This window comes from Stegodyphus dumicola, chromosome 10 (genome assembly GCF_044657685.1).
Source record: "Stegodyphus dumicola isolate Sdum_Otavi_A_Nest chromosome 10, ASM4465768v1".
NCBI lineage: Eukaryota > Metazoa > Arthropoda > Arachnida > Araneae > Eresidae > Stegodyphus > Stegodyphus dumicola.
In genome coordinates this window covers 75,761,246-75,887,179 of record NC_140777.1, presented here as the reverse complement: position 1 = coordinate 75,887,179, position 125,934 = coordinate 75,761,246, and the positions used below count along the sequence as shown (strand labels likewise).

Sequence of the window (125,934 nt, the reverse complement as noted above, 5' to 3'; positions counted from 1 at the left end):
AAATTTCAACGTTCTGATGCTACTCGTTTTCGAGTTATGAGAGCTACGTACGCACGTTCGTACAGACGCCACGAAAAATTCTCTTCAGAATTCATTTTAAAGCAGTTTTATAATTTTTTTGGAGGAAAAGAGTCTTTTATTATGTCCTTACGTTAAGATATCACGCAAAAACATCGTTAAATTGCATTCCGTACTTGCACCCATATTTAATAGTAATAAAATGTATTTAATAAATAGTCAATAGGAATAAACATTTTATACTAAATATCTCCTTAATTTGAGTTGTTTCTTATATAGTAAGTGAACAAGCAAACATTACACATTATTTTACACGTAATTTATTTTTATGTTATATGATGTTTAGTTCCATGCCTTCCACCAAAAGTAAATTGAAATATTCTCTCATGCAATGAAATTTTATTAACAGTAAGCATTTATTTTTATCGCCAGTTAAATGAATAATTTATTTTTATGTTAAGTTATTTTCCGTTTCATGCATTCTACAAAAAGTAAATTTAAATATTCCCTCATATTACGACACTTAAATGTACTCTAAAACATAAATTCTGTTTTAAATTTTCTTCCAGAATATCTTGACAAATAGAATAATTATAAAATAAGAAAAGAAAATGTGAAATAGGTTTTATTTTCTGTTTGTTTACGTTAGTTTTGTGGCGGCCCACACAGAGATGAGAAAATCGCGTGTGCGAGCCCCGCAAGTCACTGCTCTCAAGGGTTTACGATGTGTCACACGACATGGTATGACATCATGGACGCAATAATTCGTTCCAATTGACAGTACAAGAAACATAACTTCAGGACCAATGTCAGGAGATTTTAGCGTTCTGTACTGTGTCTGTCGTCAAAACCTCTCCATTTCAGAAGGGCTGACAAACCAATGATCTTTTTCTTCTGATATCGTATAAGGTGTTTCTACCGCCTTCTTAGCGTCCCTTCGTGGTGTAGTGGTCTGCACGCTGGGCGGGTATTCCAGAGGTCCGTGGTTCGATTCCCGCCGAATGCGTTGCTCATTTTTCATCACTCCTACTTTAAAAATAACCTAATGATACTACAATCGTTCCAGATATAATGAATCAGATGATGTAAAATACTACTGAGAAATTAAGGAGACGAGGTAATTCAGTCTGAAGATTTTTTCCAACCGAGCAAACGCCGGAATCCTCCTAAACTCCTAACTAAAAAGACCCTCGTTAGTAGGATCCTTCCGTCACGAAGACTATACTTCACTACAATAATCGTTCTATGCTATCCATGAATTATATAAATATATACAGTAAGACCCCGCTTAACGCTGTTTCGTTTAGCGCTGTTTCCGTTTAGCGCTCTTTTATTTCAACCCGGGGATTCCACGAAATCGCTCGCAGCACACGGGAATTCTCCGAAATATTATGCAGCGATAGGTTTCAAATACATGTCCGAAAGAGTGTACTTGTATTTCTTGTTTGATGCGGTATTGTACAGACATATTTTGAAGGGGTAAATGTGGAAGATGTCGAAGAAATAATTCAAGAAGCAGCGGCTAGTCTTTCTAATGATGAGCTCAAGGAATTAACTGAACAAGAAGAAAACAAAAATGTTGACAGCAGTGATTCAGAAGAAGAGCAAAAAGAACTTTCGATGGCGTTTGTAAAAAGGAGTTGTCTACCATAACTGAAATAATGGATCAATTCATTGAAAATGATCCGAATTTTGACAGGAGCTCAAAAGTAAGGCGTGGTGTTAGGGATGCTCTATCCGTTTTCGAAGAACTTTTAAGAGAACAACGCAAAAGAATAAGGCAAACAATATTATATGCTTTTGTCACAAAAAGGCAGAACACTGAAAACGCGGAAGGCTAACTAAATATGACTGACTTAGAATTTTATTTGTTTTTTTTTAAGAATATTCGTTTTGTTATTTATATTTTGTTTTTATTTTTGCAAGAAATAATAATGTGGTATTAATTTGGGCTTTAAGAAATAAATGTTTGGTTTTATTTTTATTAAAAAAACATACTTTTCAGATTTAATACCTAACCAATTTCCTAGCCATCTTCCCCGTCAGGAGCACTACCTCCCACCGGTTAACCACAGTATTATATGTCTTTCATATTTTAAATAGTTCTAATTTTTTTTTTCAGTAGCCCCTATTTTCCCTTAAAGATTACACAAAAATGTTTAGTGTAATCACACACACACGAAAAAAAAAAAAGATTTCAGATTTTAAATTACGTTCAAAGGGGCGTTTTTTTAACATTTTGTGTGTTACATTTACCTATTAAATATCACGTTCTTGGCACTTAAACCATAAAATTCAGTTCACGCGCTGGAGATAAAAATGTTTTTTTCTGTAGAACGTTGCCATTGCTCGCTCTGAAATCCTTGAGTTTGTTAATCAAAAATTCGTTAAAATTTTACAAAATACGAAATCGATAATAAAACAAATTCCAAATTTCATTTGGCTTCCACAGGCCCATATCCGTAGGAGGATAACGTCATTCAAAATTCGATGGCTCTATGTACCGTTGTTTTATCACAATGCGAGAAATAGACATACATTTATGCAGATTTTTCATTATTTAATTTTTTTAAATATAATGCAGAACTCTAACATTAGGTGGCAACAGTTTGAAAATTGATTAGCCGTTGATAGTGATTCAACTGAAAAAATCGCAAAACGAAAACAACAATCCTTCAGGGACTAAAGCCCATTTGGACTAATAATGTCTTATTTATATTCCACGGGCATTCCATAAAGATTCGGGTATCTGGATCTTAAATTACGAATTTTTTCTGGCCTCTGTTGCCAAATGCCAGCAGATATTACCCAAAGAACGGCCTTGACGAGGGTGTGTCTCTATCAGGTGATTCTTATTCAAAAGGACATCATCTAACTAAACGGAAGAGAATCGTGAATCAAATCTAAAGGAAGTCAAATTATGGCGTGAGATGATATGCAAATGTTTTCTTATTTAAGCCTGATTCAGCGTTACGGAAATTTTTTCACGTTCAACTCATTTGGATAAATTTGCTATTAAAATGATTTAATTTAATTAATTGCTCGAAAGTTATGAAATATTTTTTATAAAAAACTACAAACTATAAACCGTTTTGAAACTATATTTGGAAACATTATATGCTGTTTTTAAGAATCACTTTTATTTTCACCGCATTATTTACAGTACTAACAGAAAGAAGAACTTAACGTTCATTTTGCCAAATCCTTTGTTTAAATTTTCTTCATTAAGGAGAATCGTACACCTTAAAACACATAAGATCTTTAAATATGTGACTGTTGTAAGAATTGGGATAACTTATTTATTTTAAAAGCAATTACTTCCAACTTTTTACAGCTGACTACATAATATAGCTGCTTTCTGAAATAGTAATCAGAAAGTTTGTGTTGCCACACAATATTTTGATAATTTAATCCGCTTTTTGACAAAATTTTTCGTCAAATTTCCACCTTGCGCGCACAGTTTAAAACATTCTGTTGCATAATTTAATTCCATATTTAATATATAGCTTTTATAACATTTGGAAATTACTGTGAACCAAAAATTCTAAGAATTTCATGTTAAATTTTTGTTCTATTTGGAGTTGAGTTTATAAAATGTATTTTATTAAAAAAACCTGTAATGTTTCCGTCCATAAAATTTTTTAATATTAAAACATTTATCAGATTTTTTGGTTCAGTTAAAACATAGGGCTCATATAAAGAATTCCATCCAATTTCAAGTATGTACCATTAACCATTTTTAAAATATCGTGCGCGCAAGGTGGAAACGTGACGAAATATTTTGTCACAAAGCGGATTAAATTACAAAAATATTTGTGGCAACACAAACTTTCTAGTTACGAGTTTCCAAAGCAGCTATATTATGTAGTCAGCTGTAAAAAGTTGGAAGTAATTGATTTTAAAATAAATAAAATATCCAAATTCTTGCAACAGTCACATATTCGAAGGGTGTTAAGGGGTTTAAGGTGTATGAACCCCCTTATGTAACGTCACGTAAAAAATCTGATGTGCACACCACATGACAGTTCTTGTACGGAATATTAAGTTATTTGCCTGTTTTTCTGCATTTCATTTAAACTGATTTCCTCGAATTTCATTAGAGATATATTTCTCATTCAATTAATTCTGTTCTCAGTTCGCAACAAGGCAAAAATACATAAAACTTCAAAATATCTTCATTAAAACTTAAAAAATACAGAAAACAAATAAAATACGAAATACAGGTAAGACAATCAAAAGAAAAATTTTATAATTAGTGTTTCTGAGCAAAACAAGCAATTCTGCCAGCAGGCAAGAAGTAGGATTTTTTGGTGCACAAAAATGAAAGTTTCATTTTGATCTTACTCGGGAAAAAGACACAGAAGGTGCAGAAACTGAATTCACTATTCTGCTAAGTTCAAATGTAAACAAATATGGCTGCTAAGGTAAGGAAACGTTAGGCTTAGCTACACTTAAATAAATTTTCAATTGTTGATAATTCTAAAACTATTGCACGAAAATTAACTAAAGGCATAAAAACCTTAACCGTAAAATCAGAACAACATAATTCAATCATTTCTAAAGCAAAAAAAATGCACAACTTACCAACTTATAAGAATAAAAACAAACTGAGCCCACTAAGCCGAATAACAGAGTGGGTATGTATATTTACATACTTTTGGTGCAGCCAACTGCAACTAAAAAGGGAGGTGCACAATTACATATTACAGCAGTCCTATATAAAAATTTCAACGTTCTGAGGCTACTCGTTGTTGAGTTATGCGAGATACATGCATACATACATACGTACGTTCGGTACAGTCGCCACAAAAATAATCTCTATTGTATCTATTTTAAATAAGTTTTATAATTGGTCTGGGGAAAGAGAATCCTTTATTATGTCCTTACGAACAGATGTCAAGCAAAAAAAAATTGTTAAATTGCATTCGATAGCGGTTAAAATGAATATTTTCGTGGAAATATGATACCTGGAATTTTTCGTGATTACAATACTTCCTTTACTTTGTACAAGAAGGTAAAAATAATAGTTTTTTTTATCAACCACAGTATTCTTCGCCATATGGAACTGAAAGTGAAATTGTGAAGCTGATTCTACAAACAACAAGCCTTCTTTCTACTTGTTTGATACTTTGTACCGTCTTCTCGGTATGTTTGTCCTATTTCTCAACACGCGGATCTGAATTACAACCAAAGGGTGTTTACGCATTGTTAGAATGACTTCGAAAAAGTATTTTAAAAAAGCAGATATTTTGATATAAAAATTTTTTAACAATTGCTTATTATTTGAAATGAGTAATATCGTCTGGTTTCTAATCTATTTATTTACTTATTTTTCTACTAAAATGTCGCCTGCAAACAAGCTCTGGATTGAAGAATGTGTTTTTGAGCTTTCCGAAGAGAAAAGTTCTTACTTCATTTAAAATTTTTAAAGTTATTTTTAAGTCAATTTTTCTTACTTCATTTAAAATTTTCAATTTTTAATTTTACAATTTAAAAAAAATAAGCAACATTAGTAATCGGAAAGGAAAAAACCGTTAAGTCATTTCTTCTACATGGAAAGAAGAATCCACACAAATATTCGAAAAGGTACATATTGTTTCTAAAGTTAAACATTTGTTAACAAGTACACCAGTACACTGAATATCGGTACTTAATGCTATTTCACAATATCGTTAAACTGGAATTTGTTAAGGTAAAATACCGGAATTTACGGTGTTAGCTACTAATAAGAAATATTTTTTATTGAAGGATTTAATTTAACTTATTTGTCATCTATTGTTATTTGAAATATGTATTGTTTTTCATCGATATGGCTGCACCAACATCAGTGATTTACTTTCTCACCTAAACGCTTCTCTTTGTGTGTGTGTAATGTCAAGATTAAGTGTGAAATATGCATGAAACCATGCTCACACCATGTGACTCGACTCGACCAACCAGCTTTAGCCAAAATGTTGGTTAAAATTCCATAATCGAGGTGAGCGCCAAGCTTAGCGAGAGTTTTTTATTTGGCGAGATTTTAATTTGGTTGTGGTGTCCGGCTGTATGTTTTCTTGTGGCAAACCTAAAGCTTTATTTCGGTAGCTGAAGAGCGCGAATTTAGTGTAGCCAGATTTTTTTTAACTTAATTTTGAAATACTGTGTTTGTTTTTTAAAAGTTTTACTGTTTCGTATTATTGTTATATATATGTTTAATATATAAATATTCGCAGAAGGTTAAGTTGTTGGTGGTGGAAGAATGTTGGATTTCATATGACACGACACATTCATATGACGAAGTTTATAATTTATAAATGTTTTCATTTAATTTTATTTAGTTTTTTTTTTTTTTTTTTTTTTTTTTTTTTTTTTTTTTTGTTTCTTGCATGTGGCGATCGAAAGATGTGGAATATTTAAAGCTTTGAACGAAAGTTGTTTAGCGTGTTGAATTCCACGACGATAGTAACTTGAATATTTTTTTAGTTAATTTATGATGCTGAATACGCATAATTTGCTATTTTGTTTACGTTTAAAACTGACTTCGCAGTGCTCTGATCTGATAAGTGTGTACATTTATTTACTCAATAATCATTTACAAGAATTGTTCATTCTACTATTTTATGATGAATTACATATATATAGGACTATGCTTTTACTTGCAAAGCTGTTGGACTTTGTTTTACTCATCTAGTATTTTGTCGTCTCATTTTACTATTCTGTTTACATAAAATAACGGCGTTTCACTACTGCAAAACTTAAAAGTTACTATTCTGTTTACGTTTAAAAATCACATTTTAGTGCTTTCATTTAGTGCGCCTAAAAAATTCGCCAACTTTTGAAGGCCAAAATAGTTTGGCGCCGCTTATGGAATTTTAGCCAAAATGTCCAGACCTCAACTTTTCCGCCAGCACCTTACAGTAGCCTAGTAGGCATTGCTACATGATGACTTTAACCTTATCATTTCTTCTGAATAATACTATGCTAATATTCGAAAAAGGACTCCCGTATTCTCTAGTAATAAACCAGTATCACCCAATAGTTCTTTAATCAGAATTGCTTAATTCAAGGATGATCATAGTGAAATTGTGGGTCGGGATTTAAATTATATTTTTTTAATTAGTTATTTTTTAGACTGGTGAGTCCTTCTTTCAAACATAAGTACACAGCTTCTATTATACTTTATTGTTTAAAATATCTCTATTTGTAACGTATATGTTTTGAGTTTTATTGACTCATAATGATAATATGGCTTCAAAGAACATAAAAAAATTGTTTTAATATTTAGGTTTAGTTTTACTATTTATATGATGAAAATAATATACTTTCAAGATGCAGAACATCTTCAAGGAAGTTTTTGGAGGAAGTACAAGCGGTGCATGTTTAAAATAATAACATTAATTTATTGAAAAGAAAAATATCCGAGACAAATTCTAACTAACCTAAAAGTATTACTAAACCAAAGACAAAAAATTACAGATTTGATTAATAGAAAAATGAATGTTTCAATGAAATTTTATCCAAAACGACCAGAAGTTTCACCGTTTAGAATATTTTGGTCTTCATATGAATTGAGAAAGTCATTAACTGCAAGAGGTTTAAAAATATATACCAGGATTTGTGAATAGTTTTGCGTGCGTACGGTTCGTAATAGATTGAATGTCTGATGTGAGGTTAGTAAAATTTATTTTTACCAAAACAAACACTTCAAATTCTGTAACTTTCGTCAGAAATCCTCACAGAGGGGATCCCAGTATGACAAAGTACAATCAGTAGTTGCACTTCAAACCATTAAGAACGTTAAATACAACGCAGTGTAAAGCGAATCTAAAGGGAAAGCTAACGGAGATATCCCAGATGAAGCTGAACTAACAACTCGCAGCAGCAATAACTGAGAGCAGATGCTGTCTCCGGGCTTTCATAGATTTCAGCCGGCCGCCGAGATATTATTTCTAGTACATTCTGCTTCTCAAAATTCCTCAAAAGCAATTTGAGGGTCCTATTAGGGTTGCAGCTAATACAGTTGTAGAGACATTAGGTATTTTTTGAAAGAAGGAGAAATGAAAAATGAGCAATACCCTCCCTGGGACTCGAACCACGGACCTCTCGAATACGCGTCGAGTATGCTGAGCACTACACCACGAAGGCCTGCTAAGAAAGGTGAGAAATACCTTATATACCTCCCCTATTAAGAGCGACTGAGGATTAGAGGACCCCAATCGTCAAATCCTGCTAGTGGAGAACCATTTCACCACATTTCAGTTCCGGCGCCACTGCAGAGACATTAGGTATTTTTTTAAAGCAGTAGAGATGAAAAATGAGCAGTACCCTTGCCGGGACTCGAAGCATGAACTTCTAGAATACGCGTCGAGCGTGCTGACCACGAAGGCGTGCTAAGAAGGCTAGAGAAGTGCCTTATACACTGACCAATTACAATTATTCAATTGCAATATCTATTGCGGTGATACAAGGCCCCGGACGAAATTGTCGCCAAATGGCCGCCAAGTTCGGCTACATTTGGAGATTTCACACCAAGTTTGCTGACAAAATAAGTCTCCAAAACAGTTGTCAGATTTTCGATGTCTCACCAAATTACCGAGACACCCGTTTATTCAATGTTAAATGGACTTGCTCCTGTATTCTTATTTTTCCGGCATAGCTCCTCTCTTTAGATTTTTATATGTTATATTATACAAAAGAAAGATAACAAAATTCGTAACATTGTCCCCTTCCTAAGGGTTGCGCGTCCGGGCAGTACATCCCTGGACAGGAAGCCATACTTAAAACTGTGGAAAATCAATAAATCAATGCAATAATTAAAATAATAATCTTAAACAATAATTGCCAAAAATAATATAAATCGAATACTAAATCAATAAACGAGTGCACAAATTTACAAATTTAGAAACAAATAGGACCATCGTCTTCGAATACTATTTACATTGTAAACACTAGAAACTATGGCCATAGTAAAGAATAAATATGTCGTAATAAACGATTTTTGGCTTAGAATTCGGTGACTTAACGGATCCAAACTACGACGCCGTTAAGCATGTTTAGGACCATTCCACGGTAACTGTAGTTTAGAAGAGAATCCTTTCCGTCCAATTGGATTCCACAAACAAACCTTATCTCCTTCATTGAATCGATGCCCTGTAGCTCTCGTGCCGTATCGTGTCATCATCTTCTCTGTCGCCAAGCTGTCCCGCCCTCGTGCAAAACAGTGCATAACTTCAAAGAGGGCCTGGAGATCTTGGGTGTATTCCTCAGCAGATAGGAGCACATCCGGAGGGAGACCAAACAAGAGATCACAAGGCAGACGAAGGTGATGATCGAAGAGTACCTGGGATGGGAATAGCCGGTAATCTCGTGGACAGCAATGCGATAGGCCAGTAAGAACTTCTTATCCCAGTCTTTCTGGTTTTCGGAAATTACCAGGGAGAGGTTATTAAGGATGATTTGATTAAATCTTTCTACCATACTGGCTGACTGGGGATATAAATATGTCGTCTGGGTTTTGTCGGTGCCCAGTTGCTTGCAGAATTCTTTAACTACAGCCGAGGTTAAATTTCTTTCTTGATCGTAATGTATAATGTAACTCAAGAGGCACTCCGAATCAGGAAATCTAATGCTGCATCATTACCTGTGCTACTGTGACAGCCTCTTGATCAGGAATAGAAAACGCCTCAGGCGCTTGGTGAAGTAATCAATGACAACTAGAATATATTTGATGCCTTCAGCAGTTCGTGGCAGAGGTCCTTTGATATCAAAGACAATGCGTTGAAAAGGTGCTCCTACATTTCAACATCGCAGCTTGCCCCGTCTGCGTTTCTTCGAACATTTCCGACCCACACAGGCATTCCAAGATTGTCAACACCTTTGCACGTCCCTCCTTGCGTAACTCCAGTAGAAGCGCTCTCGAACTATTTGCAACGTCTCCATTATTCCGAAGTGGCCTCCTGTTGGACTTCTGTGTAATTCTTTAAGGACGTTCAGTATAAGAGATCTTGGAAGTATGAGCTGACATCGGAATGCCTTTTATCCCATCATCCGATTTGAATTTCCAGTATAAGACGCCGTTTCGAATATGGAGTGAGTCCCAGAGAGCCCAATATTGTTTGTTGTAGGACTGTAGATCGAAATGTCCTGCCAGGTGAATTTCCTGTTTGAAGACTCCATTAATTCCATTATGGGTCTAATGTCGCTGTCCTCTACTGATCTCTCCTGACTTCTTCGTCACTCCATTGGTCTCGATCAGCCGATGTTGAAATTGTAAATTGTGGTGTGATCGTATTCAGCAGCTGATATTTCACATTGACCCTGGAGTAGTATCGGCAGCTATCTGGGCAGGGTCTTTTAGAAAATGCGTCGGCATTTCCATGTGATGATAAATTCCGATGGTGGATTTTTATGTCATATTCCTGGAGTCTCTGTATCCACCTGGCTATTGACCTTCCTGGTTTCTGAAATTTAAAAGCTGGGCCAACAACGCATCTGCGCGGAGCAAATTTTCTGCCGTAGATATAATTATGGAAATGTTCTATGTCTTTATCTATGCGCGAGCAACTTTTCCTGGTGACACAATATTTCCTCTCCTGTTTAGATAGCCACTTGATCTAATACACCACGTCTCGATCTTGACCGTTTATTTCTTAGAACAAAACAGCACAGACACTGCCGTTGCTCGCCTCTGTGTCGAGAATAAACGATTTGTCGAGCCGAGCATACGTCTGGAGTAGGTGTTAAAGCTTCCTTCAAGTTTTTAAATGCATCCCCACAATCGTTTGGCCACAAGAACTTTTGCTTGCTATCTATCAGCTTCTGAAAGGGTCTTGCGATTGAAGAAAGGTCCTTCACAATTCTCCTATACTAGGTGCTTAAAAACCTTCTCAGATGAAGGATATCTTCGTGGGTCTCCAGTCTTTAACTGTTGACATTTTTTCTGGGTACGTACACGCAAATTTTGGCAGAGATAGCATATCCTAGTTAAGTCACTTCCTATCTGAATAGTTTACATTTAGAGTGAGTGTGCTTTAGATTGTCTTCTTTCGGTTTCTGAAGCACCTTTCTAAGATTTTCTAGATGTTCTTCAAAAGTGTTCCCAACAATGATGTTGTCATCCAGATATATTAAACAGGCGTCATAGGAAAGACTTTTCAACGCAGCCTCCATGAGGAGTTCGAAAGTTACATAGTCCAAATGGCGTCACCCTGAACTGCCAAAGGTCTTTCCGGTAGTAAATGGCGTCACCCTGAGCTGCCAAAATTCTTTCCGATAGTAAATGCCGTCTTTTCTCGGTCATCAGGACCTTCCAAAGTTCACTTTATAAATCAAGTGTCGAAAACCACTTGCTTCCAGAAAGAGTGTCCTGAATGTCGTCAATTCTAGGAAGAGGGTAGCTGTCTTTCTTCGTAACCTCGTTCAACGGCGATAGTCAACGTAAAATTTAGTTGAACCGTCTTTCGTTTTGACCAGGAAGATGGGAGATGTCTAGGGATTTGGAGGCTCGGTAACATCACTTTCTTGCATATCATTTAGTTTTCTTACCTCTTCCTAATTAGCAATCGGTAGACGTCTTGGATGTTGTTTAATTGATGGGTGATAACCGGTATCGATTCGATGTTGTGTTAATCTGGTTCTACCCACATTAGAAGACCAGCGCGAGGAACCGTCTTGTAATTCTTGAATGACATGTTCGGCAACACTCCTTTCTTAAAAGCTTAATTGTGTATTCAACTCCGATGTAATGTTCATGTACTCCGAAGGGTTACTGTTTCGTTTAACGCTGGTCAGTGAAGTACATACTGTAACTACTTCACCTTTCCTAATGATTTTCGATTTATCGGTGATGCTAGTTACTGTCAGTGGGATAACTGTCTTCGATACGACGACAAGTGCCGAGGCTACTATTACTCCTCGCGGAGTGTTACAGTTCTTGGGATGTTCCATTACGCAGTACAGGAAATTTCTCTTTTCGGCTATAGATCCAGGAAGCAGAAATTACGTTTTTTCGGGATTGTGATATTGTCTTGAGCTACGTTTCGCGACAGATTTAACTCCTTCATCATTAACTCCGAATAAGGGTATGGTTTCAAAGGCAGAATGCAGTTCGTTATTTTTAAATTTAAAGGAAAAATTGTATTTCCTTAAGAAGTCCAATCCGAGTATGCAAGGATCTGAAATGTCTGTCAGATATGCCCCCAATTTTGATATAGAGCACACTGGGGTATAGGTAGGATGGTCTCCCATCCCTCTTCCCAACCTCTCGAGAGGACTCACCACTTATCTAGAGTGCTCCCTTGCCGCACAGGCACTATAGATTTAACAAACATCCATGCCTTCTCCGACATTCGAACCCCAGCCCTGCGGTACAGCAATCAGCGTCGCTAACAATATCCCGGTTGAGCGGCACATTCTTATTCTAATTGTTATTATTATACTATTGCTGCGCTATTATTTGTATTATGATTATGTTGCATGCTCTACGTTCCAAGGAAAAAGTATTGGATTTTATAAGCCGTCTATGTTAGGAAAAGACTGGAAAGCTTGGTGTAAAATACTATATGATGAGTATAAGCTGGATAGTTTATCCTAACGGACTTCCTTGCTTAAATTTTACTATTATTACTTATTTTGCCTCCTATTTTATTCATATCAATACACATTTCTAATACAATTACACATTTGCTACTGATAAAAAAAAGCTGAATTTAACAACAACGTAGTGTATTACAGAGTTCAAATAGTTCATACTTTACTCATAAATTAGTCTAAAATGCATAAATAATTTCAGTTATTCTCATTCGCATGTTTTCTTTCTAGAAATAGTGCTGAATTGAAACTTTGTAACTTTTCACCAATCAATGTAGTTAGAAAGTTATACCGTATTTGAAAAATGAGTTTTAATCTTTGCTAAACTGAAATTTTATTCTCTTATCTATCTACCATTGGCAGAAGGCTTTACAAAATATTCTTTCTACAAGCTAATGAATTTTTCATATTTCATAAAATTATTCTGAAGATTGTAATTTATAACATAAGCATTACATATTCGAAATGCAGGCACAATTATTTAGTATTCCATGAAACAACATAATAAATTGCTTTTCGCCTACCTACAAAATGTAAATCCATAAAATTCAGCAGCTACAAAACATTTTATGTTGGATGAAAATAAAAAGAAGCTTGATTAACCCTTCACAGTTGTTTCATTTCCTGTAAAAATATAACTCTCAAACAGTTTCGCCAATTGTTTTTTAAAATAAACAAATTCTACAGCAGCCATCCACATGTAAGAAATGTAAGTCATATAGCATTTGAATGAGATACATTCGGATGACCTCATAGATCACGTGACTTATGTATAGCTAATGTAAACAAACAAGGTTATTCTTCCTCTTCCTCTTGCGCAATGAATTTCGTTGTATTTCTTATATACAGAAAAAAACAAAATTTGTATGCGTGTATAAGTTGTTATGAATTTTGTACTTAGTTAGATATTTTTAGTAGAATTATAATTAAAATTGTTGTATTTCCCAGTGCAATGCAACACGAGATAAATATTAAAAGAAAGCTATGCCGGCAAAGTGAAAATAGATGAGCACGTGCATTTAACATTGAATAAATGTATATCTCAGTAATTTGTATTGAAATTGAATAAATGTAATTAACTACTGTTATGAAGAAAGTTTCGACACCAAGTTTAAATAGCTTTACTTCAAGGTACCATGTTATGTCTTAAATTCCTATATGTTAAATGTTAAATATGAAACTACTTGCCGTGAAAGGTAGTGATCGTATAGTGAAACGTGTACAGCATTTTTGCGTTGTGAAAAAAATGCATCCCGGGACCGCGCTGTGAGAGGATCGAAAACATAAGAAAAACATGTACAAGATATAAAGGAAAAGTTCATATTAAATATATAAAGAAAACATACTGTAAGAGGTTTCCAGATTAAATATCAGTTTATTCAATTACATCACAATAAGAAAAATCTTAACCTCATCTGAGAGTCTGTTCATTTAAATTCATAAAAAACTTAAGGTTTGTCTGGTGATTTAAAAGAAAGGAAAGGGAAACAATTTAAGGCATGAGAGTTAAATTTTAGATTCGACGTTGTTTTTTTTTACTGCTAAGGACGTTTTTCAAAAGCTTGCCTAAAGTTCAAACACACCAAAAAAAATTAAAACTTATCTGTTAAAGTGGACATCTTGAAGTGGAGGTCTCGTATCTTATCAAGCGTTGATGTCGACCGGGCTCATCTTGACACTGGTTCAACAGGAGCACTGCTGCTCAGGACGGCTATCCGCTTGGTCCTGAAAGTCCTATGTCAACACGCAGGTAACTCGTTCAAATTTCGCCTCTTTACCAGCACGCCGCAAGGAAGAGGGTTTTCAGCCTCAGGTCAGAAACGTTTTTTCTAGGCAATTACGGCTCGCCTGTTCTTACTCATCCCAAGAGCAAGCTTCACGAGTAACGTCCCAAGTAAGTTCCACCCGCCAGTCAGTAAGAGAGTCTCGCCTCTTAACCAAAACGCGGCCGGGGAGCATTTTAGCCGCTCCCCGCCGGGAAAACATTTTTCTTCGTAATTACATCTTCTCTCTCGCTTTTTCAACCTGTTTTCAAGAGTAACATCCACAAGTCCAGCCAACCAGTAAGTGAGCGAGTCCAAGAGTCAGTGTCTCAAAAAGTGAATCCAACCCGAATTTCCTTCCTCTCCTTCACAAACGCGGGCTCCCACTATGGCTTCACTTATCGTCCCCTTAATTTTGGCAAAATTTGCGTTTTCAACTCCAGAATGCGGAAATAAGGGTAATCGCGCATGCGCGCCCTTCTTCACTTAGCCAACAACCGGACCCTCAATCGCCAAAACCTGAATGACTTACATTGAAAGACAAGTAGCAAACTTTGACCTTTCTGTCACGTACCTTCCTCTCTTAAGGTCAACTAACAATGAAAATTCTTTCTCGAACATTCTAAAGGACAAAGCGCGCGAAATCATGACTTGGCAAAAATTGCCTCCCTTTCCCTGCTTCTTTCACAATGAATCGAAGTTTGTACAAGATTTACAAATAAAAGAAAATAAATAATATTCATTTAAACTAAATAATATTTCCAGAAGCATCTGTTTTTCCCCAAAATTAAAGCCTTAAAATAAATAATTCATAATCAAATAAAAATAAAGATTTCCATAAATCATAAAACCATTCACATAGTTTTTACAACGCTATCAGATAATTTCTCTACATAACATTCCTTTCCCCTAAGGAATTAAATTTTGGTTTACCAAAATTTAGAAGACAGACACTTCTTGAAATACCATGACTCATACTGTGCAATAAGGCTAAAGGATAACATAATGTAACAATATTTCACACGACTCCTTGGTACAGTGACATTACTGACACATTAAATTTAAAGTCCAAAATGTGCAAGTAAAACATCAAGATTAATCAAAGCAATTACTAATTAGAATACTCAAAGAAGATCATCAAAAATAATTAATCAAAAACATCAATTAAATCACTTAATTAATTACCTAGAAATATTCAGAACACATACAAAAATAAAATATATAAAATAAGGCGTTAATCACAAACAAAATATGTCTAAGATCAATCAATAATTTTATGGCAAAAAGAATTTCTCTTTTTTTTTTTTCAGTTCATTGCATCACATTAGTGTTGCAGTCTCTGTGTGGCCACATTCCTGAACGTTTATTTATCTATTCACTCTTTTTCAGTCCATTAATGTAAACAATTTCACCTGAGGTCGAGCCCATTCTACTATTGTGACAATTTCTGCTGAGCACAATCATGGAGTACATTAAATGAGTACGGAGTTGTCAATGCAATCGAGGGAAAACCCTGTAGTTAGAAATCATTGTGTTAGCAACTCCCCCCTGCAGCCTTCAACGCGAGAAAAATGAAAGCAACCAATCCCGGAATGTGAACTCAGCACCACAATACTCCTCAGTAGAGGAACTTGACCTTAAAAGAAACCAGATTTCACCCTCCTACGTCTCACCTTCGACCAAGGAAGAACAATCACTCTTTCAAAGTTGAAGAAGACTTTATCTTTCAATTTTTCCCTTACGATAGATAAGCCACTGAATGTGTTCGGATACTCACACCCGAAGAAAGAAATAATCTAATCCAATTGTTCACACCAAAAAAAATGAAATAAATAAAAATAAGATAATTAACGCGCCGCAGATACATAAAATACATTCCTGAGAAAAGACACACTAATAATTCAAACAATTCCAAATAAAATATGTCACATGAACGTATTCAAACAAAGAGTAAAGACCCCCTTAAGTACTACGAAATTGAATAACTTCCAGGAATGAATCCCAAACAATCACGCCTAAGAACAGAAGAGGCCTGATCAAGGCCAAGCATCAGAAAAGAAAAGAACGTTACAACACAAGGAACCTCGGAACCAGCCGAAAATACCCCACACAAAAAAAAATCAGAAAGAAAGAAAACGTGATTGTCCAAAAATTCAATCCAACCAAATTCAATTCCGAAAATAGCATCCAGAATACGCTGTGCAAATACCAATTAGAATTTTATCCAAGACACACAAAAATAATAGTAATAATACAACCTAATGCATATACAAAATAACGTTTGGCCAATATTTACAGATACTACCAAGATACACATATACACCAAAAATGAAAATACAATTAAACTGTAAAAATTTCGCACATAATTCAAATGAGCAATGAGATCAGCGCTACTTAAAAAATATTTTTAAACTGCAATACCTAAACAAATACACATATAAGCATTATGCTAAACCATATCAAGTCAAAAATATTTCACTGTAATTCAAATCAAGCCAAAAAAAAATCAACCAGCAAGAGTGAAGTGTCGCTAAAAATTCAAACCTCACGGTAAACACTAGTGAGTAACAACACCAAACTTAAGTCCCCTTAGTAAGACAACACCAAAAAAATTCAGTAATTCTAAAAATCCATTAGGTCCACCAAAAAAAATTTCAACTAGTCAAAGAAATCAATCAAAGCTGGACTGAAGCACGTTACTAGAACACTAAATAAAATATCAAAAATCAAAAAGTGTTCAAAACAAACCCCCCAATTTTAGGCAAAAACTGAGATCTATTCTGCATCAGACTCTTCCAAAACGTTGTATAGTAACCTAAGTAGCAGCCTTCAGCAACACCTCCACCCAAACAAAAGAAACAAAGTAACTCTTTACCGCGTCCATGTAAGCTGAGGAAAGCGCTGTATTATAAATGACAGACTCAAACTTTACGTATCAAGCAAACCTCCAGACACGTGGAAAAAGAACATAAGATCTCTTATCTCGGAAAGAAAAGTGCGCTGACTGAAACGTTACAATCCTGAACCAACACAATGAAAAAGCTACAACAATAGTTTTCTCAGATAACAAGTTCCTGTTTCTCCCGGTGTAAGAGGTCAAGTGCCACCATGAAGTCCAAGAATTTACAAGAAAACGAGCTTTCAGGACATTACAACTTCACGCAAGACCTAACTGCAAGCAACAAATGCAAAGTTCTCAAAAGTGCTAAACTAAAAAAAATACTCATAACTCGTAACTCAAAAATCCCTAAAAATCACACAAATGAAATCCATAACTCAAATTCTACTACTTTCCTATGACCACAGAAATCTCAATTCTTCCACAGAAACCAAACATCAGAGAACTTACATTTTACGGACCTTGGCAGAAACCACCAAAACAAAACAAAAACCTGATACAACTATCTTGATACTACCAATTTAAATACAAAACTTAAGCCAAAACAAGAATTAACCCCAAATTCAGCAACAAGTCCAACCAAGAAAGAAATTCAATAACTCCAATCAAATCTATTACGATTCACTAGCAAATTCAAGACAAACTACCTGTAATCAACAGAAAATTCCCACAGAGTACAGAGCAAAAGTAACTAATCTTCTCAAACTTATTTCAAAAATTTCATAAAACCAATTCCCGTTGTCACCAAAATTCTCATTAAAATTCACTTTCTACAATTCACAAGACTAACTCTATTTCTACTGTTTAAACAATTCTCACCTGACAACTCTTCACAAACTTAAAACTCAGAAGATAACTAATCTCAATTACTCTGACTCATTAAACTAATTAGAACTTCACTCAAGCTGAAGAATTCAATCCAAAAAAAAATTAAATATGCAAACATCACTATTGCTGATCTCAGGCAAAAATTCAAATCTAACCCATGTTCACTTTAAAACAGAATTTTGCAATTGAAAAATAACCTTCAATTTTTTTTTAACTCATTCATTGTATCATTATGCCTTTAGAACTTATAAAATTCATTGCTCAATACTAAATTAAATTTTCTAACACATTACACAATATACTGGAATTATATCAAAACATTGTAAATAAAAAGTAATAATATACTACGCTAGATAATCATGAAAACATTACATACATTTCACAAAATATTATTCAATTAAGTCAAAAAAAAAATCAAAATTTCTCTAACGTTACCCCTCACAATTACACATTTCACAAGATTCTAGGTTAAATAATTAGCAAACACACACACACACAAAAAAATTTCTAGCTACGCATAGCTATGGCTTGTCTCATTCAGTAATATAATTAGAGTCTTTAATCTCTTTCTCTTAGAAGTGCTCAAAAAATGAGTCCAGTTTTTAAAGACAAGACCTCGAAACTTGTTACAAGGATATACAAATAGCATAGGATTATCGTGAAATAATTAATTTTCCATCTTGTATCATAAATCAGTACGTCGAAAATCAAAAATACACATCTAGAAAACACTCAAGGATTTTCATCAGTAAAAATGTACAGTACCTATTCTGCTACATTAAAAAAAATATATTTTTCCTAATTTTAAAGTTCAATTCTGTTTGCCTAACGTTAAAGTCCAAAATTCCTGAAATTTACACACATTTTCAAACTTTATCACTCTCGTATTAACAAATAAGCAAACACAAATCAAAAACTCTAATTAATCCTAGCACATAAAATTTAACACCTTCTTAAAACAGTAAGTTATACGAAATAAATAAATTCAAAAAATCAGTTACTGATTCGATCCTTCACTAAGCAGAGGTCACGGCACCAATGTTATATCCTGCCGTGAGAGGATATAAATTTCAAACAAAAAAAAATAACTTATCTTGAGGGGACATCTTGAAGTGGAGGTCTCGTATCTTATCAAGCGTTGATGTCGGCCGGGCTCATCTTGACACTGGTTCAACAGGAGCACTGCTGCTCAGGACGGCTATCCGCTTGGTCCTGAAAGTCCTATGTCAACACGCAGGTAACTCGTTCAAATTTCGCCTCTTTACCAGCACGCCGCAAGGAAGAGGGTTTTCAGCCTCAGGTCAGAAACGTTTTTTCTAGGCAATTACGGCTCGCCTGTTCTTACTCATCCCAAGAGCAAGCTTCACGAGTAACGTCCCAAGTAAGTTCCACCCGCCAGTCAGTAAGAGAGTCTCGCCTCTTAACCAAAACGCGGCCGGGGAGCATATTTGCCGCTCCCCGCCGGGAAAACATTTTTCTTCGTAATTACATCTTCTCTCTCGCTTTTTCAACCTGTTTTCAAGAGTAACATCCACAAGTCCGGCCAACCAGTAAGTGAGCGAGTCCAAGAGTCAGTGTCTCAAAAAGTGAATCCAACTCGAATTTCCTTCGTCTCCTTCACAAACGCGGGCTCCCACTATGGCTTCACTTATCGCCCCCTTAATTTTGGCAAAATTTGCGTTTTCAACTCCAGAATGCGGAAATAAGGGTGATCGCGCATGCGCGCCCTTCTTCACTTAGCCAACAACCGGACCCTCAATCGCCAAAACCTGAATGACATACATTGAAAGACAAGTAGCAACCTTTGACCTTTCTGTCACGTACCTTCCTCTCTTAAGGTCAACTAACAATGAAAATTCTTTCTCGAACATTCTAAAGGACAAAGCGCGCGAAATCATGACTTGGCAAAAATTGCCTCCCTTTCCCTGCTTCTTTCACAATGAATCGAAGTTTGTACAAGATTTACAAATTAAAGAAAATAAATAATATTCATTTAAACTAAATAATATTTCCAGAAGCATCTGTTTTTCCCCAAAATTAAAGCCTTAAAATAAATAATTCATAATCAAATAAAAATAAAGATTTCCATAAATCATAAAATCATTCACATAGTTTTTACAACGCTATCAGATAATTTCTCTACATAACATTTCCTTCCCTTAAGGAATTAAATTTTGGTTTACCAAAATTTAGAAGACAGACACTTCTTGAAATACCATGACTCATACTGTGCAATAAGGCTAAAGGATAACATAATGTAACAATATTTCACACGACTCCTTGGTACAGTGACATTACTGACACATTAAATTTAAAGTCCAAAATGTGCAAGTAAAACAACAAGATTAATCAAAGCAATTACTAATTAAAATACTCAAAGAAGATAATCAAAAATAATTAATCAAAAACATCAATTAAATCACTTAATTAATTACCTAGAAATATTCAGAACACATACAAAAATAAAATATATAAAATAAGGCGTTAATCACAAACAAAATATGTCTAAGATCAATCAATAATTTTATGGCAAAAAGAATTTCTCTTTTTTTTTTTTCAGTTCATTGCATCACATTAGTGTTGCAGTCTCTGTGTGGCCACATTCCTGAACGTTTATTTATCTAATCACTCTTTTTCAGTCCATTAATGTAAACAATTTCACCTGAGGTCGAGCACATTCTACTATTGTGACAATTTCTGCTGAGCACAATCATGGAGTACATTAAATGAGTACGGAGTTGTCAATGCAATCGAGGGAAAACCCTGTAGTTAGAAATCATTGTGTTAGCAACTCCCCCCTGCAGCCTTCAACGCGAGAAAAATGAAAGCAACCAACCCCGGAATGTGAACTCAACACCACAATACTCCTTAGTAGAGGAACTTGACCTTAAAAGAAACCAGATTTCACCCTCCTACGTCTCACCTTCGACCAAGGAAGAACAATCACTCTTTCAAAGTTGAAGAAGACTTTATCTTTCAATTTTTCCCTTACGATAGATAAGCCACTGAATGTGTTCGGATACTCACACCCGAAGAAAGAAATAATCTAATCCAATTGTTCACACCAAAAAAAAATGAAATAAATAAAAATAAGATAATTAACGCGCCGCAGATACATAAAATACATTCCTGAGAAAAGACACACTAATAATTCAAACAATTCCAAATAAAATATGTCACATGAACGTATTCAAACAAAGAGTAAAGACCCCCTTAAGTACTACGAAATTGAATAACTTCCAGGAATGAATCCCAAACAATCACGCCTAAGAACAGAAGAGGCCTAATCAGGGCCAAGCATCAGAAAAGAAAAGAACGTTACAACACAAGGAACCTCGGAACCAGCCGAAAATACCCCACACAAAAAAAATCAGAAAGAAAGAAAACGTGATTGTCCAAAAATTCAATCCAACGAAAATCAATTCCGAAAATAGCATCCAGAATACGCTGTGCAAATACCAATTAGAATTTTATCCAAGACACACAAAAATAATAGTAATAATACAACCTAATGCATATACAAAATAACGTTTGGCCAATATTTACAGATACTACCAAGATACACATATACACCAAAAATGAAAATACAATTAAACTGTAAAAATTTCGCACATAATTCAAATGAGCAATGAGATCAGCGCTACTTAAAAAATATTTTTAAACTGCAATACCTAAACAAATACACATATAAGCATTATGCTAAACCATATCAAGTCAAAAATATTTCACTGTAATTCAAATCAAGCCAAAAAAAAATCAACCAGCAAGATTGAAGTGTCGCTAAAAATTCAAACCTCACGGTAAACACTAGTGAGTAACAACACCAAACTTAAGTCCCCTTAGTAAGACAACACCAAAAAAATTCAGTAATTCTAAAAATCCATTAGGTCCACGAAAAGAAATTTCAACTAGTCAAAGAAATTAATCAAAGCTGGACTGAAGCACGTTACTAGAACACTAAATAAAATATCAAAAATCAAAAAGTGTTCAAAACAAACCCCCCAATTTTAGGCAAAAACTGAGATCTATTCTGCATCAGACTCTTCCAAAACGTTGTATAGTAACCTAAGTAGCAGCCTTCAGCAACACCTCCACCCAAACAAAAGAAACAAAGTAACTCTTTACCGCGTCCATGTAAGCTGAGGAAAGCGCTGTATTATAAATGACAGACTCAAACTTTACGTATCAAGCAAACCTCCAGACACGTTGAAAAAGAACATAAGATCTCTTATCTCGGAAAGAAAAGTGCGCTGACTGAAACGTTACAATCCTGAACCAACACAATGAAAAAGCTACAACAATAGTTTTCTCAGATAACAAGTTCCTGTTTCTCCCGGTGTAAGAGGTCAAGTGCCACCATGAAGTGCAAGTATTTACAAGAAAACGAGCTTTCAGGACATTACAACTTCACGCAAGACCTAACTGCAAGCAACAAATGCAAAGTTCTCAAAAGTGCTAAACTAAAAAAAATACTCATAACTCGTAACTCAAAAATCCCTAAAAATCACACAAATGAAATCCATAACTCAAATTCTACTATTTTCTTATGACCACAGAAATCTCAATTCTTCCACAGAAACCAAACATCAGAGAACTTACATTTTACGGACCTTGGCAGAAACCACCAAAACAAAACAAAAACCTGATACAACTATCTTGATACTACCAATTCAAATACAAAACTTAAGCCAAAACAAGAATTAACCCCAAATTCAGCAACAAGTCCAACCAAGAAAGAAATTCAATAACTCCAATCAAATCTATTACGATTCACTAGCAAATTCAAGACAAACTACCTGTAATCAACAGAAAATTCCCACAGAGTACAGAGCAAAAGTAACTAATCTTCTCAAACTTATTTCAAAAATTTCATAAAACCAATTCCCGTTGTCACCAAAATTCTCATTAAAATTCACTTTCTACAATTCACAAGACTAACTCTATTTCTACTGTTTAAACAATTCTCACCTGACAACTCTTCACAAACTTAAAACTCAGAAGATAACTAATCTCAATTACTCTGACTCATTAAACTAATTAGAACTTCACTCAAGCTGAAGAATTCAATCCAAAAAAAAAAAATTAAATATGCAAACATCACTATTGCTGATCTCAGGCAAAAATTCAAATCTAACCCATGTTCACTTTAAAGCAGAATTTTGCAATTGAAAAATAACCTTCAATTTTTTTTTTAACTCATTCATTGTATCATTATGCCTTCAGAACTTATAAAATTCATTGCTCAATACTAAATTAAATTTTCTAACACATTACACAATATACTGGAATTATATCAAAACATTGTAAATAAAAAGTAATAATATACTACGCTAGATAATCATGAAAACATTACATACATTTCACAAAATATTATTCAATTAAGTCAAAAAAAAAATCAAAATTTCTCTAACGTAACCCCTCACAATTACACATTTCACAAGATTCTAGGTTAAATAATTAACAAACACACACACACACACAAAAATTTCTAGCTACGCATAGCTATGGCTTGTCTCATTCAGTAAAATAATTAGAGTCTTTAATCTCTTTCTCTTAGAAGTGCTCAAAAAATGAGTCCAGTTTTTAAAGACAAGACCTCGAAACTTGTTACAAGGATATACAAATAGCATAGGATTATCGTGAAATAATTAATTTTCCATCTTGTATCATAAATCAGTACGTCGAAAATCAAAAATACACATCTAGAAAACACTCAAGGATTTTCATCAGTAAAAATGTACAGTACCTATTCTGCTACATTAAAAAAAATATATTTTTCCTAATTTTAAAGTTCAATTCTGTTTGCCTAACGTTAAAGTCCAAAATTCCTGAAATTTACACACATTTTCAAACTTTATCACTCTCGTATTAACAAATAAGCAAACACAAATCAAAAACTCTAATTAATCCTAGCACATAAAATTTAACACCTTCTTAAAACAGTAAGTTATACGAAATAAATAAATTCAAAAAATCAGTTACTGATTCGATCCTTCACTAAGCAGAGGTCACGGCACCAATGTTATATCCTGCCGTGAGAGGATATAAAGTTCAAACAAAAAAAAAATAACTTATCTTGAGGGGACATCTTGAAGTGGAGGTCTCGTATCTTATCAAGCGTTGATGTCGGCCGGGCTCATCTTGACACTGGTTCAACAGGAGCACTGCTGCTCAGGACGGCTATCCGCTTGGTCCTGAAAGTCCTATGTCAACACGCAGGTAACTCGTTCAAATTTCGCCTCTTTACCAGCACGCCGCAAGGAAGAGGGTTTTCAGCCTCAGGTCAGAAACGTTTTTTCTAGGCAATTACGGCTCGCCTGTTCTTACTCATCCCAAGAGCAAGCTTCACGAGTAACGTCCCAAGTAAGTTCCACCCGCCAGTCAGTAAGAGAGTCTCGCCTCTTAACCAAAACGCGGCCGGGGAGCATATTTGCAGCTCCCCGCCGGGAAAACATTTTTCTTCGTAATTACATCTTCTCTCTCGCTTTTTCAACCTGTTTTCAAGAGTAACATCCACAAGTCCGGCCAACCAGTAAGTGAGCGAGTCCAAGAGTCAGTGTCTCAAAAAGTGAATCCAACTCGAATTTCCTTCGTCTCCTTCACAAACGCGGGCTCCCACTATGGCTTCACTTATCGCCCTCTTAATTTTGGCAAAATTTGCGTTTTCAACTCCAGAATGCGGAAATAAGGGTGATCGCGCATGCGCGCCCTTCTTCACTTAGCCAACAACCGGACCCTCAATCGCCAAAACCTGAATGACATACATTGAAAGACAAGTAGCAACCTTTGACCTTTCTGTCACGTACCTTCCTCTCTTAAGGTCAACTAACAATGAAAATTCTTTCTCGAACATTCTAAAGGACAAAGCGCGCGAAATCATGACTTGGCAAAAATTGCCTCCCTTTCCCTGCTTCTTTCACAATGAATCGAAGTTTGTACAAGATTTACAAATTAAAGAAAATAAATAATATTCATTTAAACTAAATAATATTTCCAGAAGCATCTGTTTTTCCCCAAAATTAAAGCCTTAAAATAAATAATTCATAATCAAATAAAAATAAAGATTTCCATAAATCATAAAATCATTCACATAGTTTTTACAACGCTATCAGATAATTTCTCTACATAACATTTCTTTCCCTTAAGGAATTAAATTTTGGTTTACCAAAATTTAGAAGACAGACACTTCTTGAAATACCATGACTCATACTGTGCAATAAGGCTAAAGGATAACATAATGTAACAATATTTCACACGACTCCTTGGTACAGTGACATTACTGACACATTAAATTTAAAGTCCAAAATGTGCAAGTAAAACAACAAGATTAATCAAAGCAATTACTAATTAAAATACTCAAAGAAGATCATCAAAAATAATTAATCAAAAACATCAATTAAATCACTTAATTAATTACCTAGAAATATTCAGAACACATACAAAAATAAAATATATAAAATAAGGCGTTAATCACAAACAAAATATGTCTAAGATCAATCAATAATTTTATGGCAAAAAGAATTTCTCTTTTTTTTTTTTTCAGTTCATTGCATCACATTAGTGTTGCAGTCTCTGTGTGGCCACATTCCTGAACGTTTATTTATCTAATCACTCTTTTCAGTCCATTAATGTAAACAATTTCACCTGAGGTCGAGCACATTCTACTATTGTGACAATTTCTGCTGAGCACAATCATGGAGTACATTAAATGAGTACGGAGTTGTCAATGCAATCGAAGGAAAACCCTGTAGTTAGAAATCATTGTGTTAGCAACTCCCCCCTGCAGCCTTCAACGCGAGAAAAATGAAAGCAACCAACCCCGGAATGTGAACTCAACACCACAATACTCCTTAGTAGAGGAACTTGACCTTAAAAGAAACCAGATTTCACCCTCCTACGTCTCACCTTCGACCAAGGAAGAACAATCACTCTTTCAAAGTTGAAGAAGACTTTATCTTTCAATTTTTCCCTTACGATAGATAAGCCACTGAATGTGTTCGGATACTCACACCCGAAGAAAGAAATAATCTAATCCAATTGTTCACACCAAAAAAAAATGAAATAAATAAAAATAAGATAATTAACGCGCCGCAGATACATAAAATACATTCCTGAGAAAAGACACACTAATAATTCAAACAATTCCAAATAAAATATGTCACATGAACGTATTCAAACAAAGAGTAAAGACCCCCTTAAGTACTACGAAATTGAATAACTTCCAGGAATGAATCCCAAACAATCACGCCTAAGAACAGAAGAGGCCTAATCAGGGCCAAGCATCAGAAAAGAAAAGAACGTTACAACACAAGGAACCTCGGAACCAGCCGAAAATACCCCACACAAAAAAAATCAGAAAGAAAGAAAACGTGATTGTCCAAAAATTCAATCCAACGAAAATCAATTCCGAAAATAGCATCCAGAATACGCTGTGCAAATACCAATTAGAATTTTATCCAAGACACACAAAAATAATAGTAATAATACAACCTAATGCATATACAAAATAACGTTTGGCCAATATTTACAGATACTACCAAGATACACATATACACCAAAAATGAAAATACAATTAAACTGTAAAAATTTCGCACATAATTCAAATGAGCAATGAGATCAGCGCTACTTAAAAAATATTTTTAAACTGCAATACCTAAACAAATACACATATAAGCATTACGCTAAACCATATCAAGTCAAAAATATTTCACTGTAATTCAAATCAAGCCAAAAAAAAAATCAACCAGCAAGATTGAAGTGTCGCTAAAAATTCAAACCTCACGGTAAACACTAGTGAGTAACAACACCAAACTTAAGTCCCCTTAGTAAGACAACACCAAAAAAATTCAGTAATTCTAAAAATCCATTAGGTCCACGAAAAGAAATTTCAACTAGTCAAAGAAATTAATCAAAGCTGGACTGAAGCACGTTACTAGAACACTAAATAAAATATCAAAAATCAAAAAGTGTTCAAAACAAACCCCCCAATTTTAGGCAAAAACTGAGATCTATTCTGCATCAGACTCTTCCAAAACGTTGTATAGTAACCTAAGTAGCAGCCTTCAGCAACACCTCCACCCAAACAAAAGAAACAAAGTAACTCTTTACCGCGTCCATGTAAGCTGAGGAAAGCGCTGTATTATAAATGACAGACTCAAACTTTACGTATCAAGCAAACCTCCAGACACGTTGAAAAAGAACATAAGATCTCTTATCTCGGAAAGAAAAGTGCGCTGACTGAAACGTTACAATCCTGAACCAACACAATGAAAAAGCTACAACAATAGTTTTCTCAGATAACAAGTTCCTGTTTCTCCCGGTGTAAGAGGTCAAGTGCCACCATGAAGTGCAAGTATTTACAAGAAAACGAGCTTTCAGGACATTACAACTTCACGCAAGACCTAACTGCAAGCAACAAATGCAAAGTTCTCAAAAGTGCTAAACTAAAAAAAATACTCATAACTCGTAACTCAAAAATCCCTAAAAATCACACAAATGAAATCCATAACTCAAATTCTACTATTTTCTTATGACCACAGAAATCTCAATTCTTCCACAGAAACCAAACATCAGAGAACTTACATTTTACGGACCTTGGCAGAAACCACCAAAACAAAACAAAAACCTGATACAACTATCTTGATACTACCAATTCAAATACAAAACTTAAGCCAAAACAAGAATTAACCCCAAATTCAGCAACAAGTCCAACCAAGAAAGAAATTCAATAACTCCAATCAAATCTATTACGATTCACTAGCAAATTCAAGACAAACTACCTGTAATCAACAGAAAATTCCCACAGAGTACAGAGCAAAAGTAACTAATCTTCTCAAACTTATTTCAAAAATTTCATAAAACCAATTCCCGTTGTCACCAAAATTCTCATTAAAATTCACTTTCTACAATTCACAAGACTAACTCTATTTCTACTGTTTAAACAATTCTCACCTGACAACTCTTCACAAACTTAAAACTCAGAAGATAACTAATCTCAATTACTCTGACTCATTAAACTAATTAGAACTTCACTCAAGCTGAAGAATTCAATCCAAAAAAAAAATTAAATATGCAAACATCACTATTGCTGATCTCAGGCAAAAATTCAAATCTAACCCATGTTCACTTTAAAGCAGAATTTTGCAATTGAAAAATAACCTTCAATTTTTTTTTTAACTCATTCATTGTATCATTATGCCTTCAGAACTTATAAAATTCATTGCTCAATACTAAATTAAATTTTCTAACACATTACACAATATACTGGAATTATATCAAAACATTGTAAATAAAAAGTAATAATATACTACGCTAGATAATCATGAAAACATTACATACATTTCACAAAATATTATTCAATTAAGTCAAAAAAAAAATCAAAATTTCTCTAACGTAACCCCTCACAATTACACATTTCACAAGATTCTAGGTTAAATAATTAACAAACACACACACACACACAAAAATTTCTAGCTACGCATAGCTATGGCTTGTCTCATTCAGTAAAATAATTAGAGTCTTTAATCTCTTTCTCTTAGAAGTGCTCAAAAAATGAGTCCAGTTTTTAAAGACAAGACCTCGAAACTTGTTACAAGGATATACAAATAGCATAGGATTATCGTGAAATAATTAATTTTCCATCTTGTATCATAAATCAGTACGTCGAAAATCAAAAATACACATCTAGAAAACACTCAAGGATTTTCATCAGTAAAAATGTACAGTACCTATTCTGCTACATTAAAAAAAATATATTTTTCCTAATTTTAAAGTTCAATTCTGTTTGCCTAACGTTAAAGTCCAAAATTCCTGAAATTTACACACATTTTCAAACTTTATCACTCTCGTATTAACAAATAAGCAAACACAAATCAAAAACTCTAATTAATCCTAGCACATAAAATTTAACACCTTCTTAAAACAGTAAGTTATACGAAATAAATAAATTCAAAAAATCAGTTACTGATTCGATCCTTCACTAAGCAGAGGTCACGGCACCAATGTTATATCCTGCCGTGAGAGGATATAAAGTTCAAACAAAAAAAAAATAACTTATCTTGAGGGGACATCTTGAAGTGGAGGTCTCGTATCTTATCAAGCGTTGATGTCGGCCGGGCTCATCTTGACACTGGTTCAACAGGAGCACTGCTGCTCAGGACGGCTATCCGCTTGGTCCTGAAAGTCCTATGTCAACACGCAGGTAACTCGTTCAAATTTCGCCTCTTTACCAGCACGCCGCAAGGAAGAGGGTTTTCAGCCTCAGGTCAGAAACGTTTTTTCTAGGCAATTACGGCTCGCCTGTTCTTACTCATCCCAAGAGCAAGCTTCACGAGTAACGTCCCAAGTAAGTTCCACCCGCCAGTCAGTAAGAGAGTCTCGCCTCTTAACCAAAACGCGGCCGGGGAGCATATTTGCCGCTCCCCGCCGGGAAAACATTTTTCTTCGTAATTACATCTTCTCTCTCGCTTTTTCAACCTGTTTTCAAGAGTAACATCCACAAGTCCGGCCAACCAGTAAGTGAGCGAGTCCAAGAGTCAGTGTCTCAAAAAGTGAATCCAACTCGAATTTCCTTCGTCTCCTTCACAAACGCGGGCTCCCACTATGGCTTCACTTATCGCCCCCTTAATTTTGGCAAAATTTGCGTTTTCAACTCCAGAATGCGGAAATAAGGGTGATCGCGCATGCGCGCCCTTCTTCACTTAGCCAACAACCGGACCCTCAATCGCCAAAACCTGAATGACATACATTGAAAGACAAGTAGCAACCTTTGACCTTTCTGTCACGTACCTTCCTCTCTTAAGGTCAACTAACAATGAAAATTCTTTCTCGAACATTCTAAAGGACAAAGCGCGCGAAATCATGACTTGGCAAAAATTGCCTCCCTTTCCCTGCTTCTTTCACAATGAATCGAAGTTTGTACAAGATTTACAAATTAAAGAAAATAAATAATATTCATTTAAACTAAATAATATTTCCAGAAGCATCTGTTTTTCCCCAAAATTAAAGCCTTAAAATAAATAATTCATAATCAAATAAAAATAAAGATTTCCATAAATCATAAAATCATTCACATAGTTTTTACAACGCTATCAGATAATTTCTCTACATAACATTTCTTTCCCTTAAGGAATTAAATTTTGGTTTACCAAAATTTAGAAGACAGACACTTCTTGAAATACCATGACTCATACTGTGCAATAAGGCTAAAGGATAACATAATGTAACAATATTTCACACGACTCCTTGGTACAGTGACATTACTGACACATTAAATTTAAAGTCCAAAATGTGCAAGTAAAACAACAAGATTAATCAAAGCAATTACTAATTAAAATACTCAAAGAAGATCATCAAAAATAATTAATCAAAAACATCAATTAAATCACTTAATTAATTACCTAGAAATATTCAGAACACATACAAAAATAAAATATATAAAATAAGGCGTTAATCACAAACAAAATATGTCTAAGATCAATCAATAATTTTATGGCAAAAAGAATTTCTCTTTTTTTTTTTTTCAGTTCATTGCATCACATTAGTGTTGCAGTCTCTGTGTGGCCACATTCCTGAACGTTTATTTATCTAATCACTCTTTTCAGTCCATTAATGTAAACAATTTCACCTGAGGTCGAGCACATTCTACTATTGTGACAATTTCTGCTGAGCACAATCATGGAGTACATTAAATGAGTACGGAGTTGTCAATGCAATCGAAGGAAAACCCTGTAGTTAGAAATCATTGTGTTAGCAACTCCCCCCTGCAGCCTTCAACGCGAGAAAAATGAAAGCAACCAACCCCGGAATGTGAACTCAACACCACAATACTCCTTAGTAGAGGAACTTGACCTTAAAAGAAACCAGATTTCACCCTCCTACGTCTCACCTTCGACCAAGGAAGAACAATCACTCTTTCAAAGTTGAAGAAGACTTTATCTTTCAATTTTTCCCTTACGATAGATAAGCCACTGAATGTGTTCGGATACTCACACCCGAAGAAAGAAATAATCTAATCCAATTGTTCACACCAAAAAAAAATGAAATAAATAAAAATAAGATAATTAACGCGCCGCAGATACATAAAATACATTCCTGAGAAAAGACACACTAATAATTCAAACAATTCCAAATAAAATATGTCACATGAACGTATTCAAACAAAGAGTAAAGACCCCCTTAAGTACTACGAAATTGAATAACTTCCAGGAATGAATCCCAAACAATCACGCCTAAGAACAGAAGAGGCCTAATCAGGGCCAAGCATCAGAAAAGAAAAGAACGTTACAACACAAGGAACCTCGGAACCAGCCGAAAATACCCCACACAAAAAAAATCAGAAAGAAAGAAAACGTGATTGTCCAAAAATTCAATCCAACGAAAATCAATTCCGAAAATAGCATCCAGAATACGCTGTGCAAATACCAATTAGAATTTTATCCAAGACACACAAAAATAATAGTAATAATACAACCTAATGCATATACAAAATAACGTTTGGCCAATATTTACAGATACTACCAAGATACACATATACACCAAAAATGAAAATACAATTAAACTGTAAAAATTTCGCACATAATTCAAATGAGCAATGAGATCAGCGCTACTTAAAAAATATTTTTAAACTGCAATACCTAAACAAATACACATATAAGCATTATGCTAAACCATATCAAGTCAAAAATATTTCACTGTAATTCAAATCAAGCCAAAAAAAAAATCAACCAGCAAGATTGAAGTGTCGCTAAAAATTCAAACCTCACGGTAAACACTAGTGAGTAACAACACCAAACTTAAGTCCCCTTAGTAAGACAACACCAAAAAAATTCAGTAATTCTAAAAATCCATTAGGTCCACGAAAAGAAATTTCAACTAGTCAAAGAAATTAATCAAAGCTGGACTGAAGCACGTTACTAGAACACTAAATAAAATATCAAAAATCAAAAAGTGTTCAAAACAAACCCCCCAATTTTAGGCAAAAACTGAGATCTATTCTGCATCAGACTCTTCCAAAACGTTGTATAGTAACCTAAGTAGCAGCCTTCAGCAACACCTCCACCCAAACAAAAGAAACAAAGTAACTCTTTACCGCGTCCATGTAAGCTGAGGAAAGCGCTGTATTATAAATGACAGACTCAAACTTTACGTATCAAGCAAACCTCCAGACACGTTGAAAAAGAACATAAGATCTCTTATCTCGGAAAGAAAAGTGCGCTGACTGAAACGTTACAATCCTGAACCAACACAATGAAAAAGCTACAACAATAGTTTTCTCAGATAACAAGTTCCTGTTTCTCCCGGTGTAAGAGGTCAAGTGCCACCATGAAGTGCAAGTATTTACAAGAAAACGAGCTTTCAGGACATTACAACTTCACGCAAGACCTAACTGCAAGCAACAAATGCAAAGTTCTAAAAGTGCTAAACTAAAAAAAATACTCATAACTCGTAACTCAAAAATCCCTAAAAATCACACAAATGAAATCCATAACTCAAATTCTACTATTTTCTTATGACCACAGAAATCTCAATTCTTCCACAGAAACCAAACATCAGAGAACTTACATTTTACGGACCTTGGCAGAAACCACCAAAACAAAACAAAAACCTGATACAACTATCTTGATACTACCAATTCAAATACAAAACTTAAGCCAAAACAAGAATTAACCCCAAATTCAGCAACAAGTCCAACCAAGAAAGAAATTCAATAACTCCAATCAAATCTATTACGATTCACTAGCAAATTCAAGACAAACTACCTGTAATCAACAGAAAATTCCCACAGAGTACAGAGCAAAAGTAACTAATCTTCTCAAACTTATTTCAAAAATTTCATAAAACCAATTCCCGTTGTCACCAAAATTCTCATTAAAATTCACTTTCTACAATTCACAAGACTAACTCTATTTCTACTGTTTAAACAATTCTCACCTGACAACTCTTCACAAACTTAAAACTCAGAAGATAACTAATCTCAATTACTCTGACTCATTAAACTAATTAGAACTTCACTCAAGCTGAAGAATTCAATCCAAAAAAAAAAATTAAATATGCAAACATCACTATTGCTGATCTCAGGCAAAAATTCAAATCTAACCCATGTTCACTTTAAAGCAGAATTTTGCAATTGAAAAATAACCTTCAATTTTTTTTTTAACTCATTCATTGTATCATTATGCCTTCAGAACTTATAAAATTCATTGCTCAATACTAAATTAAATTTTCTAACACATTACACAATATACTGGAATTATATCAAAACATTGTAAATAAAAAGTAATAATATACTACGCTAGATAATCATGAAAACATTACATACATTTCACAAAATATTATTCAATTAAGTCAAAAAAAAAATCAAAATTTCTCTAACGTAACCCCTCACAATTACACATTTCACAAGATTCTAGGTTAAATAATTAACAAACACACACACACACACAAAAATTTCTAGCTACGCATAGCTATGGCTTGTCTCATTCAGTAAAATAATTAGAGTCTTTAATCTCTTTCTCTTAGAAGTGCTCAAAAAATGAGTCCAGTTTTTAAAGACAAGACCTCGAAACTTGTTACAAGGATATACAAATAGCATAGGATTATCGTGAAATAATTAATTTTCCATCTTGTATCATAAATCAGTACGTCGAAAATCAAAAATACACATCTAGAAAACACTCAAGGATTTTCATCAGTAAAAATGTACAGTACCTATTCTGCTACATTAAAAAAAATATATTTTTCCTAATTTTAAAGTTCAATTCTGTTTGCCTAACGTTAAAGTCCAAAATTCCTGAAATTTACACACATTTTCAAACTTTATCACTCTCGTATTAACAAATAAGCAAACACAAATCAAAAACTCTAATTAATCCTAGCACATAAAATTTAACACCTTCTTAAAACAGTAAGTTATACGAAATAAATAAATTCAAAAAATCAGTTACTGATTCGATCCTTCACTAAGCAGAGGTCACGGCACCAATGTTATATCCTGCCGTGAGAGGATATAAAGTTCAAACAAAAAAAAAATAACTTATCTTGAGGGGACATCTTGAAGTGGAGGTCTCGTATCTTATCAAGCGTTGATGTCGGCCGGGCTCATCTTGACACTGGTTCAACAGGAGCACTGCTGCTCAGGACGGCTATCCGCTTGGTCCTGAAAGTCCTATGTCAACACGCAGGTAACTCGTTCAAATTTCGCCTCTTTACCAGCACGCCGCAAGGAAGAGGGTTTTCAGCCTCAGGTCAGAAACGTTTTTTCTAGGCAATTACGGCTCGCCTGTTCTTACTCATCCCAAGAGCAAGCTTCACGAGTAACGTCCCAAGTAAGTTCCACCCGCCAGTCAGTAAGAGAGTCTCGCCTCTTAACCAAAACGCGGCCGGGGAGCATATTTGCAGCTCCCCGCCGGGAAAACATTTTTCTTCGTAATTACATCTTCTCTCTCGCTTTTTCAACCTGTTTTCAAGAGTAACATCCACAAGTCCAGCCAACCAGTAAGTGAGCGAGTCCAAGAGTCAGTGTCTCAAAAAGTGAATCCAACTCGAATTTCCTTCGTCTCCTTCACAAACGCGGGCTCCCACTATGGCTTTACTTATCGCCCCCTTAATTTTGGCAAAATTTGCGTTTTCAACTCCAGAATGCGGAAATAAGGGTGATCGCGCATGCGCGCCCTTCTTCACTTAGCCAACAACCGGACCCTCAATCGCCAAAACCTGAATGACTTACATTGAAAGACAAATAGCAACCTTTGACCTTTCTGTCACGTACCTTCCTCTCTTAAGGTCAACTAACAATGAAAATTCTTTCTCGAACATTCTAAAGGACAAAGCGCGCGAAATCATGACTTGGCAAAAATTGCCTCCCTTTCCCTGCTTCTTTCACAATGAATCGAAGTTTGTACAAGATTTACAAATAAAAGAAAATAAATAATATTCATTTAAACTAAATAATATTTCCAGAAGCATCTGTTTTTCCCCAAAATTAAAGCCTTAAAATAAATAATTCATAATCAAATAAAAATTAAGATTTCCATAAATCATAAAATCATTCACATAGTTTTTACAACGCTATCAGATAATTTCTCTACATAACACTACTGTGTTAGCTGTAACCGTAATTACTTCCTCTTATTGCTTTCCAGAAATATCAAGAAGCAGAAATTAGCTAGAAACTTCTCACGATTGATAAAATTCTATAAGAAGCCAGAGAGAGAACATCTCAGCTCACTTGTTTAGTTACCTTCTGCTGTAATTGTTGCGAATTTGCGTTAGATCGGATTAGCTTTCTGCTTAAATGCGCTGTGAATTGAGTTCTATTTAACGTATTTGTGTTCCGCTGATTATTACTGCTTGATATTGTAAACAACTGTATGATTATTTCTGAGGGAAATTCCAGGGTTTTGTAAGATTTCTTGTGATAAGAACAAATTTTATTAACCTTTAATTGGACTTGTGCTTTCAATCTATTATAAACCCGTACGCATGCACGCAACAATATGTTAGACAAATGCTTCTAAGCCGTTCAGTATAACTACACGAAATTTAGCTTCAATGTTTTCCAATCGTGCATACTTTTTATGCGTCTAGGATTCTCTGTTTAGATGCCCGGATTTCAGTTATATGACACAACAGAATAAAATGAAATGGCATTGCACCAGTTACGTAGAATTCGTTGTTAAACCCTATAATTTTATTTTAAATCATTTCACAACACTTATATGTAACAGAGAATTAGGCGTTTATAACAGCCATTTAAAGTTCCTATTTAATTGGTTATTTCCCGTTTCTGTTTCAAAAATGGTAACATGCTTGTAATAAGTATCTCTCTAAATTGCATCATTTCATATTTAATCCTTGTCATATGATTTTTATAATGATAATGACTCATAAACATATACGAATAACAATATAAAAATTTCCAAACTAAAACTTATTAACTTATCAGGACTTGTGTTCCTCTTTACTTGGCTTGGAAACATGAACTGTCCTGACTCGGAACAGGGAGCTTACTCAAGCTATGTTCAATAAATTGTGAAGTAGACAATACACACAGGAAGGGTATACGAAACCCTTTATTTTTCTATCATTACAGAGATTTCCGGAACTTCAGAATACAGAGACCAACCACTTGTGGTCTGAACGTAAGAATATAAAACTACTAACTAAAACTAACTTTCGATTAATATACAAGTGCCTAACTTTAAGATTGGCCGTTATTTAACAAAATCCGTATGTAGTACAGAGAGCTGCTAAGACTAAACTACGATACGTTTGAAATTATCAAGAGGACTAAACCTCTGGCCTTGAAGGCAACCAGCAACCGAGTAATATTACTATGGCAAGCGGCCTGCTTCTAATAACTGCTTCCTCTCTCTTGCTTGGCAAAAAGCCACAACTTAAGTACTTGGCGTTAGCAAGACAAATTTGCATAAATAAGTTAAAGCTTTTAATTCTGGCCGGAAGTAGAAAATAAGAAGTGATAGTAAAGATTTAAAATAAAATAAACGTTAGTAAAACTTAGGATCCTTACAAACTAACATATAATGTTACAGGTGACGGAGAACGGGGACGCCGGGCGTCTAACAGAGGTAAACAAACATATTTCCCACGGCCTTCCCTATCCAGACGCAACAAATCCCTGGGGCCCCATAATAGCGCACCGGGAGTTTATTGATACTTCACAAAATGTGTACATGGCCATACAGGGGCTATTTTTTTTTCAGAGTGACATTGGTTTACATGTTGGTTGGTTTACATTAGTTACGTTGTTGATATGACATAAACATAAAACTTACATGATATATGATATTTGACTCATAACATTACCTTAAACATGAGCATAAGACTTGCTACTTTACATAATACATAAATTACTACTTACTCATAAATTACTGCCTACTGATAACATATAAATTCTGCTTATTCTTAAATTATCGCGTACATATAAGTTACTGCTTGCACCTGAATTACTGCTTACACATAAATTACTGCTTACACAAGAATTACTGCTAGCACATGAAATACTGCTTACACATTAATATGATGCTCAGTTACATACAGATGCTACATTACGCATTAATTTGATACATAATTACACATTATTATGATACAAATACGGCTTACACATTAATACGATTCACAATTGCATAATACATTGTACATATGGCAACATTTAGATCGCAGTTCACTCAAATTGGGTTATTCAGCGTGGAGTATGAAACAAAATGCTGTTTCAGTTAAAGAATATACTACATAGTAGCACTACACCGTTGCGTTACACACGTATACTGTTGCACTATACATAATTGCTGCTTTACACATAAGTTACTGCCTGCTGATGACACATAAATTACTACTTACATAAGTTACTGCTTGCACTTAAAATTCTGGTTACACATTAATATGATACATTATTACATATAGCATTGTACATATGGCAACATTCGGATCACAGTTTACACATATTTGGTTATTCAGTGCAGAGTATAAAACAGCATGCTGTTTCAGTCAAGGATTATATTACATAGTTGCGTTATACCGTTGCATTACATACATGTTCTGTTGCATCGTGCATAAATTACTACGTACTCATAAATTGCTGCCTACTGATGATACACAAGTTCCTGCTTACACACTAGTACGATACATAAATACTCCTAAATTACTCCTTACACATAAGTTGCTGCTTACATATGAAATACTGCTTGCCATATAATGTTACAGCTGATCAGGACTATTTCCAAACACAGACCGATATACACAAATGCTTAGAGCGCAGATTTTCAGGGTGCGTTATTTTTAAGAGTGGCGAAGCATGGGTAAAGCTAAGGATTAATAAACTATTTTTTTTTGTTATTTTTGAACTCAATAAAATATTGAACTCAGGGATCAATGTAAAAATTGTAATTAATTAGTTTCATATCTGATAAACACCTGGTCAAGCGGTTGCGAGATCTAGTACTCACCAGGCGGGGCCAGCACTCACGATGTGGAATGCAACAAATGAAAGGCTTGACAAGCAGCGTCTGGCTTGGATTCTTGTTGGTCCTGTGGTGTTCCAACTAAAATTCCCTAAAGGGATAAACTGATGTTCGCTTTTCCCGCGGGGGGGAGGGAATACAGTTAGAACAGAACGTAAAGATGATGTGGTAAGATGTACAGATCCGGCACTGTGCCGCGTATGATATTTCATATTTTCGTTTAATCATGTTGTTATTGTTTATCAATAAATTATCAAAAGACAACTACTGGGAATTAAATGACTCAACACTTCAAAACGAAGACACCACATGTGGAATGTAGTTTTTCGGACAATTAGTGCGACTGTACAATACCCACACTGTATTGTCCAGTCCATATATTACTAAAACTATTTGTGTTTTAAATGTTCTATTTGATAACTCATATTCTTCATTATGTTTTTACACTATAACTTCAAGGTTGTAAAACATTTTTTGTAGTATTGTAAGAGGTATTTTATTCCAATCTTGTTGAAAAGCTTTTCATAAGTCTAAGGAGGGTTGTAGGTCTTCGACAATTCGCTTTTTAAAAACCCGAAAGTGCAAACATCCATGTTTAATGCATAATAAGATTTAGTAGGGACCTAGGTTAAGAATCTAGTCTTGACTCCTGTTTCTTATTAAATTTTTTTCACGATATTAACAATGGATTTTGACCTGTGGCTGTTTGCTTTGTCTTGATGATGTTCTACTGATTGATGGCACTATGGGTAAAGTGAAGGTACAGGGTAGCACAGAGAAACGGGACGTTTTGAACGTTACAGTTGGCAGCACTGTAGAGGCCGCAGTTGTTCGAAACTTTGCACAATTGTTGTGCGCGCATTGCCGTTTAGTAATCATGGATCATTCGACTGGTGCGGAACGTGCAGTAGCTGTAAGAGGAACGTGTAGTAGCGAGAGATCCCCTGATCTTAGTGTGTGCGACTTTTTCTTGTGGGGATATCTTAAATGCTATGTGTAGCGTACACGTCCTGCAACAATCCATGAACTGAAGGAGAACATTGAAAAAGAAATCACTGCTATTGCTCAAGATTTGCTACACCGCGCATTCCAGAGTTTTCATAACAGGCTGTTAGAGTGTGAACGCCGAATGGGAGCACATCTTTCCGATGTCATCTTTAAAAAGTAAAGAGACACTTAATAAATTACTAGCTTTATGAATTTATTCGTGTAAATGACGTTATTTCGAAATTTCCCGTTTCCCTGCGCCGCACTGTATTTTATATTCGAAAATTTGCTGTAAAATATGTTTCTGATACTATGGGGAGTTGACCTTATCAGTTTTCGCTATTCTCTTTATTTTTTAATTTGCCATTATTTGAAAATCCAGCAACCATCATAAATCCCTTTAAAAATCTTTGTTTAGATTCTTTGAACTATGTTTTAAGAACTACGTTTTCCTCCTCTCTGATGATAATAAATAGATCTCTTTTTATTGCAATGATTTAAATACGCCCGAGGTTCATCTGTCGTAGCAATAGTTTTCCATTTTTATCTGGGTAAATGTTTCTCATAAAGACTTCTTCAGCGCGTTCTGTGTTTGGCGATATGTCGTGGAGAAAGGCGATACACATTATGTTTTTTTCGCCGTTTTACGATTCAAATCCGCATTAATCATTTTGTTTATTGTTGACATTCAGTATTTTAATGAATTAGCAATTATTAAAAATTGTAATTTATTAAAAATTGTAAATAAATTTTTACTTAATATTTTCGTTAATAAAACGTAATGTGAATAAAATATATTTATTTTTCATCACATTTACCTGATGAACATTCTACCCAAAAATAAATGGAACAGTTCTATATCTCCCGTTCTACTTGGCTGATTGAATTTGCGGTTTTCATGTCTCGAAAGCGCAACTTAAGATATATATTAGATTTATTTCTAGCATTATTCTAACTTAGGTATTTTTACACAAAATCGGACTTTGGATGATTTAACTTTCTTCCACATTTCCATCCTACGTCTCAAATTATGCCCAAATATTATTTTTGTAAATTTAGATGAGAAACTTACCTAGAAGTTTAATAATTTATCTTGGAGCACATTTTTCAATTTACGCCAAGAATAATTTTGTTGAAATTCTTAATTAATGGTAACTTATTTTCCTTTTCCGTTCGTTGCGCGAGAGAGGAAAAAAGGTGCTTGTTTTATTCTTTAAAATAATTTTCACAAAGTGCTTAAAATCATTTGGCGTTATTATCGCTTATAATATGCCAATTTTCAAAACAAATTTATGTATATCTTGGAAAATTTGGAATAAAAATCTCTACCTTTTGCAGGTGTGCCTAGAATTACATCTATTTTAAGGTGATGGTAAATATTTTGTAGGTTATAATTAAAAATTTTTTCGAAAAATTTATAAAATGACTAAAAAATACAAGTTATAAAATAAATCAGAAAATACGAATTTTATTTGGATTTAGCCCAGATTTCGAAGAGAAGAAATGAAGTAAGTTTAATAAAAAAAAGGAGATATTGATAAATATATTCCAAATTCAGTTAACACTGAGGATTCAAAATTTTGAGAGCTAATTTTTTAAAAACTACTCGTGAGGTTTTTAAAACACTTGGCACTTTGGCATAACTTGAATCATGGAATCGAAATTGGAAAAACTGTACGTCATTTCAGAAAAATTTCGTTTTTATAACAAAATACTATTCTAGAACAATACTACTATATATATAAATCTAATACATATCCCATGTCGTGCTTTCGAGATATGAAAAAAAAAGTGAAATTTTGCCAGTCGGCCCAGTAGAACGGTAAAATAGAATTGTACCCCGTTTTTTTCGGGGGGGGGGGGACAAATGTACCTACTGGCAACAAAGACTATCTGAACTTACATTTACCTTTTATTCAGAGTAACTAGAAAGTCGTCCGTAGATTATCATGTTTTTTTTTTCTTATAAATACGAGCAGTTTTCCGTAAAACGTTTTTACGAAGTCATTTCTTCTAAGGCAAATAGCTGTCGCCTGTTTTATCATAAGAAATAACAAACCATGCATCTCAGATATGCAAGCCTAATAGTTACAATTTCATTAAATGCTAAAAATAATTTACAACATAGTTAGTTGATTTACAAATCTACCACTATTGTAAATTCACACCAGTGGTCGAATAGATACCGAATACCGGTAACTAGAACAAAATATCTGTAACATAAAATCTATTAAAATCGGCACGAAAAAACTGTCTGCGTTGGTGATTTAGCAAATTTTTCCATATGTAACATGAATACGAGCAAGTTAAAAAAATTAAATACGTTAAAACATCTTTCAGAAATGCATCCTTCACCTTATGCGAGGTAACCCTCGTGTGCTTTTTGATATTCAGTTAATCAAACAATTATTATAATTAATAAAATATGTTTCTAAAGGTATGTATTGTGCAAGTAGAAAAAGAATAATCTTTTATGCGCTACGTAATAAAGGGCTTTCTTTTTTTTTTCTTTTAAATTACTTCTTATTAACTTTTTCAACGAATCTGAAATAAAATCCTTCAGGTAAGATACCAATAGGATTATTAGATACATTAATAGAGAATCAGAACTAATTTTCTGATTTGTATCAAAAAATCTAATTACTGGATCATTTTTTGTGTGTATCAATAAATCTTATCATTCACTTTGATGGCTGATCTCAGATATACCACCAGAACGGAAACACTGATGTTGTAGTTAAGAGGAAAATACGACTGCAACCAAAAGGTTAATTCAAATATGAAGAAATTATAAAATCTAAATCTTAATAGTAATATGTGCTTTAATCTTTTCTATTTTAATAGTAATATTTGATGTAGTCTTTTCTAGCTTTTCTCTAACAACCCTAAGATTATTTATTTTTACATTTTTTCGGTCAGTGCAGTGGTTTAGTTATAACTGGAGATTACCAAAACATATGGATTTCTTTCAAAATACCAAATTTACAGACTTTTAACATTTTAGCGACTATTTATTTCTATTAGAGAAAAAATTAAAAAGAATTCAGACTTCAACTATGACTAAAATTTCAGTTTCTTAAAGGGAACAACAGAGGAATATACATAAAAATTACAGATTCATTTTTTGTTTAAACATTTTATGACCTGTATAATGTGCAAGATATGTTATAATGTGCAATTAGTTGTTTATACATTTTATGACCTGTATAATGTGCAAGATATGTTATAACAGATTAATTATTTAAACGCCGTATTCAGATTCATACATTTACATAAATACTACATTATTTTAGATATAGTGTATACATATTTTAAAATTTCAATAATAAATCAAAAAATTACAGATTAATTATTTAAACGCCGTATTCAGATTCATACATTTACATAAATACTACATTATTTTACATTATTTTAGATATAGTGTATACATATTTTAAAATTTCAATAATAAATCAAAAAATTACAGATTAATTATTTAAACGCCGTATTCAGATTCATACATTTACATAAATACTACATTATTTTACATTATTTTAGATATAGTGTATACATATTTTAAAATTTCAATAATAAATCAAAAAATTACAGATTAATTATTTAAACGCTGTATTCAGATTCATACATTTACATAAATACTATATTATTTTACATTATTTTAGATATAGTGTATACATATTTTAAAATTTCAATAATAAATCAAAAAATTACAGATTAATTATTTAAACGCCGTATTCAGATTCCTACATTTACATAAATACTACATTATTTTACATTATTTTAGATATAGTGTATACATATTTTAAAATTTCAATAATAAATCAAAAAATTACAGATTAATTATTTAAACGCCGTATTCAGATTCATACATTTACATAAATACTATATTATTTTACATTATTTTAGATATAGTGTATACATATTTTAAAATTTCAATAATAAATCAAAAAAATACAGATTAATTATTTAAACGCCGTATTCAGATTCCTACATTTACATAAATACTATATTATTTTACATTATTTTAGATATAGTGTATACATATTTTAAAATTTCAATAATAAATCAAAAAATTACAGATTAATTATTTAAACGCCGTATTCAGATTCCTACATTTACATAAATACTACATTATTTTACATTATTTTAGATATAGTGTATACATATTTTAAAATTTCAATAATAAATCAAAAAATTACAGATTAATTATTTAAACGCCGTATTCAAATTCATACATTTACATAAATACTACATTATTTTACATTATTTTAGATATAGTGTATACATATTTTAAAATTTCACGAATAAATCAAAAAATTACAGTTGTACACAGCTGTACTTTACAGATATTTTTTAATAATTATTGAATCAAATTCTGCTTTCTTTATATGTACCTTTACTTGCGCAATTAAACGCAAAGAGCTTAATTGTATTGTTGAAAGAATTTTTAATACCAATCAAATTAATAGATATAAAAACAATTCTGCTTGCAATTATACGCCATATATCTACGCAAAAGTATTCAACCTGCATGAATTTATATGATAATTGCTTTATAAGTTTTCTCTATTAAATTGACCATGAATGTATTCCACTCTTTCATTAAACGTGAAATTTTTTCATCAATTTATTTAGAGGAAATCCTTCTAGTGACAAACCTGCTTTCAATGAATTAATACCTCTAAATGTATATTTTTATCATAGACACAGTCGAAAAGTCAAAAATTTCTGTTCTTTTTCTAACTGCAATTCAGGTGACCTTGGAGCATTTAAAAGCGGTAATGAGCGTGATAGGAGTGCAGAATATCTCCTACAATCTTATCATTTATGTATGGAGTCAGATAGCTCATTAAGGGCGTTCTCCCGGGACTGACTTTTACAACATGTGAGGCATGTAACACAGGAGATTTGGATACGGCACAAAAATGAGAAGGAAAGGCGTGTGCCAGAATTTCTAAATATGCTGCCTTCGTGAAAACCTCATGAAACTCCTGTTAATACTAACCGTTTTAAAAACCTTAAACATTAATGATAATAGCGAAAAGGAGAGAAAGTATTCTTTAAAACAATTTAGTTTCTTTGTTTCGAAAGCTGTTCTTATTAATAGTCCATTAAAGTAGTATTAATTAAACCGTACACTTAATAATTATCTTCTGGTCGAATAAAACTATATATATTTGAAAAAAAACACTCACATTAGAAGCAATTTCTGAAATGCATGTTAATAGTAACACATCAATAATGACATCGCAGTGCTATATCGGATCTAAAATACTGTATGGCGTTCGAAATAGTATAAAACTTTAACTCTCCATTCACAAGAAAACTTTAATAATTTTTTCCTTATTTTAAAAAGGCATGGTAATTGCCAATATTTATTTCAGTTGTGTAACCCATGGAGATTAGAATAGATGGAGTAAGCTTCCATCGTATATCTCGTGCAAAGAAAACGTAGTCATGAAACGTCACGATATGACGTCACCTCTTATCATGGCCTCTGCCACAAGCAGAGTTCTGGCTAGTTTTAGTTATATTCTAATCGACGTTGTTTGCATGTTAGCTAATCATCATTGAACATTTATAAGTCTTGGCAAAGTAGGTGGACAGAGGCAGAGGTAGGACGAAGGACATTTCGCTTACTGCCAAAAGTTAACATGGAAATAAAGACCCACTGTGCTAGCCTAACACAGTTCTTGACAGGTCATGGACCATTCCCAGTATACCTGAACAGATTCAGACTTAGGGATACTCCTTTCTGCGAATGCGGAGAGGAAGGCGACACAGACCATTATTACTTCCATTGTGTACATACAAGAACTTGGCACTTGAAGAAACCAGCGGACTGTGCCTGGCCTGGACAATGTGGACGTCTAACACACTCAAAAACAGAATACCCCTTGATAAAATAGAGAAAATCTCTAGACACTGCCTAAGCAGAAACAACCTTGAATAATATTATGTTTCAAATGTTCAGAACTTAAAGCAGATTACCAGAATAACGCTTAGTACCTGCAGTTATCAATATGTGAAAACTGTTATTAGTATGTAATATTCAACCCTGTTACTTTGGAGTCTTCCCCGCCATGATGGTATATAATTCCGTTTGGTTCATGTCCGTGGCCGAAAGCCACATAGCGGTGCACTTACTCACTCAATCACTCTCATTTTTATAATTAAAGTAAAAGAATTTTTACTTAGCATATAGAAAAATCACAAAGATTAAATCTAGGTACATGAAAATGAGTAAATGGTAACTATAACACAAACTATATATGGTAAAACCTGGAAGATTAGATGAAGTTTCAATGGTATTTTATGCACATCATGCCTAAAAACACTTTTCTGAGCATGCGGACGTGTTGATATTTGCTTTCAAATTCAGCGCAATGTGCAATTTATTTAACAGTTTGTTTCATAATCTTACCCATACGCTGTATGGCGGCTATGATAAGTCTTGACGGCATGTTGCTATCATATCCTTGGCTTCAATTTTGTGACGTCTTCTTTACTTACATCCATGGTCTAACTCGATGGCTTTCAGGCGCGCGGTCAAGGCAAGACTGAGTTGAGAAAATGGTAAATAGCAACAGTAAGTAAAGGTTTAAAAAAGATCTTTGGAATGGTAGTAACTGACAAAATACATAAGGATAAACAACGTTTTAACGATGTTTTAATATAGATATGGATAAACAACATTTTAAAAAAGATGTTGAAGGGAACAGGCAGTGAAAGATAAGAGTCAACGATGGAACAAGAGTTCTGTGGATGTCTTATATCTGACTTTAGGCTTTTACATGACTGCTAATTCTTTCTTTTTATTATGTGAGTAATAAAGGGTGAATGCATTTTAACAATAAAGTTTTCTATTGTAATAATATCAACATACGTATAAAATACGTGTTTTGATACTACTAAAACTCTCTGAAATACGTATTTTAGGCATCCCATTTTTGACAATACGTACCTCGCTTGTTCTTTAAGAATAAACAACTATTTCATAACATTATTAGTTTTAAATAATATTAGTTTTAAACGAAAAGAATAAAATATTTTAGAAGCTAACAAATCTTAGATTTATGGCATTTTGGAAAAAATTGTTAAATAAATTGCTGCTTTCGAAGTTAATGTGTCTTCACAGACGTTCCAGTTGCTTAGTTTAATACCTTGTGGTGTTGCGTGGCCCCAACTTGCCCGCAACAGTAGTAGTGACTGCTATGAACTGGAAATTACACAAACTCTTAAGAAGGGTTTAACTCCCTTTTTATTCCACTTTAGAAGTTACAGATGCGTTCACTTGACGCTCACAAACTATACCGACCCGGCGGTTAACTAAAAATCGAAAAGTACAACTAAAAATAGATAATCAGGATGAATATATAACAAGGTCACTACCTACGAGGATCTACAAACGTGACTAACTTAACCGCGTTCTAAGATACAGCTGAGATTTCAGCAAACTTTCTGAATAAGAAGTTGAAAGATTCAACTAACTGCCGAAGTAGGCACACAGGCCGAAACGCGCGGTTCTTAAAGTTCTACCTAGCAACCTTCACGCTCGTGAATCAAGAAAGCACACTTACGAACTCGTTTCCCTTCTATTTAACTCAAAAATACTTCCTCTGAAAATTTGAATACTTTGCGCGTTCTACTAAATTTTACATACTTTGGCATTGGCAATTCCAGGGGAAAGTAAAGGTTTGACAGGAAAGATAGCTTAAACTTAAAATAAATGTTAGTCAAAAAAAAAATATAAACCCTACAACCTTTTTTCGAAGAATTGAAGTTTTTGTAAATATTAATGCATATACGTTTTGATGCGATATGTGTGTATCCCATGCAAAAACATATTTCGCCAGGATTTCAGTAACCTTCGAAATACCAGTGCTCAGCGCTCTTATCCTCTCAGACACCCATTGACTCAAAAGATCATAAAATGATAATCTAGTTCCATTACCGTATTCTGTAGAATATGAGTTATTACACCCCGAATGTAGAAATTCATTCTTGGGCTTCTATTACGGATTTAACTTTTATTGTGAAATAATGTCGTTACTAAAGTACCAAACGGAAACTCACATTCTTTCACTCAGAGGAAATTACACAGCAAGCTATTTATGGACATTATCATTGTTGCTTTGCAACATTATCATTGCAACATTATCATTGCAACATTATCATTGTTGCTTTAGCTGCTTGAGACATTTTACATCGTCTGTACTTATACTGGACTACAGAAACCTTAGAAGATGCCATTTTTGTTTCAGAAAAAAATGTGTAAGCTGTTAACGATCAATGTTTTCTTTTGAATAAAACATGAAAATATATATTGCTTTATGCGGAGCACTTTAATCAATCCTAAATTTTTAGGTTATAGTACAGTTAATTAGGAATATTTCATGATATTTCATCAAACCAATCTGCAGAAAATGTTTTTAAAAAAAAATCTGCAGAAAATGTTTTTAAGAAAAAAGAATCTGGAATTATTTTTATTGAGATGTAATTATTAAATTATAAAGCATAAATATTTTAATGGACCGTTTCTAAATTTGCTTACTTTTATGCTCCCAATTTTTTGTTTATCATGTTTTATTATAAGCAAGAAAAAATGAAAAACAACAAAACAAAGCAAAACAAACAAAATTTATAAATAAATTAAACTAAAAATAAATTTAAGAAAGTAAAGCTTGTAACCAAATTTTCGAATTTATTTAAGAAAATAAAGATTACAGGCACAGGCGTAATTTCTTACACATTGGATACAGGGTGTCCCAACAATGCTGCCCATACTCTGCATAGCCAGATTTCTTGCTTGGAATGCATCAAAATTGCCCAGAGAACTGTACCTGTACAATCCACAGTTTTCAAGATAAAGCAGAAAGGAAAGTATGATGTCAATCCGGTGCAAGAAAATAAAACTTTGCTTAAACATGAACAGCGATATCTGCGTATGTTTATGTAGGAAGACGTTCAAAATCTCCACCGAGCCTACTGTGGCATGCATGCGCGCGCCGTGAAGTGACGCCAAGCCATCCTTTGAATCCTATATAAAAGGCTCTTAGTTTTCGAATGGCGATTATGTATTCTGTTCGTGAATATTCAAAAAATTACTTGGTTTGGACGTGGGGATACGTTTTTAAGGTCGCCATGATTGTTATATCTTACACCTTTGTACTTCTTAGTATGGGGATATCTGAAGGCTGATGATCATGTTTCCAGCGATGATCTTCTTTGCACCAGTTATGACGTGATTTTTTTCTTTCGCATTTATCATTAAAATTAAGGATCTTACAGTTATAGTTCTCTGGGCATTTTTATGTATTTTAAGCCAGGATTTTGAGTGGTTTTGATGGGACACTCTACATAGTGCCCTGATATTAGCTCATGATAAATGCTTTTACAAAGATTGTCCTGAATATTAGGTGTATGTTATGAATGTTATATATATATGTAGAATCGGTACTTACTGTCTAGGAATATGATGTTCGTAAACTTACTTCCGATGTGGCTGTCTAAGGGCTAATAAACTAGTCCGATTTATGTAAAACATGGATATTTAATGAAACATGAATAGTTGCTACCAACTACAAAGTAATTACATACGTAGAAGGAAATAGATGAGATTATTTACAGATGAATAGAATCGACTGTTTTTTACATGTAAACATCTTTCAGTCGCGTCATCGTCTTAATGGCGGAATCGTCTGACTTCTATCATCGGAAAAGTAAAAGATTTATTTTCACAGCTTGTCGCGTCATCTGATTATAATGAACGATGCCATCCCACAAATGCTCGTCCATCCTGATGGAATGCGGCCTCGCATTCTCGTAGCACCAGCATCTCATTTAGGGATCTGAAAAATAAAATTTAAAAAAACACAAAAAAAAAAAAAGATTTTTAGTTACTATTGAGGGAACAGTCGTCCTAAATAGTTTATTTCAGCCATCTTTTCTCATCATCTTAACATCTTCAGAAATAACGGCTTTATCTCTTCTTCAATGCTCTTTCAGTGCTCGTTCATCTTTAACAGTCTATCTGAATACGTACACTTCACAAACACGTCTTCTTTGATGTTGTCTGGTACAATTCGTCTGGATTCGTCTTTACATACGTCTTAATATCGTCTGAATGTGTCTTCTTAGATACCGTCTGGATACGTCTTCCTTCATACATTTCATCCTTAGACATCGTCTTCAGTCTTCTTAAATTAGTTCACGTCTTTAAAATAATAGTCCATTAGTCAAATCGGGAGAAATTTGTCAACTTGGGAAAAAGTCTATAATCAGAAATCATCAAAATCGGTATTTCATTGTCAAAGCCTTTCGGGTTTCTTCCTGGATCTTCTGAATCTGCTTTTTCGCTTCTTTTTTCTCACCTTCTTTAATTTCTTTTGCTTCGTCTCTGCTTTCCATATCAGCGTCGTTGTAATCAGGTTTTCTAACTGACTTCTGCTTTTCAATCTTCTCTCCTTCTTCGGTGGTCTCTGCAGTTTCCTTGTCTCCAGTGGTTTTTATAGTAGAATTAGCAATTAATTCATCATAAACTCTAACATTAGACTCTTCTTTAGGAACATGCTTCTTTTGAAAATCTCCTTCTTCAGTGGCGTTTCTCCGCGTTGGCATCAAAGCTAATTTTATTGTGCTTGAGTTTCCTTTTTGCATTAATTCAAATTCATCTTTAATAGCATCATTTTCACTTATATCAGAATCTGCATCACTCGGAACGTCGTCAGAATTCAAAATCAGGGAATCAATGCCACTTGCTTTGATTGTAGATGAAGTGTCCAGTTTGATCCCATTCTGTACTGTAACAGGAACTACACTAACAGGATCAGTTTCTGGTTTTGGAAGTAAAAAACCATAATTAACAACTTTTTCAAAACCTTCTTCAGAACCATTTCCATTGCAATGAGCATTTTTCTGCTCTTCAGAATCATTCTCGGATTTCTTGTTTTCTGCGATAACACGAATATTTGATCGAAATGAAGAACCATCGATTTCGAATTCCCCTTCAAACCTTCCTATAGGCTTAGTTTTCCCATTACCAAACCCCGTTAACTGTAGATCTGCCGACTTAAGTTCAGGAGAACCTATCTTCTTATGTATATCTTCTCGGATTAGCGTTACTTGACTAGCAGTATCTATTAAAGCATCAATTTGCAAATTACCCAAATTAACAGTTTTATACATTTCTTTCTGACAAGTCTGAGTTATTGGAGTAACAGCTTTGGCATCTTGGATATTTTTAGATGATGTTTTCGAACAATCTACGGCTTTGTGTCCAAACAAATCGCATTTAAAACACTTAAAGCCTTTACTCTTATTGATGCAGAAATTCGATTTATGGTCTAAACTTCTACAATTATAACACCTTGGTTCCTTACACTTAGGTATAGTGTGTGCTTTATTTTGTATGATAGTACTTGAATAACCCTTATTCTTCGTATCTGAAACGCGAATTTTCTCATAAATTTTTAATTTCTCTTTGAATTCAGAAATAGTTTTACACCCGTACAAAACAATTTTGTTACTACTTTGATCTGGTATCCCATTGATTACATAATCAAGAATTGATGAATCATCAACAGAACCGCGACTGGCTATTTCACGCATGGCAATTAAATATTCGGAAAGTGATTCACCAGGTTTTAAGTGTCGTTTCTGTAACAAATTATGAAGTTGCTCACTGTTTATTTTAGAACCAAATTCAGATAAAAGATTTTCTTTTAATTTGTCCCATGATATTATACCCTTCAAAGACCTAATAAATACTTTAGCAGAACCAGTTAGCAATTTTTTAGCAAACACAATTTTCTGTAATTCAGATAACTTAAATAATTTAAAAGATTCTTCTAAATCACCAATGAAGGATTCAACTGGATATGTATCAGTGCCATTAAATTCAGAAACAGTTTCTAAAATATCACGAAAATGTAAGGAAATATTGCTAGGCATTATAATGTTTTCATTCACTGAGTTATTTATGGGAGGTGATTCTGACCGAACAGAATTAATATCATCATTTTTATCGGAATCATAAGCACTTTCGTTTTCAGATAACTCATCATCGTCATCACTTTCGGATTTTAAAAGCTTAAAATCACAAAGACTATTCAATATTAAATCACAGTTTTTATCAGGATTTGAATCATAATTAAGATGTAACAAATTACTCACAGAAATAAAATCATTTGCAGTAAGAGTTTTAAGTAATTTTTGTTTTGTTTCTTCAATATTAAAATCAGATGGAAAACCACAAAAGTTACGCAATCTAACTCTATTTTTTCGATCACCCAAAGTTCCAAACACAATTTGATGTAAAAGTTTAATTGACTTAGTAGGCCCAGTCTTTAAAGAATTTGAAATTCTAGGAATAGAATTTAAGGTAGTCATCTTAATTCACAGTATCATAGAACACTATTCTTAGAAGTAACAATGTGGAAATAATCGAAACAAAACTTACTTCTCTTATTTTGTAATATTCATAATGCTTCTTCCTAGGCTCATACCGGCCTGAGCGCCCAAATTCTGTAGAATCGGTACTTACTGTCTAGGAATATGATGTTCGTAAACTTACTTCCGATGTGGCTGTCTAAGGGCTAATAAACTAGTCCGATTTATGTAAAACTTGGATATTTAATGAAACATGAATAGTTGCTACCAACTACAAAGTAATTACATACGTAGAAGGAAATAGATGAGATTATTTACAGATGAATAGAATCGACTGTTTTTTACATGTAAACATCTTTCAGTCGCGTCATCGTCTTAATGGCGGAATCGTCTGACTTCTATCATCGGAAAAGTAAAAGATTTATTTTCACAGCTTGTCGCGTCATCTGATTATAATGAACGATGCCATCCCACATATATGTCTTGAATGTCATGTATGTGAATTGAACGTTATGTTAGCAGTTATGCATGTGAGCATGTATACATATGTTTTTTTTGTTTGTTTGTTTGTTTTTGTAGGGGCTTTGGCCGTTGCTTCTGACTTGTTCTGCCGCAGGCCATAAAGAGACCATGGGGCGACGGGAAGTAAACCAGGAAGGTCGGGCTGTGCCCCCACACCACCCCAGCGATAGTATTCCTAACTGTTCTACAATATATATAATTTACCGTATATTTCAGCGTATACAGGAACTTTTAATGCAAAAAAATAAGATCGAAATTTACCGTTGTGCATTATATGCCGGATATGGCAGATTTAAAAGTATGAGAAAGGTGAGAGAACAAAAATTAGACTTCTGCACGCACCTAAATGCTGTTTTTTTTAAAAGAAATGATGTACCTTATGAACTTATAAAATTTCATTATCGGCTAACATGAAACGTTTGTCATATTCATCTTTCGTTTTATCTTCAGGCACTTCATTGAATTATGTTTCATCTTCACCATCATTGTTACTTTGATCCACTCATTTCCTTTCCATCTAGATCAGGGGTTCTCAAGCAGTGGTACGCAAGAGAAAATGGTTAATTTAATAGTTAAAAATACTTTGCTTCTTTGCAAAGAAGCAAAGTATTTTTAACTATTAAATTCAAGGATTGCAACCCCAACATCCTATTTGAGTTTTTTCTCTAACACTCGTAAATTTATGCGATATGAGCTTTGTTCAAGAGTGGTGGTAGTAGTAGTACTTTGTAGTGGTGATACTAAAGGTTTTCACTTTTTGTTTACATGGCGCACGTTAGTCAAAAGGTTGAGAACCGCTGATCATAGATAATCAACCCGGTCGCTGCCGCCCACAATTGGACGATTAAGCTTCCACGTAGGCGGTGGAGGTTTTGTCCGATAAAATGACCAAGGAAGGTAGAAACGTGCATGCATCATATGCATATATAACACTCTACTTCAAGTTCAGTTCTCTACAGTTGCGCTAAATTAAGTTACTATGGACAGGTGGGCGGTATAGAAATTTTGCTGCCTACAAAGTGGGCTGTAGGTATAAAACATTTGACTTCTCCTGATCTAGATTGTTAGATATATTATATTTTTTAAACGAAATTTGAATTATGTCGGGAATTATTTCATTATAAGGTTTTATTATCCACTCGCACACTATTTTTAGACAGGCATTGAGACATCGAATAGTTAGTTATAGCGTTCACCGAATAATTAATATGTGACAGTAAATGTTTTCTTTAGCTTTCGTAGGTCAATAACATGCTTCTGGAGACTGATCAATTTGTTGACCAAATCTTTCGGAAGCCTTTGTGGAACTTTTGTTTTTTGCTCATAGAACTAATTTATTTCGTAACTTGAGAAATTTTTATTCAATAACATCTCAAATTTGCTTAAAAATGTTTTGGCTTTTATTTGCATTCCCCCTGCTTTAAGACAAATAAACGTATGCTGTTTCGTGTTGCAATTAACCCAATCTGGTGATTTTCTAGAACCCAGTTCGCAAAGTTTTTTTTCTAATATAGACCATTTCATTGCTATTTCTCAAAGTGCATTTATTCTTTGGCGTTTTAATTATATCGATTTCAGTTTTCTTCCATTTACGTATGGAGCTTTTACGAACACCAAACATCCTTGCTGCAGCACGAATTTCACTTTCTTTCTCAAACTGAATGGCTTTGCATTTCTAACCAACACTGTGTTTGTTTCGTTTGACAGGAGCTTTATTTACTACTAAAAGAAATACTAGATCAAATGTATTTCAATTGAAACAAACTTGCGATTTACTTCGAATGACTACAGAACGAGAAAACAACTGAATCCTAATTCCGCGAATTCATTCTGGTCGGAAATGAATTCTTACTTTAAATTATGTCCTTCTTTTCTGGAAACCCTATAATAACATTCTTGAGCACAGCTACAATGAATACAAACCATCCACTCCTTTGCAGAATTATTTACTCTTTCCAGCATTCCCCCCATATATATATTGTTCCCTTTTATTACTTACCAATTCAGTATGTCATTGTTCGAAAGCTTGGGAAAAATCTTCGAATGCATGACTTCATAAGATCACAACACTGCACATATATCTGTCTGGCTTCTTCGTAAAGAAAAGAGTACACATTATACGGCGAATATACCCTATAAGAAATGTAATTTGAAATTACAGGTGCGTGTTATACACTGGGATATACGGTATATAACACTGCTTTGCGTTTTGCTTATAATTATAAAATACTGTCATTTTCAAATTATGGTGCAAAGTATATTTACAAAGTATCTAAAGCCATTCTACAAGCATTGCCTATGGAATATTGTTAAACAACTAGAAATTTCAAATTTTAAAAAGAATAAAAACAAAGTACTTTATCTACTAGAAGAGAAGAGAAACACGCCAATGTTGCAATAAAAATCACAATAACAACCTTGTATTTAGCGTAAGTATATAGTTAGCGTTAAATACAAGGTTGTTATTGCGATTTTGATTACTTTATATACTGTTTAAGCCATTCTCAAAATATAATCAATTTTTTCTTCACGAAACAAATTTTATTTATATAGTATTATTATCATGCAGTAAAGTAAGTTGAAAAGTTCATTATTTGTGTATAATGGTAATACAGATAATAATTACATTAGACATTTGAAAAATTTAGTAATTGCGTAATTGTCTGAAGCGCTAGAAATTTGCTTGAGACAATTACGCAGTTGTTTCATGTCAAAAGCATAAATTATCACAAATATTTTCAATCGAAATCAATTGTAATCAATACCGAGCAAGTTATATCAATATTTTAAGAAAGAACTATAGAACTATAGGCAAACACTTCTTAATTCAAGTTACAGCCATTTAAAAAAAAGGAATAACCATTTGAGAAATACGAAAAATGAAAATCGATTTGATTTTTAATGGTACAAACTGGATGCTTTTTCATATAATTCATAATACAAAAAGAAATAAAAAAGAAATGCGACATGCAAAAAATAAATGAAATGCATAATACAAAACAAATAAATAAATAAATTGATTTTTAATGGTGCAAAATGGATGCTTTTTCATATAGCTCAAAGTATTCCATAACAGTTATAAAATAATCACGTATTTCTAAAACTGCGTCATAAAGGTATAAAAACAGACGTTTCAAAAAGCAACGAACGCAAAATTTCGTGTCTTATGAACGTTATTTGTTATGTCCGATTCCATACTGTTTATCTAAGGTATCCATACTGTTTATTTATGTACATGTTTATGTTTTAAGATTCCATGCTGTTTATCTTTTCAGAACTGAAGATAAAACCTGAGAGAGAAAATAACATTTATTGTGAATGTTAAAATAGTTCACGTTGTAAACGTCATAAAATTTATATGCAAAATAATATATTAGTCCAATCAAAATAAGCGAAGTCCATCACACTTGAAAATATCACACAGTATTCCTGTTACTTTAATTCAAAAAAAAATTTAAGCACAGCATAAAGCACTTAGTTTAGCCGTTCAATTTGTGAAAATAGATGCAAATATTTAACAATTCAGACCTTCTTTCGCAATCGTTATGATACTTATTCACTACACTCCATATTCTGCAGTCATAAATAAAACAGAACTCGTGAGCTCAGTGGTCTAATTAAAAGAACTGTGGAAAACAACTTTGTGATAGGGAAAAAAAAACCGTTGGCCCTGGATCTAATCTCTCGTACTACCACAAAAAAACCTCAAAACTAAAAGAAAACGAAAAACCACCCAAACATTAAGTGACACGCAAACCTCCGGCAGGCGACGGGAATAAACAATCTTCTTCTCGACCGCTAGTCAATCGACGGACACTGGTCAATCGAATCGAAGAAACTGTTTCCAGAACTACGGTGGTCAAGATCGATGGCCTGCTAGTTGTTCCCATGGTGACGCCGGACAATTGGCCCTCAAACAAAAGTGTTCGTTTGCTTCAGGTCCGGACCCCCTCATTTGCAATCAGGCCCAATGGTCCGGGACGACATGGGGAGCCGTCAGCAGCAACTCAAAGAAAAGCGCAACAGGATGCCGGACATCGAAAACGTCAAAGTGGCTGTTCGAGTGAGACCTTTCGTATCCTTAATGATTGGAATGCACTGTTCCTCACTTTCAATCTTCCTAGTGTTTAAGTAAGTCGCGAAATGCATGGTTATTTTAATTACATAATTTTTTATTGAAAATTAATTTAATAGTATTTTTCCTTCTATATTTAAGAGAATGAAATCATTACATAAGATATTCTATAAGAATACTTTAAATACGTTTTGAAAGAGTGTTTAGAATTTTTAGATTTTGTAGCTGAACTATAATAAAGTATCTGAATACTGGATACACAAATGCTCTTAGAGCTAAGAATGAAATCTTTGTTTTACCACTTTTATTATTAAACGAACTGAAACTTTACTTTTTTCGTTTTTTGTGCGCAGTATTTTATATTCATAATGTAAAATGTTAAATTTTAAATAGGCATTTCAATTAAGAAAGATTTCACGAACTCTCATCAATTCAAATAACTCTACTTATTGATATTTCACATTACGGAAAATTTAACCTTAATCAATCTGCGATTCTTATCACCGAGGAATCCAGTTATGAATTTTTAAAACATCTGTATATCTTTCAAGGTCAAACTTTTTAAAAGATCAAGCTACAGTAAGACCCCGCTTAACGCGGGGGATACGTTCCATCGAAGTAGAGCGTAATGCGAAACAGCGCTAAGCGAGGCTATCTTAACATGTAAATAATGGGATTAGGGGAAGACGGATAAAAAATGGTTAGGCATTAAATTTAATAATGTTTTTTTAATAAAAATAAAATCAAACATTTATTTCTTACAAAAATAAAAACAATATAAACGCATATACTTTTAAAAACAAATAAAATTCTCAGTCAGATCATTCAGTCTATTCTGGGTTTCCAATTTTCTGCCTTTTTGTCAAGAAGGCATTATGATAGATTGGCTTAATGGCATATTGCGTTCAATTTCGTCGTCAATCCATATAGACAGTCGTTTTTCCATTTCCTCTATAATGTTATTTCTAGAACGGGTAATTCTAGTTGCAGAGCTTGACGTAGTTGCAGTTGCCGATGACAGTATTTTTTCTTTATTCTTAAGAATTGTCCTTATTGTTGAAGTCGCCAAAATCAATGCAGCGCTAATTTGAGATTGACGTTCACCAGAATCTAATCTTCTAATCACTTGCATTTGAGTTTTCAGTGAAATGCTTTTTCTGGTTGCTTTCTTTTCTTGTTTTTTATTATCACCCATGATAAAAACTAAAGATCATAATATTTGTCACTGTATTAATCGTTATAGTATTATACAAATTTAAACTTACAATAATGTCAACAAATGTTTCAAATGATAAAAATGCGTTCACCAAGCAAGAAACACAACTACACTGTTTCGGATATGTTATTTGGAAACCTAGCGCTGCGCACAATTTCGGAAAATCCCCGGGTTGAAATAAAAGAGCGCTAAACCGAAACAGCGCTAAACGAAACAGCGTTAAGCGGGGTCTTACTGTACAAATATAAATATAGGCAACAAGAGGCAACAAATATATCTTAAATTTTTATTTGCATTTTTACTCGATAATAGCACTGTAAAGAAATAAAATGTAATTTTAAGAAATCTATATTAAATTATACTAGAAACATAAGGATGTTGAAAAATTAAAATAAAACTTGATATATATATATAGCGTCTGTTTTTATGAGTATATCACATTACCAAGTGGTTGGGGGGTTAAAACCGTTGAATATTGGTAATTCGGTTGGGTTCGGTTGCGGGCATGATAGATTACCGTCGTCCCCCCCCCATGTGTAACCGGTGAATACGAACCAATTTCTATTAGAAAGTTTTTCGTGATGGTATCCCTCTGCTTAGGCAAATAGGTACTTTTCCATATTCAAATAACCTAATCTACGAGTAGAGCGATCTGAATATTGGTACTTCTACCCGAGTTCAAAGTGTCAAAAGGTGTTTTTTTTTTTTTTTTTTTTTTTTTTTTTTTAGTTACATAATTTTTTTACAGTATTCTCCAACTGTGCCGTAAATGAGATGCATTTTCCAATTTTCCATCAGAAATTCTTTGCGGAGTTGTCTGTCCTGGGCCTGGTATCCATTTCATGCTTTCTCAGGCTCCTTGACAAAAAACATTGCAAGAGGCTTTTCGCTTTCGCTAGATCAAATACGACCTATGAGTATTTTGCCACAGAACGTTCTTCACGAAGTCATCCTTCCCGTTCTCAGATAACTCTCGTATTCTTTGCGGTATCCAGTCAATCAAACTGTCGCTAGTTCAAATAAGTGTATAAGCACTTATTAGCCCAAAGAGGCATTCGCCCAGAAGGGCTATCTGTCTCAAACCGGCATTTTTCGTTGAATCACTATAAACGGCTGTATCACTTTCCACATTGTTGCCACCAAATATTATCGCCCTGTATTATAGTTAAAGAAATTAAATAATGAAGAATCTGCATGAGTATGTGTATGTTTCTTGCATTGGAAAAAAACAACGATACCTAGAGTTATCAAATTTTGAATAACGTAGTCCTCCATCGAATGTGGGCACCTGGAAGCCCAAATTTTGAATTTCGAATTTGTTTAATTATTTTTTTTATAAATTTCAAACTTTAAAAAAAAATTTATTAAAAACTTCGACGATTTCAAAGAGAGCAGTGGCAACACTGTACGAAAAAAGAATTATCTTCTGCTCTTTAGGTCTGTCTGTCAGAAATTCTAAAGAAATGCCATTTTTAAATATTTTTAGTCGAAAGTGGCGTTAGCCCAAATGGTCTCGAAACGTCTATGTATGTGTAAAAAAAAAAAAAAAAAATGCTCCTTTGGGCGTAATATAAAATCTGAAAGCTTTCAGATTTTTTATTTTTAAATTTTTTTAAAGTCAAACGTACTTATAGTTTCTTATATGTGCCGAAGTTAATAAAAGCAAGCATAAATACTGTGGGTGTGGAGACTTTTATAAAAATTCAGTTTAAGTTTACATGAAAGTTTCATAGAACTAACATTTAGTAAAATATTCTTTATATTATAATTAAAATATTCACACTTCTTCTAGACATAGTTGCTGAGGTATGCATACTTTTCATATTGTTTGTTAAATAAAATAACAAAAAGTTTAAATTAATAAAATAATCTTTAATAAAATAAAGTAATCAAATTAAAATAATCAAATTTAAATCCTCAGTTTGTTAATCAGTGACATGTTGAATAATTATGGAAGTATTATAGTGATTAAAGATCTTAAACTGTACCGAATGACAATATTCCGAGAATTTGCTGTGCGCAAGGGCGGCTGGAAGATAAATTAAAAGTCTTGTATTTTCCACAGTAGCAATATTTTTCAAGAATTTTCTTTTAGATTCTTTCCGTTCTTTATCTTAATCAATTTCCTAGGTATGATCGTTTGTATGCTGAACACATTTTAAACGTATTTTATTTAAATGGTATGTTTGTGTAAATGAAAAAAATCTGACGTGTACACCACATGAATTCTTTGTACGGAATATTAAATTATATGCATTTTTTCTTGCATTTCATTTAAACTTATTGGATTGAATTAAATCAACTTCGCCGACAGCGCATAAAACACAATAGAATAAATGCGTTCTTTAAAATTCACTTTAGTATTTGTTTACCATAGCGACACTCTGGCGCTAGATTCACTTAACAGTATTATATTTCGTTCATATTATAACTCAGAATGCACAAAATTTATGTTATTTAAAGAATCGAATTATCTAATCGTTGCCACATGTTCTATTCAAATACTATAATAAAGCTAGAACGATGTATAAAAGAAATTAATCAAACGAAACAAAAAAGAAACAGTTTTTTCACAGACGATTGAGTATTTCTCATTCCATTAATTCAGTTCTCACTTCGCGACAAGGCAAGGATACATAAAAACTCAAAATACCTATATTAAAAATTACGAAGTAAATCTTAAGCACATATTTCCTCGAAAAAATTCCAGAAAGGATTAAGCATGATTTAATTGGAAATAATATATGAAGGCGTTATCTTTGTTGTTGCGAAGCTAAGTTTCTCTAGATTGGCAACAAATCCACTAGTCTGCTGTTTCAAATGTAAACAGTCAATGGCCGCCATAAACAAAAGGCTTAGCGGCACTTAAACAACTTTAAAATTGGTGATAATTCTAAAACTATTGCATTAAGATTTACTAAAGGCATAAAAACCTTAACCGGAAGATAAAAACAACATAATTCAATATATTTTAAAGCAAAAAATGTACAATTTACAAACATATAAGAGTAAAGAAACTGAGATCACTGAGCCGAGTAACAGAGTTGATATATATATATATATATATATACGTTTGGTGAGGCCGATTGCAATCAAAATACGAGGTGCACATCTACATGTTATAGCAGTCCTATATACAAAATTTCAACGTTCTGAGGCTACTCGTTTTTGAGTTATGCGAGATACGTACGCAGGTACGTACATACGTTCGTACAGACGCCACAAAACATTCTCTTCAGAATTCATTTTAAAGCAGTTTTATAATTTTTTTGGAGGAAACGAGTCTTTTATTCTGTCCTTACGTACAGATATCACGCAAAAACATCGTTAAATTGCATTCGATAGCTCTCAAAATGGATATTTTCGTTGAAATATGCTGCCTGAAACTTTTCACGATTACAATACTTCCTTTTTACTTCGTACAAGGAAGTAAAAAGACTTTAGAAAACCAATTTAAGCAGAAGATGCAAAAGAAAAATTAATTTTCTTGTTAATTAATAACCCCGTGTTAGTGCAAAAAAGCAATGCTAAATTTGTAGCTGGTTGTTCTGTTTTAGTGAACATGTTTATATTCAGTGAGTTTTGCTTGTAAAGGTAGGAACCTTTTGTTAAGTTAAATTTTCTAGCGAATGAAAAATTTTGTATTTAAGTAAAATACACAATAATTCAGGAAAAATGGCGGATGCATACGAAGCAAACCAAAATCTTATCTTATTATTAACAACTTATTAACTACACTCTAAAATATCTTAAAGGATTTCGGATACCATTATTAATTATATGATTCTTTAACTCCATTATTTACTAATCTGATCGAGTTGATGATTATATAGCCACTGCTATTAAGTATCTCTTTGTATTCCATCTTAAAAGATTTAGTTGAATTTGTAAAAAAATGCCACCCTTGTAATAATTTCATGAATGATGGTTTTTTTTTTTAGATTTCAGAACATCTCAATTCTAACTGAAAGGAATTTGATGGTTCTTTTACGATTTAAACACCTTTCAGTTGGAATTTTATGATTTTAGTGCGTTCTAGGTAGAATTGTAGCTCTTTTCTGCTTTCTACGCGTTGTTTCAATTCCCAGAATATCGTACAGTGTCTTGCATTATTCATTTATTTTATTTCTTGTTAATATTCATGATATGTCGCAAACGCCATTTTGTTAATAACCAGAAGAATAAATAGAATTAAGTAATTATTTTGGTAATATATTACAGTAAAAATGAGTTAATATCTAAACGTATTTATCAAAACGCAAACACCTATCACAAAAAAGAAAAACGGGAAGTAATGTAACATTTTAACTTACAGTTAATACAATAATTCTCGGTTAGTTATCTTTCCTTAAAAAAGCCGATAATTCTTTAGTCTTAATTACGAGCGATAAATTTCATATTCTTCAGATGGGAGCTATAAGTTTGCTTTTCAGATTCCTGTATTTCCTTAAAAATAATTAGAAAAAAGTTTAAATTACTGTAAATTTACAATTAGTAATAAATATTATATTTGTATTCTAGGCTTTCTAGTCTCTTAGACTCTTATTTTAAACTTGCCCATTTGGTAACAGATCATATCAAAGGTAGTATCGTAACACAACATGGTAATTGCTGCTGTCTAGACTAAGAAAACTATCACACGACAGCAAAAAGCAACAGGTGCATAAAATATGTTTTTCTTATTATGGAAATTACATACTGTACAGATAAGATAAGAAATGACAAAATTTAAGTAATTCCATCAGTTTTCAACCAAGGAATATTTTTCAACTGTAAACAGATGGTAATTTTCTTTTCTCTGTGTGACCTACTGATCTTTTTTCCACTAATATGGAGTCAGATATATCTGGAGATCATATGGCGTTTTCTAATCAAATTACTTCCTTTAGATTCCATTTATTTATTATTTTATTTGTACTTTTTTATTTTATTACAGTTTTATATTTTACACATGGAACGAGGCGTATTATATTTGTTCAGTGTATAAATTATATATTTAAATATGAAATATATTTAAATTTTTTTCAGCATATACGCGATCATGCCTAGAAAACTGTGTAGGAAGAAGAAGAGAAAGAACTTAAAAAGAATTCTTGAAAAATATTGTTACTGTGTAAAATATAAAATCATTATTTTTTTCCATCCACCTTTGCGCAGAGCAAATTCTTGATTCTGTCGTTCGGTACAAAATAAGATCTTCAAATTTAATCATTATTATACGTTTAGATTTAATCTGAATGTTACATTAAAAAAAGGGAGCGATTTAAAAATAGTAATTATTCTTGATAAGTTAAAGCTACATTTTACTTTTCGAGTACTGCATTTAATTAATATAAATTAAAATATATTTAATTCGTAATATAGCCAATAATTTTTACAAATTATTATTAATTTGTTTCATTTTTTACCTATTTAATTTTTTCATTTCTTAATTTTAATGGCGAACACTTTTGAAGAATTACTGAAATATAAACTTTTCAAATTTATTTAATTTTCAAGAATTTTTTTCTTTTTCAATCTATTTAAAAATTTCCAACTACGCAGAAACGTCACTAGTTGATTTATAAATATTCAACCAACTACGAAACGTAGTACAACGTTTTGATGTTTCTCTCTTAAAAAAATAAAAAAAAAAAAAAAAAATCGTGTGCAGATTTTTTTCTCACACTGTAATTCGTTTTACACGCATTTCAAAATTCGAGAAGATGCAACTTCTTGTAACGAGAGAACATTTCTACGAACCATAATATGAAAAACGAATTAGGATACAAGAAACACGGTTTGTTTCTAGAAAAGAATTGTTGTGTGTTACACAATGTCATGACGTGATGACCACGCATGCGCAGTTTAGCCGAACGGCCTGCAACGCCTCTCTCTCATGAGACTTACTAGAGAAGAGTAGTTAGTAGGTAGTAGCGAAGTAACGAAGGAAACGTGCTGTACGTCAGCTTAGATGCAAAATACGCAGTTATACTTGTGTGTTAATCGCTTGTACTTATTATTTTTATTTGTGTGTTAATAAAGTTGTGTGCAGTTAAAATGGCTGTTTTATGCAACGCCCACAATACGATACGTCTACGGTAGGAATTAAATACATATTCAGAATCTGCAAGCCCAACAAGAAGGATATGACACACAATATTAGTTATTTTAGTTTAGAATAATAATACGTTTCTATACCAAATAATAAGAAATTTTATGTCATTAAACTGTTTTGTTCCAAACTTGAAAATATACTGATATATTAAGAAAAAAGCTTTCTTAAATTATCCATGTTCAATGAACCACTTTTTCTAAATGCTATTCTGATTTCTACATTTCTTAAAACACAAAAGTTTCTTTAATTAAAATATGTGTTTCATTTATATTGTATTACATTTTAAATGGCAATTCTAAACTTATATAAAATAACAATAAACACCGTTATAATATTATATATAAAATGCACAATGGATTGCTGACGACTCTTTTCTTGAAGGTTTGCTCTTTGTAAATCTGCAACAAGTTATTACGATTGCATATTGTATTACATTTTGAAACAGAAATTCGAATCTCGTTCAAAATAATAATAAACACAGTTACAATATTGTATTTCTATTTGATATGCAAAATGGATTGCTGACGAATTCTCTTCTTGAAAGCTGGCTTTCTGTAAATCTGCAGCAAGTTATTATCATTAACTCATACTATATTACATTTTGGCAGAGCAATTCGAATCTAATAATGTAAACTCCGTTAAAAAATGTATTTCTGTATAAAATGCAAAATGGATTGCTGATGATTATTTTCTTGAACCTTGGCTTTCTGTAAATCTGCCGCAAATTCATATTGTATTACATTTTGAAATAGCAGTTCGAATGCCCTTTAAAACAATAATAAACACCGATAGAAAATTTTATTTCTATATAAAACGCAAAATGGATTGCTGACGATTCTTTTCTTGAACTTTGCCCTCTGTAAGTCGGCCTCTCCGTAAATCTATATTATTGCCATTTCACTCGGCATGCATAATTCACATGTACATATCAGTATCGCCAGGGAAGATTTTCAAAATGGACCAATGAGCATTATTGAACATGTGTATATGAGCGCTTGCTGTAAATTACGTTTTATTTTGCATTTGTTTCGCAGCTAGAAATGTATGACGTATATCATTTTAGTTTATTTTGCATTTGTTTTGCAGTTATGAAAGTGTGGCGTATAAATGCTAATTTCATTTTAGTTTTACGTTTTAGTTTTACGCATTTGTTTCGCAATTATAAATGTATGGCGTATAAATGCTAATACCATTTTAGTAGAAAATCTCGTAGTGTATTTTTAATAGAAAATTTCGTAGTAATTTTAGAAGTTTACTTAATCGTCAACATTTCACTTTCTCGAAACTTAACCACGCACTAATATTCGGATTAATGCTCGTGGCATATCATCACTCTTTATATCGAGAAAATAACTCAGTCTACAATTAGCATCGACTATTATGCATTTACTAACACCTGCGGATTGTGAGAATTCAAGTATATAATTTTTTTATTCACCTGAGACAAAAATGGAAGTGTTACAATGAATCTATATATTATCTGAATGCTTGTATTAATTTGATTTTGAAAATATAAGATTCAGAATATACGTATAATGTTAAAGATTTGATTATACATATTGTTAACATTAAAAGTTATATATGAATAAATTAAATATTGTCGTTGGGAATAAGTTAAATTCATTTTGTTTGAAGAGTATTTCTTGCTCAGGCAATACATTTAACAATGAAAGTTATTAATGTGAAATTTAACCCAATTGAATATGTAGGAAAGTTCAATTTTAAAAAAATTGTGCATTGGGTAATATTGTAATATTACTTAATAGCATTTCGTATAGACTGTAATAAAGAATGCTAAAAGTTTTGCTAATTACATATATGCTTATATTTGATCTAACTTCGCACTGAAAATTTTCACAAGAAACCCATGATGCTTTAATTATTTCGTACAGGAATTTGTTTAATTATTTCGCATAAAACATTTTCAATCATCTGGCTTAAAGCGCGGCAAGGGTCATGTGAAATGACAGAAATGTAATTCTGGAGGTCTATTCTAGAAGCCACTCCATCGGTGGCGATACAGATGTGCACTTTCGAAATATGCACCATAACATCTTCTTTTTATTTTACAAATTATAGCAGTACATTCTTTATAACCAATAAAAAAGGTAAAATATTGTAAATTCTTTTATTTTTCTTTAAATATAAAGTTTATAATAAGTGTTTGATTAATAAAACCCATTTTAAACACACATATTTATATATTTCGGAGCTTTCGCTTTGTATTACATTCAGTGAAACACATTCATTGTAAATTCATAATTATATTCACAAAAATACAGAAGTTATTACAAGCCGAGCCTTACACTTCTATGGTTTTACGATTCACACTTTGTTTCCTGCAACACCAGTTAGCGTAAAATTTAAATTAATTCCTGTATTTAATAAGGATATTCAACGCATCAAAACGCGTGAGTTTATCGTGTAAGTAAAACATAAGAGCTTTAATTCCGCAGATGACGACCAGAGTCGAAATATCGAATGAATAAGTCCTTTAAAAGCTCTTCTGTTTCATCTTCAGCTAGGCTTCAAATTTCTAATAAACGATCCTTAACTTAATATTACAGGTTTAATAGATTACCATGAAAAATTCTGAAAGAAGCTCAGAAATAAGAGTAAATATGTATAAAATATTCTAACCTTAATTAAACAATTTTAAACAAACCTAAACAACTTTAAACTTAACTGTAAATTTCAAAGCAAAAAGAAACTCGCTTTTGCACAATATTTATCCCTAAAACGTCTTATAAATTGAGATAAATTCAGTGCTAAACTTCAAACAATAATTTTTTTCTGCTTAAATACTATGCGGAGGCAGGATGCAGATAGGAAAAAATTAGCCAACCATCTTACGTTCAGGGAGAAAGGAGGAATAAAGTTTATTTTTCCCCTGACAAAATACTACGTTATTTTTATAAAGGTGATGGTATATATAGATAGCACACAGAGCAGAATTAGAGAAGACACAAAACAATACGCAAATCGTTTTGTTCTAAATTTCTGATTCTAAATAAAATCGATGACGCAATTCAAAACTGTATATTAAAGTAATTAATAAGGATTTTACTATACGAATGAGATTCAAAATAAAATATTCTGAAAGGTTTCAGTTTTAAAGGTCGCCTAAAAGGGTTTATTAGGGTCTTTTACACTCTCGCTGAGCTCGCAGTCTAGTAATACACTCACTCCTATTAACCCATATTATTTTGTATTTTTATCTTTATTATTAAGCATCAATTTTATCGCACTTACGTCTTATAAAATTTAACAGCAAAATTACAAAAATTTTAAAAATAGAATAGCAATACACGATTAGAATTCCCGAGGCATTCGAGTTGTCGAGCGTTAAATGTTGGCATACATTTTTTCTCAGTCTTCACTCAGTTCATCATATCAGTGTTCAGTTTTCTTATTAAGATGCCTTTACAGAAAATTTTTTTTTGTATTTTATTGCTAATATTTTGTGTGTTAATAATAAAGTAACCAAATGAATATTAAGCTTTCTTTTGTAAAATTTGATACTCTTTAGATCATAACTGCTCTTTATTTCATAAATTACGGTTTCATATTTTTAATTACATAATTTCTGCATGCAATCTTACCAGATTTAAATTGATGATCTATAATCCGGAAAAACCCTTAATCCGGAATCGCCGGAGTCCCGACGAGTCCAGATTACAGACTTTGTATTGTATACCATTCGGGACTAACGTCGCTTTTCGGCTAATCATTTTTTTTCATACAGTTTCAAATTTATATCATGCGCCGCATACATCGCATGCACTGACGACGCCCTTGCTCAAATATGAGACGACGTCCATGGCTAAAAATTCACACAATTTAACGAAGAAATAATACATTAAAGAGATTTAAATTTATCATGTTGAGTGGGAAAATCTTTTCATCTTTTGAAGTCGAAGTTGATCTTTTAAGTTGATTCGCCTTAGAGCAGATTCCATTCCATAACAACTCAAATACAATTGCTACTTTAGTATTCCCATAAGAATTCCTGGCATTGGAACCAAAACCGTATCGCTAATTTCTATTCGCAGAGTAATTTGTGGATGCCTGAAAACTTTTCCGCCTAACTGAAATAATATTGCTAGTTAAGTATACAAACACTAAGTTAGATTCCTGACTATGCGAAATTCGAGTTTTCATAATACTACCTATTTCTATAGTTCCACGCTTTCTAAAATTAACATGAACTAAAATGTCTCATTAATTTAAAAAGCATGCTATACGTGCTAAAATAAGCCTTTGGTTAGGTCTATCATAAAAATGACGCAATATTACCGAACCATTAAACAATTATTAGAGATCAATTTAAAAGATTATATTGCTTTAAATATAAATATATATTTATATTTATATTTATATAAATATAAATATATATTTAAATAAATTAATATAAATCTGCTCATTATATTGCTTTAAATATAAAATAAAATAAAAATAATAAATTAATAAATTTGATGCATTCTTACGTATACAAGAAATTTCTCGTATTTTCTTCTTTCAGTTAGAATAGGAGTACGATAGTTATGATTTAAAGAACACATTACGATTGATGTGTCTAAATTTGTCTGACAAAGACATTTTTATTGTGATCGTTGCTATGGCAACCCACGCAAAATTCCAGCAGTTTTTCCTTGGAGTTACTAGGAGTTAAGATAGCAAATCCTTTTTCATCTTTAATGATTTTTCTGTTCTTTTGATCAAGTCTTCCTATGAATCAAAAATAGAGTAACGGTAAAGGTCATTCATTGACATAGCAAAAGCAGCGTATATGATAAATTTTTACGTTACGAATGAATAATTTTTATTATAATCCTATTTACTCATTCTGCAGTTTTGCATTTGGTCACTAATGGTCCATCTTAAAATACTTAATGACAAGACTCGCTCAAAAATTTCACTAACGAATTACGAACCATTACCAGAAATTACATTTCACAGGAACTCGTATTTTAAAACAAATTTATTTAGAGACAACTCGGAAGCACCTTTCGGGAAGGCTTGTCGTCGTAGAGCTATTTCCACTCATTTTGAACAATGATCTACTCTTACATACAAAAATATGCTTTTTTTATTGCACTTCTACGATATGGTGATAATAAATCAGTTCCAAAATTTGATTTTATGCTCTTTTTATGTACTTTACCAGGATTACTTACATTTTTTCTCAGTCTTCTCTCAGTTCATCATATCAATGTTCAGTTTTCTTATTAACATGCCTTTACAGAACATTTTTTTTTGTATTTTTATTGCTAATATTTTGTGTGTTTACTTTACGCATTAATATCACGTTCTTGGCGCTTACGCGTCTCAGTACTTAAAATATTCAAGTACGAACTTTTGCAATTGAAAGAAATAAATGGCTTCTCTCACCTTTTGTATTGTCTTTCCAACATGCTAATCGCCTGTTTCTGATATGTTCAAAATACTCAGTGGGAGTAATTACAGGTCTGAAAATGCGTGTGCTTTTTTGGGGTCTTTATGTGAAATAAAAGCTAATAGATTATTTCATAGTTATTTGCACCGTTTCCTTTGCCTGCAATACAGGCTTATTCAACATTTCTGGGGTCCTTTAAGGGGACTTATACACCTTAAAACCCATAAGATGTTCGAATAGGTGACTGTTGCAAGAATTGGGATAACTTATTTATTTTAAAAGCAATTACTACCAACATTTACAGCTGACTACATAATATAGCTGCTTTCTGAAATAGTCATCAGAAAGTTTGTGTTGCCACAAATATTTTTATAATTTAATCCGCTTTGTGACAACATTTTTTGTCATGTTTCCAACTTGCGCGCACAGTTTAAAACATTCTGTTTCATAATTTAATTCCATATCTAATATATAGCTTTTATAACATCTGGAAACTACTGTGAACCTAACATTCTAAAAATTTCATGTTAAATTTTTATTTTATTTTGAGTCGAGTTTATAAAATGTATTTTACTAACAAAATTTGTAATGTTTTCGTCCATAAAATTTTTCAATATTAAAATATTCACCAGATTGTTGGTTCATTTAGAAAATCGTGCCCATATAAAGAATTCCATCCAATTTCAAGTATGTACCATTAACCATTTTTAAAATATCATGCGCGCAAGGTGGACACATGGCGAAATATTTTGTCACAAAGAGGATTAAATTACAAAAATATTTGTGGCAACACAAACTTTCTGGTTACTAGTTTCCAAGCAGCTATATTATGTAGTCAGCTGTAAAAAGTTGGAAGTAATTGCTTTTAAAATAAATAAAATATCCCAATTCTTGCAAAAGTCACATTTTCGAAGATCATGAGGGGTTTAAGGTGTATGAGTCCCCTTAAGTAGGCATGATAATTTTTAAGGAGATCAGCCTTCAACTAGTTAATTACTATCTCTCACGAATCTACAATTTTCGAAGCTAACAAAGCACATCTTATTTCCTTTCCTTAAACACCAAGCTTAATTGTTATTAGTTGTGGATGCTTGCATTTCATAAAAGGAAAATTCTGAGAGCACTTTCAGATCCTGCAATAGTAAATTAAAAACTGATATGCATTGTAGCTTGCTAAGAGAACCCATTCATAGTTCGAGGCGATTTTAGTTACCTGTGTATGATAAGAAAGCAAAATGGCTTGGGAACCGTGAATTGTTTTGCACATTACAGTGCATGGCTATTGCTGATGTTCAACATTATTATCTATTTGTGTTCTCATAAATATTGGTCACTTTTAGACATAATTTTCTAAGGAAGGTAGTCACTTGAATGATTTTATTATTTTTATTTTATTCTCTTGTATTTTAAATGTTTATTTCTTGAAAAGAATTGTGGAATTGTAAAATTTGCTCAATTAGAAATCGAGGTGTAGGTAACGTTGTTCCTTAAGGGGTCTTCGTATTCAGTATTTCTCCCCTTCTTACCGACTTTCTGGAAGACTCACAAAAACACATTTTCGCAGTTGTACGACAGATTCTTCCAGAAATTTCCAGATCCCTCGGTACACGGTATAAATACGGTTCGAAATGGCATGGAGTTTATTTGTGAAAAAGTTGCGAAATAGGTAGGAGATTTAGCGGTTAGCTGAATTACGAGTTAGGGTTTACTCTGAGAGTAATACGATGAATTTTATGATTTATTTCGAGTGTTAAGGAGAAATTTCTGAATATCAATGTTTTCCTTGAGTTTTTTACAGCCATTATTGTGCTGTGTTTACTATTGTTTACTCCTATTTTCCTTATAAGTTGTCCTTTTCTTCCTACTTATCTGGACTGATTCTTCAAAGAATCATCAACGATTCCGTAGCTCTCCACAATAGCATACAATAAAATGTAATATAATATAATGTTGTACAGACATTAGTTTACTTCGAAATAGAAGATATGAAAAATGAGCAATGTCCTCGCCGAGACTCGAACCTCGGACCTTTCGATACGCGCACAGTGTACTGAGCATTACACCATGAAGGCATGCTAAGAAGGCGGGAGAAATACCTTATATACTCTCGCTTTTAAAGGACGACTAGGGATCAGTGGCCCAATCGTCAAATTCTGGTGGTGAAGAATCATCATCCACCAACGTTTTTAGTTCGGACGCAACTGTAGAGTCATGTAGAATTTTTTTAATCAGGAAATTGAAGAAATGTGCAAAGGCTTCGCCGGAACTCGAATCCCGGACCTGTCGATATGCGCCGAGTGTGCTGACCATTACACCACGAAGGCATACTAAGAAGGCGGGAGAAAATACCTTATAATATAATATGAATGCGCTTTAAAACAGGTGCAGTTATTATACTGAGCTCCGCAGATACAAGTGAAACCACGACGTGGACTTAATAAGAAAGACTCGGACCTTATAATTTCATAAGATCCAAAAACCAGACACAGCGACCAATGAGAGAACCTCACACTCACGTGATGCACAATCATTTGTTCCCAAGTGATCATGAGTCTATTTCTTTGGTGTATCTCCAAGTATTACTTCGCTATCCCCTAAGATAGGCGTACTCCACTGAGACCACTATTCTAGATTATACAATAGATAATATTTGGATTTTTCTTTTACCCAAAACTTACGAAAAGCTTAAAGTCACTTTTTATTTAATTTGGAAACAGGCAATTTTAGCAAATAATACTTTTAGCTGAAAATAACTGTAACTTTATGTGTTTTTTAATCCATTTACGCTTCTTGGAATGCGTGATATATGTGTTTTACATTCTGTTCATTAGGTTGAAGGGGTTTATTTTAATTTTTTAATAGTTATTTTTATTTTTCAATAAGCTGTCTTTCACTTCCTTGTCTCCCACTTACAAATCCCTCCCAGAATGAGTTTTTGAAGTCTCGGCCACTTCAGCCCATTTAGAAGTTCTTAGTAGATCATGTTCTGACTAAAGGGTGTCCCAAAATTAACGCAAGATTTGAATTTGGCGCCATTTTTGCATTACGTTGTTGGCAGCAATGAAAAAAGAACAGTTTGAAAGCCGAGAGTTTAGGGTTAGTGAAAATGGAGCGTTATACGATACAACAACGTGTCTTTGTTGTTGAACAATATTTTTTAAATAATGAAAGTTTGGCGGCTGCAGTTCCAAAATTGTATATAAAATATGGTTAAAATGGTGTTTTAACCTCGTCAACTGTGAAAAGATTAATTGAAAAAATCGTGGAGACTGCATCAGTTGGAGACGCTAAACACACCGGTCGTTCAAAAACAAGCTGTTCAAAAGTCAATATTGAAGCAGTGCGTGAGAGTGTTGGGGAAAACTCAGGAACATCAATTCGGCGTCGTGGACAAGAATTGAAAATTTCAAGAAGCTCCCTACAGCGTATACTAACAAAAGATCTGTGTCTTCATGCTTACAAAATTCAATTAACACAACAACTGAAGCCTAGTAACCATGAACAGCGAAGACAGTTCATGGAATGGATTATTAATGCAATTTCTGGTTTTTCGAGCAAAATAATCCTTAGCGATGAAGCACATTTTCTCCTCGATGGCTTTGTTAATCGCCAAAATTGCCGTGTTTGGGGTTCGAAGAACCCACGTATGATTAGGGAGAAACAAATGCACCACAACGTGTAACTGTTTTGTGCGGATTTGGGGCAGGAGGCATCATCGGACCATACGTTTTTGAGAATGAGCTAGTTAAACTGTTAATGGTGCTGGATAGCAACTGTTAATGGTGCTCGATATCGCGACATGATAACACTGTTCTTTCTGCTGAAATTGGATGATATTGATATGGCCAATATCTGGTTTCAACAAGACGGTGCCACTTGCCATACAGCCAATGAAACAATTCAATTACGGCATGAGACATTTCCTGATCGTGTAATCTCTCGTTTGGGTGATCAGAATTGGTCCCCTAGATCATGTGATTTAACACCATTAGATTTCTTCTTATGGGGTTATTTGAAATCAAAGGTCTATGTCAACAATCCCACAACCACATGTGCATTACAAGAGGAAATTAAGCGCTGCATCAACGATATTCAGCCACAATTATGCAGATGGTCATGAAAAATTTCGACGAAAGGGCGTCTATGTGCCAGCAAAGCCGTGGATGCCATTTGCCCGATGTGTTATTCCATAAATAAATTTATTCTATGTACTTTATGATTCACTTAAAACATAAATATCTAAAGACTAAAAACTCTCTTTTATATTGAATTCAAATCTTGCGTTAATTTTGTTAATTTGCTTTCTGGGACACCCTTTACATCGTTGCTTTAAGTCTAATCTTACTACGTACGTAGTGTCGCGTACCTGCTAGTATTCGCCGATGATCTCTAATAAGGGCCAACTCTGTTAGTTATTGTGCAGCTTTTCTAACTGAAGTTAAAGCCCAGATGAAGGCTTATTGTAAGTCCTAGAGGAACCATCCGTTAAATACTTGAGTTGAAATAAAGGATACATTTAACCATCCGTTAAATACTTGAGTTGAAATAAAGGATACATTTAATCATTCTTTGGACTTATTACTGGCTAGAAACTCTGCGATTATTGAAGAAGTTAAACAACAAGAATCAGCATAATATTTGTAAATTTTTCAGGACTAGTTTCGATGTTTCTCTAGTTAAACCATCAAAACTTGTCCTGTAAAATTTACAACTATTACGCTGATTCTTGTTATTTGACTTCTTCAATAATCATTATTCGGCGTGTTATTTTAACCTAAATTATAGGAACTCTTCGATTTATTCGGTTCACAGTTCTTAAGTATTCTAACTCGCAAGGACCACAAATTTAGCTAGAATGGTGTATAAAATTAGCCAAAGTAGAAATGTTCAAAAGGCAAAGTTATAGTTTTTGACAGTATTTACTTTTTGTATGCTATTACCTTTACCAAAATTAATATAGAACCAGAGGGAAAAACAGAGAAGTGCTCGAAATATTGTATCCATGTACGAAAAGACGACTTTTCTCAACAATCCAGATGCACCAGCAGAGGAGCCAAAGAAGTTTGCTTTCGATTACAGTTACTGGTCACATGATGGATATCGAACCACAGAATCTGGACTATTAGTTCCAGATCCCCAGCATCCGAACGGAGATAAATATTGCGATCAGGTAAGACTAACATTTTCTTTAGAACATTGTAAAATGTTTATGCTAAACTAAGATCAGAACCTTTACTATAATTTCCTCTTTCCGAGATAACCAATTACTAAGATCTGAACCTTTACTATAATTTCCTCTTTCCAATGTCCTCATCATAATGCAAATTAGTTGTGCGAGTGTTTTAAGTTGAGGCTGCTAGAAGTTTTATTGTTAAAGCAGGTGTTTTTAATCGGAAGTTAGTTTCTCCCTAGGAGGAATTTCATAGTTTCAGGTGCTGAGGAACGTGGTCAGCCTTTTATTTAGCTCTTAAGATCCTTCGGTTTATGAATATAAAAAACTATTTTTATTTAAATTTTAATAGTTATCAACATTTTCTATACATTTTGTTGTTTAATTTATAAAACACATTAAAAATATTTTAAATCTGAAGAAAAATGTTTATGTACTTTTCAAGTTTTGGAAAGGAGCGCGAGAATGCTCTTCTAACAATGGTAAAAGTGGCGCATGGGGCAAAATAGATTGCGAACTATTGTGTTAAAGCTTTTGGCAGCCTCGTTTGCAGTTTACATCCTCTTGCCAGCTCTGCCTAATTTCGTTGTTTCCGGCTTTAGCCATTTTTCTAGTCGACGTTAAAAACGGTCCTTTAATTATTTGAGCCAGCTTAAGTAAACCATATTGTGTAATCTGCGACTACAGTACTTAAATTTAAATTTTTCATTACTTTATTATTTAACTAGCAGAAGAGACCGATGCCAGTTACGTTAGATTGAAAGTGATGTACGTGTGAGTAACACGTGCATACGAAAATATCCCTAACATTAACTAGGAAAGCCGAAATCTTAGTTAAGATAGACATGTTACAATTAATAATCAAATTTAATAAGGAAAAGTAACAGTTGCCGGGTACATTATAACGGCTTAAGAAATTCAGAGCACAGTACAGATGCGAGTACACAAGTTCACATATCTCGGCGAAGCAGAGACGCACACATTCGTTGAAGTAGTTCCACTTGACTGCCGGGGAAAATTCTTCTCTCCCCGTCAGCCTGTAGGTTTGCCAAACGGGTTTACTGTTTCGCCAATTGGCGCTTTTCTGTACAGTTTTTAAGTCCGTATCGCCTGTTTGGCGCTGCCGCTGCAAAAGTAATGTATCTAACAACAGAGAGAACGATATCGCTGTAATTATTTTCTAATAAAGATGCAAAAAATACCATTCATAGTTACACATTTTTCAGTCCGATGTAATATGGAACCCACATTATTTATTTGCTGTCATTATATCAGCAACAATTTGATTGATTTTCATCTCTTTAATCAAATGCTCGTCAAAGCTCAAGTTCCATCCAATATTTCACTTATATTCAATTTTGATGGATTAAGGATTCTAATGTACAAAGCCCCTTTGGACTAAAAAAAAATGGGACAGTTCTATATCTCCTGTTCTACTGGACCGATTGACGAAATCCAACCTGCGTTTTCCATGTCTGGAAAGCGCGACTTAGGATATGTAATAGATATTTAGTTACGTTATTTTCTTCCTTCCTCTTCACGTTCGTTAGTACGGGGGTCGTGCGGATTTGGAGTGAATAACGACGACACTTGATGAAGTATCGAAACACACTTTATTTAGCCAATATTAATCAAGATAGCTGCAATAGCACGTTTACACAGTCGTCGAAGAACTACAATAAATACGCTGGAACAATCAACGACATAGCCTTCAGGTTATAAGGCTATAACGGTGGAGACAGCTTCACTGCAAAGCACCAGAGTACAGCTTCCGACTCTGCTTGGTCGTTCTCGGAACTCCACGTACTCTCGAGACTCTCCACGCTATAACTCGCGATGCACTGGACGACACACAGAGCACAGCTCCCGACCCTTCGGTTCAGTTGTTCCCGGATATCAACACACTCTCTCGACGATGCACTAACCGCGATATACGAAGAGACTCTTTCGATGCATTCGACAACCCACTCGGCCCTCGCTGCCCGGCTGTCAACTCGATCGACTCCATGGACTGACTAACTCGAGACACTAACTATCGCGCACTGACTCTCCGCGTACCAGCAGGGTTTATATAGTTTTTGGCTTGTGTTCGAGAATATTCTGGACTAAACTGGTAAGAATTCGTTTCAGAAGGTTCTCATCCGTCCATCGCCAATTTCGTCTCTAAATATCACCAAATTGGCGATTTTGCGCCAAATGTGGCAACCCTAAAACTGCTTTGCGGAGAAACTATCCTACCGCGCCTGGACATTTCATAACAGTGTATAGCATTGTCCTAATATAGATATTTTCACACAAAATCGGACTTTTTCTGAAATAACATACCAATTTTTTCCATATTTCAATTCTACGACTCAAATTACGCCAAACTACCAAGTTTTGTAAGAAATGTAGAAAGTTTTGTAAGAAATGCTTTGTTTGTAGGCATAGGTATTATCATTAAGTGTTGTAAGGCAATTTGTGTTCAGAATTGTTAGGTTATTATTCAGTTTTGGAGAAATAGACCTGTTGTTGTTTTTGTGTTATTGTTTTTCGGGGTAGGTTATTTTTCTTTAATTTTCCATAATGGGTGAATTTATGAAGAAATTTACTAAAACTCTGCTATTGGAGTTAGCGGAGGAGTTTGAAACAAATGTGTCTCAGGCAAATAGAGTAAGAGAAAGTAGGCAGCCTATTCTAAATGCCGAGGACTATGAAGAAGAAGCTGCGAAAGAATACGCGGCAAGAATTTGGGCTGCGGCTGAGCAGAGAAAAGCAGAAGAAATAGCCGAACAAGAGAGTGCGGAACGGGAGCGAGAGCGAATTTTTGAATTGGAAAGGTTAAAACTGATGAATGTGGTTCAGACTAATAACCTAGCTTCCACGGTTTCGAAAGTTGAACAATCTAGAGAAAAAAGGTTAATTTGAAAGATCTAGTACCGAGTTTTGAACCGCGTTTTGTACCGCGTTTTGAAGTTCTAGTACCGCGTTTTGAAGTTTTGTAAAAATCGCAAGAGTAGTTCTTAAAAAATTAGCTCCTCGATTTTAATTGAGTTTGGTATATATTTATTAATCTCTCTTTTTTTATTAAACGTATATGATTTTTCCTTTCACATTTCGAAATTCAGGTTCATTCCAAATAAAATTCACCCATTTTTTATGATCTATTTTTAAATAATATTTATAATTTTTTCAAAAAAAATTGAATTATAATCTATAAATTTTTTAGCATCATTTTAATGTAGACGTATTTATAAGCACACCTGCAAAAAATTTCGGTTGTTTATTCAAACTTTTCGAAGATATACGTGAATTTATATATTGGCGCGTTTTGAAATTTGGAATATTTGTTGCAAACGAAAAAACATCAAATGTGGCTTAGACACTTTGTTAAAATTATTTGAAAGTAGGAACAAAGTGACTTTTTATCCGCTCCCAGCATAATGGAAGGGAAAGAAAAATTGGTTGCCACATATTAAGGGATTCGCCAAATGAATTATTCTTGACGCAAACTGAAAAAATTGCGCCAAGATAGTCTCCCTAAATTTCGCACCAAATTTTACAAAATTTAATGTCTAGGCATAATTTGAGTCGTCGAATCGAAATATGGAAAAAAATTGGTATGTTATTTCAGGAAAAGTCCGAATTTTTGTCAAAATACCTTTTTTAGAAGCTATATATAAATCTAATATATATCCTAAGTCGCACTTTCAAGACATGAAAAGCGCAATTTGAATTTTGTCAATCGGCCCAGTAGAACGGGAGATTCTTTTTTCCACACTGTCCCATTTTTTTTTTTTTAATCATTCCAAGACGATAACATCGCATACGTGTTTTCCAGGCTCAAAGTTTTGTAAATATGTATTTGCATAATTATTTCTGAAATCAAAGCGTAGTTAGAAATAATTTCAATCAAGTAAAAGAAAAGAGTTTTGTAAATTGATATTTAACAAGCAATTTCAATGTAGGTAACCTCATAAAGGTACTCATTTTCCTTTTTTTAATGTTTTTTTAGCTATGTTTTTTGTGATAAATACCAATACAGTTCCACAAAAGAGATTAATTAAGTAATGATATTTAATAGTTAATTATGGAAGTTTAAAATTATGTGAACTGATATGCGTAGCATTAATTTGCAACTCATTTTCAGTTTTCAAGTTCCCCTCTTACTTTTCCTGCAAAAATTTATTAGTTAATTTTAAAAATATGAAATATGAAGGTAAAAATATTACTCACTCTTTCTTGCGTTTACAAATTATTATGCGAATATACATTTATATCTTTTAAAGTATGAAAAACACATGTTCGCGATGTTATCGTCATGCGATAATTTGTAGGTGCTTTATTTTTACTACGATATTTTCCACAGATTTAAAACGGCGATTTTTTTAATTTTGCTTTTTTTCGACAACGATGTTTTATACCACGCTGTTTCAGAACTTCTGTGTTTCCTCATTGCTTTCTTTTTGTCTACGATCTTCTGTACAGCAATATTTTTATCTTGTGTTATTTTCTCCTCTACATTTCTGTTCGCAGTGTTTCTGTCTATGTTTTGGCATCAAACTTATTAGGTTCACTTCAGATATGTAGAGAACAATACAATTGCAAATATACATGAAACAGTATAAATCAGTACTTTCCTATTTATTTTTTAATCTTCTAACGCCCTCAGCTTCTTAATAATAGGATATTTTCGTTACATTTGTATATAAGAACAAAAAATATCTCCCGAATATTGACACTTTTAAAGACTTTCTTTCATTGTTTATTAGTAGTAGGCTTTTTAGCATAACAAACTTTTCCTCTAATTTTTATAATTTATTTTATCGCATTTAACGGGAAAAATTATTAAAGATACATTAAAATCACACACTGAAATTTAACAAATTTAATACTGCATTTTACAATCGTTTAATACGTTTAGTTACTTTATTTTTAAGGCTAATACACCTTAAATTTCCTGTATTATTTACATCTTATTGTTGTATAGCAGTGCTTTCCAAACATTTTGAGAGGCTTATGTGCATATAGTTGCGATTTATCACGATATATTTTAATACAGTTGCTTTAAAACGAAAAAGAATAAAAAGAGATTGCAAGAAAGAAAACAGTGTAATAATAAAGTAATAATAAGTACACCTGTGCAATTATTAATAATTATTTTATGATAGTAAATTAATTTGCAATTAGTGTAAGCACATATAATTATAATTATATAGTAAGAAAAGGAGTAGTCAAGACTTTACACGACTCACCTAAATTTGTCTTCCATCCTACACTTATACCCCCTGTATTGTTATGAAAAATCAATCATTTATTTTTTCTTACGGTAACCATTACCCAGAAAACGAACACCCTTACTGTCAAAAGTGCTTCATTACTTTTGCTGATTATTTTGAATTCTTATTTCGTTATGCATCCAAAATTATCGCTTCCTTTCGTGAAAAGAAGACACTTGTTGCTGTAAAATATATTTGCCACTTTTAACACTGGGTAAAATGTGACTTGATTGAAATTGGTGTAAAAAATTAAAATTTTAATTAACAACTAATTTATTTTGAAATGTATGTGCTGTTAATATGACATAGCCTTACGCGTATAAGCTTATGTAAAATAATTCAAATTTGAGAAAACTTGATTTCCTCAATAAGAAATAGTGATTTTTTATTGTAATGAAAGTATGATTTTAATGCTAATTTGTAAAATAATAAATTTTGCATGGCAGTTGAGAGTATATAATGATCTCGGAAGAGGTGTGCTCAGTAATGCTTGGGAAGGCTACAATTCCACTCTGTTTGCTTATGGTCAAACAAGTTCTGGAAAATCATGGTCGATAGTAGGATATGGAGTCAATAAAGGTAAAAGAGGATTTTTTTATATTTATGGAATTAAATTATGATGTACCTTTATTAATATGTAACCAAGAAAACTTATTTACTCGTTTTAAACTATAAATAACTAAAGCTATAATACTAAAACTATAACTAAAAGGGAGACTAATCACATTCTGTCTGGGCATTAATAATTCATTAAATACAACCATTGCTGTAATGAAATAGAATCACCTCCTCTTCTAAATTACAGAGAAAGAGTTAACTAGAATTTTTATACTTAATTCTGAATTGTGTTCTAGAAAGATAACTTTCTTATTCTCTTTTAAAATTCATATATTAGTATATTAGTAAACATGGCATACATTTTTATTACACATGAGCATTTTTATGTCCAAGATGGGGAAATAGATTTCGGAGGATACTTCCACTCGAGAACTACGATGCACATGAGTATACCTGACCATTTTTAAACATTTTATCGGTTAGAGCACATGCATTAGAGACGTAATGTCAGAAAACCTTTCCAACAATAATGTACTGAAAAGACTTTTCGTAGAATTTGTAAGACTGAGATTTACTATTAATGTTCTTTAATTACCTAACTAGAAGTTGTATTTCAAACAACAAACCGAGCAAATTAAGATCACAGGCTAATTATAAATATTTTCAAATATTTTACAAGCATTTATCTGCTGTCAAAATTGTAAAAATGAACAGCTAAATTAAATATATTTCTAATGTAAAGTCTATAAGATTTTTGAGCTAGGTATGTGAAAAATGCGCAATCCTCCCGCCGAGACTCGAACCTGGACCTCTCGAATACGCATCGAGTGCGCTACCGTTAAACAACGAAACATGAGACATGGAATCTAGTCTAGTCTGTACGGCTATTGCCGAAATGTCGCGGTACTGCGCAACTTATCCGGCTCTTGAAAAATAAGCCCGGAGGGCGCATGAAATTGATCATTCTTGACAGTTTGGTGAGGTGAAAGGTGGTTTACAGGGGGCGACCATGAGTCGCAGAGTCAGTGAGAGGCGAGAGCAGTGAGAAATTCACGAAACAGGAGCCATGAGGAAAGTGTGTGACATGTTTGTGTTGTTACATTAAAGAAGACACAGACAATATCCGACGATTTCTTTCAGGACATATGAAAAATAATACAAAACATACACGTGCGATATTGATAATAATAACTACAAATAACATGAAATTAAAGGATACAAAATATTGATACAAATACAATTGAGAACTCAAAATATATACACTATATATAAGAACTCTGCACGATTAGCATGATAATTTATGTAGGGAAATTTAACTCCCGGGCGAGGTGGGCCGCGAGTGGACGTAACGATGCGTCTTCCTCTAGAATTACATAATTCAAAACATTAAGGTCAGACTTGTGATTACATTCTTGAGCCTTTTTTCATGGAAGGAGAGAGAAAGTATCTTATATACTCCGAATTGGGAGTGTCCTGTTATGACCGTAAGACCAACTTGTTTGGTTAGGTGGGTCAGGCTGCGCTCACTTCTGGTGCCTTCTATACTCCCCCTTTTTAAAGGGGGGACTGGAGATTAGGGGACCCAATCACCAAATCCTGATGGGGACGAATCTACCATCCTTTAGTTCACCTTTTAGTTAGACGAGTCCACCACCTCTTAGTTTAGGTTCTGTTGTAGAATCATTAAGTTTTTTTGAAGCAAGGAACGTGAAAAATGTGCAGTGCCCTCGCTGGTACTCGAACCTGGACCTCTCGAATACGTGCCGAGTGTGCTACCGTCACACCATGAAGGCATGCCGGAAAGAGGCAAAAAATACCTTATACTGCTTAATACATTCTTTTAAATATTAAGTATGATATTCTAATAGATAAGTGTAAATATTAAATTACTGCTTCTAGTGTAACTCGCTGTTCTACTTATGCACTTAAAGGATATGCTTGTGTAATTCACTACCATAACATATTGCCATACTTTACTTTAAGAAACTGCCAGTCAATATTTCAAAAAACAGGATTTCTTTAATCTATAGAATAGCTGATACTTGTGGCATGAAGAAAACATCAGATGTCTAAAGCAAATATGCGCAATTATTTAGATTAATTCCTTTGCATTTTCGAATAGATGAACAGATAATAGCCTAAATAACTAGTTTATACAATAGCGAGGAATGCAATCAGGTGCATAGTATATAGTGTAAAATTGAAATCATTCAAAAACTTTATACCTTCTTATGAAGGCAGTTTTTCAGAAGTTCCAGATTAAAGTCTATCTCAGTTTAAAGTATATGTCGATTAGCTTCTACATAGAGAATTGATAATTTTTTGTAATTATAAGTGGTAATTGAAAGTCAACTAATAATTGAATTATAAAATGAGCTATAATAAATAAAGTAAGCTGTTTATTTTCAGGAATCGTGCCAATGTTTTGTGAAGATTTATTTACAGGAATTGCTGACAGTAAAGCTGCTGGAGAAAGGATAGAATTCGAGGTAATATATGCTTCTTTTAAAGATAATCTGCTTGCGTTAGAATTCTGAGAAAACTCTTGAATTCCTTTGTAAGATATATATATATATATATAGTTACCTAATCAGAGTTAAATAAAACATGATTACTCCGTTTTAGAGTGTAATAAAGCTTTCTTTACACGTATGTGCTTTCAGCTATGTAATAAGCTATTGGAAGTGTAGGAAATAGTGTCAGAATCAAAAAGCTAATTCATTCTTGAATTTGAGAGGTAACGTTAGTAATTTTTATTTTATAAAATTTATTTTTAATCTCGAAATCATTTTCGTGTAGAAATCATATTAGAAAAAAAGAGTTTTGAAAGCAGCTGAGTGGCAAGAAGATGTATATGAATCTTAAATTTTGTTATAATTTAAAATCACAACACATGATTTACAATATAGCTATCACCAGAGGCATAGTAAACAGTAAGACGAGCCAAACATTATACTGATAGAAAATATTAAATCATTTTCTTAAGCATTTGAAATATTGCGTTAAGGTCAGAAAAACTTGTAGGTAGCGTAGCTTGTAATGTAGCGTAGCGAACTGAGAGTTATAGTTTTCACGTTATCACTTTAAGTGCGCATTAACAACACTCACTCGTAAATGAATCATAAATAGCTCTTTTAAGTAATTATGATTTAAATGTCACTCTTGTTTTTGAAGTCGATTTGTTCATTAGGTATATCTGGAGTTTCATTTCCTAAAAACCTAAATAATATAACCTGTATTAAATCTTAAATATCTGTATTGCATTTCTTAAAATAAATCGATAAAAAATAGTTTCACAAAACCCTAGTAACTGTTAGTTCACTTAGAATTAGAGGTATTGATATCTGCTTTGCTTATGTGCGTGCTCATCATGGTTTCTACGGAAATGAAAGAGCTGATTTCTTAGCTAAAGATGCCTTAAATTTACCCATTGATATCAACATTAGCATTCCAAAGAGTTATTGGAAGTCCTTTCATTATTAAAAGCTTTTAGCTATGTGGAATGAGGAATACATTTCATCTTGTAATGCGGAAGTCACCAAAAAGTTCCTTCCTTCTATTTACCATAGACTGAATTCCGAGTCTTTCCTCTCGTTAAATTTTAAAGTGTCTCAGTTTTTATCTGGTCACGGTAAATTTGCAAGTTATCTGTTTCGTTTTAATCTACGATCAAACAATTTATGTGAATGTTCAAAAAGAGTTCCTCAGGATGTGGAACATTTGAGTTTCTCGTGCCCTACATTTGATGGCCCTAGATTATGCTTACAGAACGATTTGAAAATGTTCGGAGTGACTTGGCCAGTGAACTTATCTGTTCTCGTGAAGTCCAGACTGCTGTTCTCTGCTTTTGTTCGCTTTATTTATGCATGTAATTTTTAATGTTTATTTATACATGTAACCTTTAATGTTCTAGTTAACTTACTTCTGTAAGCCCCGTGTTGTACATATGTGGTGCACGGGGAGTTTGTATGTTCTCAAAGGAAATATATATATATATATATATATATATATATATATTCATGATATATTCATTACTTTGGAATTTCCAAACAAGTATTTATTTACAAAAGTAGAAACAAATGAGGAGAAAATGGTAATTTAAAATAGTTTCAGTTGTCGTTTCCTCCAATATGGTTTCAATATATGTTTCCAAATCGTAGTATGATTTAAGGCCTTTGCAATTAGTTTTTGCAGTCTTTTGTCGTGTCCATAGAACGTTTTCTTCCATCTATACATTGTACACCTTAAAGATATTCGATTTCCTTCAAGTAATTTTTCTAATGATGCACCAAGACCAATTTATTCAAGTAATCAGTCTTAAGCAGTTTTTAGCAAACATTTTGAAATGCATCAAACGGAATGTAAAGTTGTGTAGAGATTAGGAAACTGGACAATACCTGTTAACCACAGTAAGTCAGACATCTTCATGTGCGTTTTGCTGTGACCTGCAGCTAAAAAGAAACGGATTTGTGGCATACTGAAGGAAATTTGTATTCCTGACACCCTTTCTTTTGTGTCCCCCTTTATTCGAATAAGATGAAAGCGATTAACATGTAACCGTCAGAATAGCAATTAAAGCCAACAATAATGGGTACGTGCTTCCTTTAATGATGAAATGTAATTCACTTTTCTCGACTTTCATTAATTCAAAGTAAAAGAGAAAGGCGTCACGTGACATCTAACATTTTATCCATCCCATCTGCCTTTCTACATGGTGTAGTATTGTAAAAGATGACTAAAGATTTTAGCTCCTTAAATGCTGAATGATGTATCTTTTCAATTACAGATTTTCTTAAAGGAAGATAGACAACTATTAAAAGATTTTCAGTAAGTGTAGATGGATTAGAAATACTCTAAATTAAATCTAGCATTTTGTAAGATCTCCTTAAAATAAAATTTACAATTACTTTAAAATTAATTATGTTTCAATGAATTAAAAACGTTGACTATATTTTATATGTAAAATTAGCAGATGTTCGAAAACTGATTCATAACATATGCCATTTTAATTAGCTTAAAATTAAGAGCTTTTAGAACAAATTTAGAAACCAACTAAAAGAAAAAAGGCATTAGTTTGGGGTTGCGACTATAGCGTGTTGAATTAAACAATATTGTTTTGTAAAATCTTCAGACTATAGTTGAATGTATTTATCACTAAAAGTCATTGGAAACATATATCTTGTAAGGATCTTAAGTTTTACTAACGTTTATTTTATTTTAAATCTTTACTATCACTTCTTATTTTCTACTTCCGTCCAGAATTAAAAGCTTTAACGTATTTATGCAAATTTGTCTGGCGAACGCCAAGTACTTAAGTTGTGGCTTTTTGCCAAGCGAGAGAGAGGAAGGAGTTAGTCGAAGCAGGCCGCTTGCCTTAGCAGTTTTACTCGGTTGCTGGTTGCCTTCCAGGCCAGAGGTGTAATCCTCTTGATAATTTTAAACGTATTGTAGTGTTAACAGTTCTCTGTACTACATACGGCTTCCTGTTAATATACGGCCAATCTTCCACGTAGGCCCTTGTTTATTATTCCAAAGTTAAGTTAGAGTTTAGTTAATATTTTTATATTCTTACGTTCAGACCACAAGTAGTTGGTCTCTGTATTCCCAAGTACGGAAATTATTGTAAAGAGTGAAAAATAAAGGATTTCGTATACCCTTCCTGTGTATCTTGTCTACTTCCCACATTTATTGGACATAGCTTTAGTAAGCTCCCTGTTCCGAGTCAGGTCTTTGTATGTTCCCCAAGCAAGTAAGGCGGAACACTGAACCTGATAATCTAAGATTAATATTTATGTAAATAAATAAAACACATCACTTCCTTTAAGAAGAATCTGATTGTAGAGGTCAGTTAAATGTTTATATTTAAATTTGCAAAACAGGTCAAATCATGTTTAAAGAATGGCTAGTGCATCGAATATTTATATTTCCGATTATGAGTCGATCGTTGTACAGTTCAAAAAGTAAGCTTTAGCTGTAAACATTCAGCCGAAACTGAAAACCTGCGTATCAGCCAAATTTAAAATCGCTAAAATAAATAATCGTCTATTTTTCTTATACCTATCACAAAAGCTAAAAGTAAGTACAAATTCATCTTCGATTTTTATTCAAAAACTAGCCGTGGTATCACCCTAAAAAAGAAAAGGTACTTTTTCTAACTAATAAAGGCTTCTCTTTATTATTTCTTCTAACCTAGAGGCATTTTCTCAGTTTGGTAACCATTTTTAAAATTAAAAAGATCTTTACTCTTAAACTGCGGTTATGTCTTTTCCGAGTAATGTACGGTTCATTTATGTTAAACAATGAAATCACGGCTCATATTAAAGCAATAATTTTAAAACATCTCGGCTCATGGTAAAGCATCAATATCCATTCGTATCTAAAGGTCACTCATCATCCTAAATATTAACAACTGAAACTATTTCCTTTATAGGAATTAATGTACAACAAATAATCTTGTAATAATTATTGCTATATAATTAGCACGCATAGTTGCTCGTTTAGATTTAAAATAATACCGTGTGCATAGGTTCATAATGCGAAATCAATGAAAATCATCATATCTAAGACAAAAAAGATAAACATAAAAATTAAAATCTGAAAGGTTTCAGATTTTTAATTACGTAAAAAGGGGCGTTTTTTAACGTTTTGTGTGTTGCCTTTAATTATTAAATATCGTGTTCTTTGCACTTAAACTATAAAATTCAGTTCAACAACTATGTCGCAAAATAATTTTAAAATAAGTATATCCTTAGAATTCCCGATACACAGTTCCGCGCGCTGGAGATAATTTTTTTTTTTTTTTTTTTTTTTTCCTCCGTAGAGTGTTGCTGAGTTTGTTAGTCAAAAATTCTTTAAAGTTTTACAAAATATGAAATCGATAATAAAACGAATACCAGATTTCAAATTTGGGCTTTCAGATGGCCATATTCGCAGTAGGATTACGTCATTCAAAATTGGATGGCTCTAGGTACCGTTGTTTTTTATCGCAATGCGAGAAACATACATACATTTATGCAGATTATTCATTATATAATTTCTTCAAATATAATACAGGGGCGATAGTATTTGGTGGCAACGATTTGAAAAGTGATACACCGTTTTATAGTGTTTCCGACGCAAAATTGCAAAACAAAAACAATAGTCCTTCAGGGACAAAGCCCCTTTAGGCTAATAAATAAGAAATAAGTTTCCCTCCCGACTTTCAAAATTTCTTTTCTACAACACAATGTTGTCATAGTTTCCTATAGGCCGAATTCTTGGCCCTATAAATCACTTGTTGCCAAACTTTGTTAATGACTGAGTAACGGAAAATAATTTAAAAAAAAATGCTTTCCGAAATTCTTGAATTCTGTGTAATGAGCTACTTTAAAACTTCTTCGAAAATCATATGGGTTTGATTATTATTAACCAGAGACACCCTAAATATTTTTTGTTCAGATAATTTGTTCGTGAACCAATCTGTTCGGAAATTCGTAATGCAAAGATGAAAGATGCCTGCACAGAAGAAAAAAAGTGAAAGCTATTTATTAATCGGTGAAATGCAGGGTAATGATTCTCGTACTTGCTTTAAACAAAGACTTCAGATAATTGCTAGAAAATCCTGAATCGGATACCGATGATAATGAGTTTCATTAATATATCTATTAGTGTTAAATAAAATAAAAATAATATTTTATTTATTTAGGCTATAAAGTCATTTTTGTGATCGAAATATTTGTGAATCATTCTGAACTTGTACTTGACAGAATCTCAGCTTTAGCATAAAAATATACTAAAAATTTTCGGCTTACGTACGAAAATATACGGCAAATGTTTTCTGCTTAATAAGACTAAAGGCAGAAATACTAGGCCATCGAAAACATGATTTACAAAATGTCATGAGTGGGGCTGGGTAAGATACGCAATGATTATATTCTTAAATGTTAGGAAAGAGGAGGTACTATGTAACATTGAGTATAGAGATGATATAAGCTTGTAATCATGTAATAATAAATTCATACATAAAACACAGAACGCTGAATGTTAAAGCAATAATAATACACATAGAACTTTTACTTTTGAAACAGCATTATCTTCTGTTATCTTATATTTCATCCACTTTATTTCATTTCACATAAAATGCAGTTTTAATCCTGATTTTGACATAAGAATATTGAACGTTTTAAAAACAACATTCCAGATAGAACAGAAATGAAATATTCCCATACTATGGGTATAAATTTGGATTGGGGACATACAGAAAATTTTGTTTTAGCGGTACGATTATTGACAAATTAAAAAATTATAGCCTAATTCATTTAGTATTTAAAATACATTACATTTATTTTGACAAGCATTAATATTTATGCTTACTCCCAAAATTACATTTGAGATACTTGTTTTTGCGTGCTTGGATGTCTGTAATTTTAATTTTACTATAAATTAACTTAGCATACCTAATCCATCAACAGCATTATTATCCGTAATAAATGTTTATTTCGCCATGAATAATAAAACAGCTCAAATTTTTAATTCCTTCTCCCACTGTAGTTTTCTTAATTGTGTAATACAATTTTTTTTCATATAATTTAGTATTAGGAAAGCTTCATCAATCAATACTCAGTTCAGTATTTTTCTTTCATTAAATTTCTATGTAAATATGTAAATTAATATTCTTTTTCATATAAATGAAGCCTTGAAATTTTTATCTTATTTCCCTTAGGTTCGCTTCAGTATGTTGGAAATATATAATGAGATAGTAAGAGACCTTCTAAATCTAACATGTACGAAAAAACGAGGCCTGAAAGTACGGGAACATCCAACAAAGGGCTTTTTTGGTAATGTTTTCACCCTTCTTATTCCTCCTACCGTAAATTAAGTAATTGCAGTAGGTTTTCGCAGATTTCTTAATAAATTTGATGCAACAAAACAATTAATTACGACACAAATACTATTTTTTTAATAATTTACTTGTGGCAACCTTTTCTCGTAATCTGCTATAAGATATATCTCACATCTTCTTGGCGTGCCTTTGTGGTGTAGTGGTTCTGCAAGCTGGGCCGGTATTCCAGAGGTTCGTGGTTCGATTCCCGGCGAAGGCGGATATTAATTTTTCATTCTGCCTGCTTCTAAAAATCCTAATGTTTCTACACTGGCGCCCGAAATAAAAAGGGTGTTGGATGATGATTCTCCACACCCAGGATTTGGCGATTGGGTCCCCTAAAAACCCTAATCGCCCTTTAAAAAAGGGGAGTATGTGAGGTATTTCTCCCGCCTTCCTAGCGTGCCTTCGTGGTGTAGTGGTTCTGCATGATAGGCCGGTATTCCAGAGGTCCCTGGTTCGATTCCCGCCGAAGACTATTGCTCATTTTTCATCTTGCCTGCTTCTAAAAAATACCTAATGTATCTACACTCCAAACTACACCTTTATTTCCAGGGAAAAAATTATTTGTTTTTTTCAAAGTAAAATATTTTCTCCTCTGTTTTTGTGTTATTTTCCATAGTTTGTCTTTATCTTTAGTCGACGATTTTAATAATCCGAAAGCACAGTCGTTCATCGGTGTCATACTTTTTAGGGAGATGTAAAAAATGAGCAATGCCCAAGCCAGGACTCGAACCTGGGCCTCTCGAGTGTGTTACCGTTGTACCGCGAAGGCATGAAGAAAGGAGTGAGAAAATACCTAATGTAATCCCCATTTTAAAGGTAATTGGGAATTAGGGGACCCAATAGCCAGATTCTGGTGGTGAAGAATCAACATCCATCGCTTTTTAATTCGAGCGTCTCTGTAGAGTCATTAGGATTTTGAAACAGGAGACGTGAAAGATACGCAATACCCTCGAAACCTGCAACTCCCGAATACTCGCAAATTGTGCTGCCGTTACACCACTAAGGCATGCAGAAAGGCGGGAGAAAATATTATAGTGTGACTCGGAGTTTGTTTCGGTGAAATTAAAATTATTTTATTTTATGTAGATAAGGAACTGAGATTTCCTTTTACTTTCTTGTACAAAGTAAAGGAAGTATTTTCATTGCGAAAACATTTCGGTTATCATACTTTAAAGAAAATATTCCATTTTGACCGCTGACGAACCCATTTTAACGATGTTTTGTGTGACATCTGCACATACTGTTATATAGATTATTTCACGTGAGAGGATCGAATAAACACAAAAAAAAATAACTTATCTGTTAAAGACATCTTGAAGTGGAGGACTCGTATCTTAATAAGCGTTGACGTCGGCCGGGCTCATCTTTACACTGGTACGTTATTTTACCACTGTAGAACAGAAACAGGAGCACTGCTGCCCAGGACGGCTATCCGCTTGGTCTTGAAAGTCTAAGGTCAACACGCAGGTAACTCGTTCAAATTTTGCCTCTTTACCAGAACGCGGCAAGGGAGCGTGTTTGCAGCTTCCGGCCAGAAACGTTTTTTCTAGGCAATTACGGCTCGCCTGTTCTTACTCATCCCAAGAGCAAGCTTCACGAGTAACGTCCAAAGTAAGTTCCACCCGCCAGTCAGTAAGTCTCGCCTCTTAACCAAAACGCGGCAGGGAAGCATATTTGCCGCTCCTCGCCGGGAAACATCTCTCGTCGTGAATTACATCTTGCCTCTCTCTTTCAAGCCCGTTTTCAAGAGTAACCTCCAAAAGTCCAGCAAGCCCGTAAGTAAGAGAGTGAATCCAACTCGAATTTCCTTCGTCTCCTTCACAAACGCGGGCTCCCACTATGGCTTCACTTATCGCCCCCTTAATTTTGGCAAAATTTTCGTTTTCAACCCCTGAATGCGGAAATAAGGGTGATCGCGCATGCGCGCCCTTCTTCACTTAGCCAACAACCGGACCCTCAATCGCCAAAAAACCTGAATGACTTACATTGAAAGACAAGTAGCAACCTTTGACCTTTTTTGTCACGTACTTCCTCTCTTAAGGTCAACTCCACAATGAAAAATCCTTCTAGAACATTCTAAAGGACAAAGCGCGCGAAATCATGACTTGGCAAAAATTGCCTCCCTTTCCCTGCTTCTTTCACAATGAATCAAAGCTTGTACAAAATTTGCAAATAAAAGAAAATAAATAATATTCTTTTAAACTAAATAATATTCCCAGAAGCATCTGTTTTTCCCAAAAATTAAAGCCTTAAAATAAATAATTCAGAATCAAATAAAATTAAAATTTCCATAAATCAGAAAATCATTCACCTAGTTTTTATACCGCTATCAGACAAATTCTCTACACAACAATACTCACTCTTTGGTTGCAATCGGCCACATTAAATGACCTGAAATTTTTCGAGATTGCAATACTTCCATTACTTCGCACAAGAAAGTAAAAATAATTAACAATGAAGAATTTTACAACTTTTTACAAGTCTACAATTTTTTTTTTCTTTTTTACTATAGCTGAAGGACTAAGCACAACTCTAGTCACCAGTTACAAAGATATAGAAACACAGTTAGATCTAGGCACAACGAATAGGAGTATTGCTTCCACAAATATGAATGCTACAAGCAGGTAAAACAGTCTTATATTTTTACAGCATTTTAAACATCGTTTCAACATTTGCAGTCATTGTTGAAGATTTGAAAACTTTCAAGGATAAAAACTAATATGGCAGAGACATGATTATGCATTGAATCTGAGAACTACTTACTAAAAAGTTTATAATGGTAAAATCCACTTATATATAATTTAGGAAGCAGCGTAAAGGAATAAAATTACTTTAAAGTTCATCTATCTTACATTTAATTTATATTTAACTTTAAAAACGAATATAAGGTGATTTTTAACTGAATTTATAACTAAGAGACAAATGGCGTACCATTCCTTTAAATAACTTTTATTACGTAGTCGGAATTGAATTAAATGCATGTATTTTTAGAGCTTTCCAAGTTTTCTTCCTTGTATAAAATATTTATCATTCTTTGACTATTTTAACGCTATTTAGGTATGTTGATAATTGGATCCTAAACAAATTATCATAAAATTCTTTCCGTGATAATATATTGTTCTAATGCTAAACTTTTGGAAAATTCCATTCTGATACAATATGGATTATCCTGCGTATCCTTGAAAGTTGTAATGTAATCAGCAGTTACTTAATCGTAACTCAGCAGAATAATCTACATAGCAAAAGATAAAAGTGTTAAGCCTACAAAAATTGCAATCAAGGGATTACCGACTAAGTGCACAACAGAAGAAATCAACTCTGAACTCACTGATCTAAATTTTAAGATCTTGAAAGTCACGCAACTATAAAACTAAATCCCTGATTCCTAAATTTTAGGTACAACTTCTTACCACCCTAATGTCAATTACATAACATATGTTACCGTGAAAGACCGAAATTGGAGAATGTCGACTTTCACCAGAGAATGTCAACATTCACCAAATACGTCGATGAAAGATCGAATATTTCTTTACATTCTTGTACATTCGGACCCTCACCGCTGTATGTCGACAATCACAGATATGCTCTGGTGTAGGTCGAAAACAGAGGAGTATATGTACACGCTGCCATTCCAAAAGGAAGTGTTCTACAAATAAATGCAGTTGTAAAAGCAAGGGCCTCTTGTGCAATTCAAAGTGTCATAATAGTTTAAGTTGTTGCAATAAATAAGATTTGAATCACATAATTTAGTAAGTTTATAACTTTCTTATTTTGAATTTACAGTGTTCATCCTTAGTTTTCCTTTCTTATTTTGAATTTACAGTGTGTTTTAAGTTCTTATATTCTTAAGTTCTTATTCTGAGCCTCAAGTGCATTTTTTCGCGAATGAATTACGGAGAAGGAAATATAATATTCTTATATGTTCAACATTCACCATTAGTACATGGTGAAAGTTGACATTCACCGGTGTCAGTCAGAAATAAGAGTATTTGGAAAATATTTCGGACATACACCGAGCGACTATGTGAATGTTGACATTCACCGTTGAAAGTCGACATTCTCCAGATTTTGGTGTTTCACCGTAACATATATACAACTGATAGGTTATTTACTGCCAAAGTATAGGGCATATATCTAAAACTGTAGACTGTCACCATACCGCGTGAAATGTGCAAAATCCCATACCTCAAACAAATGTGAGCTAAAACACATTGAAAACCAACCTACTATAATTGCTCTAATAATCACGTAAATTCCTAATCGTGGATGTGAACATTTCAGAAAATTTAGGGAAAAGGGGCTCCTATTCACGTTACTCTTAAAAAAATACCATGAAAAATACCCAAGCACTCAGTTTGTTCACGTAAGTTCGAAACCGGGCCGAACTACTAGTATTCAGCTGTCTTAAACAGACGGACGCTTGTTGCGCCTGCTTGGAAACAGGAAAGAGCTTACCAGTAAATCTAGATCTTCTGTAAGATTTCGAAGGTGATGGATTACAACAGTCTTGAATCTTGCTATGATTTTAGTAAGTAGCTGAGTCGCTTATTCTATAGAGATTTGTACCAAGCATTTTACTGTCTGCTCACAGATACTTATAATTTTCATATTACAAAAACACAGGTACTTCATATATTCATTCCGCTTAGCAGTTGTAAAGTTTGCATTTAGTAATATTGTTTGCATATGTACAGGGTAACCAGACTGTCCCTTTACACGTGCAATCACTTCATTGTAACTTTAATAACACTTTCAGTTATTTGTTTAAAACGTCCATATGTTCACCACATTATCCCTGCACAGCTTGATTTGCCTGAAAGTCCTCCTTTTCATGTGCTTTAGCAGCTGAGTTGTCACATGCTGGAAGCACATTTGCCCACACAGCATCATGCCCACGTACCGCTTCTTCCTGAGATACGATTTGATTGTTTTCTATAGAGCACTGCCTGGTGTTATAAGTTCCGGACTTCAAAGTGGCCAATGATAAGGAACTAGTTGAATTTGAGAATCCGCGTCCTATCCTCCAGCCAGGGAACAATTCATTCAGGCGTTTACGAACAGCAAGTGCTAAGAGGGCGGAAGCTTCACTGCGTTCGTAAATAACCGTGCCATTGATTCCCAAATTCTGCAGCTGTGGAAGAAGCCAGTCATTCAACATCTCCAGATAAGTAGCCTGGTTAACGGAAGCCTCAGAGAAGGACAGATGAAAGATGGGTTCTTCAGTCATTCCCGCTCAGACCTTGCTTCTAAACGTGATTCAAATCTGATGACTTGGTATCTCCTCATCGAACCATTATCATGTCATAGTTTCAGTGCTGTCCTTCCGGTCATGGACCGACACAATTTTGTCACTGAGCGCTCCTCCTTAGTAAAGTCACAGGCATCTGCCGTTGTGCTTCACCAGTGACAGCGACAATGTCTTCCACAGAGACAATCACCTGGTCAAAGCACAGACTTTATTCTCCTCTCTGGGAAAAAGCGCGGCAGTCACCCGGTAATAACTTTGAAATTCACGTGATGAACACTGTAACCATATCAATGATCAGGATGGGAGACTCAAATCTTAAATATCTATCCATAAAAATCCATGTTACACTGTTACATGCATTTACACTCATGTCCATAAATTAAGGATAATGCAAAATCAGGCAAAGGAAGAGTTAGAAGCAAACCAAATTTGACTTATTTGTAAAGCTTATTTATTAAACAAAAGGTAAAGAGCAAAAACGATGCTATATGTTTGATATTATTAAAAAAATTAGCGATTTTTTCTCCCTGGAGCAAATTACAAAAAAAAACCTATTTACAAAAAACCAATATTACATGGTTGGTATTATTGTTAATACATTGTACGTCTCCCAGACGATGCAATACAGTCCGTACAACGTCTAGGCAGGCTGAGTATCAAATTATCGATCTTATTTTGGGGGATATTACACCACTCAGAAAGCAATGTTCTCCATCAATGCTCTCCGAAGTTCCGGTAGACATGTAGGAGGAGGTTGACGAGCTGCAACTCGTCGTCCAAGCATGTCCCACACGGGCTCTACTAGATTCAAGTAGGGTGAGAATACTGGCCAGTCCATACGGGTGATATCCCCCGATTGAAGGCATTCGCTTACGATGTTTGCATGTGAGGACGGGCGTAGTCATCCATAAACACAAATTGTGCGCCCATGGCGCCCCGAAACAAACGTACATGTTCTTTCAGAATGACGTTCCGATAGATTTGGCTTTTCGTGGTTCCAATTTGAACATGCAAGGTCAGTTCTGGAACCCAGAATAATTCCACCCCAAACGAGCACTCCTGCACCACCGTAACGGTGTCGTTCAATGATGTTTTCTTGGTGGTAACGAGTACCTGGAGCTCTCCATATGAAAGTCCGGCGAGAATCAGACTGCAAGCTAAACCTGGACTCGTCGGAAAACATCACACAAGCCCACTGTTGCGGTGTCCACAATGCATGCTCTCTACTCCAGGCTAACCGCAGGCGACAGTGAGTTGCAGTAAGTGGAACGCATCTGACAGGTCTACGAGCATATAGACCAATCTGCCCTAAGCGTCTGTACACGGTCTGCCTTGAAATTGTCGTACCAGCTGGCGAGACAGGTCTGAGGATGTGCTCCGCCTGTTTCTTTTGGCAGTAACTGCCAAATACCAGTCTTCATTCCGCGTTGTAACTCTGGGGCGACCTGTGCTGTAACGTCTGCTCACATTACCATCATCTTGGAATCGTTGCCAAAGCCTGGAGATGACACTCTGGGCAATTTCAAGTTCGTTTTATACTTCCACTTGGGTACGCCCACATTCCAGACGGCCGATAATTCTACCACGTAAAAAATCATCCAAATGCGTCCTTTGTGTCATAACTATTCAGTTATTGCACTGAAATGCTTATAAAGCGCCTGCGAACAATTTTACTTCTTTGCCTGTATTCCTTATATATCACTTTCTTACACTCTTGTCAATGTGACGTACCATCGGTGTCATGTGGTTACTTCCTGAAATTTTCATATGATTTTTGAAGATATGTGTAGTGATTTTACAGGTGATATATTTATTTTAGAGTTCGATTTCCGAGTGACTCCGAATTATCTTTAATTTATGGACATGAGTGTAGTTCAGGTGTAAAAGGACTTCCTAGCCCACTTTTAGAAAATAATGCTTGCGACATTACGATTGCTACCAACAGACATTATAAAATAAAATTAATTCATGTTTTATTTCAAAATTTAAATATTTTTAACAAAACACAAGATTTGCTGCATAATTCACCTCTATTTTTTATCAGTTTTTATAAACTTTGCAAAATTTCTATAAATTCTACTTTCTGAGACTTTTCTTGCTACATTAGATTTAAGAGGACTCAAATCACGAACGATATTCTACGAAAGTGTGAAATCCTTCTTGTTTCCTCAGTTCTGAGCGAATCGAAACCAAGACTGCTCTCCTATTTCTAACATTTATGGAAACTTATTTGTGCTGGTAAACATGAAAATTTCTTAATTTCCTACTTTCTCAATATGTTACATTTTCAGAAAGACACAGGACAAGCATACATGAAGTGAATCAAATTTTATATTATAAAAATTTATAGATGTTTTTATTGCATACTTTATGTTTGTTTTTACAGTTACCTTTCAACTAAAATTTTATTTAACGCTTATACATTGCTTTGTTGATTTTCTAAATTTTTTATAAGTTTGATGTTTCGAATTTTCTTTGTATGGTTTCTGACCGACAGCTGCCGATAATTTTATATTCAGTTTACGCATTTTGATGCTACTCTTTATTATTATAATTTTAAATTATAGAGTAATAATATACATTTAAGTAAGATTTATTGTATTTTAAAATTGAACACAAAATTATGGCGATTTGACGTAAACAGAAAAAAAAATAATATTTATTTAACAATAATATATGAGTTCACTTCGAGTACTAAAAGAGCAGAGTAAAAGATAATTCCCTTTACTAAAATTTCCAAATATATAATATAATAATAATATATTATAATATATACTTTTTATATATACTTTTTATAATGCCATTTATACAAACATTTTGACCCTCTTTGTTAAACCACCGGTATCATTGAAATTTATAGAGATAATTTAAACTTAAAAACTGGAATTAATAAAACTCAGAAAACAGATACAATTATCAGGGATATTTTTAGATGGAACAATGAATATGTAAGTATCATATTTTTCGTTCCAACTCGATTTTCTTAAATTCTTTTGCTCTTACATATTTTTTACATGTTTCAAGATAATGAAGATTTTTAGAAAGCATTTTATTTTCTTTTCAGCCGTGCCCATACAATTGTAGGAATTACATTAGTCCAAAAATCAAGAAACATAAAAGGACAGGAAACAGCCAAGACTTCTGTTGTGAACCTTGTAGATTTAGCTGGCAGGTGAGTGGAAAGTTTGTAGGGTTTATATTTATTTTAACTAACATTTATTTTAAGCTATCTTTCCTGTCAAGCCTTTACTTTCCCCTGGAATTGCCAATGCCAGAGTATGTAAATTTTAGTAGAACGCGCAAAGTATTCAAATTTTTTAGCAGAAGTAATTTGAGTTAAATAGACGGGAAACGAGTTTGTAGGTGTGCTTTCTTGATTCACGAGCGTGAAGGTTGCTAGGTAGAAATTTAAGAACCGCGCGTTTCAGCCTGTGAGCCTACTTCGGCAGTTAGTTGAATCTTTCAACTTCTTATTCAGAAAGTTTGCTGAAATATCAGCTGTATCTTAGAACGCGGTTAAGTTAGTCACGTTTATAGAGCCTCGTAGGTAGTGACCTTGTTATTTATTCATCCTAATTATTTATTTTTTAGTTGTACTTTCTTATTTTTATTTAACCGCCGGGTCGGCGTAGTTTGTGAGCGTCAAGTGAACGCATCTGTAACTTCTAAAGTGGAATAAAAAGGGAGTTAATTCCTAAGAGTTTGTGTAATTCCAGTTCATAGCAGTCACTACTACGGTTGCGGGCAAGTTGGGGCCACGCTACATCACAAGTTAATGCTTAGAAAATGGAGAAAATTTTTAGCCTTTTGAATACAATACTTCTATGCTTTTCTAAGATAGTTATACCATATATATTACATAAAAAAGGAACTGGAAAAGCAGTGACATGTAACAGGCATAATTTAAGTAAATTAGAATAATGGTTCCGGAATTCTTCTGAAATTAATTTAACAATATTACTGAAAGTTCCACTTTTATTTATATTGTTTATATGTGTTTTTTCTATATGACAAACTGATCTTAATGTTACCAAATTGATCTTTTAAGTAATAGGTTAATTCGTTGTTTAATTATTGTAGCGAACGAGCCTCTGCAACTGGTGCAACAGGTGACAGATTGAAAGAAAGTGCAGCGATCAACCAATCACTTTCTTGCCTTGGAAACTGTATACATTCGTTGGCCGAAAGGGCTACCGGACGTAATATCAGGGGTAGGTATAAGACCAAATTTTCTGCAAAAAAATATCAGTTTTCTTTTCCCATCTTTATTTTTAAAGCATATGAAATTTAAAATCACAGACATAACGAGTTTAGCAATCCACCGCTGGTCATTTTCACTTCCTTGTACGAAATAAAGGAAGCATTCCTCGGAGCCAGCACAAGCCGGACGTATGATCAAAAAATGGGACTGGCCAGAAGAAAACAAATATAAGCAAAAACATATAAAGTCCAAAATCTCAGTCTCAGTGCCGAATTTCAATTCTGTCTTATTTTTGTATTTATAATCTCCATTATTGTCTCTGCAAAATCTTTGAAATTTGAAAAGTTCCTTTTAAAATCTTCCTAAGACTAGAAACAACATATAAGATTTTTGGCTTAAACTTGTAAACCGGAAGTGATACTTTACTTGAAACTCTGAGCAGACTGTCGAAAAAAATATATATTATGAGATAATTCAAAACTTCTCAGATTTAGAATTTTTTCTCAAATCTATTTGATTCCAGATGAGTTATATACCGTATACCCTCCCACCCTTCCAGGATTCTCATTCTTTAACCTTAGAATGGCCATTACGAATGATTATTTACGTTTTCAAGAACTCCTTTTCGGTTTTTGAAATCATTATCATTTGAAGTTTTGCTGCATTGCATTCTGTTATCCAATACACATTGTGTTTCTGCAGTTGTTCTTAATAAACCTTTTTTTTTTTTTTTTTTTTTTTTTTTTTGGTTTCTGGTTTAGTTTATTTTAGTTACAGAAAGACATGAGGATTATCTTCCTAAGGCAAGGGATCCATGTTAAGAAAAACAGGCTCTCATTCAGGTTACACGTGTAAAAAACAATGAAACTTCCATACAGATTGTTCGTTCGCCGGGAAACCGGTAATGAGCTCTGTTACTGATGCAGATTCGAAAGTAACATTGTTTTGATATGTGAAAAAAATCATTTCGTTTTCTAACTTTCAATTTTATATCCCGGCAATTGCTTAATTATTTGGTATTTCATACCTTTCTAAATACAATATTTCATTCAATAATTTATCTAGTCATTCATCGCGAGTTCCTTAAATGTGTATCTTAGAAAAAAAAAGCACGATTATTTGATTATTAAAATATATTTTTAATTCTTCAAAAATATATTTATAATCATATGGAACGCCATTAACAAAATTTATGGCACCTATATATACAAAATCCTAGAATATTTATGGAATAAAAGGCATTTTCTGGGACATTGCCTTGAAATGCGGGATTGCTCTGCACAATCCGGGATTTCTGGTCATTTTATTTCGCAGCACTCTATTTCATCATAATTTCCTCTGCCTTTTTTTCCTCTTGAATTTCTAAAGGTTGAATATATTATTATCAATGTTACATATTTATGTAAATATGATGCAAAATATTGCTTAAAATATGAATCCATTAATTCATAATTATAAAGAAATAAGTCAATTAATAATTATAAAATAAGTTATTTAAATCTTTACTTCATTTCTGCAAAAGAATGGCGTAAAATGTAACAAACCTTAGTGCTAGTAAAAATAAAACTAATTAATGATAATCCTAGTAATACGTTATGGTCTTGGCGTGAATGTGAAAATTTTCGCCAACGTCAAAATGTCGCGTTTGATGCTCATCGTAGCGTCGCCAAAATTCGCCAGTGTGCATCGTATAGTATTATGAAACCTTAATTTACTTTTTAAAATATTAATGTAGTTAAGAAAAATAGCCATGAGCCTGATATCTAACAAAAATTTTGAACTATATGTAACAGAATTTTACGAGATGCTACACGACTTTTCATAGCAATGAATTGAATAAGGGAAGTACTCACTCACCAAGCAAATCTCAAGAAAAAATGCTTTAACAAAGCCAATAGCATCAAATATATACTAGTATACTGTTTCTTGGCTTGATATTTGCTCTCCAGTATTGTTATCAGGCATAAGCCTTTTAATTTTCTTTTAATATTTTGAGACAAAATTTAGTTTCCAGACGCTGCCCCCCCGGCACAGCACTTAATATCAACACGATAACGGCCCCACAGCGAAGGCAACGGACACGACAGTACCAGTACGGTCCCTGCCAAGCCTGCGCCTACCATAGGATGGACCTATAGTTCTAGTCCTGTGAAGTCTGCTTATATACCCAACAAATCGAAGCTGACAGGACACAAGTCCAGTCAGTGGTCTGGGAAAACCCCGGGTCTCCTCCCATAAATGGTCGGTTCCAGAAATTCACACCAGTCGATCCCTTGGGATGGGTTGCTCAGCGTCATTAGCCTATACGAGCCAAGGCCTGGACCAAGGCGCCGTATAGTTTCCAGCGGGGCCACGAGGAGGCTGACGCTGAGCTGTGGAAGACGCAAGCAGGCGAACCTGAAGCTCCTACAGTCCCTGCCCATCGATCAAACGCCGGGTCTCCTGCCTTCCGCCACTGTCTACGACGATCTCCCGCGCACGGTTCACGCCGCCTACAGTGGTTTCCAGTTGGTTCTGGACATCCGATCCCCGACCGGCAGATTGGTCATCGGATCAAACGCCAGATCTCTTCCCGCTACGCGGTCCGTTCTGGACATTTGTCCTCGGGAGGCCAATCGCCACCCGCCAGACACTATTACAGAAGAAGCGGTTTGTTAGGGTGAAAGATAATGAGATTTAATCAGGAAAAATAGCATAGATGCATAATAATGGCTTAAGAAAGAGTACAGTCCCAATACAGACACGGATGCCAAAGTTTACATATCATGTTGAAAGCACAAAACTGAAGTAGTTACTCAGACGAACACAGACTGAAGTGTTACGCCGAACTGCCGGGAAAAACTCGTCTTTCCCCGTCAGTCTGTAGGTTTGCCAAACAGGTTTACTATCTTTGTTTAGTTTTTCGCCAATCGGCGGTTTTCTCTAGAGTTTTTGAGTCTGAATCACCTGTTTGACGCTGCTGCTGCAAATTCTACGATACAGGGTCCTCTAAAATAAAATTTCAATCGGATATCCATATATGGATCATGTTAAGAAAACTGACTGCAGGTCTCTGCGTCCGTCAAAGTACTGTCCTAGAGCTTCGACCTGTACTTTTACGAGAATAAGTACTAAATCACGATCAGCGATGACACTGAAAGCATTAAGTAATCTCCTCAAGCGTGAATTTCATATAAAAATGTCATATATTCTACTAAAACGTTTGCTTGAATGTTGTCCATATCACATTTTCATATTTGGCTGTATGTAAGTTATATTCGTGATTTATGTACTTTTTCGTTTATTTATTACATATTTGTATGTATACGGAAATTAATTCGTAAATATAGCTCAAAAACGTCAAACGTGTTTCCTACTTGAGAAATGGTGTATATCAATGAATTTGTGTTGTAGTCAGTGAAATGGAAAATAATTTTCAATGTCTGAAATTTATCTGATGGAAATTTATAACGAGATAACCTTATTTCCTCCCAGATGTTTCATTAGGCAACTTTTCTGTGCCAATTGAGAATTTTCAAGTTTTCTAATGCTAACACTTCATTTTTCTTTCTTTAGTTCAGTCCGTTAAATATTTTGAATCTTTTTTTAATTTCTGACGCTGCTAATACATATTAGTTTTAAAGATTAAAATAGTAATTACATTGAAATCTCTTTTTAGTTCCTTATTGGGATTCAGCATGGACCTGTAAATACAAAATCTAGTAAATGCATTGTCAAAGGTATAAGCCATTATCTTTATTATGAATTTATCAAGGACAACCCCCGTTTTTATTATTCATGATATAAAATTATAGATGGATTCCGTAAAGAGAATATTTTAATGCATTGTTCTTATTAAACTACGTAATAAATTATTGTTCTCCTTTTAGTTTATTAATCATTTTATGAGTTTTAAATAAGAGATTATTTTTTAAAATCTTTTTTATATATTTTTTATTTAGTTCCTTACCGTGATTCAGTTCTAACTCGCCTTTTAATGAATGCTCTTGGAGGAAACAGCAAGACTGTAATGGTAAGCCATAATCACAAATTACACTATTGTTTATTAATCATACATAACAGTTTTGCACACTATTATTCACTATTATATTTACTCACTCACGCATTACTCATAGAATACTCATTTTATAATATTGGCTAAAAAAAATTATTTCTTATAATTTACATAGTCTACCTGAGTATCCAAATTTCATTTCATCTTTTGACGGTAAGTACTTGCGCAATAACAGGTAGACCAATCCATCTTGATAGAAAACACCACTACAACTTTTAACGAGTATCTCTGGGGAATATATTCAGTAGTCTTCTCTTTCTTTTTTATCAACTCTGAAAAAGACTTTTAGGTGGGTAGTTTTTTGCGTGTGTTTAATCCTCTTAAATGCGATTATCCTCAAATATTATCCAAGCTTTGTCTAGGTTTCGAGCCCATACCCATCGAAATTGTAGTTGCTTTCATTCGTAATAATGAAATACTGAGATTGATTCACATTTATGATAGCAAATGACATAGATATGCTCATATTGATAGCTCTCTCGTTGATGCCTTCTGACTTCTTTCGACTGATGTTTCCCCTTCAAGAAAGTGAACAACGGAGCAATTTGTTCAAGGTGCTAATATCCATCTCAACAACATTTCCAAAGAAACGAGAAAGTACGAGCAAGTTGATTGACTCTTCTAAACACCCCAAAATTTTAGGTAACGAATCTGCTAGAGTGACCCCAAGAGACTTTAGAAAGGGTTACCAGGAGATATAAAAGTAGAGCCGAAAATTATTGCTTCTTGTTGTGTACATTTTGTGTTCGAACAAGATGTATCACTTATAGTTTTGCCCCATTGCATCCGTATTTTATTTATCTGAAATTAAACATAGTTGACTTTGATCATTTTTCCCACTTTTCGTGATTCTTAATACAGTATTATTTGTTCTCTTCTTTGCTACTGTAAATTTCTTTGCTGCATCGATTAATTATAACTTCATCCATTCTAACGTTAGGCTATTAGGAGATGGACTTGTCACAAAATTGGTCCATTTACGTCACCAGTTCCCATCGTATTTCTAAGTCTTAACTGTTAATTCATTTACATGTGACAGCAGGATAGATAGTAAGTTCACACTTCTGAGATTGTAAAATGACTTTAACGCCGAGAACGATTAAACATTTAAAATCACATAAGAAGGTCAAATTTTCCGTTAGTTATTAATGGATATACAATTAAGAATCCATCCGACATGACAATTCTCGAGATTACATGCCTTTGGAAGAGCGCTTTTCTAAAATTTTATATAAATCTTGATAAAATTATTTATACTGGAATTACTTATTAAGCACGAAACATAAAATAAATATTATTTATATATGCAAGAAGCAAAAGAAAATAGATAATATTTAGACATGTAAGAAACTGATTGGTCAATTGTAAGTAGAACATTGTAATATAAAAGAAAAAATTCTTTATGCATATTTAAAGATAATACGTAAGTTCGTAGAGACATTTAGAAATTTTCACTAAATTCTTTATTTATTTAAGGATAATACATAAGTTTCTAGAGTCATTTAGAATTTTTCGATGTCAGTAATTTGAAGAAATACAGAACTGCCCTCGTCGGAATTCGAATACCGGGCCTCCTGAGCACACGTCGAACGTGCTTCCAGTAACACCCCAAAGGCATTCGGAAAGGAGGGAGAAAATACCTTATACATTATAAGAAACACAACGTTAAGTGTTACACTAGCCTCTACATTTGTAAATATAACAAAATGAAGCTCAATTAAAAAATGTTTAATCTAAAAATATGCAAGTAACATTAGATACTTAAAGTAATTCACAAAAATGTAAAAGAAATAAGAACACAGAAATGCACTGAGCTAAGAAATTGTAAAAATGTTTTAAACATTTAGAAAGTAACATATCACTATTTTAGTAAAAGATCCTTCATACAGAAGTGACGGTAAATATACTAAAATTCTTCCATATCTTGAAGCAAAGAAATATAGGCTTTGATATCACATTACGGGACATTCACCTTTTTCCACATCTTAGGATAGATATATAACGCGCATAAAGTGTTAACATGTTATATATAATATGATTTGGTTTATAGATCATACCAAATGCCCTTTATAAGCCAACTTTTATATATCACGAGTACAAGTGCTTAATAGTTCATAACCATTTTATTGCTTATTTTACTTGAGAGAGGAAATATATTTAGGTAGATGAAAATTTCTTACTGCATTGTACAGGGGATCTCTAAAGGTCGTTGCCAAACTTAACATGTTGATCTGCCATACCGTGACAAACAAGATTTACATAGGAGCTTGTGTCCGCTAGAGGGCAGAGTTCGCAGGCTTGTGGGAGAATGGGAAGCGCTTAGAGAGGACATTGCAGAAGAAGGATAAAATCGGTCTACTAAACTCAGAATTGCTCGATATGCGTTACCTGTATGGTGTAGCGGATAGAAATGGAGAAGCCGCGGTAAAGATGTACTTTGAGCGCCTTCCAAGCAGACATCAAGCAAGTCGAGTTTTGTTTGAACAACTGCATGACAGATTGCGTGAGGCAGGAGCTTTCTAAGTATGCAACCGCATCGGTTGAGAACGCACTACACGCACACCTATCGTAGAGGAAGCTGTGCTATGAGAATTTGAAACGAACCCGCAATTATGTATCCGAGCAACCGAACGCGTTTTGCGTGTACATCGTTCCAACGTTAAAAGCATACTGCGCTACACACCACCACGTTAATATGAAGACACGCTACACCCCTACCACGCCCAATCAATACAGGCATTATGCGATGACGATTATCCTGAACGCGTTGCATTCGCAGTCTGTATTTGCATAAACGGGTCGCACAGCCGGATTTTCAAATTGTGGATTTAGTTTCCGGATAAAGCCTCATTTACACGGGACAGTGTCCTGATCCTGTGCAACAGGCACGTATTGAGCGCATAAAAACCCAAGGTGCACACGTGCCCATGGAAGTCAACAACGTGGCCCCATAAGCATTTGGGCTGGTAATATCGGAGACATGTTAATTTACGTTTACCTACTGCCTCAACACCTCGACTGGAAGACCTATTGTAGTACTTGTTTAGATAGAGTGTTGCCTTATCTGATGGTTGACGTTCCAGAAGCGACACGTCGTAACATTTGGTTTCAGCATTAAGGAGCGCTGGCACATTTTAGTAGCACTGTGTGAGAGCACCTTAACAGGACATATCCTGATCGTTGAATTGGCAAAGGTGGACCAGTCGCATGACCATCGCGATCCCTCGACGTGACTATCTTGGATTTCTACCTGTGCGGATAATGAAGTCTATGGTGTACAAGACGACCTAACATCGGACTTGGATCTCGTCTCCAGAATCGTGGAAGCGTTGGTACGTATCCGTGACACACCTTCACGTGCCTGAACAGGCACGTGAATCTATGCGTCAACGCTATGAAGCATGCATTGCGGCGAATGGAAGGAATTTTTAACATCTGTGATTTAACCATGTTCTTTAATAAAAGTCATATTAACACCTCTTCCTCCTCCTCTACGCCTGCAAACATTGCCTTTTAGCGGTCTCCGTTCTCATTTTTGGACACAAGTTCCCATATAAGTCTTGTTTTTCATAGTATGACAGACCAGCATGTCAAGTTTGGTAATGACATTTTGAGGTACCTTTGAGGTAGATACTCTGTATAAAAAGCTCAGATCTTTCCACATGTCACTGCATTTACATTTATGGCAATAAAACTAGTATGTAAAATGCATTTGATTTGCGTTTTATGTCATCGCACTAAACATGCAGACATAAAATGATTAAGAAAATCTTAATTAACAAAATTATCATATTTAATCGACGTACATTATAATCGGAATCCCACTAAAATACATTGTTAAAAATTTAAAAGACTTTATAAATTCCAATCAATTTGAAATTTAAAAAAACGGAAAATATATATACAGGGGTTGGACAAAAATATGGAAACACCTTTAAAAAAACATGTTTCTTTACTTAATATGGTGTAGGAAACCCGTTGGCATCAAAAACAGCTTGCAGTCTTCTCGGAATGGATAAATACAGTTCCTGTATGTTTGCAAGGGAATATTATACCATTCTTCCTGCAAAACGGTGGCAAGTTCAGATAACGATGTTGGCGGTGGATAACGAGAACGCACTTTCGGTTCCAATGTAGACCACAAAGGTTAGATAATATTCAGGTCTGGTGACTGTGGTGGCCAGGGAAGATGGGACAACTCATCCTCGTGCTCAGAAAACCAGTCCTGGACAATGTGAGCTGTGTGAACAGGGGCTTTGTCGTCTTGTAAGACACCATCACCATCGGGGAACAAAGTTTGTACCATGGGATGAACTTGATCGGCCAAAATGTTCACATAAGTCTTGGCAGTCCTGTGCCCTGACACAGTTATCATGGGGCTAGCAGAGAACCACGATATGGCTGCCCAAACCATAACAGAAACCCCGCCATGTTTCACTCTTGGCAACAAGCAGTCTGTATAATAAGCTTGAGATGGCGTTCTCCAGACATAAACTCGGCCAGAAGTGGGAAACAATGTGCAAGAAGACTCGTCAGACCATATTACTCGCTTCCACTGCTCTATAGTCCAGGGTTTATGTCTTAAACACCACCTTTTCCTGTTACAGGCATTAGCATCACTGATGAGTGGCTTCTCAATTGCAGCACGGCCAGCAATTCCCTGTTTATGAAGCTCCCTTCTAATTGTTTTGGTACTCACAGGGTTCGGTAACACAGCATTTATTTCAGCAGTAACTTTTGCAGCTGTGGTCTTCTTATTTTTCGTCACAATTGCCCTTAATGATCGTCTGTCACGATCACTCAGGACACACTTTCGTCCGCGCTGTGATTTAGCAGATGATGTTTTTCCGCTTTTCAAATATGCGGAATAAATCTTCGATACAGTACCTCTTGAAACACTAAACACCTCGGCTACCTTGCTTACGGAAGCACCTACCATACGTTCTCCAACAATTTGCTCACGTTCGAAGTCTGTTAACTCTGACATAATGCAATGACAACCTCACATAACAGTACTCCGACAACAACTGAACTGTTTAGCACATTTACGAAGTTGTATAGGTGACGTCAGTAGTTAAAAACGCCAGCGCCACCTACATATTTCATTAAAACCAATCTTTCTTTTCGAACATGAATTTCACAAGGTGTTTCCATATTTTTGTCCATCCACTGTACCTTAAATAAAACATTTTAATTTCTTATAATTTAAGGCATATTTATTTTTAGATAGCATGTATCAGCCCTGCTGATATTAATCATGAAGAAACGCTCTCTACTCTGCGGTATGGTAAGAAATTTTTTAATTACATCTCCTAGAACATATTATCTTGAGCTTCTGAAATAATAATTTAGAATGATTCTTTTAGCTGATCGAGCCAAACAAATCAAAACCGTTGCTACCATCAATGAAGATCCAACAGAAATTCTCATTCGGGAGCTGAGGGCAGAAAATGATAAACTTAAAAAGATGTTAGAAAGAGGTGTGATGAATGTGCCTATCAAACCTGGAATGACAGATGATGGTAAGAGCTTTCAAAGTCTAAGTTCTGCTAAGAAATTATATAAATTATTATAAATACAATTACACAGTATAGTCATAAAATTTTATTTAATCAATTTATGAATTTTGGGTACGTGATTAGAAATGATAATGTGCCATACACACGGTTTAAATTTTATGAAGCAAGGTATATTCGTAAATAAAAGTATACTTAATAAAATTAAAATATTATGATATTTCTTTGGAAATAATATACAGGGTGTTTCAGAACTATTGTTCAGAAATTCATGTGGAGGTCTGACACACGATAACAAGCAATAATTATATACGAAAAGTGGGTCACATGTGCAACCCGACGAGCTGAACGTCTTGAAAGACAGAGAGACCCCAAGATAGACTGTAAATACTGCGGATTTATTTAGGTATTTTAAAGGGACTATTTGAGAAGCCTAGTTTATGAAACAAGACTTAGACTTGATGGCACACGTCGTTGCTGTAGGTGGTGCTGTAGATGAGGTCGCAATTTCGAACGCCTGCTTTAAGAGTTTCATTTCAAATACCACTGTTGTGTTGTAAACTCTTTTGTGTCGAATAAATCCTCATGTTTTGTTGCCTGTCTTAAGTCCCTGTCTCTGTCTTCGTGGGCGTGTAGCGTTTGCGCATGCGCTTGCCTCTGTCTTTGTGGACGTGTAGCGTTTACACATGCGACCTTGTGTTCCTCTATGATTACTGCCTGTTATCCTGTTCCAGACCTCTATGTACATATCCGAAGAATAGTTCTGAAAATCCCTATATAATGTTAAATGTTTAAAAATATATATGTATGTAACGAAAGTGCAAAATTAAAACCAGACTAGTATTACTTCCTTATGCGAAGTATAAAGGAAGTATTGTAATCGCGAAAAGTTTCAGGCAGCATATTTCAACGAAAATATCCATTTTGACCGCTATCGAATGCAATTTAACGATGTTTTTGCGTGATATCTGTGCTTAAGGACAGAATAAAAGACTCGTTTCCTCCAAAAAAATTATAAAACTGCTTTAAAATTAATTCTGAAGAGAATTTTTCGTGACGTCTGTACAAACGTATGTATCTCGCATAAGTCAAAAACGAGTAGCCTCAGAACGTTGAAATTTTGTATATAGGACTACTATAACATGTAGATGTGCACCTCGTATTTTGGTTGCAATCGGCCGCAACAAACGTATATAAATATATTTATTTATATTGCCACTCTGTAACCCGGCTCAGTGATCTGTTTCTTTACTCGTATATGTTTGTAAATTGTACATTTTTTGCTTTAAAAATCATTGAATTATGTTGTTCTTATCTTCCGGTTACGGTTTTTATGACTTTAGTAAATTTGTATGGAATATTTTTAGAATTATCAACAATTTTAAAGTTGTTTAAGTGCCACTAAGCCTAATAATTGTTTTGATGGCGGCTATTGCCTGTTCACATTTGAAACAACAGACTAGTGGATTTGTTGCCAATCTAGAGAAACTTAGCTTCGCAACAACAAAGATAATGCCTTCATTTATTATTGCCAATTAAATCATGCTTAATCATTTCTGGAAATTTTTCGAGGAAATAAGTGCTTAAGATTTACTTCGTAATTTTTAATATAGATATTTTGAGTTTTTATGTATTTTTGCAAGTGAGAACTGAATTAATTGAATAAGAAATACTCAATCGTTTGTGAAAAACTGTTTCTTTTTTGTTTTGTTTGCTTAATTTCTTTTATACATCCTTCTAGCTTTATTATAGTATTTGAATAGAACATATGGAAACGATTAGATAATTCTGTTCTTTAAATTATATAAATTTTTGTGCATTCTGAGTTATAATACGAACGAAATATAATACTGTTAAGTGAATCTAGCGCCAGAGTGTCGCTATGGTAAACAAATACTAGAGTGAATATTAAAGAATGCATTTATTCTATTGTGGTTTATGTGCTGTCGGAGAAGTAGATTTAATTCAATTCAATAAGTTTAAATGAAATGCAAGAAAAAATGCGTATAATTTAATATTCCGTACAAGAAAGTCATGTGGTGTAGACATCAGATTTTTTTTTATTTAAAATAAAGCATTAAATGTGTAATTTAATACAAAAAAGTTAATGTAAGGTCTCCTTAAAAAACGTTACTGCCAATCAATGAAGTTATCATATGAAAGCAAAATCAATAATATTTGATTTAACTTAACTTAAAATAAAGATATCGTTTTAAAGATACGAAGTTGTATGATATAAGAAATTATATGATGTAAGAAATACGTATACGTTTATATCTTTAAAACCAGAAATTGTTTTGTATGGGAATTCGTCCCAAATATTAAAAGTGGTATCGGTATTTATTAAAAATTTTGAAATACGAAGTTAATGAACAACAGAAAGATCAACTGAAATTTTCTTCGATAGATAGAACGTGTGGCAGGTATTACAAATCAGTTCACTGCTTTCTTAAGTAAATACCAATAAGTCATTATACTATGCAAAATATAGAGGTGAGCTCGAATGTTCTTTCATAAGTCTTGGTTGCTTCCAAAATTCTACTGTAGTTTACATACAGTAGGATTTTAGTGGAATTACAGTAGAACTATAGTGGATGGTTAAGCTTATTCCTAACCTAATACCTTCTAAGACGTCAAAACTAACTTTGGACTGCTTATCCTCATATCTAACGGTTGATCCAGAGGTTACTTGCAGAGATGAACAACCTACCGCCTAACACTTCTTAGCTCCTAACACACAAGATAGGAGTCAAGTTAAAATCTAAGGCGAACGTTATTAGTGACGACGTGTTGAGTAATGCAATTGAGTTGAGTAATGAAGGAGCTAAATTTTCAAACTTCTTGTCAACTTACAAATATACCTACTACAGTTAAGACACAATAACAAGCCCAACAAATACTAATTCAGAAGTCAAACAACAAAAATCAGCGTTAGTTTGAAAATATGATGATTTTTGTTGTTTGAATTCTGTAATAGCTACTACAGTTTAGAAAAATTACAGCAACAAAACTTTCCCAAAATATGAGACGCTCTACCATAGAAATGAAACTAGATAACTTTCTAACACTTAACCATACTCTGCAAAACCCACAGTAGCTCTAATTACTGCTCAGCGAGCAGATTCTGCAGTAAGACGACAGTACCCTGGGAACAGCAAGTTCCAGATTGTTTGATTAAGTTTCACCTGCTGCTTGAGACAAAGAATATTGGAAATAAACATAAATGTCAGTAAAATTTTAATTACAAATTTCACATTTCTTTTTTTTTTTAAGCGAGAGCAGTCTCTGATCGATTACTTTTCGCATTTTAATGAGAGATAGGTAATCTTTACATTTTGGCAGATAGGGCGGGGGAAATGGGACTATTCGCTGTAGCCGTTGGACCGTTTCCCCGTGATATACAGTGGATGGACAAAAATATGGAAACACCTTGTGAAATGCATGTTTGAAAAGAAAGATTGATTTTAATGAAATATGTAGGTGGCGCTGGCGTTTTTGACTACTGACGCCACCTATACAACTTCGTAAATGTGCTAAACAGTTCAGTTGATGTCGGAGTACTGTTATGTGAGGTTGTCATTGCATTATGTCAGAGTTAACAGACTTCGAACGTGGGTAAATTGTTGGAGCACGTATAGTAGGTGCTTCCGTAAGCAAGGTGGCCGAGGTGTTTAGTGTTTCAAGAGGTACTGTATCGAAGTTTTATTCCGCATATTTGAAAAGCGGAAAAACATCATCTGCTAAATCACAGCGCGGACGAAAGTGTGTCCTGAGTGATCGTGACAGACGATCATTAAGGGCAATTGTGACGAAAAATAAGAAGACCACAGCTGCAAAAGTTACTGCTAAAATGAATGTTGTGTTACCGAACCCTGTGAGTACCAAAACAATTAGAAGGGAGCTTCATTAAACAGGGAATTGCTGGCCGTGCTGCAATTGAGAAGCCACTCATCAGTGATGCTAATGCCCGTAACAGGAAAAGGTGGTGTTTAAGTCATAAAGCCTGGACTATAGAGCAGTGGGAGCGAGTAATATGGTCTGACGAGTCTTCTTTCACATTGTTTCCCATTTCTGGCCGAGTTTACGTCTGGAGAACTCCATCTCAAGCCTATAATACAGACTGCTTGTTGCCAAGAGTGAAACATGGCGGGGGTCTGTTATGGTTTGGGCAGCCATATCGTAGTTCTCTGCTAGCCCCATGATAACTGTATCAGGGCACATGACTGCCAAGACTTATGTGAACATTTTGGCCGATCAAGTTCATCCCATGGTACAAACTTTGTTCCCCGATGGTGATGGTGTCTTCCAAGACGACAAAGCCCCTGTTCACACAGCTCACATTGTCCAGCACTGGTTTTCTGAGCACGAGGATGAGTTGTCCCATCTTCCCTGGCCACCACAGTCACCAGACCTGAATATTATCTAACCTTTGTGGTCTACATTGGAACGGAAAGTGCGTTCTCGTTATCCACCGCCAACATCGTTATCTGAACTTGCCACCGTTTTGCAGGAAGAATGGTATAATATTCCCTTGGCAAACATACAGAAACTGTATTTATCCATTCCGAGAAGACTGCAAGCTGTTTTGGATGCCAACGGGTTTTCTACACCATATTAAGCAAAGAAACATGTTTTTTTTAAAGGTGTTTCCATATTTTTGTCCAACCCCTGTAGCTTGCCGTGTTATATTAAGTTGATTTAAATTAATAACTCTGTTTAGTTTAATAATTTAATTTAATTTAACAAGCATTTTATATAAAATTTTATACAAGATGATATATAAAGGGTTTTTATCTATAGTTTTATACAAATACACCGTTACACATGACTTATTAATTTTAAGAGAGTAATGTGCTGGCAAGATTCCAAAGTAATTCCGTTTTGCCTTCACATTTTATAAAAATGTAAATTTCCTGCTTGTATGAGTGATTTCTCTGAACTAGGCGATTAAAATTTCAAGAAACTTTGGCGAATTATGTAAATATTGTAATCGCATAATTTTAAAATTGATAATATATCTTCTGTTATATCAGAAGTTTATCCCCAGTTCTCTTTGATATTGACATAATTTTCCAACTATCTATGTGTAATTTTTTTATATCTCAGAAATAACTATATATGTTACAAGCAACCTTTATTAAGTATACGAAAGGTAAATGGATTTATTAAATTAAGTAAATTTAACACGAATATAATACGGCAAGATATAATATAGTCATATAAAGAAAAATATGTCTTGACGGCGAAACATCCAGACGGCGAAACGACCAGCCGACGAAACGGCGACGGTGAAAAGTCCTAGACCCGGGGTGGAGGTATTTGTAGATTCGTTCCTCTTAATGTCCACATTCCTGAAAACCAACTGTAGCAATTATGGCGTTCTGTCTTTCTCCCCTTAAAGGCTTTGATTCAATTTAATGACGCTATGTAGTATTCAAAATAATTCCAGCAATTTTATTCCTAGCATGAGTTGATGCAAAAGACACAACTAAATAGAAAGTGATATGAGCACTATACAAATTGCCCCAATATAAATAAGGTGAGGACAAGTCTGATGAAGCCTGATGTTATATGCCTAATCTTCCTGTTGAAAAACTTTTAAACCAGTGAATTTCAGACTCGTTTCCTTCTTTTAAATCTTTTTATATTTCTAACAAGATTAAAATTTAATATGTTTTTCGCTAACTAGTGCGTAGTAGATTTCAAGCCCTTACTAACCTGTGTGAAATAATTCATTTCTAATCATAGCATGTTAAACTCACATTCTTGAAATGACGGTACATCTTTATACCTAATCCATTCACGCTTAGATTATTAAGCTTTAATTTTATTACGAATAAAAGTAAGATAATACGTGATTTGTTACATTTCAAGACTTTTTCTTACTTTTTCAGAGGTCGTGAAACACAGAAGCAGGTGGGAAGAAGAAATGAAAGCAGCCATGGCTGAAAATGAAAGAGAATTACAACAAATTAAACAGACATACGAAGAGAAATTACGATTAGCCCGCCAAGCTCAAAAAGCGGTGAGTCAAAAGAGATTTCTGCTTATAAATTTAAGCTTTTCGGCCAAAATAATCATAATTTTAGCTCTACTAAAAATATAACTCGTCAGGATGTTTTCACTCTGCACTTCTTCCAACTAGCGCAACTAGATGATATTTGTCAGAATTTCATCATTCTATTATCGACCTTCTCATTTGAGTAAAGAGTAATTTATTGAAGCTTACAGCGTACATATAATTATAATTTTTCGCACCTTTAAAAAAATTAGAAAATGTCTTTTAAATTCCATTTACATGCATATAATAGACATTAAATGCAAAAGAAGAAGTGAGTAGCTTAAGATACTCTATATAAGCAACATTTTGAATGTTACTTCTAAGGCCTTATTTAAAAAAAAAATGCAAATGCGTTTATAGCCTAAAAGTATTGACTTTAATACTTTAATACAGATTTAATAATTTTCTTGTTAAATGCTTCCTTATAATTTTCTCCCCTAATTTCAAATCTATCATGTACATTTCCATCACCAGGATAATTCAATAATCGCATGAAGGAAAGCAATAGCAACTATAATAGTTAGGAAGAATGATTTCATGTTACAAAAGAAACTGTGTGTGATAGGAAATATTCTGATTGCACTTTTATAAAGAGCACACGAAAATACTTAAGAATGCATGAATTATGTATTTCGCAAACTCGTTTCTTTTCCAATAGTTCTCATATAAATCAGCACATGAAGTGCATCAAAATCAGCTAGTGCGTTTAAGAAATCCTATATTTAACACTCTAAGCGGCCAGGATTTTCGCTAAGAAAATGCAAATTTCCCAAAACTACTATGAGAACAAGTTATTTTTTTTAGTTTAATGTAAAAACTCTCATGGTATTTCATACCTGGATTTGTTTTATTTTGATATATTGTTTTAATTTCTTTGGCATATATTAATATGCACGTATATATACGTTCTTACAGATATCACAAAAAATATTCTAGGCCGTATATATACGGCGTCGCCGCTTGAGGATTATGTGTATTCAAGTGAAACTGTGTTTGTTATAGATTTTTTAGATTTCAAACATAAGTGTAAATATTTTCATTTGACAGCATTACATGAAAAAAATAAAAGAAACATAACGATAAAAATGAGGAAACATAATTTTAATATTATAAAAATGTCTGCAGGTGAAAGAAATATTTTGAAAGGAATAATTCCGTCTTCGTAAAGCTCATACAATAGAGTATAAAACAAGGATAAATTATGCACTTAATAAAATGACCGCTAACGAGTGTTATTTATATTTGACCTTAATTTCATTAACTCTGTTGTGCATGCAGAAAGGAACTATGGCATAAAGAATACTTATACACTGATGAAACTTCCATCGTAGAAATTATCCACGGATAAATAAAATATATATATGGATGCTGAAATTATTTTAAAAGCACAAAAATTATGAATTTAGTGCAAATATTACAAGAGGTTATTGAACTTACAAAGGGGAAGCCTGAATTTTCTGCGAAATCTTGTGAAAGTTTTGTATGCATCACATAAGATTCAACTTGACAATTAATTTCGTAACCATGTTTCCAAACTCTTGATATGGTCATTCTGTTGCACTTGAATTGATTTCAGCTAAATTAATTGCACCTTTCGGCAACTTTTTCTTAGGAACTCTTTATTTTCACGTTACTTTTACAATGTATTGATAATCAATTGAAATAAAACAATTGATTTCGATTAGTGGATCAATTTAGAAAAATAGTTATAATTCGCAGTAATTACGCTAACCTAAAATTTGAAAGATGTGTTAAAGCAAATACAGTGGAACCTCGAAATACGAATTTAATTCGTTCCAGAGGGCTCGTATAGGAATTTCTCGTATCTAGAAACAAACTTCCCCACTGAAAATAATGGAAATCCACTTAATCCGTTCCGCACCAAAAATATCAACATGAAAATAATTTTTTCTATTAATTAACACTGGTAAACAATATAACCGTAGTTTGCCTTTATGATAGCTTACGACACCGAACGCCTTTTAACTGCTTCTCGTCAATCACCACCAACAACAGTTTCTCAACATCTTCTAGGAGTTTTAGATGGTTCTTGAAAGTAACGGTAACCTCTTTGGCTACATAAAGTTTCTTAATTTCTTCTTGTTTCTTCAGAAAAGTGTAGATAGTCGATGTCGAAAGGCCGTAAGTCTTCGTCAATTCCGTCACTTATACTACGCTTGCATTTACCTATGATTTCTTTCTTAATTTCAACAGCCACGGCCATGGCTTCCTTATTTTTCTTTGCCGCACTATCTGAGGCAACAACCTTCTTCGAAAGCATCGTGAAATAATTATGTTCACGATAAATGTAATAAACAATTAACTTACAAGCGTACAAATACGTAGATCAAAGAACACTGAGTGATCTGAAGAGGGGATTTCCAGAGTCGAGCCGGATCGCGAAATGGCGTTATGCATATCAACAGCCTGCTCATTGCCCAGACGAATTTTTTGCTCATACTTTCCTCGTATTTCTATTTTCTCGTATATAGAGGTGCTTGTGTCTCGAGGTTTCACTGTACCAGATGACATGAAACATTGATTTTGACTGAAGGTTTCATAATTTTGAACTCCAATATAACTTACAACTGCATTCGCCGATCTCTTTTAAATATTCTCTTTGTACCATTATTATGGGATATGGGTGATTAAAATAATAATATTTAATTACCATTTTGTAAAATATGCAGATTTAAAATCAGAAGAGAAATAATTATTTTTCTCACACAGAGAACAGTATATGGTGGTTAAATTGAATCAGATAACCGAAATTAATCGCATTTAAGAAAAACAATCTCACATCAAGAGTTGATCACACTTGGGAACAACCTTCATTTTTTGTGAGTGAAAATAAATAGGAGGTGAAAATGAAAAACAAGAATTCAAACTCGCATCGCCGCAAAGAATAATGAAAATAAAACTTTTATAGGAAGAATTTTACATTTAAATTCCGTTTAAAATAAAATTTTAGAACCAAACCCGTAATTGAAATTATATTATTACTAAATTTAAAGGAAAAACATAAACAACTTGTTAAAAACAATAAATAATAATAATAAACAATCACGGTAGGAAAACAAATTATTACACGAAAAGCAGGCTTATTCATACAAAATGTATGTTTCTTCCTCTTTAGTTTTAAAAATAATGCTTATTTTGTAAATTCTTCTAATGATTAACTCATTTCATTGCAGGATGAAAACAGAGCGAAACTTGAAGAACTTAAAAAGCAGCATCCTCATCTTTCAAATCTTAATTTTGATCCTCAACTGTCTGGAAAAATTCTACACATTTTAAATAAGGGAGCAAATACTATTGGAAAAGAAGATAACTCTGATATTATACTCTTAGGGCCTAGGTATGAGCATAGAATAACACATTTATTTCCTGAATTCCAAGTGTATCGATTTAATATAGCACTGAATATTTCTAGACAAAAATCATTGCAAGCTGTATTCATTTCTTGAAATTCTCGCAAATATTTACTGAATAAGGCATCCTTTAAATATACACCACTGCATTATCTCTTATTTTATTTTAATTTTTAAATTCAGAAAAGTCACTTTATACCAAATGCCTTCTTATTTCATATTTGCTTAATCACTGGAAAATGTAAGGACATATTATAAGAAAAGAGGAGAGAAGAACTGGGAAAAGAAAAAAAGAACTTTCTAGAAATTATAATTACCACAAAAACAAATCAAAAAGTGAAACACGTAATATTTCATTTGAATTATTCTAAAATCCTTAGCTTGTGAATATTTCTTGATTGATGGTCCGAGTAATTAAAAAAATGACAGAAAGAGTAATTTTTTTTTAAATAAAAAAAGTATACAGTGACTCAAAATCGCAAGTATCATATTTCATTTCATCCATGATTCTCCACAAAACTAGCGGAAAGTTGAATTTTTTCCCCACATTCATAATCGAAGTAATTCCTTATTGCATGCTTTTTGCTCCGGCTCTCATAATTTTCTCCATATATGAAGTGAATACAAGGCAGTTTCTCTTAGAAAGTTTCAGTTTGTAAATTTGATAACCCTTGTGTGCTTTTCCATATTCAGCTGACTTAAACTAAACTTCATCACTATTTAATGATTAATTTTTATTTAATGCCTTTATGAGTTTAATTCATTTACTTTTGAAATGGAATGATAATCAATTGCGTTTCACAGTTAAAGTTGGAAAAATATTTCAGGTGTCATTAAATCAAGAATTATTTTGTTATCATTAACTAATAGTAATTAAATCAAAGAGAAATCTGCAATATAGTCATCCCCTAATGCACACTGCTATCACAAAAGTGTAGGACAAACTACTTCAGTTCAATCATAAAATGAAAAATATATGAAGTGCATTGGAAAATCCCTATGCTCAAAGTTCATGATAATGTAGCTGTTACAATATTCATTGTGAAAATTCTAAAATAATACACTATATTGTCTCACATCGTAACGATCAATAAATGATATTCTTTCTTTTTATGTGATGTGTTAATAATTGAATTTCATTTCTGTAGCATTCAAGAAAACCATGCCATCATTCATGTACATGATGAAGGGCAGATCATAATTGAGAAAGGTTCTCCAGAAGCAAGGATTCTGCTAAACGGTGATCCAGTCACAAGCCAGTCGGTTTTGAATCACAATGACAGGTTCAGTATCGAAATTAGAATATTATCAATTTTAATACGATTCATTAAATCATATCGAAATTCGCAGGTATGTGTGTATGCTGTATGTAATATTTTTTAATATCTGCATCGCAATGCATGGTGCTTTTCGGGAAACGGAAATTATGAAAACGTACAGATATGTTAACTTGCTTGATTGAATTAAACACGTTAAAAAAGCATATATCAAACTTACTTAAGTATGACTAGCTTGGGGGTTGAGAAATGAACACGAGGTAAGAAATGTAAATTTTGCTTTGCTGTGAATAAAAAGTGAGAAATGTCAAATCAAAAAGAATAATTAGCATATAAAATGTATCATAAAATGAGTATCAATTAATGTTGCTGGAAGAAATGCAATAAAAGTCCTTATCCGACCTTTATTTCCTCAACAGTTTGCTTAAGACGTATCGCACATAGCACAAAACATTTTTGCAATATCATCAAGATGTTCGCGTTTAAAGAGCACATCTTCAGAATATCCTGAAATATCTCCCTAACCTCCTAAACACGTCCTCTAGAGAGCTTAATGTCACGTCCCAGGATATCCTCAGGACATTCAGTTTCAAAAATGTTTTAAATCAAGCAAATGTTCATGCTTGGCTATATTTAAATTTGAAAAATCAGTTTTATAAAAATTATGAAATTTAACTTTTTATGCAGTCTTCCAGTCCCTATATGTAAATTTTAGAAAATGTTTTCCTCATTATAAAAATTTTAAATAATAATAATAATATAATAAAGAAATGTTTGATTCCTGAACGAAACAAATTGATCAGATATTTAATTTCCAAATTTGCAATACTTGATGGCATTTTTGGATCTTGACAGGTCGGTTAGTAAATAAATTAGAATAGCTGGATGTTACTTTTTTTAAATACCATTCGATGATATTCTTTTCTTATTGAACAGTGTGTTCTTTGATTTATAATGTCGTTACAAATGGTATGCCAAAAAAATTGTCAGATAAGTATAATTTAAACGTTTTTAGATGTCATAAATACATTATTCATATTCTCGTGAAATTTCATTCCATATCGTAATTAAAGTTCATTAACTCACACTTAACTAACACACTAACACAATCACTTAAAGGCACGTTTTAGAAATTTCTTTGTTTTTATGTGAGGCAGAGAAAAGGATTCGCCATTTTGCAGCAAAAGGCTATACTCTGCTATTTATCAAAGAACATCTCATTTCCAGGAAAGTCGCTGAATGCGCATTTTTCCAGAATTAGAGTTTGTTAATGATACTTTCACAAGAGCTAAGAAAGACGTGAACTCATGAAGATGCCGCTGTGCTCTCATGGCGTTTGGCTAAGGACACCACCTGTTCTAAATTTAAATATGTGAAAGATAACATCCAATCCAAATTTTTGTAAGTATGAAAAGCACCAATTGTAAAACATATTAAGGTACTCGGAGGGATCCTTGGAGGCCTGGCGGTGTGTTGAGGTCCATATAGTTAGTGCAGTTGGATTATATCCAGATCACCTATGGTTACCCATTGGGTGTCCACTGTACTTCAACCTGACGTGACCTGTGGTAAGCGAGTCGATTGCCATAGACTTGTGAGCGGGCTTCAGATTCCGGAGAGCATATTTCACAAGTGCACATCTGTGTAGTCACCGAGGGAGTGGCTTCTAGGATGAACCAATGAGCATCCAGTAATATTTCTGTCATGTCACATGACCTTTCGCATGTCCGCCACATAATTTTCTGAACAAAATAACTAAAGCATCGTCGATTGCTTCTGAAATTTTGCATTGCGAAGTTAAATCAATTATAGGAATTTCTGAAGATTTCACTGTAAGGATCTTAAGTTTTACTAACGTTTATTTTTATTTTAAATCTTTACTATCACTTCTTATTTTCTACTTCCGGCCAGAATTAAAAGCTTTAACTTATTTATGCAAATTTGTCTGGCGAACGCCAAGTACTTAAGTGTGGCTTTTTGCCAAGCAAGAGAGAGGAAGGAGTTAGTCGAAGCAGGCCGCTTGCCTTAGCAGTATTACTCGGTTGCTGGTTGCCTTCCAGGCCAGAGGTTTAATCCTCTTGTTAATTTTAAACGTATTGTAGTGTTAACAGTTCTCTGTACTACATACGGCTTCCTGTTAATATACGGCCAATCTTCCACGTAGGCCCTTGTTTATTATTCCAAATTTAAGTTAAAGTTTAGTTAATATTTTTATATTCTTACGTTCAGACCACAAGTAGTTGGTCTCTGTATTCCGAAGTACGGAAATTATTGTAAAGAGTGAAAAATAAAGGGTTTCGTATACCCTTCCTGTGTATCTTGTCTACTTCCCACATTTATTGGACATAGCTTTAGTAAGCTCCCTGTTCCGAGTCAGGTTCGTGAATGTTCACAAAGCAAACAAGGCGGAACATTGAACCTGCTTGAATCACTCACTACCTGCTTGAAATAAATGCAAATACATGTTGGATACTTCGCAAAAATATCGATGTGAAATATTACTTAATAAGCGGTAAATAAAATGAAGAAAGAAATATGTGATGAAGACCTGAGCCCAAATGCAATCTTTACATAAAATTATGCGTATGAGAAAAATATTTACACCAATTATATATGTAAATAGAAGTCAGCACTTTTTATTGCAGTCTATATGAAAAAGATATTCTATGATAATAACCAATGCAGAATTTTATTCTAAGTGAACTTTACTAATTTGTATTCGAATATATTTAGTGTGTTAAATTTCACATTTAATAACTGCTAACTCTTAAATGTAGTGTGTACACAAGAATTACTCATGAAACAGAGTGAATTTATTGTATCCACAACGAGTATATTCAATTTATTCACATATCATTTTTAATGTTAACAATGGATATAATCAGATCATATGTATTCTGAATCTTACACTTTAAAATCAAAAGAATTCGAGCACTGAAATAAGAATTAACACTAGATTCATTGTAACACTTTCAGTCATTCTCAGCTCAATTAAAAAAAATATGCACTTGAATTCTTTTAATCCACATAATATGCCGTGAACATCAATCCTAATATTAATGCGTGATAAAAATCGCGAAAGTGAAATGTCAGCCATTAATCAAACTCAAAAAAACGAAAGCACTACGAGATTTTCTACTATTACGCCATATATTTATAACTGCGAAACAAATGCAAATTAAAGCGTAAACAACATAGGCTCACATGCATGAAAATTTAACGTCAAGAGCAATAGCAGCTCATTGGTCCATTTTCGAAACCCCTCCCTCAGTAGCTACGCTGATGTGCACTTGTGAAATATGCTTCCGGAGATGGTATGGTTATTTGAAAGTGCATAAGGTCTTTGAAACATGGAAGCATTTCAAATACTTTCTAGACCATAGATTCCCAACATGTTCTTTATGGATCCCAGGGATCCATTACGACCTGCAAGCGGTTCGTGTTAACAAAAAAAGTATCGTTACATAAGATGTAAATAAGGGTCCCGAAGTCTGGATCGCATTTGTATGAAGAAAATGACGAGAACTTTCATTTATTACTCATTTAAATAGAAGTACGCTGACTGTCAAAAGAATTATGTTTTTTTAATACTACAAGTTTTTACTGTAGTATTAAAAAAAACATAATTCTGTTACAAGTTTTTTAATATTTTTAGAGACTGCTTTAGAGTTTGGGGACGATAAAGATCTCATATTAAAAGAAAATTTAACCGAGTGGAAACTAGACAATGCTTATTTACCAGATTTGTTTACTAAATTTAATAAGTTACCTTGCAATTACAGGATGGAAGTCTAAATTTAGTTTAAAAAAACAACTCCATCATTATAACTTTTCTTCTCAGAATTAACCTACTGAAGCAAAAGATCTGACGGGGGTTCCCAGTTTTCCAATTTGCCACAGACATATTACCAGGATAATGACGTTAGGCTGCTTTTAATATTTAAATGCCCTTCACACAAATGTTAATATCAGGCTTGCGGATGTTTAGACACTGAAAATAGCACAGTGGATTAAACTCCTATGGAAATACCACAGCTGATTATCAATTCATTCGGGACACTCTGAAGAATTGGATGTCATTTTACAAGATCTGATTATAATAAATACTAATGAAGAACTTGAAGTGTAGTTTAAGAAGGATATCAGCAACTCTAGCTTCAGAGCGGCATACATGTTATTTATCCTGCATTATGGACTATCGCAAAAAAGGTTTAGAGCATTAGGTTCATTCCTCCCATTAAAAGCATCGGTTTTTTTTTTGTGTACCTATTTTATGCAAGAATGTTGCGAGATTTGTATTTTGTGCCGATTCGATAACTAAACGTATATGAATAAAACATCACATATTTTTCATTGCAAAACTTCTCTACAGTAAACCCTATCAAATCAACCGTATCAGTAGCTCTGTATCAGCTGTCTAAAACATGGATGAATTTGATGAATTTTTAAAACTTCGGTATAAATGCAGCGTTCCACTCAGTGCAAATTTTTACCTGATATTTCTCACTGGTAAGTAAATTTCGCCTTTGACACGGGATGACATCTCTATACTTTTACCTTTCACGTATGTGTTCTGGCACGCGTTGGATGAAACTTAACCTCAGTTTCATTCTGTTTTTAAGCGATCGATTGTAAACTGCCCTGACTGGTTTTGGAACGACCTCTAATAAGGGATGTACGAAAAACAGGAAATATTGGCAAATGGTCTACGGAAACAAAAAGTTTCAGAACGTCTGAGCGTAGTCTGGAGAACTTGGCAGAAAGAGAGGAGAAATAGAATACCTTTGGATGAGGACATTAGAAAACTCTGCGATGAAGCGGGGAATGCTTGTATTGTCACCTGCAGAGCACCTAATGCTAAAAACAACACTATTATAATTGTCATCTCTTGGACACAATAAAATTCGTGGATCTGTTCTGCTTATCTGTTCAAATTAGGGGGACTGATAACAACATCAACACATGTGAACATACAATGAAATACAGGGACTATTCTTCGGATTATTACTACCGTACGGAAGCAAATTTCCTTCCATAAGGCTATCAGGTTCAGTGTTTCTCTTTACTTGCTTTGGGAACATGCAAAGACCTGACTCGGAACAGGGAGCTTACTGAAGCTATGTTCAATAAATGTGGGAAGTAGACAAGATACACAGGAAGGGTATACGAAACCCTTTATTTTTCACTCTTTACAATAATTTCCGAACTTCGGAATACAGAGACTAACCACTTGTGGTCTGAACGTAAAAATATAAAAATATTAACTAAACTCTAACTTAACTTTGGAATAATAAACAAGGGCCTACGTGGAAGATTGGCCGTATATTAACAGGAAGCCGTATGTAGTACAGAGAACTGTTAACACTACAATACGTTTAAAATTATCAAGAGGATTACACCTCTGGCCTGGAAGGCAACCAGCAACCGAGTAAAACTGCTAAGGCAAGCGGCCTGCTTCGACTAACTCCTTCCTCTCTCTTCCTTGGCAAAAAGCCACAACTTAAGTACTTGGCGTTCGCCAGACAAATTTGCATAAATAAGTTAAAGCTTTTAATTCTGGCCGGAAGTAGAAAATAAGAAGTGATAGTAAAGATTTAAAATAAAATAAACGTTAGTAAAACTTAAGATCCTTACAAGGCAACAAAGAAAATGTTAATATTGAAAATAATATTCGTGATGCTCACTTATTTGCAAAACAATACTTTTCTCCAAATACTTGTGGCTGCCCAGTTTCAGTCGTTTACTTAGCATTCTATAATCTCTCTGTATGAAATTCGGATTTTTTTAAAAATTGTAGAAATATGCTTATTCTGGTACTATTTGCTATTGCTTTCATGTGGAACGAACTAAACTGAACCTCACAATATTTCCTTTTTTGGTAAGCAGGTGGAAGTGTAATTAAAAAGATTATGTCTGAAAATAATGTTTTAATGTAAAAAAATAAAATTCGTTGTAATACTTTTAATTTTAATACTTCTTGAAATACTTTAAAAAATATTTATTATCACACAAAGCTGCTTAAATTTTCGTTTGCTCTAATTCTAGAAAATGTACTTTTAATTTTAATAAGACTTCATGATATAATATTTAGTGTCTTATAGCTGATCTTTTGTTTAACACTAAAAAATATGAAAACTGTTTCATATGAGTTTCTGTTAGTTTTGATAATGATCCAGTATGATACCTAGAGAGCGAAAAAAAAATAATAATCGTTTGCGAAGCAAACAATCTAGTATTTATCACGATAATTGGTTTGTGTTTTTTATATACTACCTTAAAAGTTAAATGATTAGTTAGTTCCAAAATTTCTTTACACTGCATATATGCGAACATGATTAACTTTTATTGAATGTAGACTTTTATTACAGTTTAGAATTATAATTTGCAAAACAAAAGTTCCTTTAAATAATTAAATTCAAGTGCAAAAAAATATATATTTAATCAAATCCAACTTTATAAGATTACAACTTCACATGATTTTACCATATTTTAGAATTATGTTTGGAACGACGCAACTGTATATATATCAAGACAGTGAAAAGGCAACGAGGGGCAGGAAATATCCAGAAATCACTTACGAAATGGCTCAAGAAGAAATAGCTGGAAAAGCTGGAATTAATATTACAGATGATAATTCTAGAGGTAATTCAATTTTAGAGGTAATAAAACGAAATTTAATAGCATAAAATAATTAAATTTAAGAAAACTGTACACCTGTCTACAAAATTAATCCAAGCAGATATCGATATGGAAAAACAGACTAACAGTATTATACTAATAAAGTCTTCTGGTATTTCCGGTAAGTATAAAATATAGTAGCTCAGATGCAATAAAATACAAAAATTGCTAAAGCAGTTATATTCCATTTATGGCCAAAAGTTCATTGCAATAAACATAAATTAAATTTAAAGGTAGATATTTTTTCGAAAGAGTTATAAATGTTTAGCTATTTACAAGATCCTATATACTATGTTCCTTCCAATGGCATAGCTTCTAATTTTAACCCTGCAATGGAGGGGCCGGCGTACAGAGTACGCTAATGCCATCTTTTGGGCTGTAATTTATTGACAACCCCTTCCTGAGCTTCCTCCCTTCCTCTACCCTCCTAGAAACATTTCATGAGTGCAATGCACCTGGTATTTCTGGTCAGTCTGGTTTTCGCCTTCCTTTCGAAATCAGTTATTGTGAACATGTCGCGTAGGCGAACGCAGTACGCCGCTCCTCCAAGTATGTACAGAAAGAATATTGTACCTCCTGAAGATTATTTGCGCGTTTTAGAAGAAGTCTCGGTTGATGAAGACTACGAATATTTGGATAACTCAACTCATGTCGATGAATCGGAAGTCATCGAACATTCTGATCATGAAAGTGACTCAGAAATTGAGGGAAATGTTTCTAAATATCCTCATTTTCCTTCCTCAAACGATGTGTCCGCAACAAATGACGATTTTAGTGATATTGAAAATGACATGACAGATTTAAAATATGAGGTCTTTTTTGTAAAAACAATTTACAAAAAGAAGAAAGTTGGAGGAAAATTTCTGAAAGAAGGAAAGGAAACTTATAAGTGGATTAAAGTTCCCCTCAAGAGCAAATTTACCAGAACGCCTCGAAAAAATTT

General features: G+C 33.7%; 1 protein-coding gene across 1 annotated transcript; it reads left to right on the top strand.

The window, feature by feature from the left end:
• The first annotated feature begins 55,920 nt into the window (after positions 1-55,920).
• On the top strand, positions 55,921-124,999 carry LOC146995004 (kinesin-like protein KIF28). Its single transcript, XM_085825131.1, has 15 exons — positions 55,921-56,025; positions 73,694-73,903; positions 79,608-79,740; positions 82,129-82,208; positions 88,421-88,535; positions 91,098-91,209; positions 96,898-97,005; positions 97,914-98,044; positions 101,976-102,046; positions 107,315-107,375; positions 107,455-107,610; positions 113,499-113,629; positions 116,860-117,023; positions 118,185-118,319; positions 124,807-124,999. The coding sequence occupies exons 1-15, from the start codon at positions 55,921-55,923 to the stop codon at positions 124,997-124,999; spliced, it is 1,905 nt and encodes a 634-aa protein (XP_085681257.1).
• Positions 125,000-125,934: the final 935 nt, after the last annotated feature.

Excerpts from the sequence above, each read along its gene's own strand:
- LOC146995004 (XM_085825131.1), top strand. The coding sequence starts at position 55,921 with ATGGTCCGGGACGACATGGGGAGCCGTCAGCAGCAACTCAAAGAAAAG. Across the intron at positions 79,741-82,128 it reads AGGATATGGAGTCAATAAAG|GAATCGTGCCAATGTTTTGT; the intron begins GTAAAAGAGGAT and ends GTTTATTTTCAG. Across the intron at positions 91,210-96,897 it reads AATATGAATGCTACAAGCAG|CCGTGCCCATACAATTGTAG; the intron begins GTAAAACAGTCT and ends TTTTCTTTTCAG.